This window comes from Mauremys mutica, chromosome 24 (assembly GCF_020497125.1).
Source record: "Mauremys mutica isolate MM-2020 ecotype Southern chromosome 24, ASM2049712v1, whole genome shotgun sequence".
NCBI lineage: Eukaryota > Metazoa > Chordata > Testudines > Geoemydidae > Mauremys > Mauremys mutica.
Genome location: NC_059095.1, coordinates 8,514,215 through 8,632,282, shown reverse-complemented (window position 1 = coordinate 8,632,282; position 118,068 = coordinate 8,514,215). Strand labels below are relative to the sequence as shown.

Below are 118,068 nucleotides of genomic sequence, written 5' to 3'. Positions count from 1 at the left end.
CATTACCATGATAACCAGCTCTCTGCATCACACATCCTTCTCGTGGGCAGCCTCTGGGGACAGACCAAGGACTGAATGGGGTGTGGAGTCTCCATTCTCCTGCTGGGCCGGGGCCAGGTGCAGAGCAGTCCTGTACCAGGGATTAGCACCATGTCTTTATCTTCAGCCTCGACGATGTAACCTGCATCCATGGAGGGTGCTGCTCCGTTCCCCTCCCCAGGGCCGCCTGGGTCACAGATAGGTGTTGGTGACCCATCTGCACCCGTGGCAAGGGGACATGGGTCTGTCAGCTCAGGCAGCAGAGGGGCCTCTGTGTAGAGCCGGAGGTCCCACATTCAAGCCCTGTTGCTAATGACCATTTCTGGGCCGCGCCCTCATCTTCACAAGCAAAACCATTTTCCAGTTGGGCAACCAATCCGCTCATCGTTTCCTTGTAGCCTAAGCTGCTGCCCCCAAGGTTAGCCTGGCCCACCCTCCCCTATTTAGGGCCGGGAACCTGGGGCACCCCAGGTGCTGCAAACCCACTCTGGAGGTGGAGCCAGGTGTTTATAGAGAGGAGGCGGCAGGGATCTAATATACAGAAGTGTATTTGTTTGACTAAGGGAACATGGGATGGAAGCACAGCTACCCTTAGTGTGCAAAGAACTTCACCTAAGAAGGAAAAATCCAACCTGGCGCATAACTGGCTAGGTGGCCGTGCTGCTGAAAAGGTTCCAGCAGATCACGAATTGAATGTGAGTCACCAATGTGCGAACAGCTGTGAAAAAGGCTGGTATCTTCCTGGAATAGATTAATGGGAGCATCAGAGTGACATGGGAGGTAATTGTCCTGCTCTCCTCGGCACCGGTCAGGAGCACGGGATCCACGTGTGGGCACCACCCTGTAATAAAGCTGTGAACAGAGTAGAGAGAGGCTGGAGGAGAGCAAGAAAAGCGAGAGAGGGTTTAGAAAACCTGATGAGAAAAAGGTTTAAAAAACGGGTCAGGTTTAGTCTTGAGAAAAGATGACGGGCTGGGCGGAGACGTAATAAGTCTTCAAATCTGTTAAGGGCTGTTCTAAAGAGGATGGTGAGCAGTTGTTTTCCATGTCCACCGAAGGCAGGACAAGAAGCACTAGGCTTAATCTGCAGCCAGGAGCGTTAGGGTGGATGTTAGGGAAAAGTTTCTAACTCTCAGGGGAGTGAAGCTCTGGAGCAGGTTCCCAAGGGAGGTGTGGCAGCCCCGGCACGGGAGGTTTTTAAGAGCAGGTGGGACAAACCCCTGTCAGGGCTGGTCGAGGTTGACTTGGTCCTACCTCAGCACAGGCGGTTGGAGTAGTTGACCTCCTGTGATCCCTTCCACCCCTACATTTCTCCAGCTCTTCCCGTGCCATGTACAGCCGGGCTGGGCCTAGCCCTCGTTAACGTGCTGCAGAGAACGATCACCGGACGACTAGCAGGGACCTAGTAGGCTCTTAATTCCCATGAGACTTTGTGGCATTTTGGTTTAAACCAGGTAGTAACGTTCTACGTCTGCCTTGGGCTTTGTCTTGTTGGGTTTGAGTGGCCCTTCCCTGCGGACGGACCGCCAGCGACCCCCTCCCCCCCTTCTTGTGTTAATGCCTCTGAGCCCGGCTGGCTTGTAAAGTCCTTCGGGCGGGTTTCCTTGAGGGGGAAGGTCTCGTGCAGCACAAACATTTTGCAGACGTAGCCGCCCGTGACACTGGAGTGAAATCGAGCAACCCCCCCCCCATGCGTGGAAATACACCCCCACACGGCCTTGTATTAAAACCCTGTCCAAGCAGCACTGTGAAAGTCTGTTCCTGTGACTGGGCAATGAATCCTCTGGGAACGGCCGCTTCCTTTTCTCTCCTGACTGCTAGGAGTGTGCACATGTAGGTTCCTACCTCCATCCCCCCCCACAAGCTGCTTACACATATGGGGCTTCAAATCTCCTCCTTGCATGGGGGGGTGGGGGCATTGCGATGCTTTGATTGGAAATTCATTTGACTGATTGGATTTTTTTTTATTTAAGAAAGACCCTGCCCTAATTTCCCCCTGCTAATTGTTCCTGACGCCCTTAATGAAAATCGCAGATCCCAGGCCCTAAGTGGCATTAGCAGCCTTGCTAAGAAAGACGACTTTGCTGTTTTAATCTCAGCAGCTAAGCCCCCAAAATCTTATAGCGGCCTCGAAAAATAGGAAGCTTATGACACAAACTAATCTTTTAACGTGGTCCGTGCCCTTTGAATTGAGGCTGCTGGGGAAAAGCATTTCACCCCCTGGCTCAAATGTACACGGGGCGGGTGCCGGCCCGAGGGCTGCAGGGGGGGGCTGCTGAGTTGAAATTCTCTTTCATGATGTCCTGGCAAGAAGGCTGGTGGCTGCTAGTTACCTGCCCCTTTGCGGAGCAGATTTTTCCATTTTCCTCCCGCAAGACCTCAGCTTCCTTTTGCCAGAGGGGTAACCACGGTCTTGCTCCTCTCCGGACATCCTGGGTCCGGCCTGTGATCACGTCCCTCCCCTCCTGCCTCAAGAGGTCCTGGCTTGACTGTTGAAGCTCTAGCAGAGTAAATGTGGCCCTTGCCAGGATGAGTAGGGGGTAGGGTGGGTGAACCTATGCTAAAGCAGCAGGAGATGCGATGGATTTTTATTTAACTAGCGGCTAATCAGGACTGATGGTCCCCGGGCCGAGCTCACACGTATGGGGTCTGCAGCCAGCAGCCAGACGTCCCGAGAATATTAGGCTCATTCCCATAGTCGAAGCTTTGTCTTAAAGATGCAACTACCCCTGCTTCCCTTCCCCTGGAAAAAAAGGTTTCCCGCTTTCTCACCCGGGTCCCCCCCCGCTCTGCAGGCTTGGGGCTAGTTTTGTTCTCGAAGGGGTCCTTGCACCCAGGGGTCCCCCTGCCCTTCCCAACTGGCTTCATGGAAGGAGGGTCCTGGCTTCACGACATGGGGGGAGTGGGCGGTCACGGCAGAGGCTGGGAATTGCCGCTTTTACCTCAGGTATCGGGGTCGCCGTGTTAGGCCGCAGCCACAAAAACAACAAGGAGTCCGGTGCCACCTTCAAGACTAACATTTATTTGGGCATAAGCTTTTGTGGGTAAAACACCCCACTTCTTCACATGCATGGAGTGAAAACTTACAGCTGCAGGCATCATTATACTGACACATGAAGAGAAGGGAGTTAGTTACCTCGCAAGTGGAGAACCAGTGTTGACAGGGCTTTTACCTCATTACCTGGGTGGGGGCCTTTGGGAAATGAGTTTGGGTCTCAAACCAGTCCCTGTCTCCCCCGCCCCCATGGCTGCTTTGTGCACCAGCCTTTGCCATGGGGTATTTGGAATTGCACCTGGAGAGGGTCCTGGGTGGATCTATCCCTGCTTCCCCCCGGGGTGAGACCTGTAACCAAAGCCCCCTCCCCCTGCTACCACAGTCGCCCTGGTTAACCCTGACGGCCAGCTGTGATTCTAACCCTGTTCCCACCGGGGCAAGCTCTTGGAGGAACAGCCTGTCCCTTGGGTGTGGGCAGGGCCTGGCACCGCGGGCCTGGGATTCCCGTCAGAACAAGGCTATAAACACTTGGTAACCGAGGCGCCTGGCAGGGCCAAACCACGGTTCCCCCGCATGGGCAGGAGCAGCGTTCGAGAGGGGCTGGGTGCCCCCCCTCTGTGTCCGGGGGTAGCCGGGGCCTGTCTCACCCCCGCAGGATGAGCCCATGGTCACGTAGCTGTCTCCACGCCGGCACTGTCTGGTTCACTGGTTCTTTCCAGCCGCTGTCCCTGCTACACTGTGCCAGGCCGTGGTGGGAAAGGAGGGCAGCTGTGCTGCCACGTGGGGTGGGTTGCAGCATCACCCCCGGCGCCTTTGGTGTCTGCCTGTCTCCCTCCAACACCCAGCTTAGGCTGGACTTCCTGGGGCCTGGCACTAGGAGGAAGCCCCTTCCCATCCAAAACCCCCAACCTCCCCTGTCAGTAGCATTGTCCCAGCGTACTGGTGGGGAAACCGAGGCAGCGAGCAGGGCAGTGACTTGTCTAAGGTCAGCGGCAGAGCCCAGGCGGAGCAGAGCTGCAGAGATTCCCCTGGGGAGCCGTTTCTGTAGGTAAAGAGCCAGCTCCTGACTCCCCTAACCTAGCCCTGTAGTTGCATGGCCGCCATCTTCAGACCAGCTGAGCCCCACGAGAGGGAGGCCGCCTGCCCGGGGCATAGGGCCATGCGCTGGCCGTGGGAGAGCTGAGTTCCAATCCTAGTGCTGGATCCTTGAGCAATTTCCTCCCCATCCCGCCCCCTTTAGGCCGCATCCCTCAGGCAGGGACTGTCGCGTTCGGGGTCCGTGCAGCGCCCTGCTCCTGTCTGGGGCCCCTGGGCGTTACTGTCCCACCAGCAGCCCTGTCGTCCTAGAGACGCTAAGCTACATGTTAGTGAGGCTGACGATGCAGCACTCAGGGCCATGTGAACCAGGGGCTCCCCGGTGCTGGGGCGTCTCCCCCTGCCGCGCTTGCCAATCTGTAATGCCCCTCGCTTCCCCTGGCCCCTGGAGGGCGGGCAGAACTGTAGTCCCCATGGGGCAGGATCGAGGCGCACAGAGCCTGCGGCCTGGCTCCTCCAGTGGATTGAGGCACCTAACTCTCAGTGGGTCCAATGGGAGTTAGGCGCCTACATCCCTTTGAGGATGTGGGTCTAGGTGGCCTGCCCAGGGTCACTCAGCAAAGAGCCCTAACCCCTGAGTCCTGGGCTGGCCCCAGACCATCTGCCTCTTTCCTCGCCCGTCTCGCCCGTTCGCACCCTGCCGCTCATTGTCGGAGACGCCATTGCTGAGTCTTGCCTCTGCCATGTCTGCCCCGGGATCCGGTACACCCAGAGCTTAATGAAAACGAAAGAGGGGCCGGGACTCAAGCAACTTTTTACATTAATAACTGATGCAGCAGGCCCAGAGGTGCCGGGCTCTGAACTGCCAGGCCCAGAGGTGCCGGGGGCTACGAACTGCCAGGCCCAGAGGTGCCGGGCTCTGAACTGCCAGGCCCAGAGGTGCCGGGCTCTGAACTGCCAGGCCCAGAGGTGCCGGGCTCTGAACTGCCAGGCCCAGAGGTGCCGGGGCTACGAACTGCCAGGCCCAGAGGTGCCGGGCTCTGAACTGCCAGGCCCAGAGGTGCCGGGGCTCTGAACTGCCAAGCCAGAAAGTGCCAGGGCTTAAGCATGGCCCATGCTGCCTATGCGAGGCCAGGCTAGCGAGTGAGGGGCCGGCTGGGCTCTGGTTCACGCTCCACCCGGGGCGATGGCTTTTCACCTGCATCTGCCATTGGCCGCCTCGTGGGAGGGGGGGCCAGACGTTGGTCAAAGGCCAAGGGGATTGGCAGGCAGGAAGTGTTACCCAATCCCATGCGTTTCACGGGCCTTCGTGCTGTGTGGCTAGTTATGTAAGCATAACACAGCTGTGTCCTGTTCACCCCGCCCCACGCAGCACCCCCCCCCCCCCAACACACAGCCGAGGCTGAGCAGCTGCAGGGTTTTAATGCGTGGGGCACTCAGCCAGCCAGGGCCGGGCAGACCCCAGTGTAACCAGCACAGCCATGCCTGGCCCTGCCACCCTGCATCCTGCCCACGGCTACGCTGCCCACTGCCACGCTGGGGCTGCGCTCCGGGGGCGAAAGCTGACCACAAGCCCCCCGCAGAGAGAGGGAGGGGAGCGTGACTGGGGTGGGATCTGAGTCACTACAGAGAATTCTTTCCTGGGTGCTGGCTGGTGAGTCTTGCCCACCTGCTCACGGTTTAGCGGATCCCCATATTTGGGGTCAGGAAGGAATTTTCCTCCAGGGCAGATTGGCAGAGGCCCTGGGGGGTTTTCGCGTTCCTCTGCAGCGTGGGGAATGGGTCACTTGCTGGAGGATTCTCTGCACCTTGAGGTCTTTAAACCACAATTTGAGGACTTCAGTAACTCAGACATACATAGGTTGGGGTTTGTTACAGGAGTGGGTGGGTGAGATTCTGTGGCCTGCGTTGGGCAGGAGGTCAGACTAGATGATCATAATGGTCCCTTCTGACCTTAACGTCTATGAGACTGGCCCGACCCCTGCCAGGTGCAGCACACAACTGAGAGGGGCCTTGGTGGTGGTGGAGTGGGGCCCGGAGGCTGCACGTCAGGGCGAATCCATTCCTGGGGGTAACACGATGCTGGGCCGAGCGCCGAGGCAGGGAGAGGCCTGGCGCTGCTGCGAAACTGACGCCTGACATATAGCAGGCGGGGGCGGGAGGGCTCCTGGGTTCTGTCCCAGGCTGAGGGAGTCGGGCGGGGCGGGGCACAGTGGAATGCAAGTCAGGCCTCAGTTTCCTTTCTGCTCATGGACATGTCACGTTCCCCATCCTGTGCCTCAGGACACGGCGTCCCTGGCCTGTTGCGACGTTATGGCCCGTGGGCCCTCTAGCAGAGCCACGCCTGGCTGCACTGGGCCTCGGCGCGCCAGCCGGCCCTGCACAACCTCCCTCTTGTGACGGGCCGGCAGCGTGGCTGCTGCCTCCTGGCCATGGCCCACAGCTGAGCCCCCGGGGGCTCGTTAAGCCCGTGCCATATGCTGCCGCGTTCCCGCTGGGTGACAGGTTGGCCCGTGCTAAGCAGCGGGTCCGGCCCAGCTCCTTAGCGTGCTGCACGGGGGAGCATTAAGCAGCCGCTCAGGCAGTAATCTGAGCAAAATGAGGATTAGACTCATGCTTTGTGCTTCTATCCCGGCATCAGCAGCATCACCTCGCACTTCTGGCCAGCGCCGACAAGCGGCTTAGCGTGCTGAGAGCCGGGAAAGCTCCTTAAAGCCAATAAGCAAAGATGAGCCACAGTGTGTCACCCAGTAAATAAGCAAGAAGCCGGGCTGAGGAGGAAACCCCGCCATGGTCCAGCCAGCAGGGTCCATCCGCTGACCACTGCCAGGTACCGGCTGCTAGCTGGGTTTATTCCACCGCCCACCACAAGGAGGCACTGCAGAGCCGGGGGCAGGGGCTCAGCCACAGACCAGCCGGCGCCTCCCAGAGGTGCTTATATTGCCCCGTTCCACCGTCTCCTGCAGCACGGCCCCCCGCTGAGGCAGGGCCCTCTGCGGAACCAGGGTCTACGTTACTTGCTCCAGGTCACAGCACCGACCGGCTGTGGCAGCCCTGGCCTGGAACGGAGACCTCCTGACCCCCCCGGCTCGCACCCTGACCACGGCACCATCCAGCGTGGTGCATCCCCTCCCCGCGCCGGCTGCTGGAGGCTCCAGGGGTGGGGGGGGTGCGAGCCCCTGCCCCTGCTGAGGTCCTGCTGTTTTGGAGCCCCCCAGTGGACGGTGAGTGGTAGCGATGCTCCAGCCTCGCTCCTTCGGGGGCCGGGGGGGGCCGGAAGCTGTTACGCTGCTGGAGCTGGCTGGGCGAGCCAGGTGGGGCTGTGGCACTTGAGTTCCCCTCCCCCTCACAAGGCAGAGGCTCTCGGGAGCGGGGTGGCAAAGCTGATTTCTAGGGGAGACGTGGCAGGAGAGGCGGGCGCTCAGAGCGTCTCCAGGCTCGCCTCCCCCAGCGCACGCTGGGGTGGGAGCAGCGTCTGTGAAGAAGCGTCCAGCAGGAGGCGCTGCAGGAGCACTGTCTGTGGGGCCAGTTCCCAGCAGGAGGCGCTGGGAGAGCTCTGGAGCTCTCAGGTCCCCTAGCGCTCGCATAGGGCCTGCCGCAGGAATGCTGGATGCGGGAGCCGGCCGCCAGGGCGTGCACCACGACTCCCCGCGCAGGCGGAGCCACGTGCGAGCAGTGAACGCCAATGGTCACGAGGTAGCGGCCACGGGAATGAGAGTCGGACACAAGTAAAGGGAGCAGATGCCGGAAATCAGAGAGAAAACAATCTATTAGTGCAAAAATGACCATTTCTCTATTACAGTACAATAGATGGAAAGGAACGTACAATTGAGTTCATTTTAGTCAGCAACCAAACCTGAACAAGAGTAGAAAAGAATCAAATGCAGCGTTTCAACTGGCGTCTCCTTACAGACAGAAAAGCCAGGGGACGGGCACGCGGCCTGCGCAGGCTTGAAATTAGTGGTGGCTGCCCCGGCCTGGACATCGATTAATAAAATAAAAGAAGAATAATAATACCCAGGTCTCCCAGCAAACCTTCGCCAGCCCGCTTCCCTTCGGGCGTGAGCAGCCGCCCTGACCATCTGTCACTAGTGGAATCCTAAAGGAGCCACGCCGGCTACACAGTGAGGTGGGGGAGCCCGAAGCGACACCGGAATCGGCCTGAGCCCCCGTCTCCGGGCAGCCCACCGAGCGTCACCGTTAACTGCCGGCGCTTAGAGCAGACGAGCGCCGAGGGTCCCGGGACTGTGAAGACGGGTTCGAGGCCATCGGAGAGCCAGCGCGGCTCGCCTCCTCCTCTGCAGTTTGGAGCAGGAACGGCAGTGAAGTCTGGCGCTGCTGCACTCCGCCATTTACAGGAGGGAGCATCCTGGGGGGTCGTTGTCCGTTTCAGCAGATGGGCAGGGCGGGGAAGACACCTGACCTGACTTTAAAATGGGTGTTTGCAGCGGTGTCAGGCCCTGGCTATTCGGGCCACAAGGAGGGCGAGGTCACCTCTTCTCTCGGCCCAGCGGCTGGCGGGAAGCAAGCCAAGCGTTCGAGCCACACAGCTGTGGGGTGAGCCCAACTGCTGGACTTTTTTCCGCTCCCGGAACCGGGGCCTATACGAGAGACGACCTCGCTCACCTCGTCGCTTGGGTTTTAAAAGGGTGTTTGCCAGGAAGATGCATTTTTGCCGCCACGTCCTGGGCAAAATTAGTCGGGGTCTTTGATTAGTCTGGGGCTGGGGTGGAGTCATTGGTTGGTTTCTTTCTTCTAGGGCGGATGGGGGGGGATTCAGGCCTGCTTCCAAACTGAGCCAGTTTAAAACAAGTGGCTCCACCCCAGGAAGGTGACTGAAAACGCTCCCTTCCTCAGCATATCACTGCTCGCTAGGGGGAAAAACCCAACGGAAGCGAGTGGTGAGGCAAGTCCACTCTGGCCGTTAGCCAGGAAGTCAAACGCCTGATTTCCAACCTAAGTGCCACCCCCCCGTCCCCTTCCCAGGCTCGCTGCCACTGGCCTCTTCGACCCTCCAGGCCTCACTTCCATGCACGTTTTCCCTGCAAAAGGACTTTGGGGTTCATCTTGGGGCCTGGGATAGAAACAAACTGGCAGGGAGCCTTAGGGGTCCGTCGTTTCGAATTGCAGGCAGGTTAGTCGGCCCCACACCCAACTGGAACAAAGAAATCAGCCCAGGCAGTTAGCTCCTGGGGGGGGGGGTAACTCGCACCTGGCAGACGTGTCTCCCAGCAGTTAGTACAGGGCAGGACAGGTGGGTGTTTGCCCCCGGTGTGGGGGGGCAGAAGGGTGAAGGATCCCAAACTTCTGCAAATCTATTGGCTCAGTCGGGCCCTGAGCTCACTGAAGCCTTGTCTCTGCTGGCCAAAGCCAGTCCAGAATTGGCCAGGCCTGGCACACGCCGCTTGCATTAGAACCCAGCAGATGCCGAGCAGAACCTCAGATGGGACCTAATATTTCAGGCAAAGTGCTCGGAGTTATTTTGTCACTAGCCCCGCGTAGCTTGGGAGAAACGTGCCTCTCTCCAGTACCAGGACTACCGAAGGGCCAGATTCTGAGTCTATTCCAGCTTCCCAGCCAGGAGGCCAGCCACTGACCTGGTACCACTGGGTAGAGTTCGGCCCCCAAAACTTTACCAGCCCCTCCCGACCTCCCTCCAGCTGGGGTTGGGAATGGGCCAGGACTGAGATCAACACCCCCTGTTGCAGACACCTCGCTGTGCCCTCTGCTCCAACGGGAACCAGCCAGGACGGATCCACACTGGTCCAGGGGAGAACGCGGACAGGAGCGCAGTGTCGGGGAAAAGCCACACCGGTCACCCGCTTTCCAACCCAAGGCGTTTTCCCAGTGTAGACCCACGGCTGGATCCTCAGCTGGCGGAAACCAGCAGCGCCCCACTGGCTCCCACCGAGCGATGCGGATTTACGTCAGCTGAGGATTGTGCCCCACAGTCTTGGGGACTAATCTTCAGTGGGCTCAGGCACCCGCTGGGGCGGTGGGTCTGAGAAGCAGCCCTGCCTCCGCCCCCACCTACGCTCGGCTTCCTCAGCACTGGGATTTGACTTGCCAGCCCCACGTCCGGGGCGAATGGGATCAGCTCCCTTGTATGAATGGCGCCGGGCAGAGTCCGACGTGGCTGGTCGCCGTGAAACAAGCCACAAGTCCAGGCACCAGGTGCCCGGCAAACAGGACCTGGGTGAGCCCGGCAGCTTTCAGAGAGAGCCGGCAGTCAATGCCCAGTGAGCTGCAGGAGCAGGATGCAGGCAAATGACCCGGCAATGGCCCCATCCAAAGAACCCCCTGCCCTCCTTCAGCCACCGTAAAGCCAAGAGCATGGATCTAAAACCCCCATCTCCATCCGCCTCCCAACTGCGTTCCCAGCTCAGCGCTGGGGGGAATCCAAGAACAGCAACCTAGTTACCAAAGCTCCAAACCTCCTTCTGCCGGGCCGGGGCCCGCCCGGCCCAAACCCAAATAAAAGCAAAATCGACCCACAGGGAAATCAGCTCCAATGAAAACACCCGTCAGAACCATTTCCCCTGCCCGGCTGCAGGCCAGCTGGCGTAAATCGGCTTCCCTGCGTTCAGGCCAGAGAGCCACGGGTGATTTACGCCAGCCGGCGACCAGGATGGGGGGCTGAGGGTTGTTCTCCCCCTCTGATCCACTAGCTCGTGGCAGCGACTAGCACCACGTTCCCTGCGGATCCGCTAGGCCTGTGCACCCGCTCAGCTCAATGCCACAGCCGGGGGTCATTGCCCGGCCTCAGATCCCAGGGTGACATTCACCCTGGTGCAAAGGAGTCCGTCCCAGGCCTCCAGGCCATTAGAGGCGCCAGCCTCCCTGCTCTGGGGCGAACAATGGGGCCTAAACTCCCACCCCTGAGAAAAGCAGGGGGAAATATTGGGGCATAGTAATGGGATTGAGAGCACCACAGGATTGGAATCGCCATGAATCTGGTGACATGCCAGGCGTGCACGTGTTAGCCGCTGCCTCTCGTCCCACCCGGACCCTAGCTCGCCTCACGTTTTAGCCTATAGCTGGATTTTTCCTTTTCTCTCTCTTCTGATTTTAAACAAGTTTTAAAAAAACCCAAAGCTCCCCCCAGGTACGTAACGGGCAGATTGTTACTTTCCTGGTGGCTGGGTTTTAGTGGTTCTGATATACAAGAAGAAAAAACTGTTGCATTTTTATATTTTTAATATATATCTTTTATTTTTTTTAAACGCCCCCAAAAAGTGCATTTTTTTATTATTTTTTTTCTCGTCTCCCACACTTTATAAAGAACTACCAAAGTTACAATCTATGGAATGTCTTTTCTGTGCTTTTCTGTGCCTCGCTCATTACCCAGATACCACACAAAGTAGTTTACACATAAAACTGATGAAACTTGCGAGTGCTTTATATATAGAAATCTTTTTTGTTTGTTTATATATAAAGACGCAGGAAATGGGACCCTATTCTTAATATTCTCTTTCTCCCTCCTGGTGGCAAATCAGTTGATTTCTGGGGAGGTGATGGGAGAGTTTAAAATCTACCCACCTCAGATTAAAGATTAATCTGTGTGTGTGTGTATACATATATTTTTAGAAAACATAACTTCAATACAGCATCTCGTCCCAGGCAGTACAAACACTAGCCACAGGTTCCCAATTAGGAAGCTAAATCTGCTACCTGCTCTTTAAAAAGTGTTCCTCTTTATTTAAATAAAACTTTCATAATAAATCAAAAATATAAATATAGATTTTTTTTTTAAATAGTCGAATCAGGCCTCCTGAACGCTCCTCCCACCGGCATTTTGAGGATACAGGCAGAGCTTTTGGTTTGCTAACCTGACAGGTGGGCTCAAGATGGGGTTATTTTGAGCATCCCGAATGTTCTGGGATGATCTAGGGATTTACGTGGGTTTGTTGATTTCAAGGGACTGTTATGGTCGCCCAGGCTAACCATTCCTGCTTCCAGCCGGCAGCTTGGGGGCTGCACAAGGGTGTAATCTGACTGGAAACAGACAGCCAAGCTCAATTTAAAGAGACCATGTGACGGAGAATCCACCCATCCCTTGAGGAGCTGTCTCAATGGCTTAATACCTGCACTGTTCAGAAACCTCCATGCACCCCCGCCGCACCCCACAGCTGAACTCTCCCTCCGGGTTTTCAACCTACCCCCCTCTTCCTTGGAGCTGGGCTCCCCAGGCTCCGAGTAGCTGTGGCTGGTGAGCTTTGGAGGGGAGGGGGTAGAAGGGAGAAAATTCCCTCGCAGCATTAACCAGCAGATGCTAAAGGAAAAGGGGCCCTGTGCGTGCAGAGATCCGCCCCCTAGAAATGAGGGAAATCGCCAGGAACGCGGTTCCCCCAGCCTGGCCCGCTCCCCATTCCCCAACAGCCTGGGCTCCCCTCGGAACAGCCACGGTCACACGTGCAACAGAACAACTTCCCACGGAGTCGAATGGGTCCCGTTAGTGCAAAGAAACCTCCTGCCCTCCAAGATGCTGCATCCCTCTTCCTGCCTTCAGAACTGGGAGAAATGAGTCTGGGCTCCTTCCTCAGCCCCCTGCTCGGGAGCAGGAGGCGACTCAAGGGCTGGGCTGGAAGAACGGGCAGCGGCCTCGGCTGCAACCACACCAGGGCAGAGGGGACGTGTGATGCTCCCCCATGACAGCGATGGGTGGGGGCAGCTGTGCCACCCCCACCGCATGGTTTAGCTGCGCCTCCTTCCTCTCCCCGCCCCCCCGCAAAAATTCAGAAGTGAGGGCCTCCCCCACCCAGCCAAAGCTCTATCTGGGCGTGGCTGGTTTTCCGCCTCCGCAGGCAAAGCCTTCGACTGACCCGTGGGTCCAACGGAGACCGGGGGAGGGTTTAAGCAAGAAGATGCAGCATCTTTAAAAGGAGCTCGGAGAAGGGGGGGGGGAAGCACAAAAAGGAAACTGACACATGCGGCACAACAAACGGAGAGGAAAATACACCCCACGCTCACGTCAGACGGCTACCGCAGCACGAGCAGCTGGGCCCACCCGACACCTGCCGGTTCGACACCCCCAGGAAGTTCCCCAGGAGGGCTGGGTCAGCGGCCAATCGAAGATGGGAAGGGATCAAAGGGGTCCCGTCAGAAATCCCCCTCCCGCCCCCCCAGAGAGCGCTGCGGTGAGGGTGGAGTATACTTTGGTATTGACTGAAGAAGTCGCTGGAACTCACGGTTCTGATCTTGCCGTTAGGCCCGGACGCAAACAGGATCTTTTACAACCACAGCTGGGCAGCTCTGCCCGCGCCTCTGCCACGGTCACGGTTTTACATTCACTGGTTTCATATGGGGTGGAGGGAGGGGGACGAGAAGGGAAAGGAGGGAGGAGATAACTTCAAACAATGACAACAGCATTCCCTCCGTGAGCCTGACAGCCTTGGGCGCAGCCCACATCCATGGTTTCCTAGAGCGGAGGTGGCTTCTCTGTTCCCACCACGGCGGGGCGACATGGGACAGTATGCGTGTCTCTGCAGGTTTCCTTCTAGACGGGGGGGGCGGGTAGCGGGACAGATGCATTGGACAATCTGTGCTTTCCTCTCACAACGCTAGAGGGTGATGGGACCACACAGATGTTCATCTTTAGTGTCAAAAACCCCAGGCCTGTTTCGGAGCCCACGTCCACGGCTGACTTCCAAGGGCGTTCGTCCTGCTTGGAGCCCAGTCCAACCCATGTCTGTGCAATTAGGATCCTCGGCTAGACCAAAAAAGCAGTGGAGCTCTCAAACGGCCCCCATGAAACCCCCACTCCTGATCAGCAGGGGGATAAAGCCCCATCTTGGGTGGCTGGACAACCCAGGAGCCCCCTCAGCCTAGGGGAAACCACTGTCTGAGACACGCATACCCACACACACAGTTATACCACTACTGAAATTACATGGTTCGTTTTGTACCAAGAAAACAAAGAGAGGCAGTACTAAAAAAGTCCGCTGTGTCGTCTGTTTGTTTCGTAGGAGTTATGGGTTTGGGGTTGGGTTTTTTTTTTTCCTGAAACGTCATAATTCAGCAGTATCTTTGGCAACACTTTATCACAACCTGAATTTCAAAAGAAGAAGAATCATCTTAACAACAAGAAGAATCAATGCTTATATACAGTATATGATTGGGGAGGTTTTGCATGCACTAGTCTGTCCACCGTCAGTTGGTACATAGCGTAAGACAGGTGAGGAAGTTAAGGCAGAATGTACTTGGAGGCCACGCCTCCCTACACGGAGAAGGGAGAAGATCGGTTGGTTGGTTTTTAGTGCAAACTTATCAAGGCTTGTGCTAAAGTGTTGCCGGCACTCTTGTATCAATCAAAGCTCACGCGGCAGCTCCCCGGCTCTCTAATAAAGGTAAAAGCATCTCATATCACAAATAAGGTGCGGTATCTCTGTTCAGACGCCATCGCTGACTTGCCTCCAAACCCACCTCTGCCAAGGGGCCCCAGGGGGACAGAGAGAGGAGGTTCGCTCTGGAGAGAGGACACCGGCAGGATGTGGGTCCGGGGCCGTGGAGGGCAGTTGTAGTGCCATCCTACATCGGGTGGAAGCTGCCCTCTGTTTCTCCAGGGATGGAAGGATACCCCCGTCTTGTAGCAGAGATGGAGCCCAACCCAAACCACAGACCAGAACGCCAGATCCCCATGGTTAACCGACTGACCAGGGAGTTTTCTGCTCCAGCTCCCCAGGGGATCTTTCCCAAAGTGTGGGATTGTTCTGGTTTGGGTGGGGGCCCTGGGGTTGGAACCAAGATCTCGGCGTTTAATTCAGGCTCCAGCTCTGCTGTTCAGATTTCACAGAGGAGGGGACGGGACTTGCCCTTAAGAACAGCCCCACCCCTGTTTGCTCATTCTCAGAGGCAGAGAGCACCTCCAAAGCAGCTCACCGTGGGATCTCCAAGATATTTAAGGGGGGGGGGCCGCGCAGGGCAGGCTGGGATTGTCAAACCCCCAGGCCTGCTCTCATTTCTTACAAGGAATATAGGTGTCTGACTCACTCTCTCCAACAAGAATCCTGAGACTTTTTTTTTTTTTTTGCTGTCCATTTTGGAAGGGGGTGGTGATGGTGGGGATTCCCTACCCCCCCCCCCGAAATGGCAGAAGGAGGTTTGGAGAGAAACCCAAGCTTTAAAAGGTGGGGGGGGGAGAAGGGGTAACACAAACGAGAAAAGAGATACCACAACTTTTGATTACAATAAAGAACCTCAAGTAACTGTCTATTTACAAGTCCACACTAGTTTTTGCATATGCAATAGGTAGCCAGTGCTAAGCAGAGGTTCATCCCTGGAAGAGGTGGCTTGCCACATTCAGCTAGTGCCCGGGTCATGGGACACTCCACTCCGCTCTCTTTGGGATGGGAAGGCAGGGGCCAGGATTAAGGTGTTTTACAGCGCGGAGAAAGGACCCAGCATCTGCGCTGTTGCCAACACTACGGAGAAACTGGGATTGGATTTGGGGCAGCAGGATATTTTCAGACTCACCCTTAGTTGGCTGCTGCGTGAGGACTGATATGGTCCCTTGCGTGGATGTACATTTCAGCTGACTGACACCCTCCAACCCCTGCGGTTTAACAGATGGGAGACCTGCTTCCAGCACTAAATGCAGCTGACTACTGAGCCATCTCAGTAAAATGGATCTCAACTGTCATGGCATCAGGAGTCAAAGGTGAAGAGACCTCCTAGGTCATCAATTCCATCCCCTTGAGGGCAGGGCACATTCTCCCCAGTTTATCTCCTCGGCACTGATCTTACAGCTCATCCGAGCCCAGCCTCGCGCTCTGTCACTGGGAACAGCCTGAAAGCAAAGGCACCAGCACAGGGTTTTCTGCGTCTCCTGGAGCAAGCCTGCGCTCAGACAGTAAGGCTGGGCTTAAACCCTGGGGGAAACGCTGATTCAGGAGCGCCGGGTTCTGTCCCCTTTTTATTCTTGGGAAAAAAAAATTCCTTGCTGTGAAATTTTTTTTTGGTTTTTACATTACGCCAGAAGGAGGGCGCTCCCGTGGGGCAAAGATCTGGCTACCAGCCGATCGGTTAGCAAAGAAAAGCAATGGGGGATATTATTTTTGACACTTTATTTTCTCTGTATTTAATTTGTAAGGTGGGTTCCCCCCCCGCTCCACTCCGAACATCTGATTCTGGAATAGTCACAGGGCTCACAGAGAGCGGGGAGGGCGACAGTTTACGTGCATCATCAAGCCGCAAAAGTCTCTATCCTGAATTAGATCTCAACAAATTGACTTCAAACCTGAATCCCTGCTTCATACTAGAAGCACGTCTACTGCTGTGGCAGGAGGCAGAGCTGGGAACCGCTAGATTAGCTTCGAAGATGGAGTATGCTTTTGGCTTGGAGCACTCTACCCAGGAGACGTATCTCATCATCTACCCAAGCCTGGCTGAGTGACCCTCGGAGAAGAAATGAAACAAGGAAGATCGCAGGGGCTGACCCCGTCCCATAGTCCTTTCCCCCCAGATCAACTACATCACCCAGCAGTTCAGACGCTTTCTTTCCTCCTTGCTACACAAGCTAAGATGCTCCTGGGGGCGGGAGGGGCACGGGGAGAGGTGGGAGAGACATCTGGGCTAGCACTGGCTATAAGACATTTAAGAAACAAACAGACAAATAAAAAAAAAAAAAGGAAAATAGAAGGAAAAAATACAAAAACAAAAACACCCATGATTCCTGCCTAATATTCAAGCTTCCGTTTTGTGAAGTGCAATCACTTCTGAGGGGTTTGTTTTCAGGTCATGTCACAGAACCTAATTAGCATCCTTCCTCTCATTGGATATCTTTTTGTTTCATTATTCCATGAAATAGACGTGGGATTCTGCCTAGGTTTGGGTTTTGTGGGTTTTTTTTTTTAATATATATATACACATTTTTTTTCTTACAAAAATAAATTTAGGAATTTTTTTTTAATAATAATTTTTTTCCATAGAAGTTGGTTTCAACTTGTAAACATGTTTCGCTTTTGCTTTTTAAATTAAGATAAAGTGATTTCGAAGTACCCGTTCCATCGCAAAGTGCTAAGACTTCTTGGTTGCTTTTTTTATGGTTTTTTTTTAAATAATGGTTTTTTAAATTTTTATTGCTTTTTCTGCATTAAATAAACATCCATCTTTCTCTCCCCGACACCCCCCCCACCCCCCAGTTCACACACTCCCCTCTCACTCCCTCTCCAGTTTACATTCGGCCAAACCTGCTCTCGCTTTAAAATTAAAATAAAATCTAAAAAGTGCTTTCAAAATAAAAGGACTAGAATCTCTTTTCATTTTGAACTGTGCATTTAAAAAACAGGAGAATGGCTGAAAGGTGCCCTTTCTAGACTCTGCTAAGCTGGAGGAGCTGGGTAATACACACCAATATTTACTTTATATCTGCATACTTGACTCTCTATCTAGCTGGGGAATAGGGATTGATTGAGACTGACCCGTGTAAGAGGTTTCAGATCGTAGGCCTGGGACTGGTTACCAACCACCAACAACCTTCAGTGTCCACATGAGGGCACTGGACCCCTTTACCTGTCCCGGAATAGTTAAAGGGGTACAAACCCTCTCATGTGGATGCAGTTTACTGGTAGAAAGATGCTTATACCAGTATTGCTTATTTCCCTTCTCATCTCTTTGTACTGTTATCACTGTATCCACAGTAGGCATTGTACTGGCATAACTACTTCAGTGAAGTCACACCCCTACCTGACACAGTTATACTGGTACAAAACCCTGGGCGTGGACCAGACCAAAGACCCGAGGCCACCTGGGCCCCAGGACAGTGGGAGTAATTTACAAGCCACTTTCAAGGTCTAGCAGAGGGTTGTAGAGGCCTTGGTGTAACCATTAGGCCCTGAACCCCTTCGTGTCAAGGAGTCAGTGGCCTGTTTTGGACCAGCTTAGCCTGCGATTCTGATTATCTCACACACAGGTCACGCCCGCATCTTTTGGGGACTGAAACCGGGCACCGGGTGACGCTTCGGGCGCTCTCCTAGCAACCGCAGCAAGGAGAGGACGCCGGGCCTTGAGGTGCAGTCAGCCCCGGTGCCCGTCTCCTCCACCCCACCACGTTAGCTCTGTGCACATCCCCTGGGCCAGTCTATCAGTGCCCGCTACTCAAATAAATAAATTCAGCTTTGCCTCTGCAGGACAGTAAATACATTGGTGCCAGTCTGATGGAGAACTACCCATCCCAGACGCCTGTGCATTTAAATGGCCCAGCCTGAGGTCCCCAGAGGAGATAAATTCCAAACCCCAACTCCAAAGCCTTAAAGGAGTAGCAGCCCCAGAGTGCTTTTTTTTCCCATCCCAACAGCTTCAATCTCCAGAAAGACTCCGCGCACCTTTCAGGGAAACCTTAAATAACCCTTTAAAAAAAAAAAAAGCAACCCCAAAAGCTCAGTTTTAACTGCTTTTAGGGTGCTCTCATTTGATTCTTAAAATCTTGGGGGATTTGCTCCGAGAGATTCTTTTACTTAATAGAACCATCTAATGAAGTGCTTTGAGATCCTGGGGTGAAAGCTGCTGTTAACAAGTGCTAAAAGCGCGATCACACAGGCGCTGTCCATTCCACGTCAGGGTGGCAAAAGACTAAACACCCCCTCTTGTCAGTTACTGATCTTTAACTCCCGGCAGGCCCAAAGATACAGAAAAATCCTGCTACATCCCAGAGGGGGCTCGAGCTCCAGCTCTGGGGGAGGGGAGTATCAGAGAGTCTGACTCAACAGGGAGGACTGACTAATCGCTGCATCTTGAAAGGCAAGGTTCGGGTTCAGGAGGCAACAATCTGATCTAGCAAAAATTTACCCTGTGCTCCTCTCCTATTGGGGCACAATTTGCCAAGCATAGGACCAGGCAACAAGTCATCAAAGTACAGAACTAGCCCATTCCGTCAGAGGTTGCCTGGAATTTGATTAGATTGCTCAGGTTCCTGCCCGATTCAGGGTTTTCAGTGGGCTAGGGAGAGAGAGGTTTGGTAGCCACAAGGCTACCTTACTAAAACAGGGCCTTTAATGCTACAACACATTACAGACTATATACACGCAGCACTCATGGAAATGCAGCCACCTCTGGGGTGAGGACAAAAGTGAGGCATAAACATGTGCTGCCCAATGGATGGGTGAGGGCTCTGCAAACATCCTCAGGAAAAGTGCCCCAAAGATCTTTGCACAGAGCAGAGAGGGCTGCCATTTTTGTCCAAGCGACCCTCACATAGTAACCCCTGAATGGACTAGTTTATCTGCCAAGGAAGGAGTTCGCCCCTTCATCACAACGCGCACGCCCTGGACCTCAAAGCACTTCCCAAACCTCACACAAAACAGCATTGACCTCATTTTACAGCTGAGGAAGCTGTGCCCCGGAGAGGGAGAATGACTTGACCCAGCAATTCTGTGGCAGAGCCACGACTGAACACGAGAGCCCTGCCTCCCAATCGGGAACGAAGCGCCAATCTAAACCTCCTGGGGAGAGGAGCAGTTTCACCTGGCATCTAGGCATTTCAAACCTGAGGCTCAGAGCAGCCTTGCAAAATTCTGTTCACCCACCCACATGGCAGGAGCAATCATTCTTTAAAAATGAATATGTAAAATATCATCTGTTCCCCCCCCACCCAATTATCATTATAAAAATTGTGCACCAGGCGATTTCAGCCAGCTTCGCTCAGCATCAGGCCAGAAAGGATCTGAACTCCCTACGGCAGAATCAAATCCCCGATCACCACAAGACCATCTCAGGCATCAGGAGCTTTCACTTTCCAGTGGAGAGAAAGCTGCACTCAATTCTTTCCCATCCAGTCAGACGGAGGCACAAAATGTAGTGACTGTCCAGGAAGAACCTATTCACCTTTTGGAATTTTTCTGGTTTTTTTTTAAATAGATGCATCTCTGCCATTTTTTAAAGTGTGTCTGGACACAAAATAAAAGCTTTGGATTTGCATGGAAGCTTCTTTCCATGTTATGGACCAACCTTTCAACCCTCCAGATCTCACACTTCCTAAGCATCTGCCTTCCAACGAAAGGTCCTTAGCTATTAGAGGTGTCCCCACGGGACTGGTTATGGTGGGAAGATTGGAAACATATATATATATATATAATCTTTTAAAAAGGGAGAGAAATATTTTAAGGAGAAATCGGAGGAAAGTACTAACTAGATTTTGTGACACTTTTTTTTTTTTTTTTGGTTTAGGAGAGTCCTTGTGTGTTACCCTCTGACGACCCCTCCGCTACATTCAATCTTCCTGATGCTTCATTGTTAGAACTATCTTCAAAGTGCTCCTCCTGGCCATTTTTCTGCACGGTGTCCTCCTGTGATTCTTGTCTCTCGCCACCAGCTTCGAAGCTTCCGTCTTCGGGGTTCCCTGCGGGGGCGGGCAGGCCGCTCACATCTCTGACCCGGGGCTTGCGCCCCCTTCTGGATGGGATGCCGTTGCACCCATCTTTTTTAAGGTGCCTGTGCAAGTGGTCGGATCGGACGAAAGTCTTGAAGCAGCTGTCGCACTGGTAAGGCCGCAAGCCAGTGTGCACACGCATGTGGTTCTTCAAGTCGTAGTTGTGAGCAAAAGCAGCCCCGCATTGCTGGCACAGGTAAGGCTTTTCACCTGTGTGCTTCCTCATGTGAACTTTCAGCTTGTCCTGCCTGCACGGGAGAGAGAGATGGAGTCAGGGACGGGGCAGGGATTCTGCGCCTGAACGCAGGGTTGCCACACGGTGGGCGGGGTGGGGTGGGTGGAGCCTTCACCTTTATGCCACCATGTGGTGACCAGGGGAGGAACCTTCACCTCCACCACCCAGCAACCCTCCCACACCCAGACGCATGGTGACTGGGGGTGGCTCGGGGGAGCCTTCACTCCCACACCGCCACCTGGCATCTCTCCCTCACCCAGACATGTGGCGACCAGAGGGGGAACCTTCCATCCCCACCCTGCCATGCGCTGACCCTCCCACCCCCAGACCCGTGGCGACTTGGGGAGCATGATCCCTCGGGGCTGGCAGTGCTAAGGACTGGGAGATTTCCCACAGGGAACGAGCTGACTCAGCTCCGCGAGACCGGGCTATGGAGCCTTCCCCTAGCCTAGCCGAGAGGGCCACCGCCTGGTAGCCTGCGTGATGCAAGCTGGTGGCCGAGCGTCCACGTCCCCAAACTCCCCACTAGAGTTAGCCGCATGTGAACCATGTGCCGACAGTTTCTGCCGTGGAGACGGTCCTGCGACCGGGGGTGCAGGAATCCAGAGTTACGTATCCCTGTTTGGGACACCGGAGCAGAGCGTGGGTCCATCCAGCCGATAGCCTGTCACCTACTACGGTCAACATCAGCTGGTTTCGAGAATGGTTCCACAACTCCCCTTCCCCCCTCAACAGCTATGGGATACCCTGCCCCTGGGAAATTTTCTCCCAACCCCATTAGTTAGGGTCTGGCTCATGCTCTGACACTGGAGGATTTAGATCCCCTCCAAAACGCTCATCTTCACACACAAACCACACACACAACTTCCTGGAGCGGCCTGCTTATCCTGGTGGGGCTTCGGGGCACGCACAGGCTTTTCGGGCGGGGTCGTCCAGCAACCCAGCACAACGGGGCCCTATCCCAGGCCGATAATAAAGAAGGAGAATATGTACTGGTGAAAATTCTGCTGCAGACTATAACGAGCCAGCGCAACCGCAGAGCTTTGCCGAACGTTTTTCGGAAGAACTGAGGTGCTCGGGAGGAGTCAACAGCTGGTCTTTGGACAGGCCCCACACGGGGAAGAAATGGGCACAGGTTTCGAAAAGGCCGCCCTGTAGGTTCGCAATAGGTTACGTGGTTCTTGCATTGGCTCCAGTTAAAGGAACATTGTTTAAGCCAAAAGGTTTTCTTAAAAACCGAATAGTAATCAAATTTTTTTTTTAAATGATTTTCCGTTCTTTTATGATTCCCCCCAACATTCCTCACTGGGCTAGTGCAGGAAACCCCAAAAGCGAAATTGACTAGAAACTACCGTCAGATTGACTCGCCCTGTGCAATTCTCCAAGCTGAGCGAAAGGGGAACGAAAGGTGATGAGCAAACTAGATTATTTCCAAGTGCCCGTTTTATTAATCTAGGGTGTTCTCCGAGAGGCGGGGGTAGGGCACTGCGCTGGCATTCGGGGGACTAGGGTTGTATCCACAGTTCTGCTGCTGACCCCCGTTCTGTCCGCCCTGCCTCTTTAAACTGTAAGCTCTTAAGGACTCTCTCTCACCCTGTGTATATAGAGGGGCAGGGATAGCTCAGTGGTTTGAGCATTGGCCTGCTAAACCCAGGGTTGTGAGTTCAATCCTTGAGGGGGCCACTTAGGGATCTGGGGCAAAATCAGTACTTGGTCCTGCTAGTGAAGGCAGGGGGCTGGACTCGATGACCTTTCAAGGTCCCTTCCAGCTCTAGGAGATTGGTATATCTCCAATTATTACCCTTATTACCTAGGGCCCAGCATACCCGGATCCCTGATCTGTTAGCAGCTGTCACAGTACGGCCAATTTGTTATTAATTATTACTGTTAGCACAGCTAAGGCCCTTTATTTTTAACAGATGAGCTTTAGCCTGCCCCAGTCTCTTTAACGAAGGGAGTGGCGGGGCGGAGCGCGCGGGAAGCTGTAGGAGACAGGCACAGGAAAGCACACGGTGACTCAGCACCCAGAGGGGTTCATGGGAAATCCAGGCTGCAGCCCTGGAGGTGGCATCACTGAGGAGGTCAAAGGGAAGGCAGCAGAACCCAGCTGCTCTGCTCACCTTCATTGGAAAGGATCAGAACTACAGTAAAAAGCAAGAGACACAAATGTTCCTGGCCTGGCTGGACCAACGCCCAGCCGTCAGGACCTCACACTGAGCAATGAAACATCTGATAGACCGACAGGCACAAGTCAGATGAGCAGAGCAGGAGGGGAGCGGGACACCAGTCAGGATTTCTTAGCATTTCTGAGGTCAACAAACTGCAGTCGTAAACAGGGGGTGGAACAGCAGGTCTTCCTGGGACAGCTGTGACATTGGGGCTGCAATTAAAGGGCATCCTTGCTAACGAAGGGGCAGAGAGGACATGGCGGGAGACAGCCCAGGCTATAGATGTCCTGTTTTCTGGGGTTTCTGGGGCCACATACGGGCTTCCTGGATTTCAGTCTGGAAACTCGGCCGTAGCGTATTAGGCACCAGCCTTGTTTATAAATGCAGGCTGGGCTCAGGGCAGCATGTGTGTGTGTGTGTGACAGCCACACAGCAGGAGAGAGAGATCAAAAAGCGATGAGGCTGCACTGCCTCATCATCAAATCTTTCTCCAAACTCACACCAGCAAGGCAGGCACTGGGCTCCCACCAATCTCAACCCCCCCGCACACTCTGTAGCTAGCAGGCAGGCAGGATCTAGCAACAGACAGTGGCCGTCTGCATTTCAACCTGGACATGCTCAGAAGACGGACACATCCTCCGGCTTCTCAACAGCACCTCTGAGAAGGAGGTGGGTTGGCTCACGGGTGTGTGAGCGCACACTCGCGTGTACACGTACTGCATGCACACACACCCCTATGCATACCACAGACGCGTTGCTTTCCATGACTCTGCGCTCTCCCTGCTGGCAGATTCACCGGCAGGGGCAGGAGGCGTCTCTCGCCCGCCGGTCAGGGCTAATGCCTGGCCCACTCCAGGGCTAGATCTGGCCCAGTGGGTTACAGGAGTGGCACAGCTGGCCCCCCTAGCTGCATGCCACAGCTAACAAATGCGGGGCCCTCTCCCCGCTGCATGGCCGGGCGGGTCGCTGCGCCACATCTGCTCACACTCCAGCAGGTGCAGCTCCCTTCGCTTTCAGAGGGACTCAGGGCGGCTCAGCACCTACTCCTCAGGCTCCCACTCAAAGGAAATCAAGGAGAACTGGGTGTGATGTGTCCTCTCCCCTCGGCCGCTTTCCGCTCTCACCCATGAGGCTGCTGCTCCACCTTACCCAGTCACTTCTGATTTACACCAGCAGGGGGCAGATCAGAATCAGGCCCATGAGCTCAGCGTTTTCTTGGCTCGATCCTCCTCCTCCCCCACCCCAAGGCTCCACACGGGACTCGAACCCCGTTGGTGCTCCTGAGTCCAGGACTATTTGCGTAAGCAGAAAGCAGGCTGAGCGGGCGAGGCTGTTTGGCTTCTTTGTCAGGCAGCCCACGCAGTCGCTTGGCACAGCGCGGAAAGGTCTGGGCGGAACCCCGGCCTCACGCCGCAATCAGACGTGAAGACTGCGAAGAGGAGGCCTCTTTGTAACACGTGGACTAAAGTGAACCAGAGGAACTCGAACAATATCCCCTTTCTTCGGCACACCCGTGGCAGAGGGAAGCCCAGGCAGACCCGGATTAGGAATGGGGCTGAAACAACCCATGCCCCTAGGGGGCCACAAAAAGTTGATTTTTTTTAAATGGGAGGAGGGAAGGAGGGAGAGAGACAGTCCCGATCCCTTCCTCGGATCCAGCATCACCAGGTGGCTGCAGCGGCAGCTCTGCTCAGGGCACTTTGCAGTTACCAGGCTCTGGATGTTTCAGTCTTTAGAAGGGGCCATTTCTCAAGGGTCATCTACATTAAACAGCCCCCACTGGCCAAAGAAATCTACTCCCCCAAGGATGGATATGATATGGGGTGGGAGACTCTGCTAGGGAATCCAAGCTCCTCCAGATGCCCAACCCCCACTGGCCCCCTTTGCAAATCCCAGGCATGGCCAAGATTTATCAGGGACTATAGAGATTCGGGGCATTTGACACCGTGGAAGGGCCCCCAGTTTCCAGAAGGGTGGCTAGCTCGATGGCTAGCTCAGCACTTTCTAAGTCAGGGTTTCTCAAACCGGGCACCCAAAAAAAAAATCACTCGTCACTTGCCCATCGAAAAGGAAATGACTCACTGCAGGCAGCGGGGGATTGTGCAAGGCTGAGCCGTCCCACGCCCACCCGTGCCCGTAGGCAGCGAGCCGGCTTGTGCAATACCCCTCTGCCGCCCTCGCCGCCCCCCTCTGCCCCTCACCTGGTGAATCGGACTTTGCAGATGTTGCATTCATAGGGTTTCTCGCCCGTGTGGGTGCGGATGTGGCGGGGCAGCTTGCCAGCCCCTTGGATCACCTTGTCACAGATGGGGCACTTCTGGAATGCTTTCGCCCTGATCTTCTTCTCCACCTTCTGGGACCAGGACGGATACACGTCGCTCTCGTGAGAGCTGCTGAAGTATTTCAAGTAATAATCCATCACCCCGTCGTCGTCCTTCTGGTCGTCCTCACCCAGCTGCTGCCTTCCCACGGAACTGATCATCTGCTGAAGCAGGGCACTGGCGGCCAGACCGTCCACCTCTCTAGCCTCAGCCTCCTCAGCCTCCGCTCCCCCAGCAACAAAGCTGGGAGAGTTGCTGGCTTCCTGCTGGTCCAGGTGACCTCCTGGAGCTGCCTCCTCTTCTCCTTGTGCCGTCAGGCTGTGTCCACTGTAATGTCCATTCTGGGAAGATGGGAATAAGGCTCCCGGGGCCTCCTCTTCCTCTCTTTCCAGCCACATGGCATGGTTGCTGTCAGGGTCACCGTCGTTCACCTTTGGTCTTTCGTTTGGGGGGGCTTGTGAGTAGAAGTCCATGCCGTTACAATCCGGCTCCTCCTCGTCCTCTTGCCCTTGGAAGTTCAGTCTCTGAAGGTCTCTCAAGTCTTGGTTGGTCCATGGAAAGTTGCCTTGGTGGCCGTTGATGGGGTTGCTCTGGAAGAACTCCAGGTACTCTTTTGCTCTGAGATGGTTCCTTTGATCAATTTGATCTACTAAATCCATCTGGTCATTTTTGGCCAGAATCTTCCTGTCTAGGAGATCCGTGCAAACCTCCGTTACCGCCGGGATCTCCAGCAGTTTGGCGGCGTTGAGGATCTCGTTGACGTTCGAAGTGCTGACGGTCAGGGTCGCGGTGTAAGCGAAATCGAGCAGCGCCGACAGGGCGTCCACGCTCACAAAGTCTATCTCGTATACGTTTTGCTGGTCCACCACTAACCCTGAGGTGAAGAGCTTCTTGAAGTATTGGCTACATGCCGCCAGGACAGAGCGGTGGGTGGGGAACTCCTGACCGTCCACCAAGATGACCACGTCACACAGCAGCCCGTTGTTCCTCTGCTCGTTCAGGCTGCTCAGGATGTCGCTGCTGTGATCGGGGAACGGGATCCCGATGGGGCCGTCCACGCCACCAGCCATTTTGGACACCAAGGGCTGGGAAGAGACGAGGAAAAAAAAATAATAAAAAAGCAGGATCAGTTCTAGAGCCTTTCATTGCTAAAAGGTGTTTGGACTGTCAAAAGCATCTCCCACCCCGGGTCTTTATTGTCTGTTGCCCCATGTAAAGGCCAATCTATGTGCCAGACACACATGCCGCCTTCATACTAGAGACCCGATGCACCCACCCCGACCCCCAGGTCCTCTTTGCACTGAACATTTCTACGGTCCCAGACTCGGTTGGTCCCCTGCTACGTGGCTCTAGGGCTGAGAAGCAATTGGAAAAAGAGAGAGAGAGAAACTCATGGCACAATCCACAAAGGACTGGCTGGGGAAGGGGCGGGACAGCTTCAGCAGGTCTCAGGGCACACGCACCAACACGTCCCACCCTGTGGGAGGGGCACGGGCAGCGGGGGCACTGAAGAGCACTGGCCTGTAGGGACGGGGAAATACCGAAACTTTCCCAACCTGCTGCCAGAGCCCCCGCCGCAGGATGACGAGCCCAGGTCAGAGACCGGAGGACAGCGGGGATTTAAATGCTTGTGGAATTAGGAGGGTTCCCTGTGGGAGAAGAGAGACAGGCCTTGCGCTCGATGGACATGAAGGGGATTCATTATTGAGGCTGCTGGACACAGACAGACCCTGTTGTTCTCTGGTCCCCCCCCCCGGCTCCCCACCCTGTCCCCCCGGAGCTGTGGAAGCAGCTGAAGTTTATGCAGCAGAAGCGAGGGCGCCGGCCCGCCGCAACCCGGCTGAAATGAGTGCGGTGACCTAGCCCAGCTCCTGTAGTAGCCACAAGAGCAGCTGGCAAGGAGAGCAGAGAGGCCACGGACCCGATGGGTAGGGGAAGCTGAATCCCTCTTGCCCCTATGAATCGTCCCTGCGTGGAGTGTCTCTCTCTGCCCCAGCTGGGGACTCATGAGGGCACCGTGATGGCTGGATTTACCCTGCCCCGCGCCAGGGCTGCCCAGAGGATTCCGGGGGCCCGGGGTCTTCGGCGGCGGGGGGCCCTTCCGTTCCGGGATCTGCCGCCGAAGTGCCCCGAAGACCCGCGGCGGGAGCCCCCCGCCGCTGAATTACCGCCGAAGCGGGACCCGCCGCTGAAGTGCAGCCCGGTCTTCGGTGGTAATTCGGCGGGGGGGGGGGGGTCCCCGCCGCGGGTCTTCGGGGCACTTCGGCGGCGGGTCCCGGAACGGAAGGGCCCCCAGCCGCCGAAGACCGGGCTGCGCTTCAGCGGCGGGTCCCGCTTCCCCCCAACCCTGGCCCCAGCCTCTTAGCCCCGGCTCCCTCCTCGCCTGGAGTCTCAGCGCCTCACCGGAACAGCCGCAGCGTGTGGCTGGCGGGGCCTGAGCTCCGTCCCGCTCAGAGCTGCGTGGGGAGGGGGCAGGGCTGGGAGCTCCACGCCGAGCGGAGGGAGCTGAGCTCAGCCCAGAGCTCCCAGCCCCACACCCTCCCCACGCGGCTCGGAGCGGGGCGGGGCTCAGGGGCCCCGGCGGAGACTCAGCGCTTGATGCGCTGAGGCTCCAGGAGAGGGGCGGAGGTGGGAGCCTCCGCTGTTCTCTTGGGGGCCCCTGCGGAGCCCGGGGCTCGGGGCAAATTGCCCCCTTTGCCCCCCCCCCCCGGGCGGCCCTGCCCCGCTCTGGGAGGCAGGCAGGCAGCAGCCCGGCTGACAGGTAGGGGCGTGAGGCCGAGCATGGATTAACGGACTTCCCGAGGCCACGCAGGAAGCCGTCGGCAGAACCAGGAAATGAACCCAAGCCTCCCACGTCCCCAGCCCGGTGCGGGACCCACTGGGCCACCCGTCCTATCCCAGGGGGCCACCGTGCAGTGAGCAGCGACCCCCGTTCCTAGAGCTGCGTTGCCAAGGGAGTGCCACTCGTAGTGCCCCACCTCTCTGTTCCTTCTCCGCCCACATGCACTGAAGGGAAGCAGGGTGCCTCAGTGGAGCACTTTCCACCACCCCCCCCCACACACACACACAACCCTCCAACACACAGACACACACACACACACGCTGCCTGTGCTCCTGATATGCCAGCTGGACACCCCAGCAGCCTTTCCACCGGCTTGGCAGCCTGAGTGGAGGGACCGGGAGTTGGCTGGGATCTCCACCCATCTTAGCTCACACAGGACCCTATAAAAACCTCGGGCTGTACCTGTGCCACCCCATCCCCCTTCCCCGACGAGTCCCGCTCTGTCAGTTCACCAGCTGCACTCCCAGGCATGGAAGGAAAGAGCCTTGCGACAAACGTTCAGGAAGCGCCGGCAGCACGCTGGGCTCTGCACAAAGGCCTGGTGCGCCAGCCTCACACGCGTTACTCTCCAAGCGAAATGCCTCTTTCTAACATTATTAGTGAGCCCTAGCAGGCTAGCTAGACAAAGCGGCTCTGCTTAACTTCCTATTGCGACTATTCAGACCCTTTCTGCTTTCTCAAGTGATCTGCCAGCCAGGGGTACGGCAGCGTTTGGGTCTGGTGGTTAAGGCATTAGGCTGGGAATCAGGAGATCCACGGTCGATTCCAACCTCCGCCACAGAGTCCCTGGGCAACCTTGAGCAAGTCACTTCATCTCCCTGGGCCTCAGTTTGCCATCTGTAAAATAGGGATAGGAATAAATTCCTCTCTCCCGCCCTTGCCTGTTAAGACCGAAAGGCCTTTGAGGCAAGAGTCGGCTCTCGCTAAGTATGTACAGTGTCTGCCACAATAGCGCTCCTCTCAGTTGGGGTCTCTAGGTGCTATAATAATACAAACAATCATAATTAAGGCTGAGATTTAGTCACGGGTCTTTTTGGTAAAAGTCATGATCAGGACACAGGCGATAAATGAAAATTCACGGCCCGTAACCGGTCCATGACTTTTATAAACAATACCCCTGACTAAATCTCTACTTCTGGGGCCCTGCTGCCCCGGGGGTCCTGCTCCAGTCTTGGGGGTTGATTGCCCTCCGGCTGCTGCTCCCAGGGACTGCTCTCCGGATGGCCTCCGGGCACCCCTGGGGCTGCTGCTCCAGCCATCCTGGGACTGCTGCTGCTCGGGCGATCCCCAGGGCACCCCTAGGACTGCTGCTCAGGTGGCTCCCCGGAACCAGCCACACCGGCCGCTGTTCCGGAAGTCCCTGGAGCCAGCTGCCCAGGGCCGCGTGAGCAGCAGCTGGTGTGGCTGGCCCCGGGACCGCTGCTCAGGCACTCCCCAGGAGCCACCGGCCCCAGATCGTTCCAGCAGCAGCCAATGTGGCTGGTTGTGGGGCACCCGAGCAGGGGGAAACTAAGGCTCAGAGAAGGGACGTGACCTGTGCAACGTGAAATAATGAATCAGTGGCAGAGTCAGGCACAGAACTAACTACACAGGGAAGCAATTGATAGCGCTATGTTACACTGGTGGTAGGCAGGAACCCGGTCACAATACCTAAGGTTGCAAAACAGTCTTCGTTACAGACAAGCACACGCCTACTTTTCATAACTTTCCCAGCAGCGCTTTCAAGTTGAAACTTTCCATGAGTGATCTCAGCCCAAGAGGAGGGGATTTTGCTACACTTTCCCCTGTTTAAAAAAATCTTGTTACCTTTTTTCTCATTCCAATAGCTCAAAGAACAGCTCAAACCTCACCCTGAGGTTCTGAGTAACACCCACTTGGGTCAGTCAGGGACAAAATAAAGTTGGTCCTGGATGGAAGTTTTTGGCGCTTGAGAGCGCTCGCCGCAGATGTTCACTAAGGGCTCAATCCTAATGAAACATATCGATCTGAACAGCAGCAAGGCAGGAACCGGCTTTAAAATCCCAGAGTTGCACGGTGCAAGTGCACCCATCCAAGGGAGTAATTGGGAGTCCCTCCATTCACTCTGATGGGAGCTGCTGGAGCAGGCCCTTAAGCACATCCATTAGCGGGTAGCCACTAACACGGATCAGCTGGGCTGTGGTGTCTCACGGCATGTAAAAATGCAGATGCTTTACAGGGTTTGAAATATTCCTGGCCTGGAAGGAACCGACACCAGCTGCAAGGGATGAAATATGGTTGCATGCGTTAAAACTAAGCACAAAAGTGTATCTAGATTCTGGGCTCATGGGTTTTTGAGATGAAGTGCAGTGATAAGGGAGGAGGAAAGATGGTTTAGTGGTTAAAGCCCTGGATGGGGACACAGGAGATGTAGGTTCAATGCCTAGCTCTGCCACAGACTCCTTGGTTGACCCTGGGCAAATCACTTCATTGCTCTGTGCCTCATCTCCACCCTCATCTGTAAAACGGGGGTAAATAATTCCTTCGCTTCCTAACAGGTGGCTGTGCAAGGGTATGTTTATTAGCAATGGTAAGGTGTTTGAATACGATAGAGTACCTAAATAGATGGAATTGGCCTAATTTACAATCATGCAACCCCGCTGACTGACGGTGGGGCCACAAATGGGTGACTATGGGCAGAATTCTGTGTTTGAAAAGAGGAAGTGCCAAACGTGCAAGACAGACTGCTATCCCGCTGAGCGAGTGTGTTTTGGCCTGGTCCTCAAAATAAAATTTAGAGATTTCCCCAGATTGGATGCTGGAGGGAGGTTTTTTCCTCTCCTTTTAGAGAGAAATTTGAGCTGGGCAAAGCATTTAGCAGCTTTGGGCGATTACCTTTCGGCCGGCCAGCCTGCAGCACCCACACAGCTGGGGTTTGTCATGCCAGCCATAGCCGGGTGCAAGGCAACCATCCAAGCAAGGGTTAATCCCACACTACTTGGGAGCCGGGACAATCGACAGCGGAGTGTGGGAATGGTGGCTGGGTCATGAGACTTCACAACTTATTCGAGTTGGACAAAATGCCTTTTGTGTTGAGCTGTGGTTCAAAGCTGCAGCAGCTGAGAATGTGAAGGAGTTTAAAAAACATATACACTCCCCCCCCCCCCCCCCCCCCCCCCAGCAAGCATCCTCAGTTATCCTTGAATGAACAGCTTCTCTCTCACAGCAGCATTCGGCCAACAGCACAAAGGGTTTTTACCTTGCATACCCCTTGCTAAGTTCTCCTGAACAGCTGGCAGAAAGCACACACGCGGTTCCCTTATTCAGGGACTCTGAACGGCAAGGTTATTAAAGCATGCAGAGGGTTAGTAATGGGATAGGGAGACGTGCACCTTTACAGATTGCCAAGCAGCCCATGTCAGTAGCCATGGCGCAACGGGGGTTTCAGTGACTTGTATGAAACGAGTTTGATGGGTCTCAGTGCGGTGCCTAATGGACAGGTGTGCTGGGGGCTTTCAGGCTAGGCACAACGGCCACCTTAAGGACTGAATGAGCCACAGGGCAGCAACTGACCTCAATCTCCCATGCAGTTTTTTTCTCCAACTGAATACAACATTCTATGCTCACTAGATTGCATTGCTATGTGCTGTCATAAAGATGCTACATTGCACCCCAGAGGTGGCTGCATTTCAGAGGTTCCAAAATTATATCCATGTGCATAATTTGTAGCACCTGTATCAAGGTACAGCGTCAACTTTAAATACAGTCAATTGAAAAAGAGCCATACAAGGGAAATTAACTGAAACCTGGTCTACACTAAAAAAAAAAAAAAAAATGTACTGACATAGCAGTTAGGGGGGTGGTCTGGGGTGGTTGTTTTCTTTAAATCAACATAGCTATGCCAGTAAAAGCCTTAATGCAGACAGTTATATTGGTATAACTGTGTTTATGTCGGTACAGTTTATGCTGTTTAACCCAAACCAGCATTAGCTATACTGGTATAAGCATTTTTATACCAACCTAACTGCCTCCACACTGAAGGTTTTTGCCGGGATAGCTGTACCAGCCGAACTGTTCTTAACGTAGACAGGCCGGGATGCTGCTGGGGAACTAGTGAACGTGACAATACACAAAGGGATACGGAATGTAGGAAGTGGAAGAGAAAAGGACAGTTACCGGTTCCGTCACTGGCGTTCTTCGAGATGTGTCGCTCAGGTGTATTTCACAGTAGGTGTGCGTGCTTGCCACGTGCACCGTGTGCCAGAAGTTTTTCCCTTAGCAGTACCCGGGAGGGGCGGGGGGCACCACTGCGACCCCTGGAGTAGCGCCTCTATATCGCGCTACAAGGGGAGCCACGGGCTCCCCCCACCCTCAGTTCCTTCTTGCCAGAAAACTCCGACAGAGGGGAAGGAGGGCGGGATGTGGAATACACCTGAGCAACACATCTCGAAGAACTCCAGTTACGGAAAGGTAACTGTCCTTTCTTCTTTGAGTGATTGCTCATGTGTATTGGTGACACCAAGCTATATCTGATGGAGGTGGGCAGGAGTTTAAGGGTTTCCGGGATGGAGTACCGCCCTACCAAACACGGCGTCTTCCCATGCTTGGGAGATGATCGCATACTGCGAGGAAAAGGTGTGGACAGAGGACCACGTGGCAGCCCTACATATGTCCTGGATAGGGACGTGGGTTACATAGGCGGACGACGAGGCTTGCGCTCTCGTGGAATGCGCCTTTATGATAGGCGGCGGGGGAACCTCTGCCAAGTGGTGACAGGTGCGTATGCACGAGGTGATCCAGCGGGAAAGGCACTGGGTGGAAACTGGTTGCCCCCTCATGCGCTCTGCCGACGCAACAAATACTTGCGAGGATTTCCTGAACAGCCTGGTTCGGTCCAGGTAAAAAGGCCAGCGCTCTACGTACGTCTAGCGTGTGTAGACAGCGTTCCTTGTTGGAGGAACACGGCCTAGGTCAGAGTACTGGTAGGAAAATGTCCCGATCCATACGGAAGGGGGAGACCGCCTTCGGGAGAAACGCGGGGTGTGGGCAAAGCTGGACTTTATCCCTGTGGAAGGCCGTATACGGGGGTTCCAAGGCCAAGGGCCTAAGCGCCGAGACACGACGGGCTGAGGTGATAGCCACCAAGAATGCCACTTTCCATAACAGGTGGCAGCATGAACACATGGACAACGATTCAAAGGGAGGACCCGTTAGGTGGGATAGCACTAGATTGAGATCCCAATGCGGGACCGAGGCCCTGGCGTACGGGAATTCACGACCTAGGCCCTTTAAAAAGCAGGGTGTCATCTGATGGGGAAAAAAACGAGTGACCTTGCACTGGAGGATGAAAGGCTGAAATGGCTGCTAAATGTACCCTGACGGAGGCAGAAGATAGTCCTTAGGTCCTAAGGGACAGGAGGTAATCGAGAATGAGCTGGAGGGATGCAGATGACGGGGAGGCACCCCGCTCCCCCACCTAGAGAACCTAGACCATTTGGCAAGATACGTCCGTCGCATGGACGGCTTTCTGCTCGCCAGCAGAATTCGTCTGACATCCTCCGAACACCTTCCCTCCTCCTCATTTAACCATGGAGCAACCATGCTGTCAGGTGAAGTGCGGCCAGGTTGGGGTGGAGAAGGCATCCCCTCTCCTGGGAGAGGAGATCCGGGCGGAGCGGGAGCCTCTGTGGGGGGGCCGCTAGAAGTTGTAGGAGGGTCCCGTACCAATGTTGGCAGGCCCAATCCGGGGCTATGAGGATAACCCTCGACCTGTCTGCCTTTACTTTTTGCAGGACCTTGCCTATCAGTGTCCGGGGCCAACACAGATTCCATTAGCAAGTCCCGGAGCCGGATATCCCTCTCTTGTTTAGTTCGAGGCTTGAACGATCTACAGATTTTACAGCGGTCTGTAACGTGGGTCTCGCCCAAGCAGCGGAGACACTGAGTGTGCAGGTCGCTTCTTGGCATAGAACTGTGACAAAAGTCGCACGACTTGAAGCCTGGGGCATGGGGCATGCCCCGCACCAGGCAACAATTAAAGAAGTTATCCAACTACTGGAGAAGACGAGTAACTACTAAGGCTAATTGGAGAGCTACAGCAAAGCTGGAGCACAAATGTTCCGACTACCTTCACTGGCGGCAAGAAGGAACTGAGGGTGGGAGGAGTGCACAGCTCCCCTTATAGTGCGATATAGAGGCACCACTCCAGGGGTCGCAGCGGTGCTCCCGCCTACGGGTACTGCTAAGGGAAAAGCTTCCGGCACCAGTGCACATGGCGAGCATGCACACCTACTATGGAATACACATGAGCAATCACTCGAAGAAGAATACATCTCTTCCTATTTCAATAATCTGAGCCATTACTTGTAACAGCAGGGAAGTTATTCTCCACACAGAAAGGCAATTTTAACTCCTTTCAGGGCTTGCAGACAAATTACTCTTTTTTTAAAAAGGCAGAAACATGACTTGACAACTCACAAATTTTAATTGGTTTATTTAAGACAGATTCCAAAATTATTGCCATTGGAGTCAGCAGTTTATGGGAACTCTGTGAATTCAAGTGACATGCCCATGTCATGTCAGGGTCAAAGTTAAAACTGGTGACATTGTGCTGTTTAATGACCAGGTTTGCCTGAGGGAAGAATTTGTTTAATTTTTTCTCTTATTGCCCTGCACTTATTTAAAGTTTAGCTGGATGAAAGGAGGACTCTGATTGGCTAATGAGGGCTGTGAACCATATGGTATAGGCAGATAAGTCACAGGTGGTTGGTTAGCCAGTAAAAGTACTACGTTTGCAAAGCATCCTTCAGCCTGAAGATCCCAAAGCACTTTATAAATAAAGTACAGAGCTCCTTCCCCACTGCCAAAATGCCACCAGCTCTGCCACCAACACATCCGCTGTTTAATAACAACGTTACACAATGGTTTAGGGCTAAATCATCTCACTCATTGATGAGAGGGACAGATGGGTTCAGGGCACCACTCTTACTTGGTTTTAAGGAGAAGGCTTCATGGGAATAACCTCCTGGAAGAGCTGAAGGTGCCTGCACGCCCAGGTGTCACAACACGCTCAAGGAGGCACACAAGGCCACCGCTTATGTCCTATTGCTCAAGGTACAGCCATACTATCAGCACCAGGAGTGCTGCGGAGGATTATTAAAATGATGTTGCTATTAAAACAAAATTCTGCAGTTTGATGTCCAAAGCCCAAACATTACTGCCTCCCTCACTCACCACCAGCTGCAGAAATGGGCACGTCCCCCACTACGAACAGCTCACCCCCATTATAGGTCACCCAACACAAGTCCTTGTCTGTTCCACTTACACTGAGGGAACAGTCGTCCCGGTTCCCCTTTCCCACTCAATGTCTGCAGCCCTCGACCTCTTGAGAGAAATGCAGCTCTCAGGCCATTCGGAGCATGAGCCATCTCTGCCAACACCAGTTTCTGCAGCATTACAGGGCAAGCCTGAGCAGGTCTCTTTCTGCCTAGGATCCTCCCTAAACTCTGCAGAGGCCTCAAGAAGCGCAGCACAGAGCCAACAGTGGGAAGATGGCAGTCAGGAGGAAATGAAGCATTCCTAAAGTAGGGTGTTTGCCTACTTAGTAGCAGCCGGTTTCACCTCTGCCATGTCGCTATTAAAATTCAACCGCTTCCCAAAAGGAATGTGCTGTTGGCAATGTAGTGCCATCAAAGCATAGGAATTATGTGGACCTGCAAAACAAAAGCATGCTTTTGAGATGAAGATCCTGGATGTCAACAGAAACCAATGACACGGTTTAGACAGACTATTAAAAGGCAATTTAGAGCTGGTGAAAAGCACTGGATTGACAGTGTAGGAGGATGAAATGCGCTCCGCTTAACAGATAAATGGTACCTCCTTAGCAATGAGAGAACTTTTACATCCATGGATCTCAATGGGGGGGTATGCGTCATTTTGGTTTCACAGCTGGGGTAACAGACGCAGAGAGAGGGTAAGTGACTTGGCCAAGGAACAGAACCCACGTTTCCTGACTCCTCATGCCACAGTCACCTGATTACATTATCCCCCTTTTTATCATGGGTACCCCCACAATGCCTCCCGTTCTGGAGGAACCACCCCAGGAAAGCTGGGCCTTGGCACTCTGCTGAGGCCATGAGTAGGGGGTAATTAGTGCCTAGTGTGGTGGCGGCTTTTGTGACGTGTACGCTTCCCTACTAGGAATCCAAACTGACCCCCATGTCGTCTGAACAGATGTCAGACAATACTGACTTTCAGCCACCCCCCGAGAGCGACTTGCGAATCTAAAGGCAAAATGCCACATGGGCTATTACTGAACCCAAAAGGTGCATTTTGTGGTTTCTTCTCCTTACAAACCCCGGCCATGTTTGGATCTAAGGGACTGTGGCTCTAGGGCCACAAACCCCAGATTTCTTAACTATGGACTAAGGCTGAAATGGACGAGATGCTGGAGAAGGCACCAGCATCTCTAGATTATGGCAAAAAACTGCCGAATTGCAATCAAATCATTAGATGACCTGCACTTGTCCTAGGGTCCATCACATCACCTGCCCCCATTCACCTGCCAGACCCAGGTCTGACCTGCCAGAGATCTGCTTCTTACTGCTGCATAGAAAAGCACGTCAGGGTAGAAGCAACAGCAAGGCGTATAGGGATGCCACATCCCCATTTTATGATTCTGCTTTTTATACCAGATACATGCCCAAAGGTTAAAAAAAAAATATGGATTTTTCTACCACCAATTCTCCAGCGTGTAATTACAAAGAGTTTTGCCTGCCCCACCATTTGGGTCACTTCTTACCCCAAAGTACTTTACAAGCCATATACAACAGCATGCAGGAACTATACCCACCACTGAAATGCAGCCACCTCTGGGGTGGGACGTACACCGCACACAATAGTTTACAAAATGAAAAGACGACTCTCACATCCCATTAAATTCCCCTGGCGGTGTTAGACAGGAAGATTATATAGTAATTACTCAATCTGAAGTTTGGACAGAAGTTGTATTAACGCCCACTGCTTTTCCAACAAGTGTCATGGAACGCTTGACCACAAGTGATAAAGAACCTTGGTTTTACTTCACATGAAAAACAATACACTTCCTCCAACAGCGCAGTGCCGTGCAGAAGTTCCAGTGATGCCAAGTGACATGGTAGGTTTTCCTCGGAGCTCTCCTCTCCGAGCATTGACCAAAAAAAGGGGCAGATCTACAGAGCCAATGCAACAAGGAAAAACCTCCTTAAATCGTCAACCATTTCCTAGATCAGAAACGGCTGCATCCTGTGTGCCCCCTTCAGAGAAGCCAGTCTAGGGCTGATATATTTGGCAGAGCATCTGAATTGGTCAGGGACATTTGCATCTAAAATGGGCACACACAAAAAAACCTCCAGTCTGTTGTTTTGGCATCTGAATTCTTTCGATTTAGATCTTAAACTCAGGAGGCAGACAGCTCTCAGACAATTCCCAGCACTAGGTAAAAACCATCAATCATCAAAAGAACCTCTACCATTAGGCAAATACCGAGCACCACCACCGTTTCTTGGAACTCCTGGAAACACATGGCATTAGGAGGTAATTCAGCAATGCCCCATCAGCCAGGTAAGTTACGGAGAGCTGAGAGAAGGAATCCCAAGACACTGATTTGAATTTTACAAGCCAGCCTGTTTACAACAATTTTAGCATTCACATTTTTCCCCCTTTTATTGCTGTGTCAAAGATGAAAACAGCTGAAGGATGACTTAGCAAAGATCCAGCTGAAGGGGTCTCATTTACCGCCATACTCTGGGACACGCTGACCAGCCATTTGTGCTGGAGAGGCAGTGCAATTGAGTGGTTAAAGCAGAGAATTGGGAAGCAGGGCTTCCTACTCCCAGCTTTGCCACGCAGGGTGTCTATAACACAACACCCAAGGCTGGCCCACACCAGCTTGCAGGGCTGTAAAATTGTGGTGTAAACGTTTGGGCTCAGAGGACCCAGAGCATGGGCTCCAGTCCAAGCCCAAATATCTCCACCACACGTTTACACCGCCGCAGCGCGAGCCCAAGTCAGCTGACAGAGGCCAGCCGCAGGGGTTGAATTGCAGTGTAGACATACCCTAAGTCACGTCTTCCCTCTGTACCTCATCTATCAGACAGGCACCCCACCACTCAGCTGCCTCAGAACTGTTCTGACACACAATTGCATGCAAAGCTCTTTGAGATACTCAGGCCAAAGGCTCTATTAAGTACAAAGGATTAGGGCCAACCCTCCTCCAGCCACGCCCTCCCCCAAATCACAGACTTCCGCAAGAAAGAAAGAATGTCTATCTTCTTCTCCTCCTCTCTCTGACTAAACAGCGACCCGGATCCGTACCTCCCCCTGCACAGAGCTGGGATGAAACAGGGAGATAATTGCTACCCAAACTGAACTGACTCCCTGGTATCAATGGTTCTGTTTGAACGTAATAAGATGTTATAGGGCTGGGATTCCTCATTGTAAGCGAGGAGATTATTAGGGACACTGCAGCCCACCAGCAAAGGGATTCATTACTTGTCCTTCAGTTTCTGGCACCGGGAAAATGTAAATCCATTTCACATGATGACCCAACAACGAAAGCCTCTATACAAGGGGATAATTCCTTCAGTCATATGTAGGGCCCTACCAAATTCGTGGTCATGAAAACCATGTCACAGCCCGTGAAATCTGGTCTTTTGTGCACTTTTACCTTATACTATACAGATTTCACAGGGGAGACCGGCGCTTCTCAGATGGGGGGTCCTGACCCAAAAGAGGGTCGGGGGGGGGTTATTGTAGTGAGGGCACAGTACTGTCACCCTTACTTTTGTGCTGCCTTCAGAGCTGAGGCTGGGGAGCAGCAGCTGCTGCCGCCCAGGCACCCAGCTCTGAACGCAGCACCCGGCCAGCGGCAGCACGGACCTAAGGGTGGCAATACCATCCCAGGCCACCCTTACTTCCGCGCTGCTGCCTTCAGAGTTGGGTCAGGACCCCTACAGTTACAACACCGTGACATTTCAGATTTAAATCGCTGAAATCATGAAATTTACTATTTTTTAAATCCTACGACCGTGAAATTGACCAAAATGGACTGTGAATTTGGTAGGGCCCTAGTCGTATGGATGTGGATGATGAGCGAGATAGTCAGAGATTCCAAGGCCAGAAGGGACCACTGTGATCATTCAGTCTCACCTCCTGAAGAAAACAGGCCAGGGAACTCCTCCAAAATAACGCCTGGAGCATACTTTTAAAAAGGCATCCAGTCTTGATTGAAAAAATGGTCAGTGATGGAGAATTCACCATGACCCTGGGTAAACTGTTCCAATGGTTAATTACTCTCACCATTAAATATGTCCGCCTTAGCTCTAGTCTGAATTTGTCTAGCTTCAGCTTCCAGCCACAGGGTCATGTTAGACCAGGGGTTCTCAAACTTTTGTACTGGTGACCCCTTTCACACAGCAAGCCTCCAGCCGCGATCCTCCTTATAAATTAAAAACACATTTTTATATATTTAACACCATTATAAATGCTGGAGGAAACACGGGGTTTGGGGTGGAGGCTGACAGCTGGCGACCCCCCCATGTAATAACCTCACCACCCCGAGGGGTCCCAACCCCCAATTTGAGAACCCCTGTGTTAGACCTTTCTCTGCTAGATGGAATGGAATAGCTCATTGTTAAACACGTTGGTACTTACAGACTATGATCAAGTCACCCCTTAACGTTCTCTTTGTTAAGCTAAATAGACTGGACTCATCATCTGATGAGAGAGACAAAACCCACTAGGATTTAGTTTAGAGACTAGAAAAATCAGAGGCAGTGTGATCTAACTGGGAGTTAGGAGACTTGGGATCTATTCACAGCTCTGCCACTGACTCTTGTGTGACCTTGGGCAAGTCACCTCACTTCTTTGCACCTTTGTTGTCCTCCCTTTGTCGGCCTCCTCTATTTAAATTGAGTTCTTTGGGGGAGGGGGAGCAGGGACTATCTCTTGCTGTGTTTGCACACAGTGCGCAACCCCGCCGGCCTCTAGGTATTACCACAATACAAACAAACAACAGAAGGGATGAGTGTGAGCATTAAGGTTGTGGAGGGTAAAGTGAAAGCTGATCCGCTTCTTTTTCTGACTGTGCCACAAGGCCAGGGCCAAGGGGACACCTGACAATGACAACAAGCAAATTCAGAAGAAGAAGCAATATCGCCCTATGTAGGGCCTCACTCGAGATGTTCTGAACTCTTCCAGAGGAGTTGCAGATGCTCCATGTATCTCAGGACAAGGCCTACATGGTTAGAATGTTTTGCCATAGGAACGAGAAAAATACTATATTGATTATTAAAGAACTGGCTATTATAGTCAGCTTCTGTGGCCATGCAAACCCCCACTGATTACCCCTATTACCATGGGGTAATCAAATCCTCCTGTTTTATGGCACATACTGATTACTGCAGGGGTCAGGAAGTACCCACATGTGTTACAGTGATGCATTGGGGCAGCTCATTTTCTGTTGAGGCGTCAGGTATTGATTAACAACGGAAGCAGGACAGTGATTAGATGATAATGGTCTGAACCAGTCTCGCACATCATACATTAAGAGAAGAAAACCCTTCAGTTAAGGCATAGCAGAAGGAGCAAGCCCTAAACACGGTTAAATACAGCCCAGCCCAGCCAGCTAACCTACAGAAGGGCAGCACAGAAGACACATGGGGATGATTCTACGCTATGTCAACACACGGCCGTTTTAATCGCTGACATTAAAAACTAGGGCAAACTTCTGTGTTGCAAGGTTTGTCTTAACTGGTTATTCCACCCAGACCTCCTTGCCAATTATCTCCTGTGTCATCAGGGGACCACATTTAATCTCGCAGGAATGTGTCTTGATACATGTATGGATGCAGCAATACAGTCAAGACCTGTGTGTGTACCAAACCGGTGTGTGTGTGTGTGTGTTGGGGAGGATTATGTTGGTACACTACAATAGTGCACTATTCAAACAGTCGGACATCAATGACGGTCTCCCCTCATATACATGGTGTAATGGAAGGTCTTTTTTTCACTGCTGGATCAAACTCTCAAGGCCAAGAGCAAAATTTATCTGCATGCCTATCACAGTCCAATGGACTTTCTCCTCCCCCTAAGTTGCTCTGGTATTGCCATAAAGAAACAAACAGATTGTGATGATTTTAAGATTACTTATTTTTAAGAGGGAAATATTTAAAGTGACCAGAATGCATTACTACAAAACCACAGTTCGGATAGGATTTTCAAAGACAGCTTTACTTCCTGAAATGTCCAACTCTTATTGTCTCTGGGCACTTAACTCCCTTAGGAAACCTCAGAAGTTACCGTTTTTGCAAAGCAGGGTGAGGGGCGAGGGAGAATGCCTGGAATTGAATTGGTTACGATGGGAGGGCTTCTGTTTTTAAGGGCAGAGTTGAAGTGTTGTGTCTTGATGGCTCTGTAAACCTGAAAGCAATCAACAAAATTTCAAGGGCAACACGCAGCCCTGTCACCAAATAGTCTTGGCATCAGCCTGAAAAATCGCCATTAAAAAGATAAAACAGGCTCCAGTGCTAACCCACTCCCCAGAACACCACCTAGGAAGGAATCTCTGACCTCACCTGTCAGAGGCCCATTGAGGGACTCTGGCACATGGTGGGGGAGCGGGGGTGTCAGTCCGTAAATTTCCATCTGGACTGAAGACAGGGTGAGGATATAGGCCTCTGACGTAGGCCATGTTTCTGTTCTAGCTGCTTGGAAGACAGGGCACGAGTCGACACAAGGCATTTGAGGCCAAATCCTGCATTCCTTACTCAAGCAGGACTCCCATTGTGCAACCAGAGCTCCTCCCAGAGCCGCAACCTGCAGAACTGGGCACCTCAGGACTAGTCCCCTTCACTCCCGAATCACTTCTTTGCAGTCCCATCCTTTATTGTTTTGTCTACAAATTAATCAAATTATCTTTTCAATTCACGCAACCCTTCCTTCTCACCCCCACGTGATCTCACACACATTTACTATTCTGTCTTGCAGACAGACATATTAAGGCTAGCTTTGGATATACTTTGATACCTAGTTTCCCCACTGCCCTCGGGTTGCGAGGCCCAATCAATCATCTTCAAAACTGCAACCATTTTACCATCTCACTCCCCTCCGCCCTGACCAAAACCCTCCCTCAAATACGCACGCCGTTTCCTTTCCTGCTCCCTCTGGCTTAAGAGTTTAAAGGTCTCATATTATTCTGATTGCCTCAAAGGCCAATAATCTTTTCCACACCAGAAAGGAAAAAATAAAAAGACGAAGGTTTAGGTTTACTGACAAAGCAAAGCACACGAGGCAGGACCGGCACTTATGTAATGCCTGGTTTGTGAATAAGCAGATAGTTCTTGTCTTATTGCTCATTATTTGAAGTGCAAAAACGAATCCCAGGAGTAAGCATGCCATAAAATAAATTCCTAGGAATGGTGTCCTGCCATTAACTTTTTTTTCCTCCAGCATAATACTTGATTGTACAGCTATGAAGGAAGGGAATGCTGAACAGCACCTCCTGTCCTCTCTACCTGTTGGGGCAGGAGACTTTGAGTAAGGAGAGAACACCTACCTGTAGCTACAAGCCCAAGCTCCAGTGACTTGTACAGCGCTGTACTGAAGATGCATTCAGAAACAGGAGGGGGGGGGGGGGGGATTGTCTACTTCCTGGTTTCCAGTGGGGAATAGCTGGGTATGTCAATCAGGACTTTAAGAGCGCAAACAAAACAATAGATGGTGTTAAAATACATTGGGCGGCACTGCTCCACATGCATGATCTGCGGTGAAAGGAGTGCTGCATGCCCTTTCAGAGACTGAAGTATAACTTTGTGGAATTTAAAGAACAGTAGGCATGAAGAGAATAAATAAAAAAGAAAAGTAGTAATGGAAGTGCTAAACACCCACAGCGAACTCCGGGGCATTTTGTCATTAGAGAATGAGGATTTACAAGTCCTGTCTGCCACCTGCAGCTATGCTACAGCACACCATCAGTCCGTCTCCCACTCCTTGTCACATAAGAGCAGACCACTAGCTCCCCTAATCTAGGGCTGGTCTACACTGGGGCGGGGGAAATCGATTTAAGATACGCAACTTCAGCTACGTGAATAGCGTAGCTGAAGTCAAAGTATCTTAGATCGATTTACCTCTCGTCCTCACGGCGCGGGATAGACATCCGCGGCTCCCCGTCGACTCCGCTACCGCCGTTCGCGCTGGTGGAGTTCCGGAGTCGACGGGAGCGTGTTCGGGGATCGAGCTATCGCGTCTAGATGAGACGTGATAAATCGATCCCCGAGAAATCAATCGCTACCCGCCGATACGGCGGGTAGTCTAGACGTACCCACAGTCTTGTCTCCTACCTAAAGCCACACCAGAGCAGTCCCTTTAGTACAGTGTTCCACTCCCTATCATATCAGAGCAGAACCCACTTATGGTCCTGTCTCCCAAACAGAACAGAGGCCAAAGCCTAATGCTTCAGAGAAAAGTGAAAAATCACATCATGCACTGGGTCTTTGGGGAGAAATTCTTCTTTGACTCCACAAGGGATCACCCTATGGCCTGCTCCACAAGAACAGATTATTGCCATTTGGACAGCTAAGAACATTATCCGGTCCGTTCTCCAGAATCCAGCTGCAATGTTTGGGCTTTCGACAATGTGATGCAAGACTATGTACAGCATCAAGATATTGTATGGGAGTATGAGGAGGTATTTGTATAGAATCCCAATGCCTGTCTGACCTCATTTACTCCTGTTCTGACACCTTATTGGAGCTGTTCCAGGATTAGCGGGATGCTCTGAGTTCAGGTACTGAAGGCATGGACACACTACTGACTGGCTGACAATGTGACCAATAGAAGAGAGTTCTGAACAGAAAAAAAAAATCCTATTTCGGATCAAAAGGTCATGGGATTTGGCACAAATACTTCTCACCATCCAAGATGCTAATTTTCTCTCTCTCTCTCAAATACTGCTCATCAAAAAGCTTTTAATTACAAAGACATGCTGGTCTCTCCAAAGTTGAGGACGACTGTTTATTGTTTTGATTAGCAAGATAACAAGTGGAAGTCTAATCGTCTGTCACAGATGACTTTAGCATCCTAAGACTGTCACATTTAATCAAGATTCAACTGCACATCTCAAATGTTTGGGTTTGATTTTCCAAGTTTGGGGGCCTAAATTCCAAACCCGGGCACTTATGTTCTGACGTTCAATTCTACAACTGGGTTCTAAAATGTGTACTTTGGCACCCAAATAACCACTTAGGCAAACAAAATGCTAATTTAACAGCTCAATGGTAACACTGGCCGAGATCTTCAAAGGTACTTAGTCTCCTAACTTCTACTGAAATCAGTGGGAGTTAGGAGCCTAAATACCTTCGAGGATCTGGGCCAAGGTGCTTCAACTTTAAACTTTCTAACTTATTAATGAGCTTTGGGTTCATTGACAAAATGCAGTTACTTATGGCTGCAAAAGCATAGGCATAAGAAAAAAAAACTGTCAGTCTTCAATTGACATTCATACAGATTAGTACAGTACTGGAGTTGTGAAGCATTATGGGCCTGACATTCAGAGGTTATGGGTAGCCTCAAGTCCAACTGAAGTCAACGGGATCTTCCAGTGCTCATCACCCCTGAAAACCATGCCTTTAAGAAAAATAAGTATTATAGCTAAGTATTATCAGTTCCCTGTACCACAACGCAACAGGGTGCATTTCTGAGCTCAAAAAAGGCCATGCGAAGACCCACAGATCAGCATAAGGCACAGAACTATTTTATCCACTGACTAATTCATTAGAACTCCAGCACTGCAAAACTCTCCCTAGGCACAACTAACTAAGGCATGGTGGAAAAATCCCACCACCTCATCCACATTTGGGTTGTGCCGCTGCACTCCCTCTTTTCCCAGAGCAAGTCTGAACAATGGCCAGAATGAATATTAAACAGCAATGGCTCCTCTCCAATAACTCAATCATAGGCTTAAAAAAAAAAGAAAATGTTTAAAAACAACACCCGTAAGCAAACTGCTGGAATTTGTAAACCTGCTGCTTTCTCCAAATAATCTTCATAAATGACCATAGGTTGCTTCTTCAATCCAAGACAAACTGTAATATTCTGTCACACCTCCTCAACCAAAGTACTAACAAAAAAAATCATGGAATTAACCACTTCTCTGCTGTTGCACTGCACACAACCCCCAATCCTCATCCTTCCACCTACTTAGACTGTAAACCCTTCAGGGAAGGCATCTTCTCTAACTATTTGTCCATAAAGTGCCTAATACACTTTGAGAACGATATAAATAATACATTTAATAGCAGAAAATCAGCAGAGAGATGGGTAATCTTGTTAGTTTAACTCAGGAACCAGCTGTAAATCCTGCCAAGTGGCCATTACAGGGAATCAGGACCATTCGCTGTCCAGGCTGCTGCTTGGAAATAACGGACCCTCCAGGAAACCACTGGGAAGAAATGCTGTAGTAAGAAGATGTAGGTAGCCATATTGGTCCTCAATGTGATGCATTTTATTAGACCAAGCAGTAGCTAATGCACAAACTTTGGGAGCATAAAGATCCCTGAGAAGAATGACAGAAAGGTCTGACAATCTTGTGAACTGTAAGCTACATACAGGTTCAACAAATTTAACATTTTTCCATGGTCTCAGTACAAACCTTTACCAACAGAGAACAGACAGCAGCACTTCCATTCCCCAGCTAGCTAGCTAGCAACCAACCACCAGCTCCAAACCATAACTCACCACAACTCACCCACTTGTTATCTAACGGATGAGCCCCGCAAAAGCTGTGGTTCACGATGGGAAGCGTGCAATGACCTTCAGATATATTTCCTGGCCTCTATGGGAGAGCTTGTTAGACTGGCTCCCGGCCCAAAGCATGGGCTTGATTTACAGCTCGCTGATCCCCAACTGGAGGATTAGCTGTGGTTTCAGAGGAGGAGGAAGGCCCTGAACACTGGCAGGAGCAGAGAAGTCCCTTGGTCCTACCAGCCTGAGCTAGTGATGCTGAAGCCTTTACAATACTGGCTTGGTCTCCACATTCCAGCCTCTGCAGCAACTTGCCAGCTTGATTTCAGGGCTCCACGGGGGCTGGCAGAGCGATTTCTCCTCTCCGTGCCATTTTCTGGATGAATCTGTGCACAGCCAGCCTGATGGGGGCTTCCCCTCCCCCCCCCCCAGGGCTCCCCCCTTCAACACGCCAGGGGTGGATTATCCAGCTGCAAGTTGCTTCCTGGTGCCACCGTCCGGGTGAGAGAGGCTGGGGGGGGGGCGGGGGGAGGAAAGCCCAGGCAGCCTGGGAGCTGCCTCCCCACGTCTGCTCTGGCTGCCAAGGGAGGGGAGAGCCGGCCAGCGGGCTCCCCTCCCCCCACGGGGGCGGCCTTGTGCTTGTGGGCGACCTTGGACCCAACCCCCACCCCCACCCCGCGCCCTGCCCGCGGCTGGGCGGGGAGGCCCGGCCCCACCCCTCCCCCCCTCAGCAGGGCGCCAAGCCCCACCGCAGTCCGGCCCCCTCCCCGCGGGAGCCTGGCCGCCTGCCACACCCCACCCCTCCCCGGGCTGCCAGCGACCAATGGAGGCCTGAGCTGGGGGTGGGGGCAGGAGGCCGGGCCTGAGCCCTGCGGACACCACCCAGGCTTGGGCCTACACTAGGCCCCGCATCCGCGGCCTTTCCTGAGCGCGGCGGCCGGGGACCCCGCCTCCCCCCCCGGCCGGGCTGCCCGTGGAGGGGACGGGGGGGCCCGGAAGTGCCGGGGAGGGGGGGGAGGGCGCTGCCCCGCTGGCCGAGCTACTCTCGGCGGCGCCTCCGCATCCCGCCCCCCACTCTCGCAGCACCCTCGGTCCGCCATTGGCCAGGCGGAGCCGGGCGGGAAGGAGGGGCGGAGGTCCTCTTCCCATTGGCTCGGCCGCCCGCCCATCAACACACCTCCCGGCCAGGGTTGGTTTGGGGGCGGCCGGCCTTGCGCGGGGCAACCTGGGAGTTGTAGTCCAAGGCCCCATTGCACCTGCAAGACCGAGCGGGGCGAGGAAACTACAAATCCCATGAGCCTCCTTTTCCCACCCCTCTGTGCGAGCCTCCCCCCCATTTGCTTGCAAGCCCCCCCTCAAAAAAAACTCCCCCCCCCCCCCGCAGGAAGCACCAGCCCAGCCAAGTACAACGTATGCACGCAGCAGAGAATAGAGAGGAGGGGGGGAACTGCATTAACTGCATGGCCGCAAAGTTATTTGCAACCCCCCCGCCCGACCATATTGCAACTACCCCCCCGCCTCAGTGCAACCCCAGTCCCCTGGACCAGCCTTGCAAGTGCCAAATGCAAAGAGACAGGCAGGCAGATTAAAAACACCCTCCCTAGAACATGGAGAAGAAAATGAATCTCGCCCCCCCCCCCCCGCACACACACGCGCTGTTCACCCTCTGCCCCCTCCCTTTGCAACCCCCCCTCTCCCCGCAGCTGCTATAAATTCTCGGACAAGCCCCCGCCCCCCCCCACTTCCCCATGTAAAAAAAAAATCCCGAGGTTTATAAAGTTGGGGTGGCGATAAAGTAAAGCACAAGCCGGGGGGGAGCGGGGACTTTCCTCCTTCCAAGGCAGCCTCCCTGTTCGAGGTGGGGGTGGGGGTGGGGGGGCGGCAAGGGGGGGGGTGAAATGTCCCCTTGATTCAGCACCTCCCTTCCCCACCCAAACGGCCACCCCCCTCCCCGGAGACAGCCCGATCCCCCCCAGTCTTACCTTGCTGGTCCTGGGGGTGGCGGGGCTGGGGGCGGGGGGGGTCTGCCTGGAGTTTGGAGTCAGTTCCCGGCCAGCTCTCCCTCTCTCTCTGGTGTTACTGCCCCTACTGTAACTGTATATGCAAAGCCCCGTATGATGCTGAACTCCCTTCCTGGTTTCTCTAAGGGCAAAGGGGTCCTCCCTTCTCTTAAAGGTGCAGCAGCCTCCCCTCTCCCTCCCCGGGCGGCGAGCCTCCGCGCAAGGGCGCCTGAAACAGGCTCGGCGAGTCCCGGCAGAGAGAGCGAGGGCAGGACACCCTCCTGCCGCGGCTCGCCCTTCGCGGCTTCTGCATCGGCTCCCCAAGATCCAGTCCCCAGCCGGGAGAGGGGAGCTGCACCGTTCCTCGGCCTCCCTCCCTGGCTGCGATCCATGTTATCTAACCCAGAGCAGCCTGGGGAGAAGGGAACTGTCGTGTTCCTGGACGCACACGCACGTGCTCACACGTGGAAGCAGTTTGTTTGTCCTCAGCTGCTACAGCCATCCCCTGGGGAAGTTGGGTCACTTTCACTTAAACCAGGCACCCCGGGTCCCATGGCTTAGAGGCATGGGAGAGGTGGGTTCCGGTTCCCCGTCTCATGCTTCCCAGGCCGCCTTCGCCAAGTCACAGCCGCCGCTCTGTGCCTCAGTTTCCCCCTGGGTACTACAGGAGTGACGGTATTTGTAAAGAGCCCGGGGAGACGCCATTGAAAAGCGCTGCAGACCGCCAAGTACAATCGGACTGTTACTAAGATTTCCCCTGTAGTGGCTAGAGTGGAGGGCTGGGAATCAGGTAGGGCGACCAGACAGCAAGTGTGAATAATCGGGACAGGGGGTGGGGGGTAATAGGAGCCTATATAAGAAAAAGTCCCCAAAATAGGGACTGTCCCTATAAAATCGGGACACCTGGTCACCCTAGAATCAGGACACCTGGGTTCTCCTCCGGGCTGAGCTGCTGAGCAACCTTGGATAAGTCACTTCCCTGCTCCATGCCTCAGTTTCCCCTCCCACCCTTTATCTGTCTTGTCTATTTAGACGGTAAACTCTTTGGGGCGGGGATTGTCTCCTAGTAAGTGTCATTCTGGGGGTTGACACAGTGAGTGGTCCACAGAAAATCAGTCACGCCCATGAGGTAACCTCCAGCAAACGGTCCAGCTCCTAAAAACGAGAGATGGGGAAGTCCTGTTGTGCTACCTAGCCCCGTACCTTGCCCAATTACATTTGTATCGACTCGCAGGGTTTTCTGAAGTACTCAGTGCCATCATATCTGAGCGGCTGACAAACCCTTAACCAGTTATCCTTAGAACAGCTCTTTGGTATTAGCACCCCCAGAACAGAGCCTGAGATGCCCACACAGGAAGTCTGTGGCAGAGCCAGGATGTAGAGATGTTCCTCACGTCGCTTAATGCTTTGCAGGAAGATGGTCAAATACTGCGCTGGTGGGCACGGTAGAAGAACCCAGCGAACAGAATAGATCCAAGATCACCTGTGTCTCAGCCCAGTTAATTGACCTCAATATATTCTTCCCGTTAGGAGGTTCCCGTATAAATTTTCAGTCTGCATTCAAGAAACTGTATCCTAGCTCCCCCCCACTTCAATGAAATCAGAACAACCCACCCTGTCTAATCTGTACCCAAAGCTCAGACTGGAAATAATTAACCGGTGACTCCACTTGATGCCAAAGTGAGACGCCCTTGCACAGCAGCTTGTGCAGATGTTCACACTATGATCACCCCCTCTTCCTTGTGATTTTGAGAAAACGCTTAGCACTCGCCCCTCTGAAAATCAGGCCTACATAAGGCATCTCTAAGTGGGCACCCCAAAAATTCAGGAGCTCAAAATCACCCAACGCTACTAAAAATCTTGGCCTTGGGCGAATAGTTGATGGATTCTAAGGCCAGAAGGGGCCATTGCAATCATCTTGGTTCATGTCTTGTTTGCCATAGGCCACAGAATTTACCCCAAAATAATTCCTGTTTTGAGCTACAGCAGATCATTGAGAAAAACACCCAGTCCTGATTTTAAAATGACCAACGATGAAGAAACCACCACCAGCCTTGGAAAGCTGGAAAATGGCATGAAATCTGGCATACAAACTATTTGATGCCTATGCCTGACTGGCTGCCCCAGCTCTGTACATGGGAGGAAAAATATAAATCAAATCCTTAAACTGTGATCCGCAGACCCCTGGAGGCCTGCAGACTATGTCTAAGATTTCCAAAGGGGCTGAAATTTTTTAGCGGTCCACAAATGAAAGAAGGTTGAAAACCACTGCCCTTAGAAAAAAAGCACGACATTTGTCAAATTCATTATTCAATCACCTTTCACTGGGGCCACCAAAAGGCCTTTTTGGGAAAGCCTGCTTGCGCGGCTGGCTAGGCGTGCAGTTTGGTAACGGAGGAGGAGATCTGCGGGGGGTGAGTCCTCACACTCAGTGCTGCCACTATTTGGTGTTTCGCTTAACGCCCCAACTCCTGGAGTCATGTGATTGGGGGAGAATCTCACCTTTCATTTTAAAGTAAGTTTCTAGCTCTGGTGGTTGCAGGAAAAAGCTTGATAGCATGACTCCCCTTTACACCCCCCCAACAAAAAAAATAGAAGCTCAAATATCTTATTGTTGTCTCATGTTTGGGGGCGGAGGGCGGGTGATTTTTGAATGTTTGGTGTTGGCAGTGCTACCAGCATAGAAATGCTCATCAGCGCAGATCAAGTGGAAAGGGGCAGGAACAGATGAGCCCACGGATGGCTTTTGGCCTTGTTAGGGTATAGCACAGAGTAACTTGATAATCAGCTCAGGACAGGGGCATAACGAGCTGGTATGTAAGCTTGTTGCTTGTCTCCATCGTCTGATCACCCCTGGCCTTCTAGGGATTCCACTCAAGCACTTTAGGGCAAAGAGCCCTTTAAGACTAAGGTCGGGGGTCGACTTTCTGCTGTGAAAGCCCTAAAATGTGGGATTCTGGGCTCCCTTTGGAGAATCCAGCTCAGCACAGACCCCCCGAGCTGTTACAAGTGGGTCTGGAAGGATTAGATGTTTATCAGTAAATGCCAATAAACGCCCATGTCACCGCACGCACACGTCATGTTTCCATCAGTAACAATAGAAATGTGCAGATAGGCAAAGTTAGGACAAAGCTTCCTGCCAACTTTGTAGAGTTTGATTTCAGGCTATTTGTTTGGTATGTTTTGACACGCGATGTTGACAGTTTGTGCTTTAACATTTATAAGGCTTTAACTTTTTGAATCCCAACATCGATATTCCAACATCTGCTGGGCTCATTGGAACAGCTTCTGTAGAGCTTTCTCATACTCTCAGTTTTCATTGCTGCTGGTTGAAGAGGGATAGTTCAGTGGTTTGAGCATTGGCTTGCTAAACCCAGGGTTGTGAATTCAATCCTTGAAAGGGCCATTTGGGGATTGGTCCTGCTTTGAGCAGGGGGTTGGACTAGATGATCTCCTGAGGTCCCTTCCAACCCTAATAATCTATGATTGTTATTAAATAATTAGTGTCCGATTTCCCCACAACTGGGCACATTTAAATAAATGAAAATTGGGGGGGGAGAAAAGATGCTTAAAACCCATAATTTTATGCAACTGTGAAAATTTAAATAGATAAAAATAAATGTTTAAAACCAAACATCAACGTTATCTGTTGAAATTAGAAACAAAATAAATAAGCATCAACTCCGGCCAAGCCTGGTTACAAGCAATACCCCTTTAACTGTGTTACATTTCGACAGCATGTTTCATATAGCAGAGTCCCACAGCACAGCACCCATGGACTGCTGGAATGTGGCCACTGTTGGTGGGAGGCCTGCACATCACACCGTAGCAGAGAGCAGGGTGGGTGTTGTGTGTGGATTTTGGCCAAGGACCCTGGTGAGGACCTTTGCTTCTATAAACAGTATCCTGGGTACTTTAATGTCACCACAGAATATATGGGGGGACCTTGGCTTTCCAGATCTCACCTGAAAGATACGAGTGATTTTTAAAGTCCGCCCCTGCCTGGGCCTCAGCTTTTTCTATGGTAACGTTGGGTTTCATAGGAGGGGAAAGGGGGCGTGTTTAAAATTGTGCACATGCGCGCGGTGACCCAGCGACTTGTTGCTGCTGACTGGCAGAGGGCACAGGGGATGCAGAGAGGTTTACAGGGCTCCCCTGGTCCAGATATAGGCATACTAGTTCACCAAAGGATGGCAGGTAAGGCAGGGTTTCTCCAACAGGGGTCGCCGCTTGTGTAGGGAAAGCCCCTGGCGGGCCGGGCCGGTGTGTTTACCTGCCCCATCCGCAGGTCTGGCCCATCGCGGCTCCCGCTGGCCGTGGATCACGCTGATTCCAGCAGCTCCCATTGGCCCGGAGCAGCGATCCGTGGCCAGCGGGAGCCACGATCAGCCAGACCTGCGGACGGGGCAGGTAAACACACCGGCCTGGCCTGCCAGGGGCAAGTGGCGACCCCTGTTTGAGAAACTCTGATGTAAGGTCTCTATCAGGCTAGTAACCTGCTGACTGTCAGAATCATCACAAAATGTATGTATGGATAATATTTAAGGAGTTATGTTTCTATACTGAAAATTATGTTCTTAAGGCAGGCAATTAGGAGGTGGCGTGTCTCACGCATGTTCCTTTCAGGCAGAGGGTAACAGATGCTTTTCTCTCTGTCTGGTCATATCTGTATTGACTGCTTCGCAATGGACACATTTGCAACTGAGCAACCAGCTAATCAAGACTGTGAAATCGACAAGAGATTGCAAAATCTACAGCAAGGCATAATCAGCAAGAGGGCGTCTGGTTTATGAATGAAGGCGGAAGGACTGTTTTGATATATCTGGGGTTGCAGAAAGAGACACCCAGGATTCCTTCACCTAGGAGACAAGGTGGCAGCATGTTTCGTCTCATGACCGAGGGATCTCAGCCGGGCCCAGTTGTAATTCGCTGTCGGGACTTTGGGGTGAGCTCGGGCCTGTAAGACGTGAAAGTATCTAGTTAAATAAGGTTCTAGAATGTGTGTTATGATTTTTCTTTGGGGGTAACCCTTTGTTTCCAATACTTCGACTTGACTCGCTGTCGCTTGAATCGCTTCTTTCCGTTCAACAGCCTTGTGCTTGTTTCACTACAAACATGCCTAAGTGCTTTGTGTTAAGCAGAGAGATGGTCTGAGGTGAAACTGGCAAGCGTCTTTGGAAGCAGCGGCTCTGCCAATGTGGCGAGTGGCCAGTGGATCTGAGGCTGGGCCCTCCAGGGAGCCGCGTGAAGGGTTGGAGTGGGCCTATCACTAACCTGCAGAGGCCTAAAGGGGAGTGCTCATGTTGCCGGTGGCCACTGGCATCAGGGAGCTGACATGTGGCAAGCACAGGCAAAGCTTCCTTGCGTTCACACAGCCCCACAAGCACAAGTGCCCACATACTACCAATGAGCAAAGCACTCACCCAATAATCCCTAGCCCCTATAATAGCACTTTTCATCAGCCAATCTCAAAGCACTTTACAAAGGCGGGCAGTGTCATTATCCCCATTTTGCAGGCAGGGAACCTGAGGCGCAGAGAGGGGGCAAATGACTTGACCAAGGGCACCCAGCAGGATAGTAGCAGAGCTGGCAATAGAATCCAGGCCTCCTGGGACCCACCATGCAGTACCCGATCCGCTAAGCTACACAACGAACAAGCAGCCATGCAAATGTGCACACGAGTGTGTACGCACCCACACACATCCCCACACACTCCCACGCTATTCTAGAGCGTTTCAGCTTAAACATTTGGCAACCAATCAGGGAGAAGCAAAGAGCGAGCTGGGCGGGGTCTTGTTTGCTTTTAAAGCATCACAGATTTTTTTTTCCTAGTGTATTAACTCACAAAGGGAAGAAATCAAAACCTCAAAAATGTAGAGAGCGAAACAAAACCCATAATAAACAGCTCCCCCACCACCACAATGAGGACTAATCAACAGATCTGCAGAGGGATCTAGAAGAGAACTAGATAAATTCACAGAGGTTAAGTCCATAAATGGCTATTAGCCAGGTTGGGTAAGGAATGGTGTCCCTAGCCTCTGTTTGTCAAAGGATGGAGATGGATGGCAGAGGAGAGATCACTTGATCATTACCTGTTAGATTCACTCCCTCTGGGGCACCTGGCAGTGGTCACTGTCGGAAGACAGGATACTGGGCTGGATGGACCTTTGGTCTGATCCAGTCTGGCCGTTCTTATGTTCTTACTGGGACACTCAAGATAAAAACTGCTGGCCTGTTTATCATTCAGTACCTGGATTGCGACTAATAATACCCTGCCTTTATTTCCCTTACTTTTCACATAGGGTGACCAGATGTCCCGATTTTATAGGGACAGTCCCGATATTTGGGGCTTTTTCTTATATAGGCTCCTATTACCCCCCCACCCCCTGTCCCGATTTTTCACACTTGCCGTCTGGTCACCCTATTTTCCCATGAGGATCTCAAAGCACTTTACAAATGGATAGGTAGCCTCAGCCTCCTTTTTAAACTCTGGCAGAGCAAAGCACAGAAGCCCTGATCCAATGCCCGTTGAAAGACTTTGGATCTGGCCTGGAGAGAGGAAGTAAAGTTACACATCGAGCGGAGGGCAGCATTGGAGATGGAATCCAGGTGGCCTGATTTATACCCCACCTGCCTTACACACAACTAGACCAACACCCCGTCAGAGTATTATGAAGAATTGTAATCACTTCACCTCCCTGACACCATTTGTTTCTGTGCCGCTCACTCAGCAAAGACTTTGAAAGACACGAGCCAGGTCAGTTTCACTTTCTATTACTGGTCAGTTTTGTTCTCTCTGCTAGGCTGTTCCCTTTGAGTTTCCATAGCAGCAGGTGAAAGGTTAAAATCATGCCACCCACAGAAGCCTTTTTGCTGCAATTAAGGAAGCGAACAAAGAAAATCACCAAAATATCCCTCTTATTGGGCAGTCCTGCATTAACCCGTTTTTAAAAAACATAAAAGTCCATTGGGGCCTAAATGGAGAGGCCAGTGCAGTTTTGCCGGCACTCCCTGTTTAACATGTTATTTGTCTGAAAGCCCCAGTTTCTGGAGTTAGGTGATTCTCAGCTTCCACTGTCTTAAATTTCCGGCCTTCCTGACTGCAAAGAAAGGGTTGAAACTGTGACCCCTGAAGGTTCAAAGACCAGAAAGCGAAAAAAAAAAAAAAGAACCCAACAGGTATTATTTGAAAAAAACCCGCATGAATGTTAAGGCAACCTGGTGATTTTTGAACGCTTGGAGTTGGCAAAACCGTAATGTGCCTTTAATCAGAACTCTCAGAAGGTGTGTTCTCAGGTAAAACAACACGCTGTGTTTGCACAGCGCCTGTTTGCACAATGGTCCGGGTCCCGGGCTCCTACATTCTACCACAATACAAATAACGTAATAACGCCAATGGGCTATAACCCCTCAGACAGAGGATAGATGGCCGTACACCCTAACGTAGGCAGGCCAAACTGTGCCATGCGCAGAGATCTTCTAACTTTAATGAGGTATGATTAAGGATTCTTTCTAAGGAACAGAGGCTGGGATCACATTTGAACCTGGCTCATTGGGCACATGGCAATGTAGCCTAGTGGTTAGAGCACAGTACTAGAGTCAGGGTTCGCTGCCCCACTCCCGCCTGGTTTATGAAGCTGCACTCGCAGGCTTAGACCAAAGCATGTCCCCCTTGCTGATTAGGCTGGCAGAGCTTGGAAGCTGTGCAGAGGTACCCTGCACTAGGTGCATCCATAGCAATACTTCCAGGCACAGATCCCAAAGCACGTTACAAACATTACTGAGCTGACCTTCACAACACCTTGGCATGGTAGGCGTTCTAATCTATAGGTGGGGAAACTGAGGCACAGAGCGGGCATGTGACCTGCCCAAGGTCACATGGGAAGTTATTTTGGGCTATAGGACTATCTAGATTTAAATCTCAGCCCCAAACTGGAGACTTTTGACAGATAGAGCGACAGAAACACCCAACCTCTTCCCCGAACTCGCCCAGGGAGAATGCCAGAAATATTGTTCCTATTGCGGTATGGCAGGTGGCCCCAGCTGAGATCAGGGCCACATTGCGTTGGGCGCTGCATAGACACATGGTACAAGACAGCCCCTGCCCCAAAGACCTTCCAATCTAAATAGCCATGAGAGACAACGGAAGTAGGATGACCAGATGTCCCAATTTTATAGGGACAGTCCCGATATTTGGGGCTTTTTTTTCCCATATGGGCTCCTATTGGCCCCCACCCCTGTCCCGATTTTTCACACTTGCTATCGGGTCACCCTAAATGGAAGTGCTATTACCATTGTACAGATGAGCCAGGAGAGATTAAACACAATTTTCTTTCTGCCATCCTTTGTCATAGAATCATAGAATATCAGGGTTGGAAGGGACCTCAGGAGGTATCTAGTCCAACCCCCTGCTCAAAGCAGGACCAACCCCGAATAAATCATCCCAGCCAGGGCTTTGTCAAGCCTGACCTTACAAGCCTCTAAGGAAGGAGATTCCACCACCTCCCTAGGGAACCAATTCCAGTGCTTCACCACACTCCAACCTAAAACTCCCCCACTGCAACTTGAGACCATTGCTCCTTGTTCTGTCATCTGGTACCACTGAGAACAGTCTAGATCCATCCTCTTTGGAACCCCCTTTCAGGTAGTTGAATCTCCCCTCGTTCTTCTCTTCTGCAGACTAAACAATCCCAGTTCCCTCAGCCTCGCCTCATAAGTCCTGTGCTCCAGCCCCCTAAGTCTTGTCTATTTAGATTGCGAGCTCCCCAGAGAGAGAATTCTCTCCTACTCTGTGTGTGTCGTGCTCTGGGGAAGGCCGCGGTATCAGAACCAGAACAGAATAGGTCCCCGTTAACAGTGAGGCCTTCTAGATGCTACAGGAAGTCTATGGCAAAGCCAGGAGTCCTGAGACTAGGGTGACCAGATGTCCCGATTTTATAGGGACAGTCCCGATATTTGCGGCTTTTTTTAATAGGGGCTCCTATTACCTCCCTTCCCCCCGTCCCGATTTTTCATATTTACTGTCTGGTTACCCTACCTGAGACCCACGTCCCCCAGACCTTCCTTCCTCTCTAAACTACCTGGCTCTTCACACTCTCTAACGATATGCAAGAAGGTGGGGTTGGGGTTTGGGTGGTTGGTTGATAATTTATTTCCCCTTTCCTTGGGGAAAGCAAAGTCTGTAGCCGTGCAAGCAGAAGACTGGGAGTCCGGGCAGTGCTCTGTGTTAATACAATGCCATCCCCCTCTACATCCACTACAGACGGTATACGGGATACGGTTACTTTAAAGCACATTTTCATAGCCCTCGGGGGGAGAGGAGGATCTGGGGTGGGGGGCAGGCAGTAAAACCGGCCGATGGGCGTTTCTGTGTGGTGCATGCATGGGCTGATGGCGTCCCACGTAAGGAACGGCAGGAGGTGTAGGGCTTGTAACCTCAATGTGATGGCTCCGGTAGCAGATGGGCAGCTCCCTCCCAACCTCCTCTCCCCGAGACAGATCCTCCGCTGACGTAGATTGGTGCAGCTCCATTGTAGGCAGAAGATCCAGCGAAAGCAGAATTATTCCACTAGCACTGATGGGAATGGGCCTCTTTCATGGTAGCTTCAGCCAAGATCATGTTAGAGATGGAGAGAATTTTTAAAATGCAATTTCCTCGGCAGTCCTGACCGGTTTCCATTTCTGAGCTTGGATAATGAAAATCCATCGAGCTAGTTTTACTGGTGGCTGGCAAGCGTTTGGTTAAAGCCGCTTCCCTTGCACCTGCCCATCCCCACACATCTCCATTTATGAAGATGTTTCCAGGGATATTGTGTCTGAAAGAAGCATGTAGGAATTTTCGGTGCCACTGGTGGAAGCTGAACCTTAGAAACCCGGACTGGGATTTTCACAGGTGCCTAAGGGAGTCGGGTGCCTGTGTTCGGCTCCCAAAGCTGCATGGTAGTGGACATTGCTGTGTTAACGCCTTTGAGGGATAGCTCAGTGGTTTGAGCATTGGCCTGCTAAATGCAGGGTTGAGAGTTCAATCCCTGAGGGGGCCATTTAGGGAGCTGGGGCAAAAATCTATCTGGGGATTGATCCTGCTTTGAGCACAGGGTTGGACTAGATGACTTCTTGAGGTCCCTTCCAACCCTGATATTCTAGGATTATTATCCTCTATGATTTATCTGTACATCTATCCAACTACTGATCTGGGATCTTAAACAAGGGCTTTCCAAGGGGCCTGTTAGCATTTAAACAAATGATTTGAATATTGAGCAGTGTATTATAACCATAGCCAGCCCTTGCAAGGATTATGGCTGGAAGATGACCAACAGGGAGGCCAAAGACCTGCTACATGGACCGCATATCAAGTGGACTGTAGAGACACCAATCTGCATGACAGTCAGGAGTAAAATCATGAGTTTTCGAAGAAGGCATTAAAGTCACCGACCCCAACAGGGAAGTGGCAAGAGAAAAGAAGTAGTACTATGACTGTAGCCAATTCCAGACAGGCAGGCCACCACGCAACGGAGCAGGCCAAACTAACATCTGTACAGCAGAGCTGGGTTGAGAAAGGAAATTCTGTTCACAGAGGAGTTCACTGTTTTGTTTCATTCCAATTCAGAGAGAAACCCAAACAGACCAAAATTTTCAGCACAATGGGATGGGAACCAGGCATCCTGGAAGCCCTGAGGTCTCACAGAGCTATAAAACTGCAGTGTTGACATCCGAGCTCAGGCTGAAGCCCGTTTTGGGACCCTTGCCGCTCGTGGGCCGCTGCGGGTATTTCCTTGCAGCGTAGACAGACCCAAGCAGGCAGGAACAGCACTGCGTTCCATCAAATCATCATCAAAATCAAACTGTAGCTGCAAAACTTTTCACTTTTGCATTGGCAAATTCTGACCCAAAAAGGTCTCATCTGAATTTTTCCCCGGCTAGCTAAAGTTACAGTAGCACCCAGGAGCTGATTCTGCTGGTCACATTCATGTCAATAGCAAAACTCCGATTGACTTCAACGGGGCCAGGATTTCACCTTCCATTTTTAACACACAACCATCCAGAGCAAGGGAGAGCATTTTCTTTAATTAGCTTCTTGAGTGCCATTATTTTAAGTGTTTCAGGCTGCCAGGTGCATAGGCCGGGTCCGCTTCACTGCTACGTCATGTGCCACGCTGCTCACTCCTTTCATCGGACGGCGCCATTTCGCCCAGCGTTTGCTCTGTCCAGAGGATCAAAAATGATTGCAGGACTCTGTGTATTTTGCTAACAGCAACTGATTATTCATATCTGCTTTCCAAGCATCTGTGCTGTTTGAGTCAGTTCCACTTTACAACTAAGAGAAACTATTTTTTTAGTCACATGATTTTTTTCTTTTAAAACACCTACATCTGGGTCCTAAACTCGTCTGATTTTTCTTTGGAAGAAGAGTGATGTCAAATGCGTCCTCTTCTCTCTGTGACGGCAGGTGGACCGTGTCCCATTTTTCACTCAGCACCCATCCCTTTTAAACTGTGGATTTCTCCAAAACAATATTGTAGAGGCAAATTCTATGCTCCTCCACTACAGCTAGGGAGACAGAGGCTATTCTTTCCCCACTAGCATCCATGCTCCCCAGCGCATGCGCGCGCACACACACACACACGTTCTGGGGGCAGAATTCAGGGTAATGAGAAATGCAATGAGAAGTGCCTCTTTCTTCGACATACTACTGATTGCTACGAGGGTCCGAGATCCACAGTGCTGAAATAATTCTTCATCCTCTACCTTCTTGAAGCATAAGAACGGTCACGCTGGGTCAGACCAATGGTCCATCTAGCCCAGGATCCTGTCTTCCGACAGTGGCCAGTGCCAGATGCTTCAGAGGGAATGAACAGAACAGGGCAATGTATTGAGTGATCCATCCCCCATTGTCCTGTCTGAGCTTCCGGCAGTCACAGGTTTAGGGACGCCCAGGGCATGGGCTGTGTCCTTGACCATCTTGGCTACTAGCCATGGATGGACCTCTCCTCCATGAACTGATCTAATCCTTTTTTGAACCCAGTCATACTTTTGGCCTTCATAACATCCCCTGGCAACATGTTCCACAGGTTGACTGTGCTTTGTGTGATATACTTCCTGGTTTGTTTTAAACCTGCTGCCTATTCATTTCATGGGGTGACCCCTGATTCTTGTGTTATGCGAAGGGGTAAAACCACTTCCCTATTCACTTTCTCCACCCCCTTCATGATTTTATAAACCTCTATCATATCCCCCACCCTCCGCCATCTCTTATCTCCGATGACCAGGCCCAGTTTTTTTAATCTCTTTGTCTAGAAGCTGTTCCTCACCCCTGTATAATTTTTGTTGGCCTTCTTTGTACCTTTTCCAATTCAACTCTCTCTCTTTTGAGATGGGGCGACCACAGCTTTATTCAAGATGTGGGCGTACGATGGATTTATAGTGTGGCATTATGATATTTTTTGTCTTATTATCTATCCCTTTCCTAGTGGTTCATAACACTGTTCGCTTTTTTGACAGCTGCTGCACATTGAACAGATGTTTTCAGAGACTATCCACAATGCCGCCAAGATCTCTTTCTTGAGTAGAAACAGCTAATTTAGACCCATCATTTTTTATGAAGGTTAAAATTCATGTTTCCGTTTAAAAATTCATGTTTAAAAACCACCTGTGATGAAATGAAAGAGGAAAAGGGCCTTTTAATGTAAAGTGCCATTTATTTTTTTTTCCATGATGAAAATAGTTAAAAAAAATTGCACCAACAAAATGCTCAATACACTTTCTCCTTCACCTCCAAAACCAAGCGCAAAAGCAAAACAAAAATATCCTAAAGCTTTTGAATAGTAGAACTCCCTACATTTTTCATTTAAATAAGAGGCAAAAAAGAGACACCCCCCCACCCCAGAGCCTCATGGTTCATATACATGACCAAAAAACAGTACATAGTCATTCAGAGAACATGATCTCACCATTTCCATTAGAATTTTTTTTTTAATTAACCCAAACACTTTGTATAATACATTCAGTCCTCAAGAGTTACCAGATTTGATGGAATATAAGTGCACTCTAGGAAAAAAAAATTAATGGGTTGTTGGAAAACATACAACTGCCACTCAGGGATGATGCTTCAGATTCTTGCTCTCAAATCTTTGCTAGCTAGCAGACAAGTCTTCCCTCGGGCTATTAAACTCTACCCATTTTCTTCCTGCTATATAAATATTACGGGCCGCTGTGGCAAATGGACAGAGAGAGGCATATTAGAGTGAAATCTGAAGCCTGCAGCATAAGCTTTGGTTTGGAGCAGCCATGGAACCTGTTTCCACTTCTTCTGGACATCAGGAGATTGTAAAAGCTTTGCAGAGGTTCCCCCGAACAGTGAGAGATCCACATCCTTCCAGCTCTCTCGGCTGCTTTTCTGCATTAATGTCCTAGTGGTCTGATTAACTAGAACCCAGGCATGAGAGCACCTGATAATCTGATCAAATAGGGTAACTCTGGGGTAAAAATAAAGGCCTTCAAAAATGTAAAAATGACATCAGTGCTTGAGCCACTGGTACTATTTGAAAAAATAAGCACAATCCACTATATTTGTGTGTGTGTGTGTGTTTTTTTTAAACACCCAGCATATCTGAACCACAATCAGCAGCATGAAATGCATCTATGGGTAGGGAGGGAATCCCTCCACCCCTCGTTAAATTATTACACTGTCAACGTGCTAGTTGAAAGACTTTACTCAACACTGGCTGGCACCTTGCCCTTCATCAAGGGGGTGAAACCGACACCATACAGACACGGCAGGTGCTTCATGAGTGATCAGGTTCCGCCCGACACCCTTTCCTTTTCAGGTAGATTCGATATATTCCCCAGTGGAACGCGGTTACAGGAGAACATATGCGTTTTGGGGGAGGGGCACTGATATGTCTGCTGCTACCCAACGGGACTGTCCATTAGAAAGCGGCGGTGGCCATGCTTTCCAAGCCTCATAAATCACGCGCCCCCCTGCCCCTTCCCCGAATTTACAAGTTCACAATTGACCTTTGCAGCCACCGTGGTCTGGCTCAGGTTGTTCCTTTAACAGCAGCACAAGAATGCTAGGGCTGAGGACGCCAACAGGCCTCTGCCCCTTAAGCCAAGACATCCTGCTTTAGGGGACCTGACGAAGACGAGATTTCTAGACTCTAGCCAAATGGAACTCGCACATCAGAGACCCCCACACACACCCCCTCCCAAAGCCAAGAGGGCAAGGGAATGAGTCATTCCTATGGCTTGTATTTCTACAGCAAGCACAAGAAAGGGTATATTTAAAAATAAAATAAAAAATAAAAGGCTCTTTGAAGAGACCCTGTCCATGTGATCCATGCAGGCTATCTTCCCACCTCATGAGACTCAACTGTTACAGCAGAACAAGGCCCTTCCTGGCTCCCGTAACTGCAAGGTACGTACCTATCATTCCCTAAACTAGAGAGGTAGCTTGAGAGAAGCGAGATTCCACCAAAGGTGAGCAGGCCCTTCCGGTTAACTATTGTTTAACCTCTTATTCCTTTCCCTCAAGGAAATGAAGAACCGGATCCCCCCTGAGAGAGGAGATAAATACACTCGGCGAATTCCACACACGCTACCGCCGGTCACACAAAACAAGCGAGGCCCAGTAGTCCCAAAAGAGGCTTCCTCAGACTTCCTGTCTGGATCAGCAGGAGCAAACAGCTACCTCAGTTAGTCACTTTCACTTCGCCAGCCGGGTCTCCCTGCCCAGAGAGTCTACAGGAAAACGTTTCTGAGAACCAGGCAGCTCATGGGGAAAGGCCGTGGGGTCAGGGCCAGACTCTACTCCCAGCTCGGCAGCAGAAAAGAGAGTGTACGACTGGTGTCCCCCTTCTAGGGACCATTATGGAGATCTTCATGGTTCAGAGATTGCCAGCAGGACTGTCGTTAGATGAAGCACGTTTGGAGTTACCACTCCACCTATCACAATTATGGAACTATGCCGCACAGGGATTTGTACTGGCCTTCGGCAGGGAACGCCGAGCAATGAGGAAAGGCTAAAACTGGACAGGACTCCTAACTACCGGAGCTGAAGACGGAGGGGGCCCGGGAAAGGTGCTGCAATGGTGCAGGCAGCTCTACGTAACAGTTCAGCCACCACGTGATGGCATCCTTACCTATCAGAAGAGCGAAGAGACGTGCACCATGTCTGGGTGGCTTGGACAAGTCTTTCCCCTACCCAAGGAGCATGTACCATCAAACTGGTAGGGGGGAGATTTTGCCCAGGCAAAGAGGACAGTTTAAGCCACCCAGCTCCCATTAATGCCAATAGGAGTTAGGCACCTAATGGTCCTGGGGGAAGTCTCCCCCAGAGACTTGATTGCTTTTGGCTAGTTATGTCACAAAACTAGTTCCGATGTGTGGTTTCCTTCCTCCAGTGGCCTTGTACAGCATCTCGCCAGCTGGTCACGAGACGGCTGGAGTCACAGTTACCTCGCCCTGGTCTTCTGCCTTACGTGGTTGTCTGAAGGCTCAGCTGAATGTACAGTTACACAGTTAAAAACCAGCCACTCTAACACAGTGAGACCAAGCAGGGGAGGGGAGGGGAGAGAATGACCTTAGAAAGACTAGGTATATTCCGTAGGAGATCACAGGTTTGAAACCCTCTGGTAGGAGCTGGGGGGAAAAACATCAGTGCTGGAGGAAAAACAAAACAAAACTCAACAATCCTGACCACTAGCAGGCAGCGTGGAGACCATTTCAAACAGGGAAAGAACCCTGGGTGGAAATCTGCTGTTTGGCTTCCTGTAGGATTTGAGGCATCTCACCCATCCTCTCCTTGCCTCTCCAAAGAACGTTTCTAAAAACACTTGCATCCGCCACAGCCCTTGTGGGAGATGGTTCTCGCCGGACTGTGGAGCAGCACAGAAAACGGGCAAAGAATCAGCTACGCCCTGAGAGCCTTTGGAGTTTGCACCACACTCCTGGGTTGCTGCTCGATCAGCCTTGTCAGTGCCGTGAGTAGATCCGAAGGAAGATCAGGACTTTTCTTCCCTGGGCCAGTTGCTAGGGATTCCATTCCCAACGCAGCATCTCCGCACTGGCGGCAGAACGTGCCGGAGCTGCAGAGAAATGCCCGCTCTCCCTTTGTATCGCCAACTGTCGGGTGCACGACGCAGTCTTCCCTTCAAAGTGTGGCAGGGCAGTAATGCTGCTGCAGCCGCTGGAGGGTACTGTCTCCTCCCTCACAATTCTGGTAGGCCCAAGCTTACCACAAAAAGCTTCTTGCCCTGACCGTCACATTGACTGGAAGAGTAGCCAGTATCGCCCTGCAGTCTGTTATTAATTGGCTCAGACTCCTTTCCCTTTCTTAGCAGGCTAACCGCCCAATGTGGCAATTTAGTAGCCCAAGACGATCACTGAACACGCCGTGCGTGCCTGGAATATACTCGAAAACCCCACGTTTTAAAAGCAGAAACTTTTCCTAGCTACACCTGGAAGAAGATCAGCAGGGAAGGACGTTGGGCTACTAGAAATCAACTTTCCAACACACAGTAATGCAAAAGGACCTCAAAGCTTACATGAAGAAAAACAGGATTCCCTAGTCTGTCCTTTCTCCAGCATCTGGGTTAGGACAGAGCCCTGGCTGGACACAAAGAGGAACAGGACAAGGGGAGCTAAGAAAGGCTTCCCTGTTAAGGAGCTGAGTGTCAAACAGACACAAGAAACGTGGGAGAGAATTTAGTGCTGCTCCTCTTTCCCCAGCTAGGCTAAAAATATTACCCACGAACCGTCTCTTTGTTCTTGCAGTGCCCCTGCTAATTTCCCCAAGCAAGCTCAAGGGGTCTGCTAGTCTCAACACCTTCCCTTCTCCTTCTTGCTCTCTGCCAACACACGTGCAAGAGCTCTACCATCTGGCAACTGTCCCTGCCCTCACCCCAGCCATTCCTCATTGATAGGTTTCTCTGTGTCCAGTGCTACAGCTTTCGACACTAGCTATTTTCAAGCCCCCACCAAAAGGAAGTATACAAAGCACATGATCTCCCCCCCGCCCCCCGCACACACACCAAATTTTTTTTAACCCAAGGGAACAGGTTTCAAAAGAGACAACGTAAGCAGCAGCACATTTCCCAAATGTCAGAAACGTCAAAGACTGAGCCGCGCTTGAACGCAGGCATGAAAAAACAAAACAAAGAAAGCAAGCCCGTTTCTGCTCGTTTGTTGGATGATGGGTATTTCCCAAAATGATGGTGCTTTGCCGTTTTGGGAAGGGGATGGGGGAGGAAGGAGGGCGGTTCTGTCTTCTACTGAAGGGCAGGAAACGGTGACAGACAGGCAGATGTGTGGACACAAGGCCGTTTGCTTTGCCGTCACATGGCGGTGCGGGTGGGGGTGCTGGGCTGGTTGAACCGCAGCGTTTTACATAGCCAACCTGCAAAATCCACCTCTTCCACTTCAGAGCGTTTGATAAAGGCGTGATTCTGAAAGGGGAAAAGACAGAGTAAAGCACATGCATCTCTTTCGTCTATCACAGATCACAAGACACTCCATACTTCCCTACCACAAAGTCCTCGCCCAGTCTACACTGCATACTTACTTCGGTATAACGACAGTGCTCAGGGGTGTGAAAAGTCCACACCCCCTGAGCGACACAGTTATACCAACCGTAACCCCCTGTGTAGGCAGCGCTATGTCCAGGGAGGGCTTCTCCGGCTGACATAGCTACTGCCTCTCGGAGGGGGAGTTATTAATCTGACGGGAGAGCTCTCTCCTGTTGGCTTAGGGCTTATCTCCACTTACCGGGGATTCATGTGCAGCGATCGATCCACCGGGGGTCAATTTAGCAGGTCTAGTGAAGACCCACTAAATCGACTGCCGATCTCTCTCCCGTCTCTCCGGTACTCCACCAGAACGACAAGCATAAGGTAAGTCGACCCCGGCGGTGCAAATGCTGCAAAAGTCGACCTAAGCGACCTCGACTCCAGCTACGTTATTCACACAGCTGGAGTTGCGTAACTTAGGTCAACTTAGCCCCATAGTGTAGACCTGCCCTTAGAGCGCCTTCTCCAGACGCATTAAAACGGTGCAGCTGCGCTGATGTCAATTTGGCAGGCGGCCCTGCCGCCCGAAGTCAGTGTAGGAGGCTCACTCAGACCAGACACGGGACGGTGGCACCCAGTGGCAGGATTCTGGGGCAATTACATACCCTGAAACGGCAGCTGCACTTGGCTGGCTTCAGCAAGCCCCTCTCAGGTCTAATGCTGCCATCTGCGAGCCAGCGCTGATGTAACAAGGGCTTCCCAGGCAGTGCTTTACAGGACGTGAATGGGAGGACGAAGGGCTGCCACAGGGTAATGGCGTCTGCTGCTGCTGCTATACTAGATAAAAGCCCGGAGCTCTGTCTCCCCAAAGCAGTTCTAACCCAATGACGGGGTCTATATCACCCAGTGACTCATCATGTTGCCAACGGTTTGGTCTGACAGATGCTTGTGCTGCAGTGACAGCTTCTTGCTGGAGTCATGCTGTACTGCCAGCACTGTTCTGATGGAGCCGGAGGACCGGCTTGTTCTGTTCCCCAGCCAAGAAAACCAGCTTTTTAGATAGATGTCCAACTAGCTGTGGGGCTGGGTTTTTGGGTTTTCAGACAGTTTATCAGTAGGGGAGGGGTGACAGCCATACTGCTCTCTAATTGGCTGATGCACTGCACAGGACAGAATGAACAGACACTGGAGACAGAGCCCCAGTGAACAAGAAAGCACATGCATCCCCACTGCAACCCAAACGGCAAGCCTCGTGGGAGGACACCTAGCATGGGGAGGATGCAGCTCCAGGTGCATAGGCAGAGCGGTGTGTGGTCTCAGAACTGGCTCAGCAAAGCTCCAGAGCTGCAAATCCTGTACTCCACCCCCCCAGGCAGAGAGCCTTAGATGCAGAACTGACCCAGAGTGGGCAGGATCTGAGAAGCCTGCATCCCAGACTTGTGGGAAGCACAGCTCCCCGCGGGCTGTCACACTGGGAGATGGCATGTAAAGGATCTGCCACTCCACGGAACCGCCAGCCATTGCACCCGGAGGAGGGGGGAGGCAGGTGACGAAGCCCAGAGCAGCAGCTCCAAGAGGTATTGGAGGGTGGGGAGAAGAGCACAGTCTCCCCATATCCCAGTCCACAGCAGCTGAGGAAACCAGTGCACAGCTGGGGAGAGGCTCTGGAGCTTAACAGGGAAAACTGATCTCCCAAACCGCCTGGGAAGACATGGACATTTCTCTGACAGAAACTACTGTTTTCCTTCCAAAAGACTTCTCTGAGGAACCATATGCCTGCGCTGGGCGTGGTTAGCAGGATGGGCTGCAGGACCTACGTGTATTGGGCCCGGTTCTGGAAGACTGTAAATGCATCAATCTGACTGGCATCTTCCTGAAGCTTTTCCCTCACCTCCCACTCAGTTCAGCCTTAATGTCGCTTTGGAGCTTCCAGTGTCTCAAGAGGAGGAAACCAAACCCAATTGCATCTGCATCTGGTAAAGGAATGGAGGAAAACCCCCACCCACGATGCAAGGCCGAGGCCCGAGCTGCCCAACAGTACAAAACAACTTGCAGCTCCCCACTTACCATCAGCATCTTCAGATCTGCCCGTTCTGCTGGATTTTTAATTAAGCTGAGAACAGAAGAAAAGGCAGGAAAGATCTGTCAGACCCCTCTTGTGAAAAGCTGCTTATTTGGCCAGGAGGGCTACCCAGCCTGGTGTCTGGTTTATTTGGAAGCTAGAGAATCCTGCCTTCAGCAGACCTAGACCTGGTCACTTCTATCACAACTCTAAAAGTGGCTTTATGGACCCACCGCTGAGGGACACCCTCCAAGTCTATCCTAGCAGATTCCTGGAGAGCGGGACTCCCTTGAACAGTCAGACCTCAATATCAGCTCTATCCAGGTTCTCATGCCGCACCACAGTATCCATGCACTTACCAAACCCTGCAGCAGGCTTAGGAGATAAGCATCATAGAAAAACTTCAGGGAAACCTGATTCTCAAGGAAGAGTCTAGCAGAGGTTGCTGCTAAACCACTCCCACCCTCATTTGAAAATAAAGATGAGAGTGTAAGTTTCCGGCAGTGACCAGCCATTTTAGGTGCCCAATTTGAAACACCAGAAAGACACCTCATTTTGAGATGGAGCTGCTGTTCTACAATTCTGAAAATCAGGCTTCTTCAAGGAGTTTCAAGTTGGGCACCCAAAAATTGAGGGGAGGGATAGCTCAGTGGTTTGAGCATTGGCCTGCTAAACCCAGGGTTGTGAGCTCAATCCTTGAGGGGGCCCATTTAGGGAACTGGGGTAAAAATCTGTCTGGGGATTGGTCCTGCTTTGAGCAGGAGGTTGGACTAGATACCTCCTGAGGTCCCTTCCAACCCTGATATTCTATGATTCAAAGTCATTAGTCACTGTGGAAAATTTAGGCCTATAAAGCTGCAAAAGATCAACCCATATCTGAGTCTGAAGTGCATCCATGAACCAAAGCAAAGCTGGCAGGTCTCAGTTGTCATGATGTTGCCTCTTTAGGTGTATCTAATATGCGGGCTGACAGCATCCCTTAATGTTGAAAATTAGCACTGTAACGTCTAAATACAACCAACCCCTCCTTCCCAAGTACACAGTCTACATTAATTACAGGTTCTTCTGAACATGAGTCTTAAGCAAAGGTAGCTAAGCTGGCAGTGTCATCAGAGCACGAAGCCCCAAACAAGGCAAATCCAACTGAAGAAAAACAATCCCTTCTAAGTGAGGAGAAGGCAAGAGATTAAGAGAGAAGATCTCATGCTCCTAGAAAACATTCTAGGCAAGCTTCCTCGGGGTGAGTGTTTGGAAGGATACCACATCATGGAGAAGGCTGTCAATAAACCAGCATCGGCTGCAGCGTTTATCTAGGCATCCTCCAAAAGTCTTATTATAAATACAAAGAAAGACTGGAGGACTGGATGACTCAAGTGACCAACCCACACTGGTAGCAACTCCAAGCCATTACCCAACAGCCATTTTTGTAGCCTATATGAAATGGGCCGGTGGTCTTAGTAAAACAAGCACCCACCTAGGAGCTCACAGGGATCACAGATTGAATGGATCACAAGGACTGACCGAGGGTGGTCCCTCCAGGTCAGAGTGGAGGCACATTGGCTGGGACACATGGGAAAACGTGTGCTGCCACCTTGTTATGGGATGGAAAGTTTCAATCTCTAGGGCTGCCGAACCAGCCCCGGGCACAGCCTTTCTGTTCACTTGCAGAAAGAGAGCCTTACCATTTATTTACAAACTCCTGGAAGTCTTGCGTGAAAACTCCATTCGGCAGCTTAGGAGGAGGCTGGGAAAAGAAGCAGAAGGGTTTTCTGCATCAATGGGTCAGGAAGAAGCACAGTCCCTGAAAAGCTGCAGCCCGAAGCCCTGACTGTTCATACGTGTTTCCCTTTAAACCTCAGAACCGTTGCTTCCCTTTACAGTCACTAGCCTCCCATCAGTGCATATCTTCTGCCAGCTCTACCATTCAAGGCCTTCGAAGGAAAGCCTTGCTGCCCCCTCCCCCTCCACCCGAGGTAAAGCACTGCCATTTGGCTAGGTGCACAGGGGAAGCAGAGCTGCCTACTTTTGAAGCATTAGGTATTAGCTGCTGCCAAAAGGTTGGAGTTCAACCTCCCAGATCAGTGTTCGGATAAGACACAGCAAATCCCACATACCTGAAACCCTACAGCAGACGGAACTAACTCAACAGGTACAACTGCGGTTAGGTAACGACTCATCATGTCACCTTACAGGGGAAGCTGCTCCTCCCACAGACTAGTCCTGCCTCCGTACTGGGACATGCTCAATTTAAGACCCCAGATTGTAATTTATCTTAAGGTTTTTTTAAAAAAAGAGACCAGGCGTTCGCCCCAGGCTGAGAACACTGGGGTGATCTGGCTCCTAGCAGAGGGATGGTTTATCCTTCACAGGTCTATGGAGGAGTTTGTTCTAAATGGCTGATTACTGAACAAATAGTTCATTAACCCTCAGGGCTCCCCTTTCTACTCTTCTCACAGTTCCTTCAAAGATATTAGAAGCCCTTGTCTGCAGGGTCTTATTCCAGAGCTAGAGTAGCCTTTAATACCAAGAGACAGGAAGAACAAATGGGAGAGACGGGAAGGGACCCAATACAAATAGAGTGAGTAGGAGAGAAGGAGATTTTAGTGAAGCTTTCAGTTCTTGTTACCCCTTTAACTGATGAGCAAATGAAGATTTTCGATCTATTCTGAGTCCAGAGACTCCAAAAGACTCCAGCAAACAGAGGGAAAGGGGATGAAAGGTGATTTCAAATACCAACCTCATTAACAATATAGTCCAGCAGTTCGAAGATGGCCATTGCAGGCCGACTGTCCATTCCGTGGCCTGTGTAGTTAAGAGGACAAAGGCAGAGTAAGAAACTGCACAGGGACGAAGGTAACAGAACCTGCACAGTGGAGTTCAGACTCTGATGGAAGCAAAAGCAAGACAATGGGGATGGATTTTTTTTTTTTAAAAGCTCGTTTTGAGCTTTATGGTTTCAACCTCTGCTACCAAATCCCTGATCCATTTAATAGCTGGGAGCATTTGGGAAGCACAAGATCATATAGCTTGGAGGGCTGGAAGTGGACCAAGAAGCCTTTTGCCTTTAGATCAGCAGTTCAAATCCAGCCACTCAACCATTACCATCTAATGGCTGTTCAGAAGCCTACATGAGATGAACTTGGTGGCCTCAGTCCAACTCCCAAATACACCACAACTGGCACGTATTTGGCCCCTTGGGGATCAGTCTAATCAGAGACCAAGGAGCAAATGGGCTGCTGAAACTGAACTAGCCTTTACCCCAGGCCAGGATTCAGGCACGCTAGCAGGAAGCTTGCTCTGCCGATACAAATGCTGCACCTGACCCGTGGGTAACAGCACTTGCCTCCAGGGCTGTCGCTTCTCACCAACAAAGTTAGTCAGCAAAGCAATATCACGTTGCTAGAGAGACAAATTTCCAACTCAAGTTCTGCACAGTTAGGCCAAGATTTTCCAATGCTTCTGTGGGCCCAACTTGACACTCCTTAAAGGGACCTGATTTTCAAAGGGCTAAACACCAGGCCTCTGAAAATCAGGCTCCTTTCAAAGCATCTCAAGTCGAGCACCCCAAATCACTAGTCATTTTGGAACATCCTGGCCTTCATGTGTGTGCTGCCTTTATGGGAGACTGATTTTACACACGTATTTTGTAAAAACCAGAGAAGCAAGTTAGTGCTGGTTCTGCTTCCAGTGTTTAGGTATAGGCCAGTCTTCTGCAGAACACATTCCCATTAGAACCCTTAGGTATTTGCCTCGCTTCAACTGTCCAAATGCAGAGAAATGATGAAAGCCAATGAATGGTCCTGGCTTGTTTCATACTTCTAACCCAGCCCATAAACCAAAAACCATCCCAGCAGACAGGTGTCAATTTCGGCCCCTACCACTGACAGGGCGCCCTGGGGGTCTGGGCCGCGGTGAGATGCTGTGAGGTTCTCCCTCTGCCCCATCGACCATGGGACGGCCAAATATCGCTTCCAGTTCCTTGGAGTCTGGTGGGGGGATTGGGTACCTTCCGATAGACAGCTCCACCAGGGAGAGACCCATGCTCCAGATGTCGGACTGAACTGAGTAATGAGTGCCCTGCAACCGCTCAGGCTGTAATGAAAAGTCACAGAGGTGCCTCAGTCAAACTGTACTTCCCAACAGAAGAGAGGTCACTACATGGAAGAGACTCCATTGACTGGAAGTAATTTGTGGCTATGGCACGTTACTGCAGAGAAACTCCGCCTCATACGGAAGGATACAAAACACTCCCCACTAATTATACATTTAAATGAAATAGACACGACTACCTCTCCGCCCCCCACCCCCCACACCCAGGCTAAAGTGGCTCTTTCTTAGTGCATTTTTTCTGTTTCAAGGCTGAATTGCTGCGGGGACAGGCTGTTTATAAAGAAGACTGTGTGAGTTTCCAAACTAGAATCCTCTGAGGCCCTGCAACTCTTGACACCAGCAGGAAACATTAATATGCTCAGAGGAAATATGGGGGGCCGGGGGGATTTCTTCTACCTAGAAAGGTGATGTCCACAGAATGTGTAGTGCAGGTTTTATACACTTAAATGCTACTTGAGTGCAGCTCTTCTTTAAGTTCTGCTATGGCCAGAAGAGTGACTGGCACCATGGGGTTATTTTCTCAGTGTATTCAGATCTAGTTTACTCAGTATACACGTAAAAAAAAACCCTGCCCCATACTACAAACTCCCAAATAGAATCTGAAAACCGAGCTGGGTTTTCTGCTTCTTACATCACTGCAGAACCAACAGGAGTCACAGCTGCCAGTAGAGATATGACTCAAAAAATCACACAGAGCTGAGGGACTGAGAAAGAAGAGGAGGGTTTTTGGGTTTTTTTCAGTCTCTGTCCTAACTATAACTGCACTTGAAGAGGAACAGTGCCCAAAATACAAAGAAGTTCAGAGTGAAGGACACAAGTGCAGGCTGACAGCACCCCTAAGAACCCACATCTTTGTTCCTAGCCGTCAAGCTGGGGAGATGAACACTATACGCCGCCCCACTGAGGCGAACAAGCTAAGGACCAAGTGCTAGCACAGATTTAGAGTTTTGTAATTATCCTGGTCAGTAAATCTCCTGCTAATGAAAGCAAAGGACGCTGGCTAGAATGGGAGTTGTGCAAGTTTTCACAGACACATAAGTGTCAATATGCAACAATTCCACTGCAGATAGAGAAGTTACATTGCCCCCAGACTGTGTGGATAGAAAGAGAAAGCCCAACAGCATCTAATGATTAAAGGAACTTCAACTCAGACATCTCACCTCTATCTGAAGTTCAAGTGCAACTCTAAGCCCACAAATATTGGCAGGGGAACTCAGGAGCACATATAGGACTTCAAACTACTTTTAACTCTTTTTTGAAACGGACTCGTTTTAAGGTTGATGGCATTCCTTTAAAAGGCGCAGATTTATGTAAGTGCACTTAAGTGTTCTTTGTACATCTACAAAATAAATCAGGCTGGAGACAGAAGTGAAGTGAGGTTTTGATCTAGCCCTCAATGATTTGTCCATATATTACAACTACCTCTCTGGTTGGCCAGGTTGCTAGTTTCGACATAGAAGGGTGTAACAGCAGGATACTACAGGCCAGGCTAAGAGATCCTGGTGGAGTTGTGAGTGATCCTGGACACTATGCTAACGCTCTGTCAGTGGTAAATCCCTCTCCCTTGTAGAATACATCTAAAGGTTTGCATAAGAATAAAGGGGCTTACAGACATGTAGGATCGAGTCCCCACAAAGGAGTTTGCCATGGAGTCAATGAGCTGACCGCTAACCCCAAAGTCACATAGCTTTATCTCTCCCCGGGAATTGACCAGGATGTTAGAAGGTTTCACATCTGAGAATAGAAAAGAGAGAGAGAGAGATAAAAAATGTATGCGCAATGCTAGGTAAGAACAATCCAGGTCTCTGGTTGTCATGAGAAGCTATTTTTAGATTCTCCCCTCTCACCTCTGTGCATGATCTGATGCTTCTCTCTTAGATAGGCCAAACCTCGCAGAACCTAGAAGAAAACCAAAGGACAGAAAGAGGTATAAGCTGGGAAGGAAACGTCTTTCCCTTTGGAGAGAGAAATCCTGCACAGCCTTAAGATCCTGTAATACTGCAACATCACCAGTAAAGCCTCCCTGTAGCAACTAAGGGCTTCAGCTTTAGGAAGTAACCGACACACAGCCGAGCAAATGTTGGCTGCACTTTAGATCCACTCTGCTTAAGGAGATAAAACTTTCAGACAATTGAAAATCCCACAGTGTTAGATATGAAGTCACTGGTTCACTGGCTCGATGGAAGCTTTCCATGAGGCTCCTACACCAGTTTCTACCCTCCCACCTGGGGCTGCAGCAAATAATCTGAAATATACTAACTTCCCAGCTCATATGGTTATTCTTTTGACTCCTAGTTGATGATACAATAACAATATGCGCGGTGGAGGGAAAACCTGGGCTTGCAACTTGAATTAGTAGGTCTATCTACCAACAGGAAATTGTGCTCCAGCTCCAAGGAAATAAGAGAGTCCCAGGGTACAGAATGGATTTCAGGAAGGGTTGGAAAACAGACGGGCAAAGGGTCTAGACTCAGATGGTATTTGCTCCCAGTACACCCTGAGAGACAGTAAGTTCTGATAAGACCAAGTAGCAAGTGTGAAAAGTTGGGATGGGGGTGGCAGGTAATAGGCAGCTGTATAAGACAAAGCCCCAAATACGGGGGCTGTCCCTATAATATTAGGACATCTGGCCACCCTAGTTCTGAAAGCCTGAAGCCTCTCCTCTTCCCTTTGGGTTTTGAGTGAGCTCTGGGAGAGGGATACTCACCGCTATGCTGACTTTTCCCAAGATCTCCTCAGGAATCCTTTTGGCTTCTTTCAACACTTGATCCAGAGAGCCTCCATCCTAAATCCAGAGCAGAGAAGTTAACTGAGCACTGGCAGGAAAATAAAATAAGATCAATGGTCTGAAAAATGTTTCCCAGCTCTAGGCTCCACATTTACATACCTATGAGGACTGAGCAGTGCAACACATTTGGGTTCACTAGTCAGTAACACGAGATCAGACTGTTCACAGATTAAGGAAGATCTCTCGGGTAATCACCACAGATGGGTGTTCCGAGGATACGCCCATCTCTGGCTAAGCACTTCATGATTAAACTTTGCTATCATAGGAAATGCCATTTTAATGGCATCGTCTAACAAATTAGTGTCACAGGCTTTCTGCCCTGTTTCCCCTACACACTCCTGTCAATGCAAAGGCAGCGCTGGCTGCACCAATGCGGAGGGGATACAACACGCCCTCCCCGCCAGATACAGCGGAAGACGCACACGGCAGTTCAGTGAATTCTGTTCAGTGGAGGGTTTGCAACATTTCCTCTTGGCTGGACCCCAAAAACCACCACTTCCGCTTTCCAGAAAGTCTATTTCTCTGTATTTTAGCCGCCCAAGTAGGGCTGTGCAGCTCCTAGACAGAGTCTGATGTCCCAGCTCCACCACCCACGCCCTGAGTAACAAGCCTTTGCTGTCAGAAAAAACTCTAGTATCACATACGCCTTTGCATCTACAACCCAGAGGGATCTGCCCATGATACAGCACTGGAGAGCAGCAGCTTAAAAGGAGGGAGTTTAGGCTCACCATGTGCTCCATGCAGATGCTGATCTCTCCATCGCTGTAGAACGCTCCATAGAAACCCACAATGTATGGAGAGTTACACTCGTGTAGGACCTGCAGCTCTCGGATAATTTGATTACGAATGGCGGGTTTAATTTCTAAATGAATCAGCTGCAAAGAGAGAAAAATCAAACAACAGAATCAAGGAGCAGCTACAAGAACATACAGCTGTAGCCTGGAAGGGAAGGGAGACGCAGAAGAGGGGTTTGAAAGAGCCCCACTTTGTCCTGTGCTGGTGAGAGCTGTTCGCCCTATGCTTACCAAACTACTCTTGATTTCTGCATCCTGCACAGAATGCTAGGGAGCACACTAGTCACCCCCAGGCTGACAATACAGGGTACAGTGCAGAAAACCAATGTAGCAAGCTGGGTGCAGAGACGACACCCAACATAGTAAATGTTTATCACAAAAAAAGCCATCTCTACAGGCACTATAAAGGGTGTTTGAATCCCAAAGTAACCAAAGAACTAAAACCTGATCACTAAGAGGGAGTTGTTTGAAAGTTGAGGAGCAGATGCATTATTCCTTGGGCTCCATGTAGGACCAGTTTATCGATGTGCAAGGAATACCTCGCAGAAAGGGAAGCTGTAGCCGCTAGAAAAATCAAGTCACTCTCAAACAATAGTGATCGCCATTACATGCTTCAGAGTCTCCTGGGACTTCTATCATTCTACATGGGGAGACAGGGAAGGTTTGGACCAACAACGTACAGCCCTAATGCTCAAAATCTCAAACCAGGCTCTGAACACAGGTTTCCATCAGTTTTCACATACACAGCATCTTGCTGACACCCTTCCAGCTCCAGTACTCCCAAGCTAGATGCTACTGTGGAAGGCTATACAGATACTGCTTTCCAGGGGAAGCCAATCAGTGGGACATATTGGCTCATCAGACCCATAGAATTTTACCTGTTGCTTTTAAAATTCATCCCTATAAGATAAGAGACCAGAGTTTCAAGTTAAGTCACACCATGGATCTGAACAACCGACAGAAATCTTACGTGTTCTCTCACGGAAGGTTAGCCCTTTTTTTTTTTTTTGGATAGGCAGGTAAATTATTTATTTCCATTATTAGGTATCATTAAGTGGATGAATAAATTGTGTGTCTGGGACAGTAAGTTTTCGCGACAAACTCACAAGGCTCCTCACAGAACTATACTAGCATTAACAAACATATTAAGTTGGAGGTTGAGAAAGGACGTCTCAAGGCACAGGGATCTCTGGGACTTTGTTGCTGAGTCTGATCTAATTAATAGCAAGTGGCAAACAGTCCAGGAATCACTTTAACTGACCTGTCCTCTGCACTTCTTTCTGCAGGTTCTGCCATACTTTCTCTCTCCTTGTTAGCTACACCTCGCCCCTGAAAACTGTACAACTTTCCCACAAACCTCATCCAATTTAGTTGAGTTAAGAGCTGCTCTAATGCAAAGATAAAGCATGAACGTGCTCTAAACAGTACATAGGGTTTGTCATAGTACAACTCATGTTCCATGGGCTAATACTGAAGAAGGGGACAGAAGACTGGATTTCTCAGAGAATTAATTATGGAAGAATCTCATCTTTGTGCCACTGTGTCAAATCCAGCTCAGGTCAACAGTGGCAGAAAGTCAGGATCAACTGATGACTGGTGGCTCATGCATAAAGAGTTTGAGAAACTTCAATCCATTTGCTAGTATCCATATCCCAAGAGTCACCGTTGCTGGTAGTTTCAGCATAAAGGACAAGGAGCCTAAACTCTCTTCTCACCCCAAGGGGGGATGCTCCAGGTCAGGGTTGAAGCACAGAGAAAAGAACAGTGCTGCTGCCTGGGTAATGCCTGATCTAAGGATACCTAGGAAACTTGGTCTCCAGGGTTCATAATCAGGCACCTTTTACCAGTATGGAATTCATTTAAGGAAGCAGAAGGGTTAGGATGGGCAAAGTCCAGCTTTTGTACCAGAGTAATCTGCTATTACAACCTCTCTCCTGCGTGACACGATAGGCCAACACGAGCACAAGAAGGACAATTCACTTGCCACCTCTTTTACCTTTCGTGCCATAATGAGTCCTGAGGGTTTGTGCTGTACTTTGGTGACCACCCCACCGTTGCCAGCTCCCAGCTCGGAGATCCTCTCAAAGTCGTCATCCTTCAGCTCCCCAACCTTGGCTTTCTGGGTGAGGAAAGCCTCTAACCTCTTCTTTTGCTGCTCATCCAATTCCAATTCTTCCAGCTTCTTCTGCAGATCGACCAGGTTTGCCCTGAAGAGAAACAGGAAGGAGCAGGACAAACTGTTAGAGCCGGTTAGGTCTCTGCTAAAGACAGAGAATTTGATGTCCCTTCCTCCAGAGGAGATGGCAAAACTGGAACTCTGGCTGTTTGCTAGCTACACAAACAGCCAAAAGGCCCAGCATAATACAAGTCCCATATATAGTTTATGTTGGACCCCTTCAGCACTGCCGGTGGGGAGAAGGAAGCTAAGAGGAAAACCTTCTCCAAAGCAATGTGTATTCAGATTCAAATCTTTATATGGCAGAAACATAAACAAATGACGCCTTATTACAAAGGCACGAACCCTGGAATGTTACTGATAGGGACATAAGAATTGCCATATTGGAGAAAAATGATGCAACATCTTCCCAGAAGCACAGATCCCTTACAGAGATGCATTTTTTTTACAATCAGCCATTTAAGCGAAACCAGGGGGAATCATTAAACCCTTAAAGGCGCTCCAGCAGCAGTGCTGCTCACTGCCGGGAGAGGAGCAAGCTGTGCCAGCAGCCGCTCCCCTTTCTGAATCCAGGGATACAGCTAGGCAGCCCACTAAGTAACATGAGAGGGACTTTCCATGAAGTCATGCAAATCCCCAGCTTAAAACACTACACCCCTCACCATCCTGCCCAAACACGATGCCTATCTATTATCCAGGCACAATGTGGTATTTATGCTCTGACACCATCTGCCTTTTGGTGCTCCTGTTGGGATATCTTTGGTCAGGAGAAGACTGGATTGTCAGTGTGGTAGGCCCAACGGTGTGGAGCTATTTCCCCTTCGAAATCCATCACAGCCCTTTAATCCACAATTTTAATTCGCCATCCTAAAACGTCTTTTTTTCTGAAGGCGCTTTTTACGATCACCTGCCAACCCTGACACCTAGAGCCCACCCCCTCTTCCCTGGCAATAGCACCCCATCCCCCCAGGTTTGTTTCCTAACTTGACATCCACAGGTAAATGTTTATGGTGAAGAATTGGGCAGAGCTCCAAGCACTTAGGACAGGTGACACTTTATAGTTTGCGAGGGGTTTATGGGGAGTACCTGTAAAGCCCCCAGCATCTCTGAGCCCCCTTTCTCTCTCCAGTCCACCCACCCCCACAGCATGACTACCCCAACATCCCCAGTACCCCCAGCGCCACCTCTCTCACCCCACTCCCACGTCCCCAGCCAGTGTGAGAAGCCCGGCCAGGTGCCTTTGTCTCGGGCGTCCTAACCCCGGCCACCTCCCTGCCCTTCCCTTGGTCCCCTGGGGGCGACCCCTCTCATCGCCCCATTTCCACTTGAGCTCCTGCCCCCACCCCTGCCGTTCCCTCCGAGGGGGGCACCTCCTGCCCCGGCTCCTCCCATGCCCCCTGCCCCACAGAGCCCCACTCACAGTTCCCAGCCCCCCCAGGCTCCCCCCACCTCTCCAGCCCCCCACTCTGGACTCCCCCTCCAGCCTGGCTCCCGTGCCCCACACGCCCCCCAGGCCTGGGTTCCCCCCAGCCCCAGGCCGGGCTCCCCCTCCCCAGCCACCTACTTTGGCCTCCCCCTCCAACCCGGCTTCCCTGCCCCCCGGCCGGGTCCCCCCCCCGCACCCTCTCCGCCCCCCCCGGCCCGGGTCACCCCCCCCCCGCACTCTCTCCGCCCCCTCCCCCCGGGGTCTCCCCGCCCCCCGCACTCACTCGGAGGAGCCGTCCGGGCTCGGGCCCTCGGCGATGGTCGGGGTGATTGTCAGGGCCGGCAGCACCGGCTTCCTCTTGGCCGGCATGGCCGGGCCGGGGCCTCCCTCCTGTCCCGCGGAGCCTAGCGGGGGCCCCGCCGCATGGCCCGGCCCGGGGTCGCCCTACCCCCCGCGGGGCTCGGCGAGCCGCGCTACGCGAGGCCGGGGCTTTGCGGCCTGGCCGGGGAGGGGGCAGCGGAGGCCGGAGGGAGTCAGCGCGCGGGGCCGGGCTGCATCGCAGGCGGGGCCGCACCGGAGCGAGCCAGGCTGGGAGGGGCGGGCGCTCCCGGCAGGCGAGGGGAGGGGAGGCCGCGGGAGTCTCGCGAGAGCGCGCTCCCGGCTGCGAGGCGCGGCGCCGGGCAAGGCAGCGCTCGCCGCGTGCGCGCCAGCGGGGACGCGCAGGGAGAGGGATGGGAAGCGGGAGATGGAGGGATGGGGTGGAGGGATGAGGGGGGAAGGAGAGATGGGGTGGGAGTAGGGTGGGGGATGGGGTAGAGGGATGGGCTGGAGGGATGAGGGGATGGGGTAGGGGGTGGAGTGAAGGGATAAGATAGTGTGAAGGGATAAGGGGATGGAGTAAGGTGGGAGGGATGATGGAGTGGGGTGGAGGGATGAGGGGATGGGGTAGAGGGGTGGGGTGGAGGGATGAGGGGATGAGGTAGAGGGGTGGGGTGGAGGGATAAGGGGATGGAGTAGGGTGGAGATGAGGGGTTGGGGGGATAGGGGGCGGGGTAGGGTGGGGGATGAAGGGATGAGATAGGGTGGAGGAATAAGAGATGGAGTAGGATGGGAATGAGGGGTTGGGGTAGGGTGCAGGATGGAGGGATGGGATAGGGTGGATAGTGAGGTGGGGTAGGGATGAGGGATGGATCGAGGGATGGGGTTGATGACCTGGAGATGAGTGAGTAGGACTGGGTGAACAGAAGGATGGTGGGAGTGGAAGGTCTGGGGTTTTACGGAGTTATTAGCTGGGAATAACAATTTCTGTAACTTTAGTTTTCATCATGCAGATTTCCAGGTGTTCTCATCAATAATAAATCTTAGAGTTTTTGGAGAAGTTGGAAGGATGCAGTGAGACCCACCTTTCTGTTTGTCTATCATCCATCTGTCTGCCTAGCTACTCAGATGGCTCCCTGCCTCCAGAGCATCTGAGCCCTTCCTACGGGTTTTAAAACAGAAAGAACAATAACATTCTCTCTTTCTTCCTCCCAGCCCATAGGAGAACTAACTGCATTCGTTTATAAATTCATATCGCTGTGTGAGACAGAGGGTCAAAGAGATGATACTGCCTTTAGTTCTGACTCTGAGCATCATGAGGACTCAGGGATCATGCTCCTTGTAGAGCAGCATTCTGCTGCTGATCTTGGCTGGTCCCAGATGCTGTGGAAGACGGGTAACTCTCCCGTCCCAGGTGTGTGATTTTATCCCAGTCAGGTACCGATGCCAGGGTGTTGGCTGAATTAGAAATCTAGGTAATAAATACATAATAAAAGAACTAATCATTATCAATGAATCATAACCAAGAATAGATTCCCTCATGACACACTCTCTAGTGATCAGCTCATGCCTCAAATCACAATCTTGTGTCGCCAAGTTGTTCTTCCTCCCCTCCTCCTAGGTCACCCCCCTGGTTGCCACCCAGGCCTGGGCTAACCAATCGGAAACCCCCCATCTGACTCGGTTGGGAAGCTGATGAGATGGCATTGCTTCATCGATCAAAGGGCAATGTTCAATTGCATAATTACATGCAGGCAATTAAAATCAAGTGCACTCCTGATCCCGGCAAACCCTGATAACTGTACGTTGGTACCAGCGCCAAGTGGGTGAATTGCTGGCATCAGTTTTGACAGACAGGTTGTGACCAAAAAAAAACCCAGCCCAAGCCACTTTCACATTTCTCCTCTTCCTGTTAATGCTATAACATCCTCTCTGTGAGCTTCTGACTCCAACAAAATGGCAGATGAAATTCAGTGGTGATAAATGCAAAGTGAGGCACGTTGGAAAACAATCCCAACTGTACATACAAAATGATGGGGTCAAAATTAGCTGGTACCACTCAAGAAAGAGATCTTGGAGTCATTGTGGATCATTCTCTGAAAACCTGTTCGATGTGCAGCAGCAGTCAAAGAAGCTAACACAATGTTAGGAACCATTAGGAAAGGGATAGATAAGACAGAACATATCACAATGCCACTATATAAATCCATGGGCGTCCATATCTTGAATACTGCCTGCAGTTCTGGATGCCCCATCTCAAAAAAAGATATATTAGAATTGGAAAAAGTCCAACAAAAATGATAGGAGTATGGAACAGCTTCTGTATGAGGAGAGATTAAAAGGAGTGGGGCTGGTTGGTTTTAGAAAAGAGATGATTAAGGGGGGAGGGATATGACAGAGGTCTATAAGATCATGAATGGTGCAGAGAAAGTGAATAAGGAAGTGTTATTTACCCCTTCGCATAACACAAGAACCAGGGGGCCCCCAATGAAATCAATTGGCAGTAGGTTTAAAACAAACATAAGGAAGTGCTACTCTGCACAACACACAGTCAACCTGGGGAACTCGTTGCCAGGGGATGTTGTGAAGGCCAAAAGTATGACTGGGTTAAAAAAAGAATTAGATAAGTTCATGGAGGAGAGGTCCATCAATGCCTCTTAGCCAAGATGGTCAGGGATGCAACCCCACGCTCTGGGTGTCCCTAAACCTCTGACTGCCAGAAACTGGGACTGGATGACCGGGGATGAACCACTCAATACATTGTCCTGTTCTGTTCATTCCCTCTGAAGCAACTGGCACTGGCCACTGTCGGAAGACAGGATCCTGGGCTGGATGGACCATTGGTCTGACCCAGGCTGGCTGTTCTGATGTTTTTGTGATATAAAGACCATGGTGCCTTTTGAAATCTGAACCCAGGAACCAGGAACACGGAGACGCTACAGAAGTACTAGTTTTGACCTTGATTCTCCACTGCCTTACATCAGTTTCATCTGCATTGACATCAGTGGAGCGACTTCTGATTTACACCGGTGAAAATGAGGGGAGAATCAAGCCCTTTATCTTTGCTTTTGGGACCTCGGCTCTCTGGAGCTTCCTCTCTTTTAGTCCCAGAAGTCCCAGGGTGTCAGCGCCTTTTGATGAAAATTTTTACTTCAGGCCTTTGGCACAGCCCCTTGGTTTTACATCACAGCCCCTTGGTTTCCCATCTGGTTTGATACAGATGTTTATTCTACCTTTAGGTCTCTTTACTACAAAGCACCTTGGATACTTTTGTAGCGAGAGGGGGCTGCAAAAATTAAAATGTGTTACAACAGAGCCCTGATTATTTGTTGGAGGAAAATCAGGAGCTCGGTGAATTGGGGAAGCATAATATAGCCACATCTGAGTTTGCTCAGCTTTTCAGCCTGCTGGGTAGTCAGATGGCCTATCCACTGTGCTCAGGGTGTTGTGCAAACTCCCGAAAACCCACTGAAATGCAGCCACCTCTGGGGTGGGACGCAGCTGCTCTATAACAGCACACAGCAACGCTACACAAGTGAAGGAGAATACAGTATTCACTTGATGCGGTGTGTAGGGAGACAGAATAGAATTGCCTGTGGCTAGGAGGCTGCATTTTACAGTACAAACCCTGCAAAAAGTGTCATGGGCTCCTTAATCACAAAGCCTGCAGGCCTTCGGTTTTGCATTGCAGCTGAAAGACCTTTCCACTCCCAGTGACTTGAAGCATGAACTTTAAGGCGTATAGGAGCTGGAGGCTGGCCAGCCATCCTTTCTAAATGCCCCAAGCCTTTTTTCTTTCTCCCGTCTCCCAGATGCTCTGCTATGGGCGAAGAAGAAGGGAGGTTCTCTAGTGAGCTGTATACCTGAGCTTGGGCATCCCCACGGCACCGGCTATGCACCCGAAATCCTGGCCCAGCGTGTGCCAAGCTCAGCATCAAACCCAGGATGGAAGGAAGGGGGCAGTCTCTTTGTTGGCTTTTCCACCATCCTGCTTGGAGGCCAGGAGAGGAGGCCCCCGGCTGCCTGGATTTAGCTGCTTTCTGCTGCCGTTATGCTCCAGATTCTGCTAATAATTGTCAGTTGTTCCCCAAGCTGCCTCCTGCAGAACGTGAAGCTGAAACACGCGACCTTCGCACCAAGTGCCGTGGGTAACCCGGCAATAAAATCACTCCCCTGAGGACATTGCCCAATGGAGGCTCCTGCCCCGATGCTATTGCATCACCAAGGGAGCTGACAGCACCTGGGGAAGAGGATTAAAAAAATCACAACTTCCTCGGGGGGTTGGGGGGGGCTATGAACCTGTATGCGCCCACGAAGCAGCATTCGAGCTCTGTCTCTCTTCGGCAGCGGGGGAGCTCTGTGTATCCCCTGGACTGTCGCCCAAGAGAGCAGCCCCACATTCCCTCTCGGGAGCGATCTAACGGGCCCTGAATTTTGATAGACCCTGTTTGGCCTTATGCCTTCCCTGCCGATTTTGACTGAACCTGCTTCTGAGCAGAGGCAGAGTGGAGCGTACCTCTGAGATGGGGCCCTTAAGGCCCGATCCATGAGGTGCTGGGCACCTGCAACTCCCTGGGACATCAGCGGATGCTGAGGGCCCCCAACGCCTCCTAGGATCAGGCCATTGATTGCGAATCGGAAGATGTTGTGCAATGAGATAACAGTGCTAGACGCTGACCTTGCATCTCACTCATGGCCTTGCTTCCTGCCCCCGGCCCCTTGCGCCACGCCCCAGTCACAAGGTTTCTTACTCATCTGGGCTTCGGGATCCCTCTGCCGGGGGAAAATCCGCCTAGGCCTCCTGTTGCTGGAGGGGACTGCTGGGCCTCAGGCAGAGGGGATTCCTGTATATGTCCCACCTTGCTCCCTTCCCAGCATTCCCCGCCCCAGAGGCACAATCGGGCTAGATTGCCAAGCCTACCATTCCCCTGTGACAGCCTGGAGCTGGCCTGGCCTGGCAACTGGCTCTTACATCTCGGGCCTGGGCTTCCATGGCCCTTCTCTGACTTACCCCACGTGACTGAGAGCAGGATCAGACCTTCGCTGTCCTAGCGCCAGACGGGAAGCACCGGAGCCACAGCCCAAAGCATCCACTTGCCCGGATTCAGAGGTTTCCGTGCATGATTATTGGAAATGCCTCTGAAACAGGCATTTTCCGCCCGAATGAGCCCCAAAGGGTGAACCGGTCCCGTGCAATAACGCAGAGTGAACAGCTCCCACAATCTGCACCGAGAAAATCACCTTCCGGGCCACATCGCTCCTCCCATTGCCCACTGCACCAGCCGTCAATGTCCTCCATCAGTCTAGGAGCTTCTCTGGCCCCCGTGGCTGCAGTAAACAGGCGCCTGATGATCATTCATTCTCCCAGCTCCCCTGGGAAATCTGTATCATTATCCCCACCTTACGCAGGAGGAGCTACTCAGAGGGATGCCGTGACTTGTCCACGGTCACCCCGGAAGTCTGTGCTAGCACCAGGATTTGAACCTAGATTCTCCAGAATGCAAGACCACAAGTCTCGCCTTCCTCTCAACAGGCTCATCCCACGTCTGCACCTCAGACCTAGGGTGACCAGATGTCCCGATTTTATAGGGACAGTCCTGATTTTTGGGTCATTTTCTTATATAGGCTCCTATTACCTCCCACCTCCATCCCGATTTTTCACACTTGCTGTCTGGTCACCCTACTCGGACCTCATCTGCTACCATCTTTGCGCTCTGTTTATCCGCCAGCCTCAACACTCTGTTCATCTCCATAGGATCATAAAAGCAATTCCTTCGAACAGGCAAGTTACAGGGCCCTCCCTAGAAGGGTTATAACAGAAACTGGCAACGTCTTCACCATTACAATGATTCGTAGAGTTTAAGGCCAGAATACACCTTCAGATCATCTGGTCTGACTCCTTGTATGTCACAGGCCGTAGATTTCACCGCTAGCCCTGTCCTGGGCCTGCTAACTAGCAAACGGCTAATGTACAACTGCCGGAGAGGCAGCCAGTCTTGGTCCGAAGACATCAAGAAATGGAGAATCCACCCTCCCCTTGGGAGCTCGGTCCGTTGGTCAACCACCTTTGCCGTTAAACATTTGTGCCTTATTTCTCATTTGAATTTCTCTGGGCAATTTGTAGCTGTTGAGTGACTTTGTTTTACCTTAACTGCAGCAGTAAGTAAGTAACTAACCGATCAGTAAGTTAGGTATGCCACCCGCCATTCAGTTTAAAGGGCCGGCTCCTCAGTTAGGATAAATAGGCCCAGCTCCACTGGTTCCTCGCAGCTCCGTTGATTTATACCTGGCCTGAACGAGACGGAATCTCAGGCAGGAGCAGTGGCCTCTTTCCAGCTATGTCTGGCTGGGCTTTCGGGACCACTTCGCTCCGATCCAGGCCTTGCTGCTGTCATCCAGGCCTGCGTCACTGCAGTGCAAGCTACATGGGACTACCCTCGAAGGCTTCCCAGAGGCCTTACCTGGTGTGGGTGGCTGCCTGTCTGGTGAGGTTAGCCGTTGGGCTCTTCGCCAAACAGCCAGACATGGAACAGACCCATCAAAACTGGACTGCTCTATGACGTTCAGGACGTGTGGCCTGTCTCCTCTGATTCCCAGTGGGCCCATCACCTTAGTATCTGGGCAACACGGTAAGCTCAGCCACTGCACTACTGGGGAGAACAGCTCATGCGCTAGAAGAAGCTGCAGTGGACCTGCTCCAGCAGTGCTATCGCCCCATAGGCACCTGGCAGGCCAGAGCCAAGAGGCCTGATTGGGTTGTCACTGATGCTGGCGTAAATCTGGAGTGACTCCATTAAAGTCAATGTCCAGGCAGTACAATTAAGAGCCAGGTCAGACCTCAGGATGTTAGTTCCACCCATTCCATCACCTGGTACCATATGGAAATTCTGCCCACTGAGGGAGAAAGAAGACAGAGCAGGATAATAACCTTCTACTCCTTAGAGGTTTACATCCATCGATCTCAAAGTGCTTAAGAAGGTAAGTACCATTATCCCCATTTCACAGGTGGGGAAACCAAGGCACGGAGGTTAGGTGACTTGGACCAGTGTCGCACAGCAAGTCAGGGCCAGAGCTGGGGGTAGAACCTAGGAATCCAGGTGTCCTGCCCTGTACCCTGGCCTCAGAAGGCCAGAAAGGCAGCTCAGTGTGTTTATGATACAGGATAAGATAAAGGCACGAGTCCAAAGCAACATCTTCCAAATGCCCCCGGGATTATTTCTGACACCCAGAAAATGTGATTAATGCTGATGCATTGGTCTAGCAAAAGGGAAATTGTTCCTGAAAGTGGGTGAGAGTTCACAGAGAGACGGAGCGGGCTGGGACTTTGCACTGCCGGCCCAGTGCCCACCCCGGCTTGGAGAACAACAAAAACATCTCGGTAATAGTTACCCAGCTCCCCGCAGCCATTACCGCTCCCCTCTAGCTGTCAATCAGTGTAGAGCCCTTCGCCCAATCAGAACCGGGGAGGATTTTGCAATCCTTGACGCTATTTCTGCTCGGTTGGAGTTTAAACTTTGTCACTGAGTGAAAGAAGCTTTGGGGAGAAGCAGAGAGAGAGAGAGAGAGAAGACTCATCCCAGCCACCAGTGATTCCCGGGGTTCGCCGGGAACCCCCAGTCCACATCAGCAGAGGCCCTTGGAGTGGGACTTGGTTATAGACAGAGGTAAGTCCATGGGCTAATTCCTCCAGAAATCTGTCCTTTTGGTGTCTTTTCCTAGCAGCCCTGCGTTTGGCTATCAGTGCCACACAAACAACAGGACAAAGGTCGGGACAGGGGGACAGAAAAGTCCACTGGCCAAAGAGTGATTTAATAACAACCGATTGCTGTTACTAGCTAGTCCCACCCAGAAGGTCTGCCTCGGGTTGGGGTGGTGGGTTTTTTCCATTATATTTTTCAAACTTGCCATCAGATATTGGTATTTGGCATCTCCATTATAAGCACTGAGTCCAGATCCGGTCACTGAATATCCGTCTGATGCCTATAAAATGTGATTAATGCTGGTACCTGTCTGTTTCTTAGGGCCAGAATTTTCACAAGACCTGGGTCCTAGGTGATATGATACAAATGAATCAGCACGGCTGCCAAATAAGTATCCAGATTTTCACAAGAGCTCAGCTGGTCCTTCATAGCACAACAGGGGCAGCTGGGGGGTAAGATCTGGAGTATCTGTCCTGTAGTTAAGTACCTAGATGGGAGCTGAGCTCTTTTGAAAATCTGGCTGCGTAGCTACAGAGCGCAGCTGGCTGGGAACTGATTTGTTGGGTACCTGCAAAAGATTTAGATGAAAACAAAAGGAGACTTTGTCAAGATTTGCCAGCCGAAGTTTTCGCCAAACTGAAACATTTTGGCCAGCCAAACTCCAACCCAAAAACCGTCGGGTTTGTGGCCAAGCAAAATGATTCAGTGGCTGAAGCGGGAAACGTTGTCAGGTTTTTCAACAAAGGCCCCCACATTTCTTCAAAATTGGCCCTTTCCCGAGGAAAAGTTGTTTGGCATCGAAAAACCGTTTGGAACGAAAAACCTTCTCGCCGTTACTACAGAGCCCGAGGGTTGTGTTTGCGGAAATAAAGAATTAACGGGCCACAGTTTGCTTTAGCCTGGGGTAGACTGGGGGGAGCCCTGCAGTGCGCCTGGCACTCCTTGTCCTTGTGTTAGCCCTGGTGGGTGCAGTTCCACCGATTTCCGATTCCTCCCGGTGTACGACACAAGCGAGCCCCTCGGCGCTGGAATTGCACCAGGGAAACGAGAGCCCAAGTTAGGCGCAGATGTGGCTGAAATCAAGCGTAAGAGCAGTTTCACATCTGCTGTCCTCTCCCCCAGGTCAGCCAGCTCCTGCCCCTGGAAGGGGAAGGACCCAAAGTACAGTAGCTGTTTTCTGGCTCTCTGTGGGAAGCCTAAAAAAGAGAGGCGGGGGTGCCAGCTGAGAGGCACTCAACTGGATCCCTCCCGTGCACCCTGAGGGCAGCCCCAGAACCCTGTGGAGGGCCACGCGATGGGGCAGGAGAAAATGGACAGCCATGAAATCACCCCAGCTCTGTAGCTGCGGAGTGAGTCCCAGGCAGGAGTCAGCTCAGAGGTTCCTGGTTGCCAGGAAACAATTAGCTGCTCGTTATTTCAGATGGGCACCGAGTGAGCCCAGCACCCAGTCACCTCCCCTCTTAACCTCCCAATGGCAGCCGCTAACACCTCCCTCTCCCAGTCCTCTATCCGCCTCCATCGGCTCTATCAGCCGCAGGGGCCACCAGAAAGGGCTCCGCAGGCCAAGGACTATCCTACGGGCGCAAGCCAGGGCCCGGGATGTAGCAAGGATGCACCAGGGCCTCTTGCTTTGCCTCTCTGAGCCCAGCCAAGTTCTCACCTACGTGAGGCAGGAGGGTGGGATATTTGGGTGCTTTGGACACTTCTGTCCAGCCAATGGCCCTCTCCCCGTGGCTGGCATGGCCACCTCCTCTAAGGCAGCGGTGCGTCCTGACAACCGGCCTTTGGGGGTTTGCCAGCACCATTTCCTCGTCTCCAGGGGCTCAGCGAGGTGGGGTTGGCACATGCAGGAGGGAGTCTGGCATCTGCCCATTCCCAGAGACCTGCTGTATGGAGGAGAACAGCTGATCTCCGGGGACCCAACGGGGTGAAGCCCCCGTGCTTGGAGCAGATTGGAGGGACCTTTATTAGTCACCAGCTTGGCCCAGGAGCCTCCCTCCTGCATGGCAGAGATGGGGGAAGCAGGGAGGCTCAGAGCTATCAAAATGCCAACCCCTGCCCAACAGAGCGGTGCGAAGCAATAGAACAGAGCGTAGCCACTTAGGACTTATTGGGTGTCCCTGAGCTGCTCCCCACAGCCCCTGGGAACTCCAGCATAGCAACAGGGAGAGAACTCGGCTGTGCAACGACATTTCCTGTCTCTTAAGCTAATGGAGAATCTCCCTTAGGTGCTGGCAGTATGGGGGCTATGAAACATAGGGCAGGTGTTTGGATTCCCTCCATTAGAGGGTATTGGTGCACACATATGCACACAGGCACACAAAGGCAAAGACACCCCCCCACACACACACACTTCTTTGTGTCTACACAACAGCCAAGATTTTCAGCAGTGACAAGCAACTTTGGGTGCCCAACCTGAGACACTTTAAAGGGCCCGACAGTCAGAGGGGCAGGTGAAAAGCAGCCCCCTTAACGGTGACTTAAATCAGCCTCCCAGAATCACTCATCCCCTTGGGAAATAGTGGCCTGTCTTTCCCTAAGCGGGGTCCTCGAGGGAGCCGCCCAGGGCCAGCCCCTGCCTACGCTACGCTGGGGAAACACTGCAATGTTGGTCCCTCCCAGCAGGAGGCGCTGCTGGAGACAGCCAGGGCAGACGCAGAGAGTCAGCCGGGGAGAAAAGCTGGAGGTTCAGGGTCCAGCAGTAAATGTGGCTCCAGTAAGGCTGAGCGGGAGCGGGAGCGGGGGCGGGGGCGGGGGGAGATTCTAGGAAGAGGCAATAAACCCAGCCGCCAGGCCTGGTTAGGCTCCATGGCCAATGCTGAGGGAAGGGGAACGAACCTGAATGCTCCCCGCGCCCCTTGGACTCCGTCCCCACTTCCAGGCCTGGGGGCAGGGCCGGCGGGGGAGGGGATCCCCATCCCAAGGCTGGGGGGGGGGGACATGGCACATTCCAGGCAAGGCGCTGATGAAGCAGAGGGGAGAGGAGCTGGTGGGGAGATGATTCCCCAGGGGGGGCAGGGCAGGAGGGTTTGACCCTCCCGTCCTAGTTCTCGCTATATCCCTGGGCCCCCCCCAGCTCTGCTCCCCGGGCTCCCTGCTGAGCCCCCCCCCTCAGCTCTGCTCCCCGGGCTCCCTGCTGAGCCCCCCCCCAGCTCTGCTCCCCGGGCTCCCTGCTGAACCCCCCCCTAGCTCTGCTCCCCGGGCTCCCCCCTGAGCCCCCCCAGCTCTGCCCCCCGGGCTCCCCGCTGACCCCCCAGCTCTGCTCCCCGGGCTCCCTGCTAAGCCCCGCACTCAGCTCTGCTCCCCGGGCTCCCCGCCGAGCCCCCACCCCAGCTCTGCACCCCGGGCTCCCCGCTGAGCCCCCCCAGCTCTGCACCCCGGGCTCCCTGCTGAGCCCCCCCCAGCTCTGCTCCCTGGGCTCCCTGCTGAGCCCCCACCCCAGCTCTGCTCCCCGGGCTCCCTGCTGAGCCCCCAGCTCTGCTCCCCGGGCTCCCCGCCGAGCCCCCACCCCAGCTCTGCTCCCTGGGCTCCCTGCTGAGCCCCCCCAGCTCTGCTCCCCGGGCTCCCTGCTGAGCCCCCACCCCAGCTCTGCTCCCCGGACTCCCTGCTGAGCCCCACTCAGCTCTCTGCACCCCCGGCTCCCCGCTGAGCCCCCCCCCCAGCTCTGCACCCTGAGCTCCCTGCTGAGCCCTCCCCAGCTCTGCTCCCTGGGCTCCCTGCTGAGCCCCCCTCAGCTCTCTGCACCCCAGGCTCCCCACTGACCCCCCCAGCTCTGCACCCCAGGGTGCCCAGGGAGCTGGCCTGGCCTTACGGTGTGTCTCTTCCCCAGCAGACATGGCCTCCAGCTGCCAAATGGGCAGCATCGACAGCCTGGAGCTGCTGGACCTGCTCTTTGACCGACAGGACGGGATCCTCCGGAACGTGGAGTTTGGGGGCCACACGGCCGGCTGGCCTGGGCCAGAGCAGAGTGTGAGTCCCCCCCCCAGAGCCGGGGCCAGCAGGGGCACGAGGGAAACGCCGGCCTGGTCTCCCAACCAGGGTTCCCCAGGGACCCCTCTGCCTGGGAGGCCAAGAAGTCACTGACCAATCTGCCCAGTGCAGTGCACTAGTGCCGGTGGGAAGGCCAACCCCACCCCCTCCCCTGGGTGCACAGGGATCCCCACCGTGCTACTCAGTGCACTGGAAGCCCCACCCCCTCCCCTGGGTGCACTGGGAGCCCCACCCCATGCACTAGTGCCAGGAGCCCCTCCCCGCCCCTGGGTGCACTGGGATCCCCACCCCATGCACTAGTGCCAGGAGCCCCTCCCTGCCCCTGGGTGCACTGGGATCCCCACCCCTGGGTGCACTGGGATCCCCACCCCATGCACTAGTGCCAGGAGCCCCTCCCCGCCCCAGGTGCACTGGGATCCCCACCCCATGCACTAGTGCCAGGAGCCCCTCCCCACCCCTGGGTGCACTGGGAGCCCCACCCCATGCACTAGTGCCAGGAGCCCCTCCCCACCCCTGGGTGCACTGGGATCCCCACCCCTGGGTGCACTAGTGCCGGGAACCTCAGTCCCAGCCCCGCCCCCGCCCCCGGCTGGCTCACGCTCTGGCAGGGCGTGCCCATGGGCAAGCTGATGCCCTCCATCCATGCCCTGCTTCCCCCTCCCGTGGGTGACTCGTCTCCTGGTCTCATTTCTGTCTCTCCTCCAGCAGCTGCCCGGTGCCCAGGAGAACGAGGATTTCCTCTGCTCCATCCTGGGCTCAGGGGACTCCGGCTCCGACTCCTCAATCTGGTCCCCTGCAGCCAGCGACAGCGGCATCTCCGAGGACCCGAACTCGGACCAGCTCGACAGCCCCCAGCACTACGTGCCCACAGGCAGCCCGGGGCCCGGCGAGTCGGCGTACCCCTACCAGGAGGCCTCCCAGGCCCAGCCGGCTCCCAGCCTGCCTGGGGCTGACCTGCGCGAGGCTGAAGTCTCCATAGACCTCGGTGAGTTCAGGTGTGGAGCTGGAGGGGGGGCTCAGCATGGAGCCCGGGGGGGCAGAGATGGGGGGGTCAGTGGGGAGCCCAGGGTGCAGAGCTGGGGGGGCAGTGGGGAGCCCGGGGTGAAGGGAGCTGGGGGGGCTCGGCGGGGAGCCCGGGGTGCAGAGCTGGGGGGGGCTCGGCGGGGAGCCCGGGGTGAAGGGCGCTGGGGGGGCTCGGCGGGGAGCCCTGGGTGCAGAGCTGGGGGGGGCTCAGCGGGGAGCCCAGGGTGAAGGGAGCTGGGGGGGCTCGGCGGGGAGCCCGGGGTGCAGAGCTGGGGGGGAGGTGAGTGTCGAGCCAGAGGTGCAGAGCTGGGGGGGTTTAAGTGGGGAGCCCGGGGTGCAGAGCTGGGGGGGTCAGTGGGGAGCCCGGGGTGCAGAGCTGGGGGGGTCAGTGGGGAGCCCGGGGTGAAGGGAGCTGGGGGGGTCAGTGGGGAGCCTGGTGTGCAGAGCTGGGGGGGGTCAGTGGGGAGCCCGGGGTGCAGAGCTGGGGGGGTCAGTGGGGAGCACGGGGTGAAGGGAGCTGGGGGGGTCAGTGGGAAGCCCGGGGTGAAGGGAGCTGGGGGGGGTCAGTGGGGAGCCCGGGGTGCAGAGCTGGGGGGGTCAGTGGGGAGACCGGGGTGAAGGGAGCTGAGGGGGGCTCGGCGGGGAGCCTGGGGTGCAGAACTGGGGGGGAGTGGAGAGGGGCAGAGGGGTGCGCACGCAGCCTGTGCGCGGGGGCTGAGCGGTCCTCCCCGAGCACACAGGCCCGTCCCGCGTGGAACTGCAGCGCGAGTGGCTCTTGCCGGTAAAACCCCGAGTCACCAGCAGATGGCGGTAAATCCCGCTGGTTGCAGCCATCCGCGGCACGGCGGGGCCCTGCAGCCAGAGCAGGTTGGGAGGAGCTGGGGGGCGGGGTCTGGCAGCTGGAGCCCCAAGTCCCAGGCTCAGCTGCACCCTCAGGGCCTGATGCCCCATCAGCCTCCACCCCGTGTCGTGTGGTGAGTCGCTCCCACGGGGCGCGGGAGGAGTCCGGCTCGGGGGCATTTCACCCTCGCTCTGCGCGGGGGCCGGCGATGAGCCCGGGGGCCAAGCAGGTGTCATCAGGCCCAGCAGGACTCCAGCGAGGGGGAGTCCTGCAGGGGACTCAGGGGGTGGAGCGGATTGGGGCCCGGACCCCACGGCTAACACCCCGACCAAGAAGCTGGTCAGCTGGCCCAGGGCATTGGTCACACTGACCCCCCGTCTCCCCTTGTCCTTCATCCCAGACATGTGGAATCCTGGTTTTTTCTCGGAGAAGAGTCACGACCTGCCTGATCCCGCTCAGATCGCCGCTTCCTGCACCCTGACAGTGAAGGACCTGCTGCTGTCCAGCAGCTGTGAGATGGTGAGGGCCTTGCATTCCACCTGCCCATCCCCAGGCACTCTCCATCCATCCACCTGTCCACCCATCCCAACCCACTGTCCATCCCCCATCCATCCACCTGTCCCCCTGTCCATCTGTCCGTCCATCCATCCATCTGTCCACCCATCCCAACCCACTGTCCATCCTCCCTTCCATCCACCTGTCCACCCATCCCAACCCACTGTCCATCCCCCATCCATCCACCTGTCCCCCTGTCCATCTGTCCGTCCATCCATCCATCCACCTGTCCACCCATCCCAATCCACTATCAATCCCCCATCCATCCACCTGTCCCCCTGTCCCCCCGTCCATCCATCCACCTGTCCATCCATCCCAACCCACTATCCATCCCCCATCCATCCACCTGTCCCCCTGTCCGTCCATCCATCCCAACCCACTATCCATCCCCCCATCCATCCACCTGTCCCCCTGTCTGTCCATCCATCCATCCATCCACATATCCATCAATCCCAACCCACTATCCATCCCCCGCTCCATCCACCTGTCCCCCCGTCCATCCAGCCATCCATCTGTCCACCCATCCCCACCCACTATCCATCCCCCACTCCATCCACCTGTGCCCCCATCCATCCATCTATCCATCCACCTGTCCACCCATCCCTGCACATTGTCCATCCATCCATCCTCCCCAATCTCACTGTATCCATCTGTCCATCTCTCTATATCCTCCATCCCTCCACCTGTCCCCATGTCCATCCATCTATGCATTCCCATCCACTCTCCATCCATCCTTCCCCATTTGCTCTGTAATTACTGGATTGCAGGAGGTCAGGCCCAAAGAGCCCGATTCTCTCTTGTCCTGCACCTTGCGCAGTCACTTGCACCCGCGCAAAGGGATGTAAAATCTCCCCAGAGCAGAGCGGCGCATCTGTTGTACACGACAGCATGAGCTGCAGGGAAATGGCCAGCTGGGCCAAGCGTGTGTTAATTAGGAGTTCATTAGCAGGTTCACTTGGAGGTCTGCAGAGGGGTCAGGTGGGCTGGCCCTGCCCCCTGGGATGGTCCCCCCAGCGGGTAGGATGTCCGTGTGGCCGGGCTCTCGGAGCAGCACCGGGGCAGGGGCAGGGGGCAAGGTGCTTCCAGGGGTAACACATTGGTGCCATTGACGCAGCAGCAGCAGCAGCTGATGACCCCAGCGCTGCTGAGACAAAGTCACGGGCACTGCCAGGAGCTGGTGCTGACAGAGGACGAGAAGAAGCTGCTGGCCAAGGAGGGGGTCACGCTGCCCACCCAGCTGCCCCTCACCAAGGTAAGGAGAGGCCAAGGGACGGGATCCCCTGGGGTCACCTTTACAGCTGAGCCTTATCCTTCCAGTGCATGGAGAGCCAGCGGGGTAGGCGTGGAGGGGGTCGGGGCCCTGGAGGGCCCATGGAACAGGGGTCCCTGCTGGGCTCATTGTGGACGCAGCCGTAGGTTCTGGCCTGCTGTTGGCTCCTGGACCAAATCTAGGCCTGGTGTAGGCCACGGCCGTGCCACCGGCTCCAGGGGTGTGGTGGTACTCGCTCCCCCCAGGGTTGAACTGGACCCCAGCGGCGGAGCCTGGGTGGGGGCGAGGGACAGTGGATGGGCCACGGGGGTGGCTTGTAGGACAGGTCTGAGTGGATGCCTAGGCCCTGGGGGGAAGCGGGTTGTTCACACAGGAGAAATCAGCCCTGTGGGGCTAGGGGAGGGAGAGCGGTGGGGCCGGCTTGTTCGCCGTCCCCGGAACCTGTGCTCCCCGCTGGGCCATCTCAGCCGAGGGAGTTTGGTTAGTGTCAGAACTCCTGGGTCCTATCCACTGGGGGCCTTGAGCAGGTGCCCTCCCCTCTCGGTGCCTCAGTTTCCCATCTTGGTGGGGGGCGGCTCAGGTAACTGCTCCCTGCAGAGCATTCCAGCCCCCGCAGTGAGAGGTGCACAGTAGTATCAATTCTCCAGGGCCACAGGGTGATGGGCTGTGGGCTAGGAAGGACCCCCGTCAGGGAGTCCCACCCCCAGCGCCACGGTCCAGGCTCTGCCCTTCTCTCCGGCAGTACGAGGAGCGGGTGCTGAAGAAGATCCGTAGGAAGATCCGCAATAAGCAGTCGGCTCAGGAAAGCCGGAAGAAGAAGAAGGAATATATCGACGGGCTGGAGAGCCGGTGAGACCCCAGCCGCCCGGCCCCTCTCTCCACACAGCCGAGCAGGAGCTGCCTGCCTCAGGCTGGAGCCGGCTGGCTCTGGGCCCCGCTCCCCGGTGCCCTGCACCTCGTGCAGTCATTTACCGCTGGGCCACGGGGGCAGAATGCCCCTGGGCTGGGACGTGGGCGGTGCAGGCTCGGGGCCTCTCTCGAGAGAGACGGGAACCTGCTTCATGTCTCTACCTAGTTCCCACCCAGCCCTGCCCCACGGAGCCGTCTCTGCCCCCCACCCCAGTTCCTATCTCTGCCCCCGCCCCCCGGCTCACACCTCCCCCCGGTTCTCCCCCCAGGATGTCGGCCTGCACGACGCAGAACCAGGAACTGCAAAGAAAAGTGCTGCACCTGGAGAAGCAGAACTCGTGAGTCCCAGCTCCCTGCTGCGGGGAGGGATGGGGGGGGGCACTGGCTGTCTCCCCCTTAACCTGAATAGCCGGGCGATCCGGCTGCAAAGAGAGCCCAGGGGATGCCTCCCCCAGCCCCCCGGAAGTGAAAGCTGCCCAGATCCCCCCTGGAGATGGCCCTGCAAGCTCCCACCTCGGCCATCAGGGCAGGCTGGCTCCCTGCACTTGGCACAGGTCACCCACTTCGGCCCTGCCGCCCCCTGGTGCCTGTCCACGCCGCTCTCTGGTTCTAACTGCCCCGAGGGATGGGTCTGCCCCAGGGGCCCCACGGGGGGGGGCAGTGCCCCCCATTCCGTGCCTGCCTCTGACCGGGTCTTTTCTGCGTCCAGGTCCCTCCTGGAGCAACTGAGGAAACTCCAGACCCTCGTGGTGCAGTCGACTAACAAAGCCGCCCAGACGGGGACCTGCATCGCGGTGCGTGGAGATCTCTCTGCTGATGCCCCCAAGGGGGGCTGGGCCTGGGCAAGGGGAGTGGGGGGGAGGCTCTGCAGGGCAAGACTTCCTGGGCCCCCTCCATCTCCCTTCCCCCCGCTGCCTCCATGTAGCCATGAGACCCCTATTCCTCTGGGGGGTGGGGTATGGCGCAGCAGCAGCTGGGGGCTGCACAGGCAGCACCCCCGGCTCTGCCATTGCCTCTGTGCTGGGGATGGGCTCTGGCATGGTCCGGCTCCGTGGAGCTTTGCCCCCCACACACTGCTGCTGACCACAGGATGGCGCTCTGATACCACGGGAAGAGGCACAGGCAAGGAAGGGCAGATGGACAGGCGGGCAGCCGAACACCACAGAGTGTACAGGGCTGATAGAGAGTCAGAGAGACGTGGGATGAATGGGGATAGAAAGAGAGCGAGACAGACAGAGGGGTATGAATGGGGATGGATGGACAGACAGAGGGGTATGAATAGGGATAGATGGACAGATAGACATTGGGGGTATGGATGGACGGACAGACAGACAGACATTGGGGTATGAATGGGGATGGATGGATGGACAGATAGAGGGATATGGATAGACGGATAGACAGACTGAGGCTGGGGATGGACAGACAGACAGACAGAGGGATATGAATGGGGATGGATGGACGGATAGACAGACTGAGAATGGGGATGGATGGACAGACAGACAGGCAGACATTGGGGTATGAATGGGGATGGATGGATGGACACACAGACAGACAGAGGGCTATGGATGGAGATGGATGGATAGACAGACTGAGGATGGGGATGGATGGACAGACAGACAGGCAGACATTGGGGTATGAATGGGGATGGATGGATGGACACACAGACAGACAGAGGGGTATGGATGGATATGGATGGATAGACAGACTGAGGATGGGGATGGACGGACAGACAGACAGATAGACATTAGGGTATGAATGGGGATGGAAGACAGACAGACATTGGGGGTATGGATGGACGGACAGACAGACAGACATTGGGGTATGAATGGGGATGGATGGATGGACAGACAGAGGGATATGGATAGACGGATAGACAGACTGAGGCTGGGGATGGACAGACAGACAGACAGAGGGGTATGGATGGAGATGGATGGATAGTCAGACTGAGGATGGGGATGGACGGACAGACAGACAGATAGACATTAGGGTATGAATGGGGATGGAAGACAGACAGACACATGACCTGCTCCCAGTGTCTCTAGGGAAGTTGAAGTAGGTCCTCTGGCTGGTACCCAAGTTCCCCTGCTCTTGCCCCCCCCGCCCCCAACCCACAGGCAGGGGGGCCAGGAGACCGTGACTCTCCGGGGGGCCAGCTGATGTCTCTCTCCCTCCGGCTCGCAGGTGCTGCTGCTCTCCTTCGCCCTGATCGTCTTCCCCTCCATCAGCCCCTTCACCCCCAATCAAGCGGAGCCGGAAGGTGACTTTGGGCCGGTGAGAGGTACGTGCTGGTAATGTGCAGAATGCAGTGGGAGTCCAGGGGTCCGCAACATGCCGGCTGCTCCCTGGGAGCTGAGGGGTCCTGCCCAGACCCACTGGCAATGGACAGTGTTGTGGTTAAGGTCTGGGCAACGGGACAGCTGCTTTCAAGCCCAGCTCTGCCATGACTCGCTGGGTGACCAAGGCACTGTCCCCACGTCCGTGCCTCAGTTTCTCAGTATGTAACACCAGGAGGATACTGATGTGAGACAACATCGGTGGAGGGGTAAGCAGGGCTAAAGCAAAACCCCCACCCCCGCCATTCAGGGGCTGGGCTGGGAAGGTGCCGTCTTCCCAATCAAAGTAAAACCCAAGGGCTTTACATTAAAATTTGGTTTAATAAAAATTCCCCTGGCACTTTTTTTTTGTGTGGTCAGAATGCCAACCTGGGTAGCCCTGCCTTCCTGAATGCCTCATGGAGCTTTCACTAGACATTGGTTCTTTTTCATTTCTGGGACCGCAGAGCACTGCGGGGTTGCTGTGAGCTGTTAAGCAGTTGCCGCGTTCCACCCCAGAGGTGGCTGCATTTCAGCACTGGGGGAACACGATCCCGAGGCAGCATTGCCATATGCTATTACGCTGTCCGGTTCCACCCCAGAAGTGGCTGCATTTCAGCACTGGGGGAACACGATGCCAAGGCAGCATTGCCGTATACTATTATGCAGCTGTCTGGTTCCACCCCAGAGGTGGCTGCATTTCGGCACTGGGGGAACACGATCCCGAGGCAGCATTGCCATATGCTATTACCCAGCTGTCCAGTTCCACCCCAGAGGTGGCTGCATTTCAGTGCCGGGAGAACGCGATCCCAGGGCACCATTGCCATATGCAATTACGCTGTCCGGTTCCACCCCAGAGGTGGCTGCATTTCAGCGCCAGGAGAATGCGATGCCGAGGCAGCACTGCCATATGCTATTACGCAGCTGTCCAGTTCCACCCCAGAAGTGGCTGCCTGGTAGTGCTGGGTGGAGCAATTTCCGTGCCCCGTAAAGAACGATCGGGTGCAGAATGATTCTCACAACTTGTGGGGGAAGGGCGGGGGGAGGGGCCTGGTGCTGGGCGGCTGGCGCTGGGAGACACCCCACTGATCGTCCCCCCTCCGCCACCCCGTGGCAGTGTTCTCCAGGTCTCTCCATAACGATGCCTCCTCCCGCGTGGTCTATGCCCTGAGGAAGGATGCCGCCGAGAGCCCCCAGGAGCCGGAGAATCCCGTGTGGACAGAGTACGCCGGCGAGGCCCAGAGCGTCCTCCGCAAATTCCTCAGCAGCCACGTGCTCGCCAGGCCCCAGGCAGAGGCTCCACAGGCCAACGGGACGGGGGCCCTGCCGCAGGACGGACACTCGGACTTGGAGGGGCTGAGTCACGATGGCCCCATCGCGGCCTCGCTGGCCTGGACAGAGCCCAGCCAGCCCAGCCAGGTGCGGCTGGAGCCGGCCGAGGAGCTGTGAACGCCCCCGGCCGTGTCCCCCACGCCCGGCCAGCGACGGCATGAGCGGGAGGGCCGGGCGCCGCTGGCCAGGACCCCGGCCGGGGCGGGGGGGCACTGATGGGACTGCTGCCCTGGGGGCCTGCCCGGGGGCAGGGGGGCAGAGTGCGTGTGGTGAACCAGTGAGAGAGAAGGGGGGTAAAAAGACGGGGGGCAGCTGGCTCCTCGGAGGCTCCAGCATGCGCAGGGGAGGGGAGCCTGGCCCCTGGGCAGCTGCCGTTTCACCCAGGCCAGAGCTGCAGGGGAACAAGACTCTCCAGCCCCCATCCAGCCTTCCACCCCCGCCCCCCCCTCGGGTTGGGGCACGGTCGCTGCCTAAGCACGGGGCTCCCGCCTGGTCCCCTGTGGATTCCATGGACTGGGAGGTTTCCCTGCAAATTGTCTGACATTTCCCCTTCCTTCACTGCCCCTTCCCCCCTTTTGGTGACACCCCTCTGGGACTGGAGACGTTGATCCCAGCGCTGCCTCTCCTGGGGCGCACGGAGGGGATGGGGTGGGGAGTTGAAATGGCCAGGCACAGCCGGGGGGGGCACAACCCCTCAGGAGCCAGGAGCTCATTCCCGAGTTCAGCGAAGCAGCACTGACCACGCCTGACGGCTGCGATGCACCAGGCCCCATGCTGGGATCCGGCTTAGCCGCCAGGCAGCGGGGGAGCGTCTGGAGCTGTACGTGTGTGAGAGAGAGAGAGAGAGACTCTGCCGGAGGTCATGTGCACAGGGCCCCCGACAATCGACGGGACGCCAGTGCTAAGATGCTGGAACTGAACCCCCTAAGCAAGGCAGTGTGAGCCCTGCCTGGGTGCCTCCCCCACATCCCTCGGGGACCCTGTTCTCCAGGCTAATATCCTGGGAGGGAGGCATAGGGAGAACCCCTGAGGTGGAGGCGACAGACCCCGCCTGGGGCCTCAGAGCCCTTCCCCAGAGGGAGGCCTGTGAAATCCAGCTGGCGCCCGGGCAGCCTGTGTCCCTGGCTAGAGTGGGGCACACGCCAGGGGAGGCCCACATGGCCAGGAGGGGCCTGGCAGGGGATGCTGGGATATTTGGTGTTTCTCTGTGTTTGGGGCGGGGGGGGGGGATTTTTTTTTTAAGCCTGAGTTTTCGTCTCCTAATAAACTATTTTGGAAGAAACAGCTGTGGAGTTTGGCCGGGGTGGAACCAGGAAGGTGTATGGGGTTGGCCCACGCTGGGATGGCCAAAGGCCAGCACCCGAGTGCCCGTGGCTTTCCACCCCACCCCCACCCCGAGGACGCTTCCCCCGCCCTCTCCCTGTGACCAGATTTTCAGACATGCTGAGCACCCAAGTCAATGGGAGCTGCAGAGGCTCCGGAAAATCAGCCCCGTGCGGGGGCGGGCAGGGCACCGTGGGGAGGGGGCTCCCTCCTCCTGCAGATTCCCTTGTAGCAAGGAGGAAACCCTGGCCCGGCTTCCTGCACCACCAGTGCCCGCACGGCTTTACGCTGCCCCCTTTGGCACTCACTCGTGGATGGGGGAGCCGCAGGAGAGAGCTAGCACAGAACTGGGGGGCAGGGCAAGGGGTAAGACTAATGCCAGGGAGAGGCGAGCAGCTGGGGGAGGGATACCCGGGCAGGGCCAGATAAACGTGTCCAGGAGCATAGGGTTGTGGCTGGCTGAACAACGGAGCAGGGGCCTGGTAGCACTTCCTGGGCGGCGGGGGCTGAGGGCACATGGTCCTTGGGAGTGGCAGCCCCGTGGGACTGAAGGAGGAGGGGGCAGGTACAGAGGCAGGGGGGGCACAGTGAGGATAAGGAGGCGTCGGCCTTTCCTTGCTGGAGACCTGGCTGCAAATCCCAGCGGAGGGTCACGGGCCGGGCAGGTGCATGCGTCACAAATGCAACCACCGCTCAGCAGAGCGTCGGGGCAGGGGCAGAAGGGGGCGCTGCAGGCACATCCCCTTCGTTCCTAGAGGGCAGCAGTCCAAGTCCCCCCCATTGCTGGCTGACTCCCCTCTGCCCCCCAGGGCAGGGCCGGGCTAGGAGATCACCAGAAGATTCAGTCTCCACGGCTCTTAGGTTTGGTCTTATAGGGGTCTACACTGCAATCAGCCACCAGCGGCTGGCCCGGGACAGCTGGCTCGGGCAGTTGCTTGGGCTGCGGCTGCAACCCTCCCACCTCTGTTGTTAATGGCCATGTCGACCCACCCTTAGAGACTCCACCACAAGTTCTCTTGGGGCCAGTAGGACCCTACCCGCAGCCAGCTGATTATCCCATAAACGGCCCGGTGTCCTGGAAAGCCCAATTCGTGTTGTATTTATTCCCCGCACGGTGCACCTGGTCTGGGGCAGTCCCAAAACACAGTCCCACGTCACGCCGCACACCCCTGCTCCAGCAGCTTCCGCACCGTCCAGACTCACCTGCCCTTTCAGCAGCACGGCCGCCCCGGCCTTCCCCACAGGAGACCTTCCAAGCATCTTCCTGGCTTCCAAGGCTGGCAGAGTCACCCCACCGCTGGTCTAAGGCCCTCGGCCCTCTCCTGCCTCCCGGCCCTGGCGCTCCGGCTCAGGACGGGCAGCAGACTTACCCCTGTGCTGCTTTGCTGTCCTCAGCCTCCCCCAGAGCCCTCCTGCCGTTCCTTGTAAAGGCCCCTCCCCATTCACACCTGGCCTCCGCTCATGATTAGCCCCAGCTGTCACCTTGCTCTTTAATCAGGTCCTCCTGGGGGGCACGTGTGCTGGCAGAGAGAAGCAGGCCCCTCTGCACGTCAAGGGGCCAGGGGTCTGCAGGAGGGCAAAGATGAACATTATGAGCAGAGGACAAATGTGGTGCCCAGGTATCCGTGTTGCCACTTGTCCCGCTGCGAAGGGGCGAAGCCGGGCGTCCCAGTCCCATTCTACACTGGACCATGGCCACGCTCCGCCGGCCAAGAAGGGAACCTCCGCCCCCCTCTGGAGGAGCGGCTGGGGCAGCCCAGAGGTGGCCGCATTCCGGCAGAGGGGGCAGGAGTTCTGCCTGTGCAGGCCGCACGCTGCTCGGGGAGCCTTCGGGTAGCGACGCCGGGAAGTAGCAGCATCTCCATCGCTCTGGGCGTTGGACGCCCTCCCTCCCCAGGTAACCTAACCACACGCTTCGGGGCGCAGCGTCTCCTTCATTACATGCAGCCTTGAGCCCACTGTACCAGGAAGAGCCTTTCCCTTCCCTCCTAGCACTAGGCCTGGGCCCTGGCTGGAGACAGACCTCAGCCTCGCTGGGCCAATGCCCTGTTCCTCTGCACTCAGCTTCCATCAGGCGAGGTCCTGACCACAACATGGGCAGAACCCAGGGGGCCGAGGTGCGAGGAGGGGCTGTGAGATACCACGGCTGGGGCGGGGGTGGGGGGAGCTTTTACCCTTTGATGCCTGATAGATAGATGGAGTTTGCCACAGTCACCCTGAGCTCCTAACTGGCATGGAGAGAGGAGTGTGAGGCTGGTTCTCCCTGCTAGGCTGTGGGGCAAACAGGCCAGGAGAACGTGGAGAGGAGAGGGAGAAAATTACTGGTGGGCAGGAATCAGGGCTGGGCATGGTTATGGATTTACCCTGGTGTCCTTAGCCCACCTTCCCCTCCACCTCCCGCCAGGGGGTAGCCAGTTGGCTTCCGCTTGCCCCTCCACCCCAGAAGTGGCTGCATTTCAGTGGCCGCGTGTGGCAAGGGGCAGATCCTGAAGTCCCGTGCTTGGGCAAACTCCCCTTGCCGGCAAAGGGAACGTGCCAGAGTGCAAACCCAGTAAGGACCCTCGGGATTTGGCCTTGACGTCGCAGCAGAAGTTGAGCAGGGCAGTCCCGGGCCGGGCGTGGCAGAGAGAAGTTGGATCAGGAGGGAAGAAGGCAGAACAGAGCTCCACCCAATCTGGCCCCTGATCCTCAAAGGGTCGTGAGGCTGTTAGGATGATCTAGGCCTCTGTCCCTGAGCCACACGCAGGGTTCCTGCCTGATTCCCGTACCCCGGGTGAGCACGTTCCCGGGCTGGCAGCTCCCTGGGGCCTGCGCTCCAGAGAACAGCTATGCTTGTTCGCAGCCCTGCCTTGCTGTCGTCCTCAGCCTCAGTTTCCCCAGGCATCAATCTGCTTCCCGAAAGGAAATGGCTGGAGCAGGGGCTGAGCACAGCAGCTGACTCAGAGCCAGCACTGCCATACGGGACGGCAGAGGGATGGGCCCAAGCCCCCTCAGCGCCTCCCAGAGTCAAGGAGAGGTGTGGAGGCTCCGGGAACTCCCAGTGAGGCAGCGTGGTCCGGAGGATAGAGCACTGGATGGGGACTCAGCAGACCAGGGAGCTAGTGCCTGCTCTGCTACTGCGCTGCTGTTTGACCTTGGGTGAGTCACTTTCCCTCTTGGTCTGTTGCGATTGTCAGCTCTTTGGGGGAAGGCTGCCTCCTCTTCTGTGCTTGTACAGCGCCTGGCGCAGTGGGACCCTGAGCTTGGTTGGGGGGGGCCTCTTGGCACCACCATAATAACGAGGAGCTCCCAGGGTCAGGTCCTTTTGCTCTGCTCTTATTCAGGCATGACCCCCCTAGAGCGCAAGGGAAGTTTTGCCCGAGTGAGGACGGCAGGACGGCGTTCATGCAGAGGCGCCGTGTGGAAGGAGCACTCCAGCGGCAGCTCCCCCCCTTTGCAATGCACGGCGCTGGCTAGCGGACGCATCCAGCCAGGGCTCTTTGTACAAAAATGCCAATAGTCACTTCTCACAGCCTCGGAGTCGGGGAAAGGCTGATTAAAATGCACCAGCCACCAGCGCTGTAATTACTGCCCTGGATGAGAAGGGCTCGAGGACGAAAATTACAGCCTCGCCCAAGGACGCTTTGCCAGGCTTACAAGCGGCTGCCAATCCCATTGGGGGGAGGGGGGGGTGAGCACCAATTTGCAAGTAATTGATTTTGTTCTGAGCTGCGGAAGCCCGGGGGGGTTCGTTCGTATTCCGGTCGCAGGGAGCGAGCTGGCTGAGTGCGGCCCAGTGGGACCAGAGATGTCGGGGTGGGGGTAGGGGGAACAGGGCGGGGGGTGAGATGGAGCCGCCTTTGAAGAGAAAGCTCATGACCACACTGCAAACCTAAGTCAACCTACATTAGTGGTCATGAGCTACATTAGGTTGACTTACAGCCACCACAGTAACTACTGGCAGTGTATGTCCTTGGGTCGGTGGGGAGCGTCCTCACCTGGAGCGCTTCCACCGACCTAAGAGGGGCAGTGTGGGGCGCTGAGAGCCCAGTCTCAGCTCCACTGGCAGCTCCCTGCTGGCCCCCGTCTGCCCCACAGGCCCCCGGCAGGTTGTTCCCCACCCCCTTCTCCCTATTCCCTGCCAGGAATGGGGAGAATCCACCCGAGGCTTCTTGGCCTCCCCCGCTCCCAGCCAGGATAGCTCAGCGAAGCATAGAAATGTAGCACCGAAAGGGACCTCCTGAGGTCACCTAGTCCAACCCCCTGCGCTGAGGCAGGACCAAGTCAACCTAGACCAGCCCTGACAGGGGTCTGTCCCACCTGTTCTTAAAAACCTCCCGTGCCAGGGCTTCCACACCTCCCTTGGGAACCTGCTCCAGAGCTTCACTCCCCTGAGAGTTAGAAACTTTTCCCTAACATCCACCCTAACGCTCCTGGCTGCAGATTAAGTCAATTAACTTCCAGTGGTCACGGACAACACCTGATCACCTTAAAACAGCCCCGTTCACTGTCATGTTGGCTAGGAATCAAACCCAGGGGAGCGGCTGGGGGCCCGCTCTGGTCACCGCTCTGCTAGCGACATGCGCCCCGTGCTCATGGAAAGTGCTTTCGACAAAGGTGTAATTTAAGATGAACTCGGCAGCAGTCCGCCTCTCCGGGCTGGAAGCCGGCAGGTGAAATGAGGAGGGCAAGGGGGGAAATTGACTGCCGTTTTCAATCTGACAGGCAGAGGATCTAACGTGCGGGGAGAGCGGTGGTTATCTGCTAAGTGGGTCTCTCCTCTGGAGATGGCGCGTTTGTGCAGAGGATTAAATTGGCTCCAAAAGCCTTGCCAGATCCCTGTGTCCCATTTTGACTCCGAATGCCGCCCCCGGGGAACGCTGGAAATGAAGATCTGCCCCCACCCTGGAAATCCAGCTTGGAGAACTGAAATGCCTCCCCCAGGGCTCGCGTCCAAGGGGTTGTTTGAAGACGACACCGGCTGATCAAACTGCAGGGGCAGATTCTTCCCTCGCTGCTGTAAATCAGGAACCAGCTGAGTGCGCGTGGAAGGAACAGTAAAGAAGCACCGGGCCAGATTCTCCGCTGCCCTGCACCTTGGCTGATCCCCAGCGCAGAGTGGGTGCGAAGCGGGACCCGCCTGTCATACGCGGCTGTGTAAATGTGCTGTACTCTGGTAATCAGCTGCCAACGTTTCACACCAGAGGGGGCTGCGTTGCAATGATCCGTGGTGCAGGTCCCCGCCACTAGCTTTGGGATACGGGAACGGGAACAGGTCAAAGCCGGAGCGGGAATGGAAGGCCTCTCTTACTTAGACTGTAGGGACCACCTCTTTGTCCTGCGGTTGTACAGCGCCTAGCGCAACAGAGGCCTGGGCCCTGACAGGGGCTATGACAATACAAACGACAACTAACAGTGGACGCGTGTCTGAGGCGCTGGCAAACCCCTATCAGCGGAGTAAAAGACACAGGGCTGCGTGGCCTCTCTCGTCCCCCACCCCACCCTCTGTTGGCCACCTTGCTGTCGTCCTGCGTGAGACGAGCCAGGGGTTAGGGCTGAGCTAGCCTAGAGCTCAGGAGACACAAGTTCAAGCCCTGCTTTGCCACAGCTGCCCTTTGTGTCCTTGGGTGCGTCCCCTAATCTCCCAGTGCCCCCGCTGCACAATGGGGGTAACAGCATTGACGAGGGGGAGGAGCTCAGGTACGGTGGTGATGGGGGGCCAGGTACCTACCACAGCTAGTCAGATTATTAGCAGGTATATTCCAGTAGCACCCAGAGGTGGTATGGACCCTGGGGCACCGGATGCTGCCCAGACACCCAGTGAGAGACTGTCCCCGCTCCAAGGAGCTCAGGGTCTAAATAGACAAAGGCGGGAGGGGAAGCCCTTTGCCCAAGGTCACCCGGCAGCTCCGTGCCTCAGTTTCCCCCGTTTCGAGCAAGGCGTGTCGTTTGACGGCGTCGAACACAGTGAGACGCTGATGCCGAGTCGCGGAGGGGTCTGGGCGCTGCTGTAGTGCCAGGAAGAAATACGGTGATCGTCCCACGGGGGCACATTGGTAACAGTCACCTTAATATCGCTCCTGCTCACACGGCGATGCCGCACCGTCCTCCCCTGCTGTTCCCCTGCCCAGGGAGCGCGTGCGGCGGTGCAGGAGAGGGACGAGTCGGCTGGGGGGAGCAGGCAGCCGTTTTGCGGCTCCCCCGCTCTTGCCATGCGTGGCAGGGAGGGGGCTCTCTGCGGGCGGATCAAAACCGAGTGGTGCCGAGAGATCGGCTCAGAAACGGGGTGGAAGCAGCGAACAGCAGCGCCCGGCGCACGCCCTGGGTTTGAAAGGGGAGGCGAGGCGCCAGCACCAGCATGTCTGAGCACAACTGCTGCAGCCCGGAGGAGAAACTCCCGGCAGGAGGCAACGGGACCATCTCCAATCGCAGCCTGGTGGACCCCGTCCCCTTCCTGCCTTCCGACGGCAGCCAAGCCACCCGGATCGCGCTGGCGATTGTCTACTCCACCGTCTGCGCCCTGGGGGTGCTCGGCAACCTGCTGGTCCTCGTCCTCTTGGGCTCCAGGCGCCGGCGGAGAATGTCCAGCGTGACTTTCTTCGTGCTCAACCTGGCCGTGACCGACTTCCAGTTTGTCCTGACCCTGCCCTTCTGGGCGGCGGACACGGCCCTGGATTTCAGCTGGCCCTTCGGCAAGCTCATGTGCAAGCTGATCTCCTCGGTCTCGGCCATGAATATGTTCGCCAGCGTCTTCTTCCTCACGGCCATGAGCGTGGCCCGCTACTGCTCCGTGGTGTCCTCCCTGAAGCCCAACCGGGGCTCCTCCTCCTCCAGGCGCCGGGCCAAGGTGGCCAGTGCCATCATCTGGCTCTGTGCCGCCTTAGCCACCTTGCCGCACGCCATCTTCTCCACCACCCACAGGGTCTCCGGGGATGAGCTCTGCCTGGTCAAGTTCCCGGAGCTGAAAGACCTCGACCCCCAGTTCCTGCTGGGCTTGTACCAGAGCCAGAAGGTCCTGCTGGGCTTCCTCATCCCCTTGGCCATCATCTCGGCCTGCTACCTCCTCCTCCTCCGGTTCCTGAGCAGGAGGAGGGTGAGCTCCAGGTCCCGGGTCACCAGATCGGTCACCATCGTGGTGCTCTCCTTCTTCATCTGCTGGCTGCCCAACCAAGCCCTGACGGCCTGGGGCATCTTCATCAAATTCAACCTGGTGCCCTTCACCGAAGCCTTCTACAACACCCAGGCGTACATCTTCCCCGTCACCGTGTGCCTGGCTCACACCAACAGCTGCCTCAACCCCGTCCTGTACTGCCTGGTGAGAAGGGAGTTCCGAGAGGCGCTGAAGGGACTCGTGCTCAAGGTAACCCCTTCCTTCAGCAAACGGGCCAGCAAAGCCCACCCCAGGCAGGCTCAGGCCTGCTGACAGAGAGGGAACTGCCCGAGCCTCTGTGCCGCGGGTCAGGCGCTGCTCATCTCAATTTAGAGGTGTCATGGCTGAGGCACCAGATTAGGACCCAGGACAACTGGGGTCTCTCCCTGACTCTGGGCCTCCGTCTCCCCTCCCACCTTTTGTCTGTCTTGCCTGTTTAGATGTCCGGGGCAGGGACTGTCTCCTGCTTTGTGTATGTACAGCGCCTAGCGCAAAGGGGCTACAATCTCAATGGGGGTCACTAGGTGCTATCCAGATACATTTGGGGCAGTAGCATCTGTTCATTCAGCTCCCTGCACTATGGGGAGCTGACTGGAGTCTTTGGGTGACCCTGGAATACAAATAATGACACAAAAGGGGGAGCGGGGTGGGAATCTAGTCAGTCTTTAAAATTTATGTGGGATCCAAGTGTTTAGGGGACAAAATCCCTGGAGATCAGCTCTAGGGGGAGATTTTCCAAGCTGTCTAAGGGCTCTGGACTCCCGATTCCCATTCAAATGAATGAGAACTGGGTGTCTCAATCCCCTTTGGTTCACTGAAAGTCACAGACTTATAGGGTAAGGAGGAGAGTTTCTAAGGCAGGGTGTTTGGGGGCGAAGGGGGACGCCTCTGTACTGTTCTCCCTTTGAAGTCTTGCTTCGATGCCCCAAGCGAGGAAGGATTTCAGCACTGCGGACAGCGCCCCAAGAAGCCTTGGGAAACTCCCAGCTGAGGCGAGGAACCCAAGACAGACTGATCCTCTGGACATGAATTTGTGCTTTGGCGACGGCTGCTCCCGTCCGGTTCTCCCCTGCCTGGGGGAACGAGGCCGGGGCAGCTCCCCGGAGCAGAGCTGGAGCCGGGAACCCCGCCATCCCTGCTCCGGATCGGGACACAATTGCTTTGGGAGGTGGCGGTTCTGGGGGCCAAGAAGACGATGTGCCATTGCGGGGGGGGATCTGTGCAAGTGTTTCAATGGCGACAAAACCCAAGCGGCGTGTGAAAGTCGAACGGTAAAGTCATTAAAGAGGCCGGGGGTCTCGGCACTCCTGCTCCTAGACGGCTGCTTGGCTGCGAGGGGTGTGTGTGTCAGGGAATGGAAACAAGCCAGTGTGTGTGAGAGAGGATGCACACGCACACACTGATCCTGCAAACTGCCTGGCGGAGAAGACAAGTCCTGGTCCCACGAGCCCCCCTAAGCCCCTTTTCTCAGGCTTAAGGCAGTGGGGGAGCGGGGAGTTGAAACCTGGCTCTTCGATCGGTCCCCGGGGGCTGAACGCTGGGGGGATGTCTCAAGCCCTGGCTCCGCAATCACAAACACAGCGGGGCAGGGGAGGATGGAGCCTTGATTGCCCGTTTCAAGACAGGCGTAATTGCAAGTGTGTGAATTAGACGACCGGGGCAACAGACCAAAATGCCCCTTCTGGCTGTTCTGGGGGGCTGGCTTTGGGCTGTAGGGACGCCTGGGACCGGCTGTCCTGTAATCGGGTAGGCAGGAAAGGCAGTTGTGTAAAAGGCCCCTCACTGGCATGAACGAAAAGAGGCTCGAACTCCTGCCCAAGCAGGCAATGGAGGCCAGGCAGTGCCAGCCCCTTGGGAATGGCCTAAGTCTTTGCTTCTTCCAAACGCCATGAGCAGCGTGTGTTATGGGTCAGGGTGAGCTGCCCCTGGGATCTCTCTGTCCACGGGCGCTTCGTCCCAGGTGACTGGCCTCCTCTCTGAGTGGAACCCCCCACCGGACAGGCCACATTTGACCAGCCCACCAGGGTACAGCACCCTCGGCTGCTCTAAACAGCTGCTAACCGCAGCGACAGGGGACAGCTTGTTCCAAGCAGAGCTGGGCTTCTCCAGCCATAGGAACATCACAGGCCGTGAGAAAAGCGCTAAAATAACAAGACCCCAAATGCATCTTATCTCCCTCATTCCTGGTCTCTCCTTGCCTACTTACACGGGTTCCACTTGGCCCAGCCACCCTGAGCCTGAGGCTCAGCCAGCCTCTTCCTTAGTCAGTGTGGGACTGAGTTCCCAGGGTGTCCTCGATCCAATTCAAAGTTCCTTGATCTTCCCGAGACACTGAACCTGCTCCAAACTGGAGCAGGGGAAGGGGGCGGGGGGGTCAGGTTCAACTTCAAAGCACTAGGCTCTCTGCTTTGTCCTTAATTACTGGTGAGTGGTTAGCTCAGGGGTCGGCAACCTTTCAGAAGTGCTGTGCCAAGTCTTCATTTAGTCACTCTGATTTAAGGTTTCGCGTCCCAGTCATACATTTGAAAGGTCTCTTTCTATAAGTCTGTAATATAGAACTAAACTATTGTTGTATGTAGAGTAAATAAGGGTTTTTAAATGTTTAAGAAGCTTCATTTAAAATTAGATTAAAATGCAGAGCCCCCCGGACCGGTGGCCAGGAGCTGGGCAGGGTGAGCGCCACTGAAAATCAGCTCGTGTGCCGCCTTCGGCACGCATGCCATGGGTTGCCTACCCCTGGGTTAGCTATTGGAAGTATTGGTCTGCTCCTTCTGTCTACAGCCCCTGGCCTGGGTTACTACAGGATTAGCCAGCAATGCAATACCCACCAAACCCGCAGAGAAATGTATACAACTAATATGGACTCTTCCCACGTTCTATGCACCATGTTATACACTCCTAGGAGTCTCTTACACCCCTAGCAGTGAGATGAATTGGGTCAGAGGCGCAGCTGGGGTCCTTGGGAGGAGCCCCTATGAGCCACAAAAATCATTGCAGCACAGTTGATTTGTGATTTCATCACACTCACTAGTGTTTTCCTTAAAGCCCCAGCTGCTGGAATGATGCGATGGCAGGAGAATTTCAGCTTCCAGAGGGAAAGTAAGTTTCAAGCCCTTATGGTTGCAGAGAAAAGCTTGACCACGTGACGCCAGGGTACCCAAACGGCTCGAACGCCAGAAGGGAAATAAAAAGAACCCAACGTTTATTATTCTAAAGCCCTCACTCAATAATCTCCTGGCGTTCTGGGCTCGGCCACACTTGCATCACGCTGTTTTACGCCATGACGCTGCCACGTCTCCAGCCAGCGGCAGCATGGGGTGACGCCCTGTTGCAAACACTGCGTGCCCGGTCACAAGAACGTCAGCCTGGCTTGACTGATCTGACCTGAGGGCCATGACCAACACCAGATGCTTCAGAGGAAGTGGCAAGAAAACCCAGATGTGGGATAACCTGCCCCTGGGAACCCTTCCCCACCCCCGCTGATCGCTCTCTGTGACCCCATTCAGCACAATGGGCTGAATCCAGGCCAGGGGGTTTCAATGGAGTTTCAGGAGCTTCACCCAGATCTCTGCTCCCTGGCCTGCCAGGGGCCTGGATGTTCTACCTCCTCCCGGCTTCTCGGAGGGTGAAGGAGCTGTCTCAGTCTCTTGCTCCAATCTGCCTTATGCACACCAAGCAGCCTGAGGAGGACCCATGCATCTGATGTGAGACCGTTGTCCCCATGCTCCTGTCAGTGGAGCTGCGCTGGCGAAGCTGAGCGTTGGGTCCCCGGCTATGTCACATTACAGCCTAGACAGAGTCAACATTTCTGCCTTTGGAAATCCGACCATTTTATCTAGGTGCCTAAGTGAAAGCCGTGAGGTTTTGAAAATCCATCTCTTAGGCCCTTGGCGTAACCCCCAAGAAAAGCCTGGACCCAGATCTTTAGCGGGTGTAATTTGCCGGAGCTCCACCAATGAGTTCCAGCGGTTTGCACCAGCTGAGAATCTGACCCAGGGTTGGTAACGAGAACGGTGACAGCAGCAGGGTCCAGCAGTGAACGCACAGGACAGGGGGTCAGGAGAGCTTGACTCTGTTCCTGACTCTACCACGGTCTCACTGGGTGGCCTGGGGCAAGTCCTGGCCCCTCTCTGTGCCTCAGTTTCCCCTCCGCATAAAGGGGGATAAGGAGACTGACCCAGTGCGTGGGTAAGGCTGAATTGCTGTTGCTAAGCCCTGTGGGGTGTCTCAGACTCCACTCCATCCCCTTTTATCTCATCAGACATACCGTGTCGAGCACGGCAAGCCCTGAGATGCTGGCGGCTCTGCCGTGCAGTCCAGCTCCCTTATCAATAACTGGAAGCCGACAGGCGCTCGTGCGGGAGGGCAGGTGTCCAGGAGAGGCTGGCGTCTGTGAATTAATGAAGCCACGCAACAGAAATCCCAAGCGGCTTTGACAGCAGAAGCCCTCGGCTGCTGGTGGATCAGGGGAGCTGCAACCTTTCGGATAAATGTAAAACCCAAATGTCAGAGCCCTGATTCTAATTAAGTATTTTATTGCTCATCTCTGATCCCACCTGTGAACGGTGTGTGTCACCCTTTGATGCGATCCCCATGCGAACGCCCGGCTGCAGAAACAGCTCCCTCGCCTCCCTTTTGCTGTGGCCACAAATGGAGCTGATGGGTATCTACCCACGCAGCTTTGCTCTGCTCGGTTCCAAGGGCTGCTGCGGGCAGCTGGGAAAACACCATCAAAGCCCTGGGTGGCTTAAGCGAGACTAATAAACAGCATCCGCGAGCGGCCAAACCGCCTTGAACGTGACACTTCCCTGCAGCTCGGGAGCCGGGAAATTCTAAGCTGGAGATTAAAGTGATTGATTTGCGGTCTCCTTTGCTCCAGGGGTCAGAACTCTCCGCCCCGGGCAGTAGCTGCCGTAAGGGGAGGGCCTAAGGAGTGGGCTGGGAAGGATGAAGAAGAGGTCAAGGACCATGCTGCGGCCTCAATCTCTCAGAGCCTGGCTCTGGTCTGGGTCCCTGAGGTGTAAATCGGGCGCAGCGCTGGGCTTGTACCCACTGGGAGGAGAACCAGACCCTTCGCTTTGCTGTCACTGGCAAGTTTAAGGGCCTAATTCTGCCAGGTGTTGAGTGCAGCTGGTGGGGGTGGGTTGGGGGCAGACGGGCCCTGCCTGGGGGTCGAGCCCTAAATGCTCGATCCTGCAGACGAGCTGAGCACTCTGGTCCCAGTCTAGCAAAGGGCTGAAGTAGGAGCTTCCCTTCCAGCCCGTGCCTGGCGCTCCTGCCTGAGAGGGCTGGAGAGGTGCTTCAAGTTCAACACAGGCGTAAGTGCAATGCTGGGTCCTAGCACCGCAGGGTCAGCTGGGACCGCAAGGGTCTGCCAGTCCAACCCCCTGCCCAGACGCAGGACTTGCTGGGTCCGAGACACATGGCTCCAGCCTCCTTTTGAAAACCTCCAGCAAAGGAGCTTCCACAACCCCCCTCGGCCGCCTGGTCCATTGCCCGACGGCTTTTACAGAGAGGAAGTTTTTCCTGGGCAGGGCCAAGGTGCTGAGCGGCTGTAGGATTGGGCCCTAAATCAGACAATAGATTTTTAAATTCAATTGGGATTTTTTTTGTCTCCTTGCTTAAGAAACCCCCATTTTTATCAACGTTTCTGAACTAAAAATCAATTCATTCCCCTATAGATTTCTCAATGGTCTTAAGCAAAGCGGATTTACAGAGGTAGGGAGCGGGGGGGGGGGGAACCGGCCCCCACCCCGAACCAGCCACACACCCAGAACACAACTGTGCAGAAAGCAGCCAGTGTCCTGGCCCTGGGGAAGCATCAGCCACTGGCCCGGGGTTCTGATCTCAGTGTCAAGCCGGAGTCACTTCCTGGCAATCAATGGGGTTCACCGGGATCACTGAGATCAGAATTCCCCACTGCGAGCGAGGAAGAGAGCCACCATCGGGCCAAATTCAAAGGCGGATCTAAGGGAGTCTGAGCTGCGTAACTTACACTGACTTCTCGCCTCAGCAGTGTGCTTGGTTCACGCCGGAGATGTCCTGGTGTGACTCCGGTTCTGTGGCATCCCACGGGTACATAAGGCTGCTGTGACTCAGTGATGAGTGAGGCCATGAGGCTCACCCCTCTGCTGACTCCCCACCGCCACACGCCTTGAGTTGTCATTAATGGGCACGCACAGGTGCACGGCGGGGAGGAATCAGCCCCCCAGACAGTCAAGACTCAAGTGTCTTTACCCCCAGTTACCCCTCACCCATCACCTCCAGCTTAGCCCACCCATACCCGTAATAATTTGCACCTTGCATCTGAGGATCTCAAAGCACTTTACTGACATTCGTTGATTAAGCCTTTACGACTCCACCTACGAAGCAGGTCAGAGTCATTATCCCCGTTTTGCAGAGGGGGAAACAATTCACCCAAGTTCCCACGGCAGGTCTAGCCAGGAACAGAACCCAGGAGTCCTTGACTGCCAGTCCTGTGCCCTAGCCACTGGACCACACTGCCTCCTCAGGACACACACACGGTATGGGCAGAACTGGCTGAGTCAGCTGGGTGCGCTGCAGTGACCTTCACTGGTGTGGGATCCTACAGTCGCCCTCCCCGGGACCCGCATGCAGGTCAGACAGGGACCTTGTAAAGCTATTCCAGGCACATAAACAAACAGACAAGCCCAGATGCCTTGTCTGGCGTAGGCAGCAATGCGCAGCCCGGAGAGTTATTTTGAAATCACCATCTTCTCCATTCAGCTCTGCAAAGGGAGCAGAGATCAAAGGGAAGAAGCAGCGCCAGGAGACCATGGCAGAAAACACGCCAACCAAACAGGGCTGCTTTGATGTTGCATGAGACAGAGCGGGAGAGAGAACAACCCTGCGACGAGGCCTTATCTACACTGGCAGCAGCCGGCAGGGTAGGTGTAGCTACCTTGCAGTGAAGGGCAGGCTGCAGCCATACTCCGGCGTGTACCTGCTGTGACAAAGTTCCTCCTCTACCTTGGCGGGTCCTGTGCTTATTGGTGGATTTGCTGGCCTCACAGATTCACCCTGTGGGTCGGGAAACAGCCCAGAGACCTGCCCCTCTGGTAGAAGCCACAGTCCAGGTCAATTCCTCCTGTGTCCGATCCGGAGTTGGGAGGTTTGGGGGGAACCCGGGCCCGCCCTCTACTCCGGGTTCCAGCCCAGGGCCCTGTGGACTGCAGCTGTCTATAGCGCCTCCTGGGACAGCTGTGCGACAGCTACACCTCCCTGGGCTACTCCCCCATGGCCTCCTCCCAACACTTTCTTTATCCTCACCACCGGACCTGCCTCCTGATGTCTGATAACACTTGTACTCCTCAGTCCTCCAGCAGTGCCTCCTCACTCTCAGCTCCTTGCACGCCTCTTGCTCCTAGTTCCACCCACCTCCCTGCTCACACACTCTCCTCTAGCCTGACTGGCATGAGCCCTTTTATAGCATCGGAGGGGCCTTCGTTAGAGTCAGGTGCTTAACTGCCTCACCTGACTCTTAGCAGGTTCATTGGAGTCAGGTGTTCTCATTAGCCTGGCGCAGGCCCCGCTCTGGTCACTCAGGGAACAGAAAACGGCTTAGCCAGTGGCCAGTATATCTCCCGTCTACTACTCTGCTGTTCCCAACCGGCCTGGGTCTGTCACACTACGCACGGCCGTGAAAGGCTCTGGCAAGGGGAAGGCAGCAGGGAAAGGCTCGGGCAGTGGGGTTTCCAAAGGATCCCCACAGGGCTTTGCAAACCATGGGGGTGAGGTCACTGTTCACCACTGCAATGCAGCCGCTCCTGAGGTGGGCACAGCAGCTGTTGAATAGACCCCAGCAACAGCAATATATCATGGCCCCAGCAAGAACAGTAATACCCAGCAAAGGGCTGGGCCTCCCCTGGGAATGCCAAGGATCTGGAAGCCCCTGCTCTTGCCTCTTCCTATGAGGTTAGTTAATAGCGGACTCCTGGTCGAAGTCCCTTCCTGGAGGAGACACGGGTGTTGCTGCCTCTAGTGGTGGAGAACCTCAGCCTGCTTCAAAACTAGAGAACTAGCAGACTCAGCCCACGGCGTGCACCCTGTCCCAGCTGCTGCAGCAGGGGCCTTACACAGCACCCCTGCCTCCTGCTCAAATCCATTGCAAAAGGGGGTCCAATGTTGGGCTAGGTTGGGCTAAACCTCATTGGAACGAGGGAGTGTCGCCACCACCCTTCATTTGGGCCAAAAGTAGGCGACAATGGGGGCCTCAAACCACAACACAGGCTCCGGAATTAGAACCACATGGGCAGAAGGGCCTCGTGGGGTGTGTTTGGTGAAGGGAGGGTGCCTGGGAGAGAAACAGACCCAGTGAAGGCAGCAGCAAGGAAGGCACGACCCTTGGGAAAAGCCTAGAGAGCGCTTTTTGGGCAGAGGGCTGGCTGAAAGAGGCTTGGAGCTGCAAGCAAAGAAACTCCCTCCTGCTACTTGGTTCCATGTGCGCTCAGGGAAACAAGACATTTACCTGACTCCATCACTAGCAGAAAACCTGCAAGGCCCATAACTTTGGCCAATCGCTTGGGTCAAAAGGGATAACAGTATCATTGTGGGGCTCTCTGGCTGCTGGCCTGATGCACGCACCAATGGGGGATGGGGTGGGGGGTGAAGAGAGAGAGCCCACAGGGAAATGACAGAGCTAATCCCTCCAGGAGATGACACGGTCTCAGGGGAAGTTGCCTGCGATTTCAGTTTGATGGACGCTATCAGTGACAAACACTGCTCTACCTTTGCTGGGGGGATGTCCCCTCTTTGTTTACTTAGTGCTCAGTATTAATCAAACCGTCCCTCCCCCTCGGATCCAGTGTTTGGTGGATGGTGCCCAGGCGAAGGGGCCGGAGGGGGGGTGATCAATGGGAGAGGGCTCCTCGCTTTCTCCCAAGTGCCTGGCCCCATGGCAGCTGCTCTCCCGCAGAGCGGCTCTAATTGCTTTCCCCCGAGCCCACCACTTAATCCTAGAGACCCCAGATCGCTGGCCACTTAGGAAAACGTTGGCTTAAGAGACAAGCCCAGCCAGCAGAGCCCCGCGCTAAGATTGCTTCGGCCAACGAACCGGAACGAGGCCCCTGTAATGCTCAGAAAGCAGCTGGAGGGCGGGGAAACCAGGGCAGCATGAAACCCCCCCACCAAAAAAAGCCTCGTTGCTCTTCACCTGCCGTGCAGGGGGGCAAACGTTTTCTCTCTGGGCCGGGGCTGGCATGTCCCACTTCAGTGGAAATCTGTGGGGACAAACAGCTCCCCGGCTCAGGGCTTCCCATAGCGTCCAGCACTGCACTATTGAAATTCCTCTCCCAGGTGAAGGAGATCCACAGGGTGCTTGCACTAGAGGACTCCAGGGAAGGCTTCTGCTCACACCTCCTCCTCCGGAGAAGCGTCTCTGCCAGGGGAACAGAGAGGTCTGTATAGTTTGCCGGCGCTGGTGGAAACGCCGTGGCAAAGGGGGGTGGTGGTGTAGCATGTCCTGCTAGTGACCAGATCCCGGAGTCGGGTTGATGGGGAAAGTCAGCTCCAAAGGCCAATCCCAGCTTGTACATGTGCCATAGCACCCTGCTTTCTCGGTGCACCTTTGCTAATTGGACAGAGCCACAGTCAGGAACCTGGGATTTCGCACCGTTCAGGGGTTAGGAGTCCCCTCCGTTGCGTTAGCTGTTTGCGGCTGAGCCGCCGGAGGAAGCAAGCAGAGATGAGCAGAGGGATAAACACAATCGTATGCAAGAAATGCAGAAGCCCTGTCGGTACAGCAGGAAGTTTGCAAATGTTGACAAAAACGTCAGGATCGGATTCTCATTTCCACGACAGACAATGCGCGAGCATTTGCCAGAAGCCGGGAACGGGCGAGAGGGGCTGGATCACTGGGTGATTCCCGGTTCTGTTCAGTCCCTCTGGGGCACCTGGCATTGGCCACAGTCAGAAGACGGGACACTGGGCTGGATGCGCCTTCGGGCTGACCCAGTCTGGCCGTTCTTATGTCACTTCCCCCAGTCCGAGGCCCCTTCACGGGGACAGACGTATAAATGCCCCTCAGTGTAAATGAGAAAACGACCCTCGGGGAAATCAATCCTGCGAAATGCCCCCCTCTTAGGTGACCAGCCTGCCCTGCCCTGCCCTGCCCTGTGTGGGCTGCAGGTGGTAACTGCTCCACTTCGTGAGACAACTGCCTGCTCCCTCTCGTGCATCGTCGGTGGGATTGTTCGGCTGGCGGCTCCGCTCTCTGTTCAATCAGGAGCCAGCAAAAGCTAATTCCACCCTTCCCTGCAATCCGAGACAATTACAGAGCGGGGTGACGCCAGCCGAGGTGCAGAGAGGGAGACGTGTAATGGCCCCAGCAACAATATCACTGCCAAGCTCTTACCTAGCAAAGCGCTGGGCCCTGCCTGGGAATGGCCAGGATCTGGAAGCCCTCCATCTCCTGAAGACCCCAGGAGATCAGGGCCCCCATGTGCCAGGCCTTGAACAAGCAGTGAGAGACAGCTCCTACCCCAGACAGTTCACAGTCTAAATGGACCAGACAGCTATGGGGCGGTGGAGGAAGACACAGACGGGGGGGCTGATGTCACTCAGTGGGTCCGAAGCAGAACTGGAAGTAGAACCCCCTGGGCCATACTGTCTCTCCCCCTAAACTACGTGGCTATTGAGAACGGGGGGGGGGGCTGGATGACTGGGGGTCGAGGAGGGGACATGGAGCCTTCAGCATCTGACTCAACAGATCACAGGCCAACACCGGCCAGGCCTTGGCCAGCTGCTGCCTTTGGAAG

General features: G+C 54.0%; 4 protein-coding genes across 15 annotated transcripts; 2 read left to right on the top strand and 2 right to left on the bottom strand.

Annotated features, from left to right (window-relative positions):
* Positions 1 to 11,259: 11,259 nt before the first annotated feature.
* ZBTB7A (zinc finger and BTB domain containing 7A) lies at positions 11,260 to 48,003 on the bottom strand. Of its 7 annotated transcripts, none has more exons than XM_044998425.1 (4): positions 45,729 to 46,315; positions 26,713 to 26,805; positions 25,037 to 26,241; positions 11,260 to 20,680 (listed from the first exon to the last, which is right to left on the bottom strand). In XM_044998425.1, exons 3-4 carry the CDS (start codon positions 26,224 to 26,226, stop codon positions 20,227 to 20,229), a joined length of 1,644 nt encoding a protein of 547 aa, XP_044854360.1. In that variant the 5' UTR covers positions 26,227 to 26,241; positions 26,713 to 26,805; positions 45,729 to 46,315; the 3' UTR covers positions 11,260 to 20,226. The 7 variants fall into 7 exon arrangements, with proteins under 7 accessions (XP_044854360.1, XP_044854358.1, XP_044854362.1 ...); XM_044998423.1 differs by having other exon boundaries at positions 45,739 to 46,315; XM_044998427.1 differs by having other exon boundaries at positions 45,743 to 46,315.
* A 12,406-nt stretch (positions 48,004 to 60,409) lies between these two features.
* On the bottom strand, positions 60,410 to 79,177 carry MAP2K2 (mitogen-activated protein kinase kinase 2). Its single transcript, XM_044998601.1, has 11 exons — positions 78,875 to 79,177; positions 76,986 to 77,196; positions 74,924 to 75,070; positions 74,115 to 74,192; positions 73,255 to 73,306; positions 73,017 to 73,141; positions 71,176 to 71,389; positions 70,035 to 70,099; positions 68,980 to 69,041; positions 67,303 to 67,348; positions 60,410 to 65,175 (listed from the first exon to the last, which is right to left on the bottom strand). The coding sequence occupies exons 1-11, from the start codon at positions 78,958 to 78,960 to the stop codon at positions 65,065 to 65,067; spliced, it is 1,197 nt and encodes a 398-aa protein (XP_044854536.1). The 5' UTR covers positions 78,961 to 79,177; the 3' UTR covers positions 60,410 to 65,064.
* A 7,238-nt stretch (positions 79,178 to 86,415) lies between these two features.
* On the top strand, positions 86,416 to 100,083 carry CREB3L3 (cAMP responsive element binding protein 3 like 3). 6 transcript variants are annotated; one of them, XM_044999099.1, is made up of 10 exons: positions 86,416 to 86,573; positions 90,442 to 90,578; positions 91,308 to 91,584; positions 92,864 to 92,982; positions 94,133 to 94,270; positions 95,031 to 95,137; positions 95,467 to 95,535; positions 95,907 to 95,991; positions 97,379 to 97,475; positions 98,627 to 100,083. In XM_044999099.1, the coding sequence occupies exons 2-10, from the start codon at positions 90,444 to 90,446 to the stop codon at positions 98,956 to 98,958; spliced, it is 1,359 nt and encodes a 452-aa protein (XP_044855034.1). In that variant the 5' UTR covers positions 86,416 to 86,573; positions 90,442 to 90,443; the 3' UTR covers positions 98,959 to 100,083. The 6 variants fall into 6 exon arrangements, with proteins under 6 accessions (XP_044855034.1, XP_044855038.1, XP_044855036.1 ...); XM_044999103.1 differs by having other exon boundaries at positions 91,305 to 91,584; positions 92,891 to 92,982; positions 94,136 to 94,270; XM_044999101.1 differs by having other exon boundaries at positions 91,305 to 91,584; positions 92,891 to 92,982.
* Positions 100,084 to 106,501: 6,418 nt separating this feature from the next.
* On the top strand, positions 106,502 to 107,566 carry LOC123356083 (relaxin-3 receptor 1-like). The gene has a single exon (XM_044999059.1). The coding sequence runs from the start codon at positions 106,502 to 106,504 to the stop codon at positions 107,564 to 107,566; it is 1,065 nt and encodes a 354-aa protein (XP_044854994.1).
* Positions 107,567 to 118,068: the final 10,502 nt, after the last annotated feature.

Coding starts and splice junctions, on each gene's coding strand:
- MAP2K2 (XM_044998601.1), bottom strand. CDS start 78,960: ATGCCGGCCAAGAGGAAGCCGGTGCTGCCGGCCCTGACAATCACCCCG. Junction 74,193..74,923: donor GCATCTGCATGGAGCACATG/GTGAGCCTAAAC, acceptor CTCTGGATTTAG/GATGGAGGCTCTCTGGATCA. Junction 70,100..71,175: donor CCCAGGGCGCCCTGTCAGTG/GTAGGGGCCGAA, acceptor TTAACTACACAG/GCCACGGAATGGACAGTCGG.
- ZBTB7A (XM_044998428.1), bottom strand. CDS start 26,226: ATGGCTGGTGGCGTGGACGGCCCCATCGGGATCCCGTTCCCCGATCAC. Junction 20,681..25,036: donor TGCAAAGTCCGATTCACCAG/GTGAGGGGCAGA, acceptor TCTCCCGTGCAG/GCAGGACAAGCTGAAAGTTC.
- LOC123356083 (XM_044999059.1), top strand. CDS start 106,502: ATGTCTGAGCACAACTGCTGCAGCCCGGAGGAGAAACTCCCGGCAGGA.
- CREB3L3 (XM_044999097.1), top strand. CDS start 90,444: ATGGCCTCCAGCTGCCAAATGGGCAGCATCGACAGCCTGGAGCTGCTG. Junction 95,536..95,906: donor CACCTGGAGAAGCAGAACTC/GTGAGTCCCAGC, acceptor TTCTGCGTCCAG/GTCCCTCCTGGAGCAACTGA. Junction 95,992..97,378: donor AGACGGGGACCTGCATCGCG/GTGCGTGGAGAT, acceptor TCCGGCTCGCAG/GTGCTGCTGCTCTCCTTCGC.